We start from the raw sequence: 139,852 nt of genomic DNA on the forward strand, positions 1-139,852 counted from the left end.
AATCATTTATGGCTACTTTGTCTTAAATTCAAATATGGTGGCAGTTGTTTCAAGTCTCAAAACTGTACCTTATTCTGACTTGTGCTGAAAGAATCATCATACCTTTAATTGCACATTAGAGCGTATTGGTTCCCCGCAAGTTTGATAGTACAAAAACAAGAAATTCTATTCTGAATATCAGGCCAAATGTGCACTCCTAATTAACTTTCATATACTTCTTTATTATTCAAGTAAAACTTTCCACAAGGGATCTACAGTGATTCCAAGTCCCCATGCTTTCATTTGATACAAAAACCAAAATATTCCCACTGTTGACAAAGATACAGCTATGCGTAGGAACTATTTTGTTTAAAATATGAACTACTTTCTTGTATGTTCTTTCCGACCGGGCCTGACATTGTGGTTCTATACCTGTTGTGCATTTGTTTTGATCTCTCCTTGTTTATTGCGTTGTGTGTTTAATGTGATCTTTCCTACATTGCAGTTGATTGTGTTGTGTATAAGCAATCTTATTGACGTATATCCAGCATCCCATTCAATAAACTTATCAAAGATACCAAGATAACATTTTTGTATTTGAGTCAGACGCGCGTTTCGTCTACAAAAGACTTATCAGTGACGCACGAATCAAAACAGTTAAAAAGGTTAAATAAAGTACGAACTTGAAGAGCATTGAGGACAAACAAATCCGAAACGTTTTGCCAAATACAACTAAGCTAATGTAATCTATTCCTGAGGTAGAAAAGCCTTATTATTTAAAAAATTCTAAGTTTTGTAAACAGTTAATTTATGATAATGACCATGTCAATGATAATTCATGTCAACACGGAAGTGCTGACTATTGGGCTGGTGATACCCTCGGGGAAATAAAAACCCTATGCATATGATTAGTCCTGATATGTTTGTGCACGATAATTGTTTACTGAATATCGCCATTTAGCACCTATTGTTTTACTCTTGTCAATTGAAACTATGCTCAAAAGTCGAAGATTGAAAAAAATTTATTATCATCGAACTATAATATTATAGTTTATTTTCGTGAAGACATTCTGTTAGGGTTTTATTATCTCGCATTTACATAACAGTTTTAGTTGTCTTTCAGAGAACTTAACTCAACAGTGGATAATTTCTTATTTTGAATAGATGCCCTTATAGTGTTAACTCTAATACGTTATTCCCCAAATTATTTAGGCAAATTTGACACACAACATGCGTTTGAAATAAAGTGCTTATATTCAATATTTCTGATAACGGACAGTTTTCATCAGTTAAGCACAGCTAAAGTTTGCTGACAGTACAGAATTCTTTACCTCCAATGGAAATTTATTACATAATATTTCACACGCTTCATGAAACCAATGTATGACAGTTTTTCTAAAGTAAACTGAAACAGCAAACATAAAGTGTACTGTTCCTTTATAATGTAGAGAATGTTATTATTATATAAATATGTTGTTGTGTTTAAAATAAATGTACCCTCTCTAACTGAAAGTGTTACATGTGCATCTGCCAAAATGCATTTGTACACATGTGTTTTGTATTAATGGCGGAGATGTTGCGCATGTTAAGGACGTTCGCTGATCCGTTTTAAATTGACAAGCTTATCATAAGACTGTTCTGGCTTGAGAGTATATGAGTAACGGAACTTAAAAGCAGAACAAAAATGAAAGGTTATTGTCCTTGTATTGGAGATATAACCAATTGAAAATTTGGAGGGATTTGATTCACTCTAGATGTTTCATATATTTAACATTGGTACATTTTTTCTATCAAAAACCTATAAAATAAAAAAGTAACTAAGATTTCATTAGATGTTAAGAAATGGCTTTTTAAACTATATGTTATAAAATTATGAAAAGAAAATTAGAAGATAGGAGAAATTTATTATTGACACTACATGGATACAACTTCAAGATTTCGAGTATCTATCAAAAAAACATCCTTAATAAATTATATAGCTTGACGATACGATACTATATACTTGTTGCCTGAATAGTCGTTCATAGATCTTTGAAGAAAAGGTATAATACAGCACCTACTTTTTGTTAACTTATTTATAGCTAAACGATTTTGATGAATCTGTTTCTTTGTAATTTTATCATTTTTATGGTAGACTCAAAAATCTGGATTGGTGCAAATGACATTGAGAATGAAGGTCGGTGGATATGGTCATCCGATAACACAACCGTACAGTATTTTCCTTGGAGATCCGAACAGCCAGATAACTATTACAGTGAAGAACATTGTGCACACATTTTTTCTGACAAAGAAGGTGGTTGGAATGACATGCACTGCTCTAATAAAATTTTCTTCACATGCGAAAAAAATGAATCTTATAGTTTATCCACGTAAAAGTATCAATAAAATATATAAATCGGGTAAAGTTTTATTATTTTTGTCAATCGTGTAGTTTACAGTATTTTTATCATATTTTATCATATTTTTCTTTTAATGTTACTAAAACATCTATAGTTGTAAATCTATTTACTTATTAATGACTAAAAATAAAGATAATACAAGTCTACTTCATACTTTTATCAAAATATTGCAGCTTAATCTTACATGTGTATCTATGATATTTATAAGTTATTATAAAATCAACTATCTGTTCTAACCAACAACAGTTTCTGGAATTCTGAAAATAGACAATCAAAACAATTTTGTGGGATCGTAGAATTATCGAAATAAATTGTATTATTACTAAAAAAACTTCAATAATTGCAGCATGTCTTAAACAAGATAGCAATACATTAAACAAGGACTCACCAATACTTGCAGCATGTCTTAACATAATGGTAATATACATTAAACAATAACTAACCAATAATTGCAGAATGTCTTAACATGATCATGGTAATACATTTAACAAGAACTAACCAATAATTTCCATCCGCAAACTGAAGTACAGCTATGTTGACAACTGATAAGAATTACATTTCTCTTAATATTGACTGTACTCTTACAAAAAGAAACACGTTTTCAATTAAATCAGATATCACAAAAAAAGAAGATTAAAACAAATAAGACGGATTAAAGAATAGACGGATTGTAAACCAATAGTCAACGTTAGTTTCATCAATCCTTGTATAACACATAGGCTTAACTGATTATTGAAGATAAAAATTATAAGAAGTGCTTCCAAAATCAACGATATCTAGTATGCAATACTTACTTAGATTCACATACATATCTCATTTCTGCTAAGCAATCGGTATCATCCCATTGCCAATTATGTGCACTCCACATCTGAAGGCAGTTTCCGAATAAACCGTTAGCTGGTTCAAGTGGCGCCCAATCGGTGTATACAAAAAAGGTTTTCGTGAATGACCACTGCCATTTTCCTTCTACTATATCATCTCTACCACCAAGCCAAAAACCTTATAAAATGTATTTCAATTTTAGTTGATTTTTATAGTACGTTTTATTACTCAAGACCTTAACAGTATACTTTCAAAACAAAAACGTGTGGTATGGATTTTGCATCATTTTCTTATCTTAGATATTAATATTTTTATCATTGGTTTCGGATTAATTTTATTTTCAATAGTAATATACATCTATACATATACTGCTATACGTTTAAGTCTGGAATATGTTGTATGTTGTATTTAAAATAAGTCGTTGAACACGCTTCCATTCACTATATGTTCCCTTATATCTACACTTTGCGTCTTTTATAATTTGAATATTTTTGATGTCACCTACAGAAAATTTGATGAGTAAGGCTTGTTCTTGTATTGTTTTCTCACTGTCTCATGTTAGAATTGAGCTCTCTCTAACATTTTACACTCGTAAAGCATGTAAAGTGTTATTTTCAATTCCTTAAGTTGATTTTTTTCAATTCATAATATTGGTTTTTTTTTCAATTCATAAAATGGTATTTTTAATTAATAAAGTGTTTATTTTATATAAATTTAACCGAGTCACTTAGTTTATTCTACTGTCATCAGTAATTGTTCGTGGTACAGTGATTATAGATACCAATACCTTGTTGATAACTATTCCGTATCAACTTCACAAATAAGACACGATGGTTTAACATATAGATTCAGGCTACTGACATTGTTCAATCTTAATAACGTTTTATAGTATCCCTTTATTTGTCTTTATGAATAGTCATTTTACTGTTTTGTCTGTTTTTGGAGGTATTCATTTGATTTTGATCTGTTTTTATGTGGATACTAAAACTTTCCAAAGATCTTTTAGAGGACATACAATCTAAGACTCTCATCTTGTATTGAATACCTAAACTGCATAAGTGTCCTTACAAACAACGGTTTATTGCAAGGTCTTCCAAGTGCTCCATAAAACCTCTTTCTAAATTATTAACATCGTTTTATCAGCAATTAAAGCCGGGCTTCATAGTTATTGTGAAACTGCCTATTCTAGAGGTGGAGTGAATCAGATGTGTATACTAAAAAAAAAAAACCACAAATCTTTTCGAGTACATACAATCTAACTCTCTGTCATCTTGTAATAATATTAAAACATTTGAATTTTCTACACTTTACACAAGTATTCCACATTCCAAACTAAAAGATAAATTGAAAGAGTTAATATTGCTTTGTTTCATAAAAAAAGAATGGCGAACGTAGATACATGTTAAAAGTATCTTGTCTTGGGGAGGGATACATCCTACTTTGTAAAGAATCACTCTGATGCAAACGAAAAATTCTCCATAACTGACATACCACATCTTTCTATATCTATTATCAAGATGCTTGATTTATTGATCTATTGATTTATTGGCAACATATTTGTTACGTTTGGAGGACGTGTTTTTTCAACAGACTGTCGGCATTCCAATGGGAACCACTTCTTGTTGACTTGTTTCTTTTTTTTTTTTTTGAAACAATTAAATCATCTTTTGACTTGTTTCTTTATTATAATGAGGCTGACCTCATACAGGAACTTCTTATGAAGAAAGACAAGAAGTTAGCAATATCTGTTTACTTTACTTTCTGATATATAGATGATGTTTTTCACCAAATAACTCAAATTTGGTGACTATGTGGAACGCATCTATTCCATTGACTAGAGATAGAGTATACGACATATACAGTTAAGTCTGCCTCATATCTTGACTTACATCTTGAAACTGACAATGAGGGTCGGTTAAAAAAACTAAACTTTACGACAAAAGAGATGATTTCAGCGTCCCAATTTTACAGTTCTATGTAGCAACATTTCAGCAGCGCCTGAATACAGAGTACATATCTCCCAATTGATACTATATTTCCGGGCTTGAATTTCCTATCATGATTTCCTCGATAGAGTGTTGCTGCTCACAAGGAAGCTATTGTACAAGTAATAACATACCCGAAGAATTTCCATATAAGCTTGCTGTGTAACGCAGAAATTCTTGTTGTTTTGATGACATCACCTCTGCAAGTCTAGCGTCATGTGCTCTACATGAACCCTTAATCACAAACAATATCAAGCATGAACAATAGCATCGTTTCTTATATTAGTTTTGTATATTTCGTAAAATATTTTCATACATAATGGATTAGGGTTTTGTTTTCAAAACCTCAAAAACCAAACGTGTTACAGTTTATACTCACAGGTGTTGAATAAAAAGTCGAGACCAAAACTTGTTAGATTTGCAAGAGAAACTTTTATTGAGCATAGAACAATCTTTAGTCGGGACCTTTTATATTGGCCCGTCCGACAACCTATTATTGTTTACCCTCAAGTCATACTTCTGCGGATAGTCTTCGCTTTGACAATCATAACACATCTTCTGATTTTAATATTAAAAATTATAATATATATTAATTAAGTTCATAAAGTAATGTCTCTGTGCGACTTGCTTCCTTTCAATTATTATATATTTGCTTATTTAAACACACCTTTGAACAAATCAACGAAGGCATGTAGATTCCGGTAGAAGGTAGGCTGATACATACCTGGGCATTAAACCAGTTGAGTTTCTCGTGACTAAAAAGATAACACGAATCTTCATAATGATGCCATGTCATAGGACACTCTGCTATCACGGTTGCTGTAAAGACTACAAACAGACAATGTATGTAAACAAAGCTAGCTTTGTTTAAAGAAAGTGCAGTAAAAAAGGAATTTTATTATTTAAAATAATTTGTACTTATAAAAATTTTCTTTTTAACACATCTGAATGCCATTATGTTTATGTTGCTTTTCTAATAGCCATGTTTTTTTTTTAATTTAAGTTATATTCGTATGCTTTTGTGTGTTGATATTTTATATACCGTAAACTAAAATTTATTAAGAACTGTTCAACACAAAACGTCTCTAATTAACAGTAATATGCCGGTTTTTTTTACCAGATTATGTGTTCATATTTAAGATTCAACAAAAGAAAGTGCACAGAACAAACAGAATAGCGACGATTGAGCCCAGGGGTTGAAGTCATAAAACTTTGCTCAGTGCTCGGAGCACAAAAATTATGCTCGAGTCCGAGTACAAAAATCGTGCTCAACATGAAAGCAAGCATTTTGATTGGTTGATTCTCGAGTCTGAGTTATAAAACCTGCTAGAATGTTTTATGTTCTAAGGCCTGGTCCCAATCTTATTGAGTAAAAGCAAATAATAGAGAAACAGTCTAAGGTGCCGCTGATGTGATTTATGTAGATAAAATATTGATCTTGAGATCGATATTATAAGTTTGATATGTTTGAAGAGTTATTTTGAGAAGTTTCTCAAACAAGATGCTCTCAAGAGCCTGAATCGCTCACCTGGTAAACAATGCCTTATTGAACATATTGAACCATGCCAGGCAAACATGTACAGCTAACAATTCTTCAATATTACAAATATATATGACTTACTGATTATAAATAAAGAAAATGAGACCAAAACACAAACACTTAAAACTTAGCAATGGACTGTGAAAATGAGGTCAAGTTCAATTAAGTGGCAGCAATCCAACAATGGTTTGTGGATTCGTCTGAAAATTTCAGGACTGATAGATCTTAACCTAATGAACATTTTTACCCCATGTCAGATTTGCTCTAAATGCTTTCGTTTTTGAGATATAAGCCAAAAACTGCATTTGACCCCTATGTTCTATTTAAAGTAAGGGCGGCCATGTTTTTTGACGGATCACAAATCGAAGCACACACTTTGTGCAGGATAATCTAAGGAACTATCATGCTAAGTTTCATCCAAATCCATTCAGTAGTTTCAGAGGAGAAGATTTTTTTAAAGTTAGCAAATATGATGAACAAATTGTGAAAAATTGTCATTAAAGGACATTTACCCCTTAAGGGGTCAATTGACAATTTTGGTCATATTAACCTATTTGTAGATCTTACTTTGCTGATCATTTTTGCTGTTTACAGTTTATCTTCATCTATAATAATATTCAAGATAATGACCAAAAACTGCAAAATTTCGTTAAAATTACCAATTAAGTGGCAGCAACCCAACAATGGTTTGTTTGATTCATCTGAAAATTTCTGGGCTGATAGATCTTGACCTAATGAACATTTTTACCACATGTCAGATTTGCTCTAAATGCTTCCGTTTTTGAGATATAAGCCAAAAACTGCATTTGACCCCTATGTTCTATTTTAAGTAACGGCGGCCATGTTTTTTGACGGATCAAAAATCGAAGCACACAATTTGTGCAGGATAATCTAAGGAACAATCATTTTAAGTTTCATTCAAATCCATTCAGTAGTTTCAGAGTAGAAGATGTTTGAAAAATTGTTAACGACGACGACGACGACGACGGACGCCAAGTGATGAGAAAAGCTCACATGGCCTTTTAGGCCAGGTGAGCTAAAAATAAATACGATACTTGTGTAGCAAGCAAAGTGACTGAAACTTGTGTACCAACCAATTCATGACGTGAATTCCTTGCGTTAATGTAAAATGTAATTTTAGAATACTTTTAAAAAGTCAGTTGTTCATGTTGTTGTCCATTCGTTTTTTATGTGTTTTGAAAATTTGATTTTGCCATGTAATTAAGGACTTTACGTTTAGATTTTCCTCTGAGTTTGGTATCTTTGTTTATTTACATTTTTACTATCTTTTGCAAGTGAAGATAAGTGATTTGCAAAATCGCAAAAACGAATATCATTAAGTATCGTTGTTTTAAATAGGTTCACAAAAAAAAATAAAAAAATCTGCTAACGATAAATACAATAGTATTGACATGCCAAAAGACAAAACAACAACAAGACATGTAAATTATTTTCATTTGTTTTTTCTCCAACATTACACCAACTAGGACGAGCTATTGCTTTAAACTACCACAACATGTACCAACGGGGGTTGGAGATGATAAACAGGACCAGAAATATATTCAGAACACATAAGCTATGAAAAGATCTGATACAACGCACAAATTATATGTTTGTATTATACAGTGTTAACATTTATTTTGTAAAGTTAATATAATGACCTACCTGAGAGCAGAAAAATCAGTATTAAAGGAATATAAAATGATACTTTTGAACGGAAAATCAACAGCATTATATTTCAAGTCTCTTATTTCAATGTCTTATCAAAACCTTTTGTAATAAGAATGACCTATAAACAATTTACAACAACTTCGAATTTGTACACAGTTTCTTACATATATATCAAAACTACAATCTATGTAGTTTTATTTGGGTTTTTAGGGCAAATGAAATTGCCCTGTAGTGCTTATCCAAGTTGTTGAATTGAACTTTTGCATGTTCTGTAGAGCTATTTTCATTTTGTGTACCCACGTATTTATATTCAATTTAATGTGTGCTTTATCGGAAGAGTGTTTATGTGTTATTATGTGTTTACATAATATACTATTTTATATTTACTATCAGCTACATTTTGGTTGGCTGATTTATTTACATAGGTTGTATATTTATAGTGAAGTTGTACGCAATTTTTGCTGTTGGATTCAAATTACAGTGAAGTTGACTAAATGTTTTTATTATTAGAATAATCACATCAATTACATATATCAATGCGGTCAATTTACCTGAGATATAACATCAATGGTTGAAAATACATATGTCAATGGTTTATCAAAATAAATATTCAGCTTTGATTAAGGTGGTACCCAACAATTTCACTGAAATTAATTTGGCTCGTTTAGATTTCATAATATAATTTTTTTTTTTTTTTTTTTTAAACAACCGTTTTGTCAGAAAAGTTACACTGGTTATATAGCAATTTGACAACCACCAATTTTGATCATTGAGAAGCTTAATATTCCTTTTACAACTAAACGTAGTTAAAACGTTTAGCTGACTTTACAGAGTTATCTCCTTGTAGTGTTAGGTACCACCATAAGTTGTCTGTAACAACTATGTAATTATTCTATTTCAAAAGATATCAGTTGCTCAAAGCTCTTTACATTTATCTGCTCCTTAATTTTGCCTTTGACCTTGTCATTTTTGTTGTATTCAAACGTAGACAAAACGCACGTCTTGCGTACAAAAGTGTATTCGTGGAATATGATGAGTGTGTTGTATATCTGCATGACCTGAAAGCTAGGCAATATCTAAATGCTGGGCTTTTGTTTTGCCTATAAAGTATATATATTGGTAGGGATTTGCAATTAGATTTATTAGCTTGCAAAGGGGTGGATGTTAAAAACCAGGCGAACGCCTGTATGTATAAAATTATTTCGGCTTCAAAATTTCAACACCGAAACTAATGTGTTTGTGATTATGCAAAGCAATCTGACCCATTTAGAAATGTCATAAAACGTGTCCGTAATATTGAAAGCAAGGTTATCAAAGTGTTTTGTAACAATGTCTTGACAGTAAACTTTGAGAGAAAGAGAAAACACTCCAACATGTAAAACGTTGTTTTATTTTCTGTTGGCTGTATACGTTACTCGACCAAGCTTATTTTAATCACATATCACCACCTTGACAAGAGATCTTAATGAGAAACATATCAATAAAATAAATCAATACAACCTTAATGTAATAACACAATATGTGTGTTTTACGAACTTGTTTTTCTTTCCGTCGTCTTATGCATATTTCCAATAGTGGTATTTGGACAAATGACCTATGTTTTAAAATTTCATTTCAAAGATGCAGCAAAGATTAAGTTATTTGTTCAACATCAGCTTAATATCAAAATTTCAATACAAATACCTCGATCAATAAAGACATGGTAATGGGATTTTATATTTCAAATGATATAGTTTGCAGGAATTAATCCAAATGTACGATACTGTATGTCAACATTTGTTTGTGATGTTCGCAACTTTAGAGAATAGGATAGTAACAAAAATATAAGCGGTTGCAAACATTTAAAAATTGGAATCTCCTTATATAATTACATCAAGAAAATTAGAAAATCGATAAAATAAATAACCGTGAAGTTGGCTGAAAAATCGTAAAATAAAGGTATCCGCTAATAAACCTGGTTGACAATATTGCTTTCAAATCTATTCTTGTTGACGAAATAAGTCGGTTGTCAATATTAATCCCATATCATTTTTCCCCGGCGTATTCAGACGGGTCTTTGATGAATTTCGTGTTACACAGTCTTAGTTGTCTATATTGAGTTTTGTATACTGTTTCTGGTCTTTCCATCGATATTCGTTTTACATGTTATGGTATAGCCAGTTTGTTTCGTCTGATGAGTTTGAATATCCCTTTGTTTTCTATCGTTTCTTTTTCGTAAACAAATAAGCAATAGAAAATAGTTTTGTGTATAAAATATTCATAAACATGTTATCATCCATCTTATTTGACAGCTAGTAATATTGTATTGATTTAAAATATCATGTTTAATCTAATGATATGTGTAATATTTATTTCTTTTCGTGTATATTTAAATTTCATGCAAAGACCTTTATCATTGATTATCAAAGAGGTCACCAATATTGATCATGTTGGTATAATATAAATATTTAAACCCCGGAGAATTTTGAAGCCGGATAACTGTTCCCTTCGTTTTTCATTTGTTGTAACAATTTGTTCTACACCGTTCTCGGTCAATATGAGACATTTGCGTTTCGCATATTGTATGCATCATAAACTTTTCAAGTGAATTCAGTTTAGTAGATGTGTGTCACAACAATGATTATAATTGCCAGCAACCGAACTTTGACCATTCGGGACGTTTACATTTTGAAAAATGTAAATGGGGCAATGTTCTTCGGCGATTAATTCAGATAAGCATGCGTAATTGCGTGAAAGAATGCATTGTGACATCCCAATGCATAGGTTTTAATTATAGATATGATTGGTTAATGTGTGACCTTCTCAGAGATACAAAACATATAATATCTGAAACTGGTTGTATTTTCAGTGATATCGCGACATGGCCTAAGGTAAGTAAGTATTGCGACATGGCCCTAGGTAAGCACATATTGCAACATGACCTAAGGTAAGCGAACATTGCGACATTGCCTAAGGTAGGAAAATATTACGACATGGGCAAAAGTAATTAAATATTTCGACATGGCCTAAGGTAAGTAAATATTTTGACATGGCCTAAGATAAGCGAATATTGCTGCATTGCCTAAAGTAAGAAAATATTACGACATGGCCTAAGGTCAGTAAATATTGCGAAATGGCCTAAGGAAACAAATATAACGACATGTCCTAAGGTAACCGAATATTGCTACATTGCCTAAGGTAAGAAAATATTGCAAACTGTTATGTTTGTAGATATAAATTCCACCACTGCAACAAGTGGGTTACCATATATCTACACTCAGAGACAGTTAAACTATAATATATAAAGCGCGAACCATGCCGAACTTTTTATATAAGTAAAACTTATATTGTGAGAGTGGATAAATGTCGTAATACATGAGTTATATCATCATGTGATGTGTTTTTCGTACTTATAACAATTTTCCTTTCCTACGGTTTTCACTGTTCAGTTTTTTATTCACGTGTGTACTCAAATGTTAAAACGGATGTTCTGTAGAATGTTTTTAGGTATGTAGATTTTTTTGTCAAGGCTTACTGAAATTTTTTTACTGTTTCCGATTATTTTGCGATTTTCGTATGTCAAAAAATGGTGTCATATGTTCTCGTATGAATTAGTACACGGACAGGAAATGACTTTAAAATCCAGAAATGAGTATTGTTTTAAAGTGGTGGTTTTTGTTATTCCCTGAATCATAAAAAAGTTATTTAATTTTTTTCATTACTAATACTAACTAGTAAATAGTTTTTGGTTGATGTTTCATGCGCTGAAATTCTAACCTTCAGATTTATTTTTAGATTGGCTCTGGGTTTAAAATGCAGTTTTCAAAATTTGTGATTAAATGTAAAAAGCTAAGAATGATTTCCTCTTTATGTATCAAGGTTGTATACAAAGAATTGTCAATAGAATGTTGAATGAATGGAGCTTGAACAACTATTTTATGTAAAAACTCAGTTAATTTTAACTGGCTAGTTTGTAATAAAAACTAGAAAAAAAACCATATGACAGTTCCATGTCTTGAAGATACTGTGTTTGACAGACAAACGACATCGTTGTACTTCATGTTTCCCTTCTGAATTTTTCTCAACGACTATTCTAGTGATGCATATTTTTGACATTAATAAAAATGGTTGAAACAGTCAGATTTATTAAATTTGTTCCAACGTCTTTTAAAGAGATTTTAAATATGTTTTAAAATTGTCAAGTTGCAGTGTGGTTGTTGTTCCAGCTATAGAACCGAAAACAAGTCACAACATACGCATGTGCAATCGAAACTGATTAAATATAGATGATACGAATACATATGACACGACGATAGTCGTGGAATCTGTTTCTCAAATGATTTTAATACTTTATTTTCAAAGATTTCCAGAAATGTGTGTTCTTTGTATGTGACGACATAGGACATATTCGCATTTTTCATTAAGTTACTATAGAAAATTCAGGAGAAACCATGAAAATTTAACGTCATCATTTAAGAAAATAAAGGATATTTCCATATCGGGGAGAAATATTTTTTCACACCCATTTAGAAATTTGGAAAAGCATAAACAAAATAAGAGACACTTTTTTCTCACTTGTTTTATATTAAACATATTTTGAAAACAGAAATTAAATGAATATGGATCGAAATATTTTCGAATCATATCGAAGCTAAATCATATAATAAAAAGTACATCAATTTTTCGTATTAAGTATCTAGTAAAAATAAAGACTCATATTGGCCTTTTTTAACGTCAACGATGAGGCTTGAGAAGACTACACGCGCTTCTGATGTACAATTTTTATACTTATATCTTTGATGGGGTTATTAAACATTAAGTTCTATTTTTATATCAGTAGTTTAATTATTTTTTTCGTTATGTGATATTGAAGTCGGTTAACATTTACTTCACAGTAGTTTCTTTATTTTGTTTGAAATGAAATACGTCAATGATGTACACAACCAACTACAAGGTAAAGGTCACCCATGTTACAATTCGAAAACATTTTCTGATATTATAGGTTATGGCGGGGGAATGCCGACAACACAGTTGCAAGAACAGCGAAAGATGTATCTTCAATGGTCAATATCAGCTTTGTGAAAAATCGTGTAAATAACCATATGTATAGTAGAGTATAATTATAAGAAAATGGCTTTATATCTTTAACTAATAGGGAAAAAATCGAGTACTTCGACAAGATAGGTCTTTCTTCTTTTGTATATACATGTGGGGTCTTCTCCGTGTAATCGAATTAGTTGTTAATATCGAAATAACAATAATTAGATATATGAAGATGTGATGTGAGTGCCAATGAGACAACTTTCCATCCAAATAACAATTTAAAAAAAGTAAACCATTATAGGTCAATGTACGGCCTTCAACACAGAGCCTTGGCTCACACCGAACAACAAGCTATAAAGGGCCCCTAAATTACTAGTGTTAAACCATTGAAACGGGAAAACCAACGGTCTAATCTATATAAAATTTAAAAAAAAACGGGAAACGAGAAACACGTATAAATTACATAAACAAACGACAACTGCTGTACATCAGATTCCTGACTTAGGACAGGTGCAAACATTTGCAGCGAGATAAAACGTTTAAATGAATCCAAACCTTCTCCTTTTTTTTCTGAAACAATAGCATAACATCACAACATAGAAAAGCACACGATAAAATATCAATTGGCAGGCTTAACTCAATCAAAAACGTACATTAATACACTATAAACTAATAAATTTGATCTGCGATATCTGAATGCAAATGCACAGTTAATAAAATATTAGGGACAAACATTCAAGGCCAAAAGGCAAACAAACAAGTCCAAACAAAGCCATGTCAAGACACCACTGCTAAATATTCAACCCTTTGAAAATATTCACTTTAGAAAAAAAAAACGGTTTAAAAAAAAAATACGCGTAAATCTTGAAGTTTATACAAATGTAGTAAGAAGAAGTGATATTCCAAATAATCAAAGCTGGTATATAGACAAGATCCATATAAATATAAAATAACAAAAAGCATTATAAAGTCGAATTAACAAGAAAATACGATTTGAGAGTACTCGCAATTACTGACAGGTAGTTAAAAGCCAAAAACAATTAATAATAAATAAAATCATGTATCAGAGACTAATAATGTTTGTTTCAATTGGTATTGTGTCTTCAGTAATATATATATAACTCTTAAATTCGGCTATTCTGATCTTCCTTTGTTTTACGGAGAATATGACGACTTAAAATGACAATTCTAATGAAAATGTAATGTTTGTTCAATAATATTTTATACAATATCATTTTCTTTAAAAAGCTGATTATAAACCTCCTCATTGAAAACGTACAAAATATTTAAGATTTCTAATTCTTAGTGTTAGCAAGGATCATACGTTTTCCAACAAGTTTGTTTTTCATATGAATTCAAACATGTTAAATATTCACTAACATGTTAAATGATCAGCACCATGTTTAGTAAATACAATTATACAGTGTTACAAAAAGAATATGAGTATTTTACGTAGTTTTCAGTCATGTATCATGAAAAATAACTCTGCAATTGTGATTGTTCTGGAGTGATTGCTGTGTAGTATTATTACATTTGTCTATCAAGCTCAAATTTCAAAAAGTAAAATAAAAAATTCCAAACTCAGAGGAAACTTCTGAACGGAAAGCCCCTATGCAAATGGCAAAATTAAAAGCTCAAAGGGGAACTCAAACACACGATTTAAACAAATGGATAACAATTGTCATATTCCTGACTTGGTAAAGGTATTTTCATAAGAATAAAAGGGTGGAGAAAACCTGGTTTTAAAGCTAGATAAATGTCTCACTGTAGGACACTCGCAGAATACTGCATTATATTGACAACGGTGTGTGAACAAAACAAACAGACATAATAGGTAAAATTTTCAGAAATAGATGTACAGCATTGTGCTATAATCAAGATAATCTTAATCATTATAAAACAATCAAATATGTTAACCAAGAAAAACACAAAGACATATTGACATTGCACATTATCAAAAACGAGAGTCAAGTATACAAAATTGCCAAACAGTTTATACATGTAATTCGCTTTCAAATTTTAGGCTATGAGAGTTCTCGATGAACGTAAATTCCAGAAAAGCGTGTTGGACGTATCAAATATATAACGTGTTGTTTTTTTTTTATATTTTACACGATTTTTTTTTTTTTTTTTTAAATGTTTACCTTGTAGACTGTGCAGAGGTTCCAGTTGTAAAGAAGTCAGTTAGTACTGAAAGGTTTGGTGTACATAGGAATATTGGTGCCGGTGTTAAATTTAAATGTGAAGATGGATATACAATCAGTGGATGGCCCTTTTCAATTTGTCTACCTTCGGGTGAATGGGAAATTCACTTTTTCTGTGAAGCTGAAGGTGTGAATTATAGTAGTCAATATAACAGTGTCCATGATACAAACTTTATATAAGGTCAATTGTTTGAAGATATGTTAATGTATTGTGTTTACAAGGAAAGAAGATTCTATTTTATTTTTTTTTTCATCTAAAATATGTTTTTGCACTTTTCTTTGCTGTTGTTAAAAGTTACTCGATCTACTGCAGTAAACGGTGAAGAAAGATGTATATACATGTTTGTTAACGCGAGATATATTTTCTATTGGTATAAGAAAGAAAATGTGGTATTATTGCCAATGAGACAACTCTTCACAAGAGACAACATGACACATAAATTAACAACTATAGGCCTTCAACAATGATCAAAGTCAATACCACATAGTCAGCGTCAAATGACCCATAATTGACAAATATAAAACAAATCAAACGAGAAAATTAACGTCCTAATTTATGTGCAAAATAATGAATGAAAATCAAATATGTAAAACAGCAACAAACGACATTCACTGAATTAAAGGCTCCTGACTTGGGACAAACTTATACAAAATGTGGCGAACTTAAATATGTTAGTGGTCGCCGAACTCTCCAATTACTTTGGACATTGGTGTTACAGAATAACGTAAGAACAAAATATAATAATTAGGTATGTAAAGGCTTAACTCATTAGATTGCTACAAACAGAAATACATATAACAAAAACACAGCGTGGACGAGGATGGGTACTTCTACATCCTACCAACACAGCGAGACTAAGTACATATCTGAGAATAATGGCAGATACCTTTTATGTATGTTTGTTTTGTTAACACATCGTTGTCAACATGATGAAATGTATGCGACTGCCATTCAAGTAAGAGATTTAGCTAGCTTAAAAACCAGGTTGAAGAAAATGCCTGCACCATGTCAGGAATATGACAGTTGTTATTTATTCGTTTGATGTGTTTGAGCTTTGAATTTTGCCATTAGATTACAGACTTTTCGTTTTAAATTTTCCGCGGAGTTTGCTGTTTTTATTATTTTGAAATTCTGGCAGCTAATTCAAAACCAGTAACAACGAATAAAAAAAATCATGTACCAAATACGAAACTATGGCTTATTTTCTCAACTTACATTCATTTTATATTGTAAATTTCTCCTCTATCATCTACTGTGGATTCATTTATTTCTGTGGATGGAAACTTATATTTTCGTGAAAGTATAATTTCGTGGTTTTGCCAATTTGTAATTCGTTGAACATTTAAATTCGTGGTTGACCTCTACCAATGAAATCCATCGAATAATAAAGAATCCACAGTAAATCGTATCAAGACATATAATTTGTAGTTTAGTATGGTGTCCATTGTCACGGAACTAGTATACCTATGTGTTTAGGAGCCAGCTGAAGGCCTGTGGGTGCGGGAGTTTTTCGCTGCATTGAAGACCCATTGGTGGCCGTCGGCTGTTGTCTGCTCTATGGTCGGGTTTTGGCTGTTGTCTGCTCTATGGTCGGGTTGTTGTCTCTTTGACACATTCCCAATTTCCATTCTCAATTTTATTCCCTGCGTATCATGTATACAAATTTACTGTAATTACTAAACATGCTCATATATTTAAATAATTCTTATACACCAGAGACTGGTTCCTGTCAAGATGGCTGGATATTATACAACCAACACTGTTACTTCTTTACATTGGAAGAGTTAACATGGAGCCAGGCAAAGGTTAATTAACTTTATCAAAATACAATTCACATTCAAAATAGACAGCTGTTGATTTACATATTGTAAAGACACTTGAGAGACTTTTTATGTATATATATATATATGTGATATATACATATATATATATATGTGTGTATGTGTGTGTGTGCTAAATTGGTCGATTTCTGCTATTAAATTGCTGTTAAATATACATGTAATCGATGCTTGTATTTAAAAGTCTTTGCTTAGGAAACAGCAGCGATCATGCATACGTAACCTGGTACTGAATATGTTTACAATACTTTTATTTCACCGCTGCTTCTAAATAAGTTATTCTCGAGATATCATTCGTCATGTTGTTATTGTTTTGACTCTTAACTGTTCAGGTTCTGAAATAGTTTGTTGCTGCCTTCATAGATCAGAATAGTCTTTTACTTTTATAATAAAATTTAATAAAATTATTTTGAAATATCCTAAATTGGAAATTCATTCGTCTATACAAAAGAGCGATTCCCTCTGTGACATTGGCTTTACTTTTTCCTATTTTATTTAAAAACTCTTTTAATGTTTAATAAGATTTAGATTTTCAAATATCAAAGCATCACTGAAGAGATATTTATTGTCGCAATATGCATCTAGTGCAGTGAGGTTTTTGGATATGAATAAATTATGACTGAATGTGTTTTTATGCGTCCGTCTGTCCGTCTGTGACGAGTGCTATGATTGCCTAGAGTGTTGAAAGAGGCGCTACACTTAACAAATAATGACCCTGTATCTTAAAGTCATGACATCGTTGAACTTTCATCAAAGAACATTTCACGAATCACTGTCATTTAATTTTGAATTGCCTTACATTTCAGGATAATTGTAAAGCGAGAAATAGTGAATTAGTGAAAATTGAAGATGAGAATGAAGAATTATGGCTAATGGGAACTATGCCTGGTAAGTCAAAATACTTCAAAGTAAGCAATGGTCAGTACAAATGTACCTTTATTACTCTCTTTGTTTCTAAAAAAAAAGACCTCCAAACTGTTCCATTCCACAATAAAGTCAAATAAATTGCGGTATTTTCTCGATGAGTTGAAGAACCGGTAGACTTCGGCTGTTCTTTGCTCTTTCATCGGTTTGTTGTCTCTTTGACACATTTCCCATTCCCATTTTCAATTTTATTCTGGTGTAATGAAATGCTGTGCTAGTAAAAAGAAACGATTGCGATATAATCAAACACTGTAATAGGTAACAGTAAAAACTTGCAGTGTAATGTTACACTACCATGGTCAAAAGCATATACTGGCTGTATTCATGGTGTTATATATTGCTGTTTTATTCCTTAAAACAAATATGAATAATCATTTATAGAACTTAATCTTTTCCCTAATTATATGGCAATTTCACCCTTTCCGAACCCATTGTATACAAAACTAAAAATAAACGTGTGGTTGTCGGTGGTTTCAGAAGATGACTGGATGAGTTTTAGGGTCATAACCTTTAGCAGTTCATTGCATTAATTAAAATATTAAAATATGCACACAGTTGACAACTTTGTGGAATGTGGACTGCACTCCAAAGTGATTTTCGTTTTATACCCAATTTATATAATCTCGGTAGCCAAGGCTTGAATTTTCAAAGCTATGATTTACCTATCTCGAGATCAATGTAAGAATCGTTATTTATTTTAAAAGGTACGACATACTTTAAGCGGCGTGTAACACAAACCATATTATAGTCTATGTTAAGATATCTTGTATCGTTGATGTGCAGTATTATTGACGTTTAACAATCATCCTATTTTATTAATGTGTATCAATAATATGTGTGTGTATAACGCATGTTTACTTAATACTATCACCATCACCTATTTCTTGACTGTTAGTAACAGACTTGTCTATAACTAGAATCACCGAAATCATATTTTCTAGTCTGGTTTTATACAATCTGCTGGTAGTTAATAATCTCGTAACTGGCTTAATAGTTTTCTGTTTTTTGTCTTCAAAGAATTTAATTAAACAGATGTTGATTCCTTATTTTGAATAGATGACCAAATATTGTCAGTTCTAATATCTGATTCCCCAAATAATTTCGGCAACACTAACACACAACAAGCACCTCAGATAAAGTGCTAAAATTCCTTATTCCTAATTTTAGACAGTTTTTAGCAGTTTATGCTGACAGTAAATAATGGTACAATCCAATGGGAATTAATCACATTACATTTCAAATATTTCATTAAACCAATTTACAACAGCTTGTCTAAAGTGAACTGTAAAAGTGAAGATTACAAAAAGTGGAAACAAAACGTTATCAAATTCCATGCGTCCGGAGAGAAAGCTCTAGACCAAATATGAAGTGTTCTGCAAGTTTTTACGTATGTAATATTATGGTTGTATACTCATGTTGTTGATATGAACAAATGTTCCAACTATAACTGAGGGAACTACATACGCATATGCCAAGAATCATTTGCACACGTTTTATGCATTAATGGCTTATTTCCTCTGCATGTTGAGGACATGCGCTACTCTGTTTTAAATAAGATTAAAAGCAGATAAAAAACATGAAATGTCCTTTTCCTTGTTTTATTAGATATAATTAATTGAAAAATTTCCGTGAAATGACTCACATATTTAGCATAGGCCCCCTTTTTTCTTTAAACATGATTAAAAAAGAACGTCTATCAAAAAGTCAGGAACAAGAGTAACGAACATTCTTATTACATTCTATACTTTTTATTTAATTCTATGACACTCTTATTAAATTGTACAGCAATAGCTGTTGCCTAAATAGTCGTCCATTGATATCTCGAGAAAAGTTGTTTCATTGGAGCTAATGCCGCATCTACTTTAAATTTACTTATATTTTGCTAAAAGATGTCGATGAATATACTTCTTTGTAATTATATCTATTATCAAAAGTGTATACTGCTTTATGGCAGGCTTTAAAATGTGGACTGGTGCTAATGATATTGAGAACGAAGGTCAGTGGATATGGACATCAGATAATACGACCCTCCAGTATGCTCGCTGGAATCCTGAACAACCGGACAACTTTAATAGGGAGGAACATTGTGTAGTCATTTATTATGACGGTGGTTGGAATGAAATCGTATGCTCTGAAAGACTTATTTTCACGTGCGAAAAAAATGTTAATTTATAGCTTATTCATTTAAAAGTGTGATTAAAAAATTATTCGGATGCAATTTTATTAGTTTTATCAACCGTGTATTTAACAATATTATCTACCATATTCTTATATTTTTTTTAAAATGTAATTTGAAATACCCATAGTTGGAAATCTTAATTTCAATTAATGATTAAAACCAACGTAATACAAGTTTACAAGTTTTGGCTTTGATATTGATTCACTTATAAGGTCTTTGCATCCGAGATACACACATACCCCAAAACCAGTTGTTGGTTACATTTTCATATGTTGGATGATAGTATGATAACTCCTAAAGGGAGGGATCATATTCATATGATGAAGTTATAATTTTTTAATTCGTTTAATTGAAATTTGGAGCTGACATCTTTGTTAATTTATGTATAATTGTCATTTTCTTTATTTTCTTTTGTTACTTATTCTGTCATCGGACTCTGATCATTTGTTTACTGAGTTGACTGCTGAATCCATTTTTTTTACATTTTTACCCATGATATCTGTTTGTTTCGATCACATATCGTATTCAATTTAACAGAATCGAATTCATTATAGGAATGGATTTACACACAAGTGAGAGGTTTACCTAGCTATAAAAACAAGTGTAATCCACCATTTTCTATACAAGTAAATACCAGGCCAGGAATATGACAGTTGTTTACTATTTGTTTCTATTCGTTTGATGTGTTTGAGCTTTTTATTTTGTCATTTGATAAAAGATTATCCATTTTGAATCTTCCTTAAAGTGTGATAATTTTGTTATTTTACCTGTAAAACATGTTTATGTCACAGTTGGAATTGAGAGCGAACATTATCCAGTAATATATGTCTCCCTTTAAAGCAGTTGTAAAACACAAAACAAAATGGTTTGATATTTGTAAATACAGCATAGAATAAAAATGTAGTACCTTAACATATCCATCTGATGTTAACAATAATATTACGATACCCATTTTATTCCACCAGGTGTGCATTGAGACAACTCCTGTCTCTACAGTGTCGTTAATGTGGCTGTTTACAGAATTAAAATATTTTTGTATGAACACTCATTCAGATCATCGTCCTAGTGGCAACAGCAATATTACACATATACAGCCATGTTCAATTCTCCTTAAAGACATTTTGGTTTTTGATGACACAGTACAACACTGTCCCATTTCGAAATTTCTAAATGTGAGATCAAAAGCTGCAAAACTTGTGCAATTTTAATTACAGATGTTGAATTCACTAGCAATTTGACCAAGAAGTCATATTTTACCAGAAGTTACGGTGATCTGAATTGTAAATCGATAAATGTCGTCTACGGATTAGAGTGCAACCTTTGCGGATTGGAATACGTCGGTGAAACGAAAGGAAGGCTAAAAAACGTATGTGCGGTCATAGATCAGACATTAACCTCAATGCTAACGGCATTCTATACCAGCATTTCAATCAGCCCGATCATTCCATCGTTTCTATGACAGTTCGCAGTATCGAAACGATATACCATAGCTCTAACAATCCTAATCTTTCAACGACTCTCCGTAGACAAAAAGAGGACTACTAGATTAGATTATTGGGAACTGCGACACCTTATGCTTGCAATGACAAAATTGATGGTAAAGGTATTCTATCTAGTCCTTCGTGTAACTCGGTGAATGTGATGAATATTTTCAACTCCTCGACGTAGACGCAGTTATGGTCATCGTTATTATACATCACCTTCTCTGCATGATGTATCTATTAATGACTTGCTGCCATTTATACAAAAGCCTTTAGGTATTCATCACATTCGCACGATACTTTATTCATTACCCCTTTCAAAACTTCATTCTCTGTTCAATTTATGTTTGGAATCCACTGTTACAAACCCTCATTCAAACCAATACAACATTTCAGCTATAATTTCGGATATTGCGAGTCACAGACTTTTCAAGCCAGTCCGCATTGGCAAAGATGAACAAGAGAAAAGATCTTTCCTTAATCTTTCCTTTGCCAACAAAGGTCTCGATAACGTCAACATAGGCAATATCCTTCATCATAAATTAGTTAAATCGAAAATACCTCCTTGTTTACATGACCAGTCTGTACCAATCATTTCTTATACCTATACCAAACCTATTGCAACTAAAATTTTCAATTACAAACACGTTTTGCAGGATCTCGATATTGACGACTTCAAGTCTAAACCTCCTGATTGCACTTGTGCTAGTTCCCAATTCACATATAAGCCTGCTGGCCACGATATTACTGGTGACCTCAACATTGTTAATAACACTTCTCTACGAAATGTGTTATCGAAAAGTCCGAAATATCGTGAGCCTAAATCCATCAATTGGAAATACAACTCTAAAATTTTGATAGATTCAGTTGAGGATTATGCCAGGCAGTGGGCTAAGCGCGAGAGGGAAGACGTAGACACTCTTTCCGAATGGATTAAGGCAGTGAGGTCGTTGATACAAATCAGAATTAAGAAACTGAATGGGTTTATCAATGCCAATGCTACGTCAATTTTAAAGACCCAAATGTTGAGAAAACACCTATCCTACCTCCATGACAAATATGTTGTTGTCACCGCAGATAAAGCCCCAAACAACATCGTTTTTGTGTGTAAAACTCATTACATTACCTGCTTGATAAACGAATTAGGTATTGACAATTCACTTGAAAAATCAACATATACCCTCACGACATTTACCAAAGAAGAAATCTTGGATAATCATAGGTCTGTTCTGTGTTCCTTTGGAATTTTAACAAAAGATGAAGAACTGGATCTTCCATCACTGTATTGGATACCTAAATAACATGAGTGTCCTTACAAACAACGATATATTGCTGGGTCTTCCAAGTGCTCCACGAAACCTCTTTCTGAATGATTAACATCTATTTTATCAGCAATCAAAGACGGGCTTAAAAGTTATTGTGAAACTGTCTATTCTAGAGGGGGAGTGAATCAGATGTGGATACTTAAAAATTCCTAAGATCTTTTAGAGTACATACAATCTAACTCTCTTTAATCTTGTAACAGTATTAAAACATTTGACTTTTCTACTCTTTACACAAGTATTCCACATTCCAAACTAAGAGACAAATTGAAAGAGTTGGTATTGCTTTGCTTCATAAAAAAGAATGACCAACGTAGATACAAGTATCTTGTCTTAGGGAGGATCAAATCTTACTTTGTAAAGGATAACTCTGATTCAAACAAAAAAATCTCTGAAACTGATACTATCAAGATGCTTGATTTCTTGATTGACAACATATTTGTTACGTTCGGAGGACGTGTTTTTCAACAGACTGTCGGCATTCCAATGGGAAGAAACTGTGCCCCTCTACTTCCCGACTTGTTTCTTTATTATTAAGAGGCTGACTTCATGCAGGAACTTCTTAGGAAGAAAGATAAGAAGTTAGCAATATGCGTTAACTCTAATTTCCGCTATATACATGATGTTCTTTCACTAAATAATTCAAAATTGTGTGACTATGTGGAACGCATCTATCCCATCGAGCTAGAGATAAAAGATACTACAGATACAGTTTAGTCGGCCTCATATCTTGACTTACATCTAGAAATTGACAATGAGGGTCGGTTGAAAACAAACCTTTACGACAAAAGAGATGATTTCAGCTTTCAGATTGTGAACTTTCCATTTCTAAGTAGCAACATTCCGGCAGCACCTGCATACGGGGTATATATCTCCCAATTGATACGATATTCCCGTGCTTACATTTCCTATCATGATTTTCTTGATAGAGGGTTGCTGCTCACAAGGAAGCTATTAAACCAAGAGTTCCAAATGGTGAAGTTGAAATCATCGTAGATTTTACGGACGCCATCACGAGTTGGTTGACCGTTATGGAATAACCGTTTCACAAATGATATCGAATATGTTCCTTACGTTGTAACTACAATCCCCTTCCCTTTAATGAATGTGACCTACTGAATTAGACTATTTACCGGATTTGTTATCACACAAGCAACATGACGGGTGCCACATGTGGAGCAGGATCTGCTTACCCTTCCGGAGCACCTGAGATCAACCCTAATTTTTGGTGGGTTCGTGTTGTTTATTCTTTAGTTTTCTATGTTGTGTCATGTGTGCTGTTGTTTGTTTGTCTTTTCATTTTTAGCCATGGCGTTGTCAGTTTGTTTTAGATTTATGAGTTTGACTGTCCCTTTGATATCTTTTGTCCCTCTTTTGCAAACTTTACATGATTGTTACAGGATACGCAATCGTGTTGTTTTCCTGTTGAACTTTGATATACCGTTTATTTTAAAGGATCTTTGTAATGATTACACTAGATCTAGTTAGTTCGACGTCACATTAGTATTTGTGATGTTAGTTCGACGTCACATTCGAATTTGTGATGTTATATTTCATATACGTATGTTCATTGAAAATGAGCATTTGGAAAGCTCACTCTTTACTATAATCTCAAAAAAAAGTTTTTGGTACAAGTCGAATATTCCACATATATATCTGTACATGAAAGAATATGGTGTAGAAGGAAAATAGTATTCTTGAAGAAAAAACTACATAACATAAACTTGTTTGAATCTGTTGTATTTGCAAACGAAAAACTGAATAAATTTATTTGAGACAGCAGGGACGATTAGTTCGGTTTTGTATATTGTTAAGATTTTTTTAAAGAGGGGACTTTTTAGATATTAATTTATGTTATCTCTGTAGTGGTCAGATGGTCAGCATCACATATTGGATAAATTGTTCATATGGCAATGGGTTTCTATTAGGGATGTCAAGGAGTACTCGCGATCGAGTACTCAGGTACTCGCTCGGATGGCCGAGTACTCGAGTACAGTTTTAGTACTCGGATAGTCGTATGCCTGTTATACATCTTGAGATATTTCTCTTCACATTTCCACTAACTTTAGTTCCGTTGAAATATCTCCTTCGTAATACTAAATAAAATCAATTAACAACATAAATATGTTTATCCTGGTGCTACTATTTGTCAGAGTAGTACCAGCAACGTCATATACTACCGAGAGAATGTTTTCATGCGCACTACTTAAAACAAAAAATAGAAAGTCAAACAGTCTTTCGTCTGAAATTGTTAACCAGATCATAATTCTAAACAAGAACAACATCAAAGTGACCTGCGGTGAACCATACGCAACTGATTAGAGACATGTTTACGGTGTTTGTACACGGATCAACACTTTCATGGATTAAGACTTCTAAACTCTGACATGACAAGCCGTAAAAACGTACCTTCTTTGTTAATCAAGACTTCGTAAACGTGATTGGTTTGAGATGTAAATTAATTTAATTACTCTGTATTTGAAACTTGACTATAATTGTTTAACTTACAATCTAAACATAGGCGAAAGTACGAGAGCGACGTTCAAACCCAAAAGTCAAAATAAACTGACAACGTCATGTCCAAAAAAAAGGAAATTAGACAAACGATAGTGCAAAAAAACCCCATCAAAACCCAGAAAAAGTAAGACTGAGCTACACGAAAAAGCACAAGTAATTTGATGTCCATTATGTTGTTGACAAATTAATGGACAAGTCGTTTTATAAAAACAATACCAACTCCTCAGGAACAAATGATAAGTATAATGTCTACTTTTGTCGCACTATAGATGGATATTTTTCTTTCGTTTATATGTTAATAAAAGGTAATAACAACAACATTGCATCCCACCTATAATCCAAACTTTTCAATAGACGTTTTAGATTTATCCGAGTACTCGCGAGTACTCGAGTATCATGACCGAGTATCCGAGTATTCAATGTCAGATCTTTTGACATCCCTAGTTTATATGTTTGGGAAAAGTTCAAAGGTGGCCAGTGAATGATTGAGGGTACAACCTCCTGATTAAACAATGATTGTGTGGAGTCAGCATGAGTTTATTCAACTTAAGGAAAGTCTGATGCACAACATTATAAACCTGGTAGCTATGTTGATTTTGTTTCCTTATAGGTTGTCAGGTATACATTAATAAAGCTATAAGTGACTCCCAAACCCTTGCCAATTCGCCGTTTCAGAATCTAATGCATCCTGGGTAATATTTTCAAAAGTGTACAACAAAACGTCCTGATTGGTTAAAAATGTCATAAACAATGGAAATTTAACCAATGTCGTGACGTTATTTTCATTTTGGGGTACGAACAATGAAATTACCCATGATGCTTTAGATTCTGAAACGGCCAATTATGAATTTCCTTTCTGTTTATCTTACTATTTCCATTTACGTTACAAAATATAAAAGAAGGTTATACCTATTCCGGGTGAATTTTGTCTTATTGTTCAACCTATAAAACAATCATTGTGGTCACGTATCGGAAATCTGCCCATAACGGACATACACTATTTATATAAATTAAAACATATCACGTTGTCTTACTTACTTTATATTTGCCCGGGTCCTCCACCACTTTTTATATTTGGACTCCACCACTTTTTATATTTGGTTTTGGTGTTGTTTTGGGGTTGGACTAACTCAACTTGGTTTAGCAAGAGGTTGGATGAAACTTTGTATATTTAGATAACCAGTACTTTTTATGCTGTTCGTGTTTAGGACTTGATCATACCACAAGGGTTTCAGAAATAGTACCTTTAAATAAAAACACAAAGTTCTGTTCAGTTGGAATTTACAGATTTGTTTTAATTCTGATAATACAATACAAAACATCAAATTAAAATACAAATTAAAAATAGTGATAATTAATAAATACAATAAAGTTGTAAATAAATCAAATGACATTGAATAATTTAAGTTTTCCGTTAAATTGATAAAGTTAAACGAGTACATTGTTTCTATTTTCGGATTACAGTTTAAAAATTTACTTTTAACCACAGATTATATCTCAATTAAATTGATTAAGTCGTTACCAAACATGTGTAAAGTTTACTAACCTTAAAATAAAAACACAAAGTTCTGTTCAGTTGGTATTTACAGATAGTACACCAACTGAACAAACTTGTTTATATAGTACCCGGAGAAATTATCCCATTATTAAAATAAAGTCATAAATGTCGGTACTTAACTTATGCAACTTTGAAGTGACCGATGAATTACCCTTATTAAAAGTCTTAACTCCCCCAATACACTTAAAAGTAACATGTGTTATGGTGTTTATGTAACATGGTCATTCAGTTATCTGAATGTAGTGTTTATTCACATCATAAACCCCACTGGCTAAATTTGTACAAGGTCAATAAAATTTTATACATGGTCATTTATCTGGACAAGTGCAACTAAACTATGATTACATTATACTTCAAACTTTCATGTATGTCTTCGGCAAGACAATAAAACATATGTGCTCCTCTCTCAAGGTAGAAATTTAAGGAAAATTAAGCTTTCTATCGTCTTAGTCGTTAGTCTGATTGTATAAATTTCTGGAACTTGGAATAGACGTAAGTATATCATTTAGTATGTATGTTGTTCCTTGAATTTAGAAGTCTTATTTCTCTATTCCATTATACTAAGGATTGTCACTACAAACTGCGAAGAGTCTGAAAAGACCACATTTTACTCGACCAGTCTCGACTAGGTCTCTACAATACTTAACTGTACTTAATTGTACTCGACTCTACTTAATTAGTCTGATTCAGTACTAAATGATCTTGATATAGTCTGAATTGGTCTCGACCAAGCCTCAACCAGTCTCGACCTGTCTCGACTTGTCTCGACTCAGTCTCAATAAGTCTCGACCTGTCTCGACTCAGTCTCAACCAGTCTCGACTAGTCTGGACCTTCAAATTTAGTCTTGACTGGTGTAAATCATCCCATGTAACTAAATTAAATATAGATCGTGTCTTTACATTCCAGTTTATTTGGTAGTTGGATTCATTGCTTTAAAATGAAAGAAATAAATTAAGAGGTAAAAAAAAAATTAAATTCAGATAGGCATCTTTAATTTTTTTAAATCAACTTGGATTTTCATAAAACTATGCAGCTATCTAAGTAATATATTGACCTTACTGAATCCCAGGTCATTATGTAGTTTGGTGTATTGCTGTCAAATTTAAGAATTAAATTAATGTAGGTTAAAACAAAGCTAGGATTTGCAATTTCGGACAAATTCATATAGTACACTTTAAATTTTTTTATAACTGTTTCAAATCAACTTTTTGTTGTCTGTTCTATGGTCGGGTTGTTGTCTCTTTGACACATTCCCCATTTCCATTCTCAATTTTATTTGATTTTCAGCAAACTATGGAGCTATTTTAGTAAAATATTGATCTTACCGAATCATAGGTCATTATGTAGTTTAATGTATTGCTGTCAAATTTAAGAATTAATTTAATCTAGGTAAAATAAAGCTAAAATTTGCAGTTCAGACAGATAGTACACTTTAGATTATTTCAAAGCAACTTGGATTTTCATCCAAATCTAAAGCTATCTTTATTATATATTATTCTTACAAAAAACAGGTTATTTGGTAATTTGGTGTATTGTGTCAAATTTAAATATTCAAATTGTAGGCATCTAATACCCCAGTCCCACTAGGCCACGATCGCACTACGATCTGTGAAAAAAATGCAAATTTTGATGATCGTGGTACGATCGTGTAGGTCGCAGTAAGGTCGTACCACGGTCGTGGTGAGGTCTTCAAGATCGTGAAGAGCGTGGCCAACTTTTAACATGTTCAAAACAATCGTGGTGCGGTCGTGGCGAAATTAGGTCGTAGTAGAAGCGTAGTGAGAGCGCACTAAGATCGTAGTAAGATCGCAAAGGTCGCTGTACAATCGTAGCGAGAGCGTAGCGAAAGCGTGATTCTATTCGGAGATATTGCGCTACGATCTCACAGCGACGTTATCACGACCTTACTACGACCATCACGTTTTCACCGCGACCCAACTACGCTTCCACTACGACTTTACCACGCTGTTCACGACCACAGTACGATTCTAGCACGCCCTTGCCGTCCTCATCAAGCTCTTCTCACGAACTTACTACGTTCACACTACGACCATCATTTTTATTGTCATTTTCACATAAAATATATAAAAAAAACTCCCTAGATTTTGTTTGTCTGAATGTATTTATTCATTTGCTCTAACGGCTCAACCATGCTTCTCGTTTTTATATAGATAATACCGTTGGGTTTTCCTGTTTAAATGGTTAAACATTAGTATTTTTTGGGGTCCGTTATAGCGTGCTGTTCAGTGTGAGCTAAGGCTCCGTATTGAAGGCCGTACCTTGGCCTATAATGGTTTACTTTTATAGATTTTTACGTTGATGGAGAGTTGTCTCATTGGCACTCATACCACATCTTCCTATATATATTGACACATCTGTGTCATCTCTGCTATCGTTCACTAAAATATCGTCATTTGAGCTTTATGGACCAGCAATAGGTTGTAATTTAGGTTTGATTGGTCGCTCCGACATCTCTTGATGGCAAGTATTATACTACTTATGTGTATAGTATCAGTTTAATTGAAGTCTGGAGCTGGCATGTCAGTTAACTGCTAGTAGTTTGTTGTTATTTATGTATTATTGTCATTTTCTTTTTTTTCTTTAGTCACATCTTTTGACATTAGACTCGGACTTGTCTTGAACTGAATTTTAATGTGCGTATTGTTATGCGTTTACTTTTCTTCATTGGCTAGAGGTATAGGGGGAGGGTTGAGATCTCACAAACATGTTTAACCCCACTATTTTTGCGCCTGTCCCAAGTCAGGAGCCTCTGGCCTTTGTTAGTCTTGTACTATTTTTAATTTTAGTTTCTTGTGTACTATTTTGAGTTTAGTATGGCGTTCATACTTTTCTCCCTCTGCCTCTACATCAACCCCTACCACCACGCCCACGTGTTCTAGTAGATTTTGGTGGCATGACTGTATAGTTTCCGAGAAATCTCCGTTTTAATCAGAAATAGAAGGAATGGAACTATATTGATATGAAACACGATATTGACGGTATTGCTGAGAACGTAGTAAGATCGCGGTATGAACGTAGTATAATCGTGGTAAGAACGTGCTATAATCGTAGTAAGATCGTGTTGCAATCGGATAACTCGTGGCATGGTCGTAGTGAGAACGTGAAGAGCATAGAAAGATCTTTATAAGCGTAGTGAGGTCGCAGAATAAGCGCGTGAGAACGTGGTTTAATCGTAGCGGGATCGTTGTAGAAGCGTAATTAGGACGTAGTAGCATCGTGAAAGCAACGAAAATTAACATTTCATGCCGCTCATACCGCGACCTCACCACAATCTAAATTTATTTTAGATCGCGGTGAGCGTGGTGCGATCGTGGTCTAGTGGGACTGGGGCTTATCTTAATTTTGTCAAAACAAAAATTTAAGTCTTTTTTTATCCTATTTAATAGGTCATTAAATTTGACAGCAATACACCAATATACAAAACAACCTGGTTTCTATTGTATGATCAATATATCATAAAGATAGCTGAAAAGTTTGATAAAAAACAAGCTGATTTGAAAAAAGTTATGAAATTAAAAAAAAAAACCTTTTTTTTGTTAAAACAAGAATTAAATATCATGAACTTTCATAACAATCCTTGATAACCTTTCGAAAAGGGAAACATGTTCCAAAGTGACGGTATTTTTTTTTTTAATCAAATCTAAAAATATTTTCTGTTACTAAGATAGCAGCATAGTTTGATGAAAATCCAAGTTGATTTGAAAAGGTTAGAAAAAAATTAAAGTGTGCTTTCTATCTAATTTTGTCCGAAATTGCAAATCCTAGCTTGTTTCACCTACATTAATAATCTGAACTGACATGGGATTCAGTAAGATCAATGTATTACTTAGATAGCTGTATAGTTTGATGAAAATCCAACTTGATTTGAAAAAGTTTTTTTTTAAATTCTTAAATTTGACAGCAATACATTAAACTACATAATGACCTATGATTCGGTAAGATCAATATTTTACTAAAATAGCTCCATAGTTTGCTGAAAATCAAATAAAATTGAGAATGGAAATGGGGAATGTGTCATAGAGACAACAACCCGACCATAGAACAGACAACAAAAAGTTGATTTGAAACAGTTATAAAAAAATTTAAACTGTACTATCTGAATATAGTCCTAACTGCAAAGTTAATTTTTACCTAGATTAATTTAATTCTTAAATTTGACAGCAATACACCAATCTTTATAACAACCTGGGATTCAGTAAGATCAATATATTACAAATATACTTGCATACTTTGATGAATATCCAAGTTAATTTGAAAAACTTATAAAAAAGAATTAAAGTGTACTATGCTGAGCCGGACTCAACTAGTTTAACCACAATCTCGATGAATATATAACGAACACAACTTGTTTTGAAAATTGTAATTATAATATTTCACCAGAAAGGTATACATAGTAGTCAGTAGATTGGTAAACTGAAAGAAATAAAAATACAATATTTTACAACGTGTACGAAGATATATGAACGTTAAATACAAGATATTAATCGAGTCAAAAACGAAAGTAGAATTTACAGTTCATTTCTCGGATATAAATAACATAACACTGTTTATGAATGAATCAAACGTACTTGACAGTGGTATGTCTCGCTTTCCTCAGAAGGTTAAGTGTCGTTCATTTAACATGTGTTGAAATACTGAAGCGGACAGTGTCACGGGAATTAAAGCCGTCAATAACTACGGTGATGTAAGAAATTGGTCCAGTGCGATTTATTCCGGGTAATAATGAAAACATATAGTATACATTGAAAGTGAAACAGAATACTCCCCGTCTGATGTCTAACTGATATCACCATTTAAAATAAACTACTCGGGGAAAAAAGAGTTAATCTTATATTCAAATACAATACTGGTATTCCTTAAAAATCGTAAGACTATATGACTTATTGTGTGGAATTTGTATAACCTTGCTATTATTATTTGCTGTCCTAAGTTACACGTACATATACATGGTATATTATTGATACATTGAATGAATGTTGAGATAGTATTGATTATAAGAATGGTAAAATATACAGAATGCCCAGTCTTTTCTTTGGTGTTAATCTAATGATTAGTTCGCTCACACCAGCTTTCAGCTTTACACTATATAAATTCGATATGCAATTTTAATAGCATCTAAAACGTAAATCCAGTATAGAAATGAACGTATGTCCCCATACCGGCATACGAAAATTTATATAATGTTTATATTTAGGGTGTTTTTTTTCTCAAAGTGACGTTATATCTCTATTAGCCTGGAAATGTCATAGCGGATCACTTAATAAATACCTTATATCTGAGAGCGGGATAGAGCATCTTGTTACCTCTAAAATAAAGCAATCTGTTGTCGCTCTGTTCAAGTTGATCAATGGTGTCGGGCAGTTGTAACTAATTTTTAGAAATTCTATGAGCCGTTGTGAATTGTTAGTAGGTCTAAAATATTAAGACAATTCCTTACTTATATAATGATTTACATTCATTGTTCACAAGTAAGAAACACCAAATACTTCTATTTCATTGATCGAAAGTACTTTGTGTTACATGTTTGTTTTTTGTTCTTTTTTTTGTACATGAATAAGACCGTTAGTTTTCTCGTTTAAATTATTTTACATTTGTCATTTCGGGGCATTTTGTAGCTGACTATGCGGTATGGGCTTTGCGCATTGTTGAAGGCCGTACGGTGACCTATAGTTGTTAATTTCTGTGTCATTTGGTCTCTTGTTGAGAGTTTTCTCATTGGCAATCATACCACATTTTCTTTTTTATATTTGTTTTAAAAATTCTTAACTGTATTGTGTACTATTCTCTATTCCATTAATATATCATCCAGACCCTCTTAATAAGATGCAGATGCAGTAAATGACAGGAGTTTTGTTTTTTTATTTACTACCTAAATAAAGGGTGTTCTAGAATTTGAAAAGTTGGAACATGAGAAAGTTTTGTACTAGTTTCTAAATCATATTTATTCATGATGTAACCACATAAGATTTTAATTACGTAATTTTGTCTACTTTTAAAACAATATGTCAAAATTATATATGATGCCTAATACGTGCGTTTGTTCACTTGTAAACTTCAGTGCATGTTTACTCGAGATCGGAAAGGGCTCTAGTATAAGAACACTGTTAACAATTTAATTAATTTCTAATTTTCTATTATAGTAAGACTGTTAAAAACTTTTGAAATGGAACAAAACGAATTTCCAGTAAGGTCTGGGATGGATGACCCAAATACAAAATGGCGACATGGAAAACCGGACTACACTGTGGTCAACAACAAATTCATGCGCGAGAAAAGTAAGAATCACCAAACTGGATCTTTGGAGAAAACAGTGGAAGACTTAGTGAAATCCTGGGAGATGGAAAGTTCACACAAATCTGATCTTAAGGTAGGATGTCCTACTAGTGAGGGAGCAACCATGTAACTTCAAAAAAAGGGGGGGGGGGGGTTTGGGGTCTAAGTCACAAAGTTTGTTTTTCGCACAAAGCGCTAACATTTTGTTTAGTAATTCTATGCTTTCAATCAAATTATTTTTACAAAATTTAACACAAGAAAGTATGGGTAAAATCTGGAGTCAGAATCTTTTTTTTTTTGTCATCTGCTTGACCACAATTTCTTTTCCTTCATCAAATTGGGGACCAGAATATATTTTAAGGAAAACAACCATACCCACCCACCCAAATCCCCACATTTTTAAAGTTAAATAATCGTTCCTTTATCTTTGTAAATCCATAGATTCGTTGTTTTGCGGTTCTTAATTTCTCTGTATCTTTGAAAAAATTATCATTCTGTAAAATTCGCATGATGATTGTTTTACTACTGAAATTTTTCAATAATCAGATTATTTTTATTTCTGTACAGAATTCAGAAAAAAAAATGTCGAATTTATAATTTCAGTTGTACAAAGGGCCAAGTGAGCTTTTCCCAACACTTGGCGTCCGTCGTCCGTCGTCGTTAACTTTTACAAAAATCTTCTCCTCTGAAACTACTAGGTCAAATTTAACCAAACTTGACCACAACCATCACTAGGGTATCTAGTTTAAAAAATGTGTCCGGTGACCCGGCCAACCAACCAAGATGGCCGCCATGGCTAAAAATAGAACATAGGGGTAAAATGTACATTTTGGCTTATAACTCTGAAACCAAAGCATTTAGAGCAAATCTGACACGTGTAAAATTGTTTATCAGGTCAAGATCTATCTGCCCTGAAATTTTCAGATGAATCGGACAACCGGTTGTTGGTTTGCTGCCCCTGAATTGGTAATTTTAAGAACATTTTTGCCGTTTTTGGTTATTATCTTGAACATTATTATAGATAGAGATAAACTAAACTGTAAACAGCAATAATGTTCTGTCAGCAAAGTAAGATCTAAAAATAAGTCAACATGATTAAAATGGTCAGTTGACCTCTTATGGAGTTATTGCCCTTTATAGTCAATTTTTAACAATTTTCATTAATTTAGTAAATTTTTGTAAATTTTTACAAAATATTTTCCTCTGTATCTAAAGGGCCAAGTTTATTATAGATAGAGAAAATTGTAAGTAGCAAGAATGTTCAGTAAAGTATGATCTACAAACATCACCATAACCAAAACACAATTGTGTCATGAATCCATCTGTGACCTCTTTAATATGCACATAGACCAAGGTGAGCGACACAGGCTCTTTAGAGCCTATAGTTTTATAAGGCGTTTTTTAAATTGATCGTGTACTAAAACATTTTTGGACAAAAAAGTACAGTGATTGGAAAGATATTTTGACTTATAGTTCTCTAAGACTGTGACTGTGTGTCCTCAGTTGTTGGTTGTGGAAAACTAACGGCCTAATTTATACCAAAACAGTTGACGAAAGCAAATATGACAGATTTGAACAAAGCGACAACCGCTATACAACAGGCTCATACAGATTGTGACAGGGTTAAACATGTTAAGGTGCGGTCAAACCTCCTCCTACCTTTGCCATGGTGTAACTGTACATCTCGAGAACAAATAAAATAATCGGGATGCATACAAATAGAAATACATCTAACAAAACAACAGATTGAACATTGACGGTTTTTTCATCTCTACAACAAGAAGAAACAAAACTGAGAATGGTATTTTGTCACAATTCATGGGTCTGTAACTCGGTGGTGGTTATTGATTGCTGTCTATTATTAATTGTTTTTTTAATTCTTTTATTTATTCATGGGTACCGTTTACTTATTTGCATTCTTTTACATATTGTTATGTCGGATCCTTGTATATCTTACTATACGATATGAGTTTTTACCATTGTTGAGGGTTGTAATGTGACCTTCACTTTAGGTGGCTAACATCTACGTGCAAGGGTCTGTTGAGGATATTGGCAACTATTTCACATTTTTCTGGGGAGTTTAATTTGACTTTTTTTTTAGGTTTTTGAAAGAACTGTTCCCTGTTTTTTTTTATTAAAATAACTCATTCAAAGTTAGAAATGTTTTCGCCTTGAAACGCGTAAGCTTGGTAATAAACACCAGTCAACAATACTTATTTATACTTGTCTAAGTATGTGAAATGCATTGAAGTATTCATATATTAAAAAAATGAAATCAATTAAAAAACAATATCTGTCGCATACATCAATCTTTTAAGTGTTAATTTAGAAAGATATGATGCATCGATAAATGTTCTTAATATAATATATTAGTTTTAAAAGTGCAAATGTAGGTATGGAATATTGACGTAACGGTTTTTTGTATTCATTAGACTAAACTACTTTATCATTTGATAGTCTTTATCTAAGGCCGTGTTCACACCAAACGCCGTGTACAGTAAACATGTTTACATTTGGTTTAATGTAATGTACACTAGTTTCACAATACATTTCTTCACATCTATACACCTTGTTTAGCTACCTGTACATAAGATTTGTTCACACTTGTAAACTATATGTCATTTAAATGTTCATTACGTAGAACCGAATTCAAATTTTCGAACAACTTTTCTAGCAGTTAGGGAACAACCATTTGAATTAAAAAAAAAAAGGGGGGGGGACAGATTTTTTCACAATTTGATTAAAACAAAAATCGAGTCATACAGATGATTAGAATGAACAAATATTCTGAATCCAAAGTTTCCCCATACATTATAGTGTTAAATATTGAATTGGTACCATCGAAAAAAAACATTAACTAAATATAAACTTTCGCGCGAGAAAAATTTCTGACTCAGAACACAACCCCCTTTTTTGAAGTAAAGTGGTTGCTCCTTTAAGAAAGTCATTTTTGATGATTTGCAGTAGTTAAAAGATGCCTCGATTACGCATTAAAAACGTAGGTTGCATCAGCGTGCTTACAGACGAAGAAAAAGAATTGCGATGTTAAGGATCACTACATTTCTATCTTTTCTGTTTTTTTTCAAATGGTATTTTTTTCTTCAAGGAGTTTTTGGCAAAGGGAGGGGGTAATGTTTTTTTTTCTTCTAATTATCTCTTAACGGATCTGAGATACTACACAAACAATTAACCTCACTATTTTTCAGTAAGGCATTTATGAGTGAATCGTTGTTTGAGTAAAGACCAGTGGCAAATATTTCTATCAGTGTGTACGTCCAGTCGATTTGGGAAGACCTTTTCAAATGAATTATGTGTTCGGAAATGATGATGGATGAGTCTTGATAAGGGGTTATTATGGCTACGTTAAGTGTTTTATAACAAATAAATATATCAAGTTTAGACAAATATTTCCGTAAAGAACTTTATTAATCAGTGTTATATGTATCAATTTTATATAAAAATCGTTTCTTTTTTTAAATATACATGGGAAAATTAAAGTTCTGAATGTCTAGTTTTGTGTACACTTAACCTACACAAGGCCTACATCGACTGCATGTAGACAAAACATGATTTAAACTACATGTAAACATTGAGTTTTACCAATGGGATCGTAAGTATAATACCGGTATGTTTAGTTTATGTGTGAGTTAGGTGACGACCATTTGATATTCGGGGGGGGGGGGCGAGGGGCCAGGAGGATTTTGAAAATAAATGGCTCAGCCTTGATAATCACAAAAATAAATGGTTTGTTCTGTGGTAGTTTGAAAATAAATTACCTGACTTGCAATGTATTGAAAATAAATTACCTGACTGGCAATGTATTGAAAATAAAAAACTCAGCAGGTCTAATCGAAAGTATGAGATGGCACCAGATTCTTCATAAATTCATCTATTATCCCCCCAAAAAAATTTAATCGGAAAACACTTCCCAATTTTTTTAATAATAAAATTACAAATATTATTTAAATAAATACTTGAAATGTATGAAAATTGGTTTCATTTAACTCGAGAGATATATTGTCTCAGGAAACCTTACCTCACTTTTATTTTAACAGGGCCGTAACTACATTGAGGCAAATTTTCAAAACCAAACGTTTGTCTCCATATCAAATTGTGTTCATGGCGAGTGCCTTGCAAGAAGCAAGTTTTGTTTTCCCTCAGACGTAGTCCTGATTTTTTCGGGGTCAATGTTTATTATTTATTTGTCTTTTGTTCATTGATTGCCCATCTGTATTCTGCTCAATAAGAGTTGCATTCCTTTTGTAATCTAATAATTTTGTTATGAACTTGATCATGAGTTTAAAAAAAAACAGCAGCCAAAGACTTAACTATGTGAATTCCATTTTTTGCTTTATCATGCTCATTGGTCTTTTAATGTTGTCCCTAGAAACTTAGTCTTACACTGAATTTATACATTTTGCTTTGAGACCAAAATATTGTCAAAAAATTATTAAAACAAAACTTGCATTTTCAGATTATAAAAGGGTCTTGGGAACACACAGAAAGTATGAAAGTATAATTTTGCATCATTTGTTCTATAGCTTCTTTGGCCTTCAATGGCTCCAAAACCCTTCAAAAAAAAAAAGTATGTATGCAATACATGTATATGCAGTTGGGAATATAAAAGATTCATTTCTGCAGAGGAGGAGGATTAACTCTAATTAAATGGTACATATTGCAATGGGTCTTCTCGCTACATTGAAGACCCATTGGTTGCCTTCGGCTGTTGTTTGCTCTGTGGTCGGGTGGTTGTCGCTTTGACATATTCACCATTTCCTTTCTCAATTTTATTTTGACTATACATGTATTATTTATAATAAACAAATCATTTAAAAATTGTATGTTTTCGAATATCATAAATAAAGTTGTGAAAATAAATAATCAGTCCCCTTACACTAACACAACACCGAGTTTAGGTCATGCAACGTGAACACGGCCTAAATTTAGGATGTTCGTTACATGTAATAAAATTGAGAATGGAAATTGGGAATGTGTCAAAGAGACAACAACCCGACCAAATAAAAAAACAACAGCAGAGGGTCACCAACAGGTCTCCAATGTAGCGAGAAATTCTCGCACCCGGAGGCGTCCTTCAGCTGGCTCCTAAATAAATATTTACAAGTCCAGTGATAATGAACGCCATACTAATTTCCAAATTGTACACAAGAAACTAAAATTAAAATAATACAAGACTAACAAAGGCCAGAGGCTCCTGACTTGGGACAGGCGCAAAAAATGCGGCGGGGTTAAACATGTTTGTGAGATCTCAACCCCCCCCCCCCCCCACCTATACCTCTAACCAATGTAGAAAAGTAAACGCATAACAATACGCACATTAAAATTCTGTTCAAGAGAAGTCCGAGTCTGATGTCAGAAGATGTAACCAAAGAAAATAAACAAAATGACAATAATACATAAATAACAACAGACTACTAGCAGTTAACTGACATGCCAGCTCCAGACTTCAATTAAACTGACTGAAAGATTATGAGTTCATCATATGAACATCAGGCACAATCCTTCCCGTTAGGGGTTTAGTATCATACCATCATAACATATATGAGAAGAACATAACCCATGTCATGTTTACTTTTTGTCGGATATTCGGATTCCTTTAGTTTTATCCATGCAAAGCCAATAAATATTGTGCCCACTAAACCTTAATTTTCTTAATGACCTAATTACATTTTGTTTAAAGCATTTCTAAAAAGATGTTATTATTTCGAAAATTATGAGTAAAACGTTGCCAATGTTAAATGTATGTAAATTGTATAATCAAAAGAGAGTAATCTCCCGCCTAAATTTCAATTGATTATGTCTAAAAAAAAACATCGACCTGTAATTTTTCTAATCTTTATGTTCCATTTTTTATAAAGTATTACTATCTAATTAGTCTTCTGAAAGGCTTCTTTTTGTAAACAGAGGAGTGATCATTCTCAATTGAATTATTTTTTAGACAGACTCGCGGCGTTAAAACAAAAGAGAGGCGAAAGATATCAGTGTAAACAAACTGACAATGTCACGAAAACACTTTTTATAAAAAAACTAACGAAAACATAGATAATATGTTAAATTAAACTGTACGTGTTCTATTAAAAGAAGCTATACAGTTGAATATAATTATAGATATTATCAATATAGTTATCAATATTTGTTAATTGATTCATTGATTGTTGGTTGCTTAAAGTCCAGTGGCAAATATTTCTTCAATATTCTGGACGCGAAAATATAAATTACAGTAGAATGGCGCAAATGTACTTTTCATTTATTTTTTGGCTCCAATGAAAGATTGTTTTTTTTTGTAAACATTTTCGCAAATGCACGTGTACTGATAATCAGGGTTATGCTTCTGAGTCAAGAAACTCAAAGTGATTTTACTTTTTGAAAGTGATCATGTGTTTACAAGTATCTTAATTTTACAGGACTGGACAACGATATCAAAAGATGGTGATTTTTATTTCCAAGTAAATGGCGGTAAAAAGTTCACAGGAGATGACAATGTAGAGTTAGGCAACTACAACATGATGTTGTTGGACTCGCCGTTTATAGATGTATCTAAGGAAACACACGATTCATCACACGACCTCTTCAAAAAGGCATTTCCGGAAGGGTTTCCGTGGGAAGTTCTAGACGTTTTATCGGGTATTTATTTAAGCAAACTGATAGTTTACTCTGGACGTTCCATGTCCTGTTTCCGTGTACCAATGTCTCAGAAATGATAATTCACTATTCGGAAATTAGTACACGCGTTTGTTCTTATATTACGTGTTTAACTTTTAATTCAAATTTTGTTGTTGTCGTCTGCTTAGCCCCCTTTCCCCCCTATCTGATAGTTAAATGATCGTTCCCTTAGAGATGACAATAATCATGACACGTCGACATTGTTAATTTGGATTTTTTTTCAATTTTTATTTCTGAATTTCTGATTGCCTTAACTTAGAAGTGTTTTTTTTTTATGTTTCTTTCTTTTTATCCGTATTATATGCCATAAAACGGAGGGGCGAAAGATACCAGAGGGACAGTCAAACTGATAGATCGAAAAAAAAACTGACAACGCCATGGCTAAAAAATAACAAATAAAAGACAAATGATAGTACACAAAACACAACAACAACAAAAAAAGAACTAAGCAACACAAAACCCACCCAAATTTGTCGTGTGATCTCATGTGCTCCGGAAGGGTAAGCAGAACCTGCTTCATATATGACACCCGTCGTGTTGTCTTATGTTCATGTTCATGTTATTACAAATAGGCTAATTCGGTAGGTCACATTCGTGAAAAGATAACGGGGTTGTAGCTATCACATAAGGAACATTTATCAGACCACATTTAAAAGAATGTCTGCTTCCCTTCCCCCGGGTCTACCCTTTGTAAACAGACCAGGAAGGCAGGTTCTGGTTTTTTTTTTTAACTGGATGTGATTGTCATAGCATGGTCACATGAATGGTTTGACTTGTCCAGTCCAGGGCACTTATCAGTTGTGTGTGCTCAATTTGAGTGTATTTATTTAGATTATCAATCCTTCTGCTTTCAAGCACTTTCCAAAAATGGAAACAAATTATTTTCAGGAAAAAAATAATTTTGATTTTTTTGTGGAAAATAATTTTTTGACCCGGGCTTATTTTTACCCGGATGGGGGGAGGGGAAACAAACATATTTTTAATTTTGGCCTCATGCCATCTGTGCAACGGATATTCCATAACGGTCAACCAACTCAAAGCTGCCATATTTTATTATTCTTTGTTGCTAGACAAGTCTGTCATTTTTTAATAAGTAATCAATGTGTTGTAGGTCCACCGATAGTAAGCTTGACATGGCGACATTGGACAAAATGGACTGGTCCATATAAAGACCAGAAACCAACAGGAGAAAACATTGAAATGGTTGGGTCATGTGTAGCGGAAGTGACGTCAGATATGAAAATAAAATACATTCAGGTTTTCTTTGATCCAAATCCAGTTATGGCAAAACTAACAGGATACAAATGTCCATTGTCTTTAATCAAATGAACAGTGGTATATCCAAACTGATCAATTCCATTATTATATTTATATAATATTATGAGGTTTCTTTATTTTAAAACATTTTTGCTCATTGTTCTTTATCTTTTAAAATAATGGCTAGACTGTAATTACTTCATAATTGTGTTTGGGACATTGTTCTGTTTTTGTAATCGGTATTTTGTATCCATTTTTGTTGTTGTTGCAGTTATAATCATTATATTCTAGAGCCCCGTGATTCTCAATTTTTTATATTACTTTTCCCCTCATTATTCTTTATTCTGTACGCCCCATCCACATCTCATATATCCGAACTTATTATTCCCACCATTATTATAATTAATATATAGATATATCCGATTGCTAGGATTTTATAAATAGGAGAAATTGTAATTGGTATCTGTTGATATTATTCATGTAAAGGTTTATGTTTTATAATGGAGAAAAATGATCAGACGTAGTTTTACCTGGTTCATACTTTCAAGAGCTGTTATTACGTGTAGTTTGACTATCACATCGTTTTGGTGATGCATTTTTAATGGGTTATATTCCAAACTAGGGCCATTAGAAATATATCTAATCAAAAAGTTGACTTTTAAAATGATAAATTATAATAAAAGATATAATCAGAATATTTTCTGGTTATTAAGGTAGTACCTAAAGTCTTTACTAAGTTTAATTTTCATAAAATTTTGAAAAAATATTTATCTTGACCCTAGAACAAAAATATAAAAACTTGAACCACACACTTTCTCGGAAAAATTTAATAGGATATATAACAGTTTGACAATCACGAGCATCACTGAAGAGACATAAATTTACTAAATTTTATCACCGGTATAAGGAAATAATTCGTAAATATAACTCAACATGCAGACATCTTATACGTTCAGGTATTTCACATCCAAAATTTTATGGAAATATTCTTTATAAAGCACAAAAATGTCAGTATTCTCCTCAGAAACTAACAAAACCTTTAAATAGACTTATTAAAAGGGGATATAGTTACGATACTGTTGTCAGGTCATTAAAGATTGCATATTTTGGCTTTAACATTGATTCACTGATAGGGTCTTTGCATCGGAACTAAACACATTTATTTCTAAAAAAACAGTTGTTGGCATGACACGGGTTATGTTCTTCTCATATATTTTATGATAGTATGATACTAAACCCCTAACGGGAGGGATTGTACCTGATATTCATATGATGAAGACATAATCTTTCAATCAGTTTAATTGAGGTCTGGAGCTGGCATGTCAGTTAACTGCTAGTAGTCTGTTGTTATTTATGTATTATTGTCATTTTATTTATTTTCTTTTGTTACATCTTTTGACATCAGACTCGGACTTCTCTTGAACTGAATTTTAATGTGCGTATTGTTATTCTTTTACTTTTCTACATTGGCTAGAGGTATAGGGGGAGGGTTGAGATCTCATAAACATGTTTAACCCCGCCGCAATTTTGCGCCTGTCCCAAGTCAGGAGCCTCTGGCCTTTGTTAGTCTTGTATGATTTTAAATTTTAGTTTCTTGTGTATAATTCGGAGTTTAGTATGACGTCCATTATCACTGTACTATTATGCATATTTTAGGGGCCAGCTGAAGGACACCTACGGGTGCGGGAATTCTCGCTACATTGAAGACCCATTGGTTGCCTTCGGCTGTTGTTTGCTCTATGGTCGGGTGGTTGTCGCTTTGACATATTCACCATTTCCTTTCTCAATTTTATTGTCGAAATGCGCATCTGGTGCAACAAAATTGGTACCGTTGATTTTATTACTACCACTGGGTCGATGCCTCTGCTGGTGGACTATTAGTCCCCGAGGGTATCACCAGCCCAGTAGCCAGTACTTCGGTACTGGCATGAAAATACGGATTTTTTGTGTTATTAAAATTTGCTGTTACACAATATTAAAAATTATTATAAATTAAGGAATGTATCTCCCTCATGCAAAGCTCTGATTCCTTTCACGAATTTGGCTATACTTTTTGGACCTTTTGGATTATAGCTCTTCATCTTTTATATAAGCTTTGGATTTCAAATATTTTGGCCACGAGCATCACTGAAGAGACATGTATTGTCGAAATGCGCATCTGGTGCAACAAAATTGGTACCGTTGATTTTAATACTACCACTGGGTCGATGCCTCTGCTGGTGGACTATTAGTCCCCGAGGGTATCACCAGCCCAGTAGCCAGTACTTCGGTACTGGCATGAAAATACGGATTTTTTGTGTTATTAAAATTTGCTGTTACACAATATTAAAAATTATTATAAATTAAGGAATGTATCTCCCTCATGCAAAGCTCTGATTCCTTTCACGAATTTGGCTATACTTTTTGGACCTTTTGGATTATAGCTCTTCATCTTTTATATAAGCTTTGGATTTCAAATATTTTGGCCACGAGCATCACTGAAGAGACATGTATTGTCGAAATGCGCATCTGGTGCAACAAAATTGGTACCGTTGATTTTATTGATCATCGAGAAGCTTTATATTTCTTAAACTATACAACGTAATTAAAACGTTTAGCTGATTTACAGAGTTATGTCCCCATAGTGTTAGGTACCACCTTAATTGAAGATTCAAGTCATAATAAAATTTAACAAGTGATACCAACAAGACGATTTGAAATGTGACAAAAATGAATCTGATTCTGATGATTAGCGTACTTTTCCAAAACTGGTGGATTAAAATTGACCATAGCCATAAATAGTAATTTACATAGAATTTGTCTTGCTGAACATTATCGATGCAACCGTTCGAAAACGGAAAATTTTGATTAACAGTGCATGAATACTTTTTTTCAAGTTTTTAAATGTATGGTTTAAATATGTTACTTATCCCTTGACTAAAAACATTGTTTAGGTTAATTTTTTTATGTTTTGAAAATAACACGGTGTCCTGCACAATGATATTGTAAATTTTTATTTCTTTACCATTAATTTTTATTAGCTTCTGTAACGCTGGTGCAGGTTGTTCGCTTCTTTTATCCAAAATCAGTGGTGGTGGAAGTAGGGCTGAAATAATATTTCTACTTCTACCGGTTAGTGACCACCGTCATCATGTTAACTATTCTGTCACAATAATTCGGAATTCGCCTTTTCAGAAACTAGAAGACTATTGGTAATCTCATTGTTTGTACACTAAAATGAAAATAATGTTACGTCATTGGTTGAATTTCAATTGTTTAGAACGTTTTTAACCAATCACAACGTTTTGGTGTACGCTTTTCCATATATGTGACCCGCCATGACATTTGCAGGCTTATGGAGGTAGAACGTCATTGTTAGAAAAATTATAAACATGATAAATATCGAGATTCAATGAAATACGTATTTGTGAAGAAGAGATAAACACTTTCGTTGGCTTCTTTTTTGCGGACGCCGAACTATACATTTTTACAAGTTTTGAAGAAGTTTTACTTTATCGTTTGAAGTGAAAAATATTTGAATCTACATTTTAAATTGATACAAAAAAAAATCAAATTTCTGCTTTATAGATTTCCTTTCATAAATGAAGTCTGAAATATATCCATAATAAATGCACCGTATCAAATGCATATAAGAGAACACCCACATGTACTTATAAACTGTTACGCGTCGCTTACTATGTATAGAGACATGCATAATAAATCTAAATTAAAAAAAAAAGGAATTCTAAAGCTTACTTTGATAAATTTTAAACTAACTTCATTTCAACAAGTTTAAATTAAATGTTCTAAAATAGAGCTACAAAAAAACAAATAATTCTCTGCCCTCAAGTTTTTCTTTCATAAATGAAGTCTGGAATATATCCATATAAATAAATGCACCGTATCAAATTAATATATGAGAACACCTACTTATAAACTGTTACGCGTCGCATACTATGTTTAGAGACATGCATAATAAATCTAAATTAAAAAAAAAAAGAATTCTTAAAGCTTACTTTGACAAATTTCAAACTAACTTCATTTCAACTAGTTTAAATTACATGTTCTAAAATAGAGCTAAGAATTGTTTGCATTGTAGTAAATTTAAGTCTTTGAAATTTTATTCAAATACGCTATTGAACATCACTAAAAGCCAATAAATACAATAATTTTGTGTTTTATAAATTAGTGGCTTCAATAAATAAAAGTCGTCATAGAACAGTCTCATTTTCATACCGGTATTTGAAATGTACGGAAGCATATTAGCGCCACACATTTTTTTTTTTCTTCCTATGTTTGCGTTGTAACGCAAACCTTTGCTAAATAACGCAAACCTTTTGCGTTAAACGCAAACCTTTGCGTTATAACGCAAACCTTTGCGATATAACGCAAACCATTGCGATATTACGCAAACCTTTGCGTTATAACGCATTTTGCGTTATATATAATAAATTATTTTATTAAAGTGTCACGTATTGATTAACAGCTGAACAATGTACAGTAAAACATATACAATATTTAAAATAATCAACACCCAGCCAAACAAATTGACTTATGAGACACTGTAAAAATATATTACAAAGTTATAAACATGTATACTAATAACCATTTAAAAATTGCATTGAAATGTTTCATCAATATTCTTTTTAAAATACTGGCTAAAAAAATCAAATTTGCAGATTTAAAATAAAAATTTAAAAAGAGAAAAGAAATATTAAAAATCATGTGATTGACAGAGCATTTCCATAATTAAATTTATAGACTTGTCATTTAAAATACTAAACAAGATAAATTAGTTAATAAAAATATGCTGTTTACTTTTAAATATTAATTCTTTGATAAAAGGTTGTTTACAAAAGTTTTAGATCAAATATCTAGATACAGTTTCCTTCGAGTGAAAAATTTATGCAGTTGTTTACATAATAGTTGTTGGATCGTATCACAATTCATAATTTCAATAAATTTTTCGTCCATACAAATATTTTGAAAGTAAGCAATATGTTTTGAAGCTTTATAAAAAGTTTCAAATCTTAAATCACTGTACAAGTCACATGTCATTAGAAAATGTTTTTCGGTTTCAACTTCGCTTAAATTACAGAATTGACAAAGTCTGTTTTGAACCGGTACTGGCGGCCTGGAGTAACGTCCTGTTTCAAGCGCTAACGGTAACGAACCCGCGCGGAACATAGCCATAAGTCTTCTTTGCGAACTAGTTAAATTTTGCCGAACATATGGTTCCACAGACACATTTTTTTTGAAAAGTCTGTATGTGCGCAGTTTATTGCCGTTTATCTCGTTGGCTTTGTCATTGAATAAATCTTTTTGCCACTCTTGATTGTCCAATTCTGAGAGTTTTTCATTTGCAATTTTCATCACTAATTTTGTAGATAGCGTAGTGTCTTGTACCAATAAATCCATATCAATCTTCTCTATCAGTTTGTTTACCATGAACGCGTTATAACGCAAACATTTGTCCAATATAAGAAGATGTGGTATGAGTGCCAATAAGAAATCTCTCCATCTAAGTCACTATTCGTAAAAGTAAACCATCATAGGCCGAATTACGGTCTTCAACACGGAGCATTGGCTCACACTGAACAACAAACTACAATGTATAAAGGTCCCCAAAAACGATATCCATGTTACTACTAGTATATATATTACAAAGAAAATTGAGTAAATTGAGGTTAATATACCTAAGAAAAAAATCAACCCTGCTAATATAGCTATCACCGAATATAAATATACTTCCAAAGTAAGCTCTCGTTTGAGAACTGTGTAAAGTAGGTTAGATTCAAACAAGCTACCCTTTGGCAATAAATGTATAGAATGAAGATGTTTTATTAATAAAATTATGTTATCTCTATTCAAATTGCTACCCAAGCATCTTAAAAATACTGCATTATATTGAAAAGAAAATTCAATGACTTTCTATCAAAGAATCTTGATCATATTCTGAGATTTAAAAAAAATGTTTCCTTATTAATAATTCATTTTAAAGCAGAAAGATCATTTTGTCTATTTGACTTGGAGGTTTCAGAATTGTATGACATTATTTTTGATCTTTTAATTTAAATATGACTATATTCTAAACTATATCTATTTTCTTGTTAAATTATATACTTTTCTGATGCACAAATCAGTCTTAATTTATGTATAATTGCACTTCAAGTATTCCATTATTCCTATGCATATTTATCATAATGATTTGGCCTTGTATTTATGTTTCTTTTTTTATCTACTAGTAAATCACATCCGAAATGAATGACAGACGGACATATATACAAAACTGAATGAATAATTGAAATCAAGATATTTGCGTTATAACGCAAAGGTTTGCGTTATAACGCAAAGATTTGCGTTATATAACGCAAACATAGGAAGAAAAATAAAAAAAAAATGTGTGACGCTAATACGCTTCCGTAGTACTGACTCGTTTCAAATATGTCATAATATTAACATGACAGAGAGTTTTGTTTCGGAATATTCTAGATAAATATACAAAAATCAAATTTTAGACAATGTACCCTCCTAAGCCTGGAAATGGCATATAGTTAACAGCGATTTTCTCACAATGACGTTCTACCTCCATAAGCCTGGATATGTCGTGGCTGGTCACATATTACCAATAATGCATTAGATTCTGAAACGGCGAATTGTGATTCCCTTTTATCTTCATTTAGATTTGTACGTCTGTAGAATGACACTTTTGTATTATATGTTACATCCAACATAAAGCTTTTCCAGCTGATATATATATATATATAAAAAAAAATTGTTTAAAAGATTTTAGTATGAATTTTTTTAATGTCTTATTTTTGTCTGCTTTATAATAATATGGAAGGCTTAGAAGCCCCATCTAGAGATTTTTTTTTTTACCAGTAACCTTAAGCAGATTAGATACCAATTGATAAGGCAGCAACCATTTGATTTTCTGGGGGGGGGGGGGGGGGGGGGGGGGCTATGGTTTTTTTTGGAAAAAAAAGTTTGTTTCCAGTTTTTGGAGAAAAAAATAATTTGTTTTTGATTCTGAGAAAAAAAAATTGTTTGTTTCACTCTCAGCTGCCACTATATGTAATGCTAAAATTGAAAGAAAAAAATTGTTTTCGACTTGTCGCGAAAAAAAAAGATTGTTTTTCGCCGCAGGCGAAAAAAAAAGTTTGCACAGAAAAAAAAAAACATAGCCCCCCCCAGAAAATCAAATGGGGAGTACCTAACGACTTCACATTCAAACTCGTAGAACTTCCGAAGTCTGTTGGAGGTTTTGGTTTTGTATTTTTTTATTGAACACATTGAGTATTTCATTTAACCTAATATTAGATGTAAATTAATTTAATCGAAACTGATTATATTATACCCTGTTTATCCTATTTTACTTAACTTTTAATATATTATGTTGGGAAAATTATAGTTTATTCATTCTGACCATTTTGTGCGCCGTGACTGGCAAATAAAGATTTGTTTATTTGTGTATTTGTTTGTCATTAATATATAATTATGCATCTATTGCATTTCCGCATATACATGTATATCACATCTCAGAATAATCTGAATTAAAACTTTATTTTGTAGATACTTCAACATCAAATTAAAGCGGGACAACTGCATTTCCAATAACAGTTTTCTTACACAAAGTTTGTTTCTTGAGTATGTTGGATTTATTTTTCTTTGGTAAAAACTGAAAAATTAAGACAATACACATTTAGAATACAAAAACAAACTTTACAAATGTGTCAAATGATCCGAGCTGAATTGTGAGATGATATTCAGAAGTTACAATGCCGTTACTCTCCAGACAGGGTAACAGTTCAATCCCTCATATAAGACGGAACAGTCGAAGACACGGAGGGTAACAGTTCAATCCCTTTACACACAATGCAACAGTCGTAGACACAGAGGGATACAGTTCCGTATTTTTACATCATATGGAAAAGTCTTTGTTACGGAGGGTTGAAGTTTAGTCCCTGTAAATTCAATAGAATAGTTGCAGTAACGGAGGGTTGCAGTTCCGTCCCTTTGCTCCCAATGAAAAGTTGCTATCGCGGAGGTTTACAGTTCCGTCCCTTTACACCCAATAGATTAGTCGAAATCAAGGAGGGTTGCAGTTCCGTCCCTTTACACCCAATAGATTAGTCGAAGTCAAGGAGGGTTGCAGTTCCGTCCCCTTACACCTAATAGATAAGTCGAAGTAAAGGAGGGTTGCAGTTCCGTCCCTTTACACATAATAGATTAGTCGAAGTCAAGGAGGGTTGCAGTTCCATCCCTTTACACCAAATAGATTAGTCGAAGTCAAGGAGGGTTGCAGTTCCGTCCCTTTACGCCCAAATATGCAAATAAATAGTTGCAGTCACGGATATTTAGTTCCGTCCCTTTACACCCAATTGAACAGTATCAGTTACGGATATTTACAATTCCATCCCTTTGAACTAAAAAAAAGCTACTCTCATGGAGGTTTAAAGTTCCGTCCTTTTACACTTAAAAAAAGTTGCTATCATGGAGATTTACAGTTCCGTCCCTTAACACTTAAAAAAGTTGCTATCATGGAGGTTTATAGTTCCGAGAGTTTAGAGAAAATGAACAAAAGTGCAGAAAAAAAAGGACAAAATTAAAAGAAAAAAGAAATGAAGGATTTCCCATCCAGACCCAAGTATATCTTGACAAACTTCACATTATTTATCACGATCGTTTATGATCATAGGCGGATCCAGGGGGGGGGGGCCCCCTTTCGTGGGAAAAATTTGGTTGATTATATAGGGAATCATTGAAGCATGACTGGAGCGGCCCCCCCCCCCTTTTAGGTCAGTCAGCGCCCCCCCTTAGGAAAAGTTCTGGATCCGCCACTGATGATATCCTAGTTTGTTCTCTTGAACGCACATACAAGCGCCATTTTAGTTTTAAGAGAGAGATAAGGATGCCCCTGACTACTCTTAGCAATTTCTGTTAAGTTTTGTAATGTCAGTGAAAAAGACTGCTGATATTCCTATACTTTGTTTATCCTATTTCATTTTACTTTCATTGAAGTATAATTATTCTAACCATTTTGTGTCCCGTGATTGACAAATAAAGGTTTGTTTATTTGTGTGTCTGTTTGTCATTAATATATGATTATGCATCTATTGCATTACCGTATACATATTACATCTCAGAATAATCTGAATTAAAACTTTATTTTGTAGGTTTTTTTACGACATTATATCAAAGCGGGACAACTGCATTTCTTTTAACAATTTTCTTACAAAATTTGTTTTTTTAGTATGTTGAGTTATATTTCTTTGGTAAAAACTGTAATATTAAGACATTACTTATCTAAAAAGCAATAACAACTTTACTTCTTCTTCCGTTAATACCCATACATCAGAACTTCATATTATTCTCATAATAATAATAATAACAAGAAATAGTATAGTACATTACCACACGACAGAGCCGATGGCCGAAACACAAATAACGGGAAAATTGTTAAAAAGAGAGTTTTATATCATGCAATAAAAGAATCTAAATTTATAGCAATAAATCTATAACCCTAAATTTTAGGAGACTTTAAGCAAATCATCTAAGGAGTCCTTAACGTAACCATTTTTGGTCGTTTCGGAACGCCATCTACCGTTTCTCTTAAAAAGGCGGTCTGGTAAACCCAAATTAGCACAAACACTAGCACCCCCAAATTTCAAACTATGCAAACCATATCGCTTAATGCTTGAAATTCAATAAAGAGCTTACGCATCCTTGAATACGACAAAGGTACATTCTCTTTACGTAAAACATAAACATTTTTACATTTGGTCAAACTCAAAAATAAACTCATCAGAATCGCAAGAAATATCAGCCCACTGCAAATATAATTCTATGTTTTTAACTGGACACTTATTTGAATTGCCATCTCTATATACATCTGTGTTACTATGTTGAATGAGAATTGACATTTAACACTCTAAAATAACTATATCACTTCTTCTAATATTAAGCATCTCAGAAACTCTTAAAAAAATAATAAATGCAGTGAAACACGCACAAATTATACGTTGATTATACATGTTCCGAAAAGAAAACATGGCATCATACATTTCATGCAGCAATTCCACCGAAATAGGTTCCTTTTTATTCGTAGGAGTAGCCAAGCTACGTTTCGCACCTTCTAACACATTAATAACTAAAGACGAATCAGTCCGTGAACATGACGATCAAAAAAGAGAATGTATCCACTTTAAGGGGGTAGACCTTGGTTCAGGGAGATAACTCTTTAAATCAGTTAAGCGTTTGTAAAAGTCAAGTTCATCAATGTATTTTAAGCATTTACCTGAAACAGATTGAAAATAATCTATGTAACCTAGAAGCTTAGAATATATTTTTGAAAATGGTTGACACAAACGTACTGATGATTTTTTGAGTTATTTCCCTTAACCTAGGTCTACCTCCTTAAAGAGTAAAACGCCTGAACAACTGGACTAACAGTATTGCTCGACTATGTCAAAGAAGCTAAATATATATCAACGTGAAAGGCTTTAGCTGGTAGAATGTCACAGTTTTCAATTCCGTTCAATGTAGCCTATTTTTTCATCGTAAAAAACTTTGATAATATCCTTTTGTTGTAGAAATTGCTCGAGATTCCGAAAGTAAGTCTGGAAGTGAATTAACTTTACTAACTAATGAGACAGGTAGATTCTGCCTTTCTCCAGCGAATACCTGCAAAAATATATATGTGTAATTGAAAGGAAACATTAATAATGAAACTTATCTAAAAATCATTACAATCATCTAAATACTACGAATCCAATAGTCACTGTAATATTCGCCACTGTCAACACAAAATCACAAGAAAAACTTGTAAAACTAACATTTTATACGAAGAGATCAAGAGAGATTTATAATACAAGCTCACATCAAAATGAGCTAACTGGATGAAAAATCCAACCTTAATGCTTACATACGAAAAGTTAAATCAACATTGCCAAATATGGACTTCTTACTCTTGCCAGCTATATACATGTAAGCATTTTGTTTAGTAGGAAGATCTATAAAATTTACCGCCTCAGAAATGAAACCATCAATAAAAGGAAAAAGCATTGACCAATAACTGGCAGAGGCCGGGCCAGTAAGGTAAAATTAAAGTACCAGCAGCTTTACACTGCCGCATATAAATCAATACACGTGGGATCAAAGAAACAGGTGGAACAAACAACCCATTGATCCCTCGTCAGTCAACCGTAAAAGCATCAACTCCTGATGATTTCTTATTCCAAAATTTGGAATAAATACTAAATACGAAATAATTATCAGCGACAAAAATACATTTTTCACTGCAGTCAACTTCTTCCATGTGGAACTAGTAGAAACTTCAGATTCTAACCACGTACCATGAGCAATAATATATTGGTTTTCCACAATATAGCCCCCGTAACCCGTATTACTTGCATCACTATATACAATAGTCTACAAAGATACATCATTCTTAAAAAACGTGCAATTTAAAATTGTAGTCAGAGGCAAATCTATCAACCTCATGGGGTCCCCAAAGGGTTTCAATTATCTGAAATAAAAATTCAAAAATAGCCCAATCATCTAAATCGATAATCCTACTTAGATAATCTGCTCTTTCATTCTCAGTACGCGGGATCCATACCATATCTATATTAACATTGTGTGTGATACATATGCTAAAAATATCTAAAGCCAACTTTTGCAGTGCTGATTTAGTGCTCCCTTTACTTACAATGCTAACAACAGTTTGGTTGTCAGTAAACCATTTTACATTCTTGCCACTTAAAAAGTTTATCAGCGACAAAAATACATTTTTCACAGCAGTCAACTCCTTCCATGTGGAACTAGTAGAAACTTCAGATTCTAACCACGTACCATGAGCAATATTATATGGGTTTTCCACAATATAGCCCCCGTAACCCGTATTACTTGCATCACTATATACAATAGTCTGCCAAGATACATCAGTCTTAAAAGGTTTAACATTTGCTTCATGTAAATTAAACCTCCAAAAATTAATTTGATCAATACTGTCTACAGATAAATGTATATAACTGTTCCATGAATGAACACTATTAATGTCAATAGACAAATGTTTGATCATTAAAAATAATATATTGCCTATAACGGGAGACGTAGATATAATCTGTCGTACCAAGGAAGCTACAGTGGAGATCAGTTCTAACCTTTCATAAATTCTGTCAGAATCTGTCAGAACTGTTCTAGAACAGTATGTAGAACTGTCAGCCTGACACCTTTTAGTCAGTTCTAGGTTAGAACTGTTCTAGCTAGAACTGATTTGGTCAGTTCTACCTAGAACTGATTTGGACAGTTCTAGCTAGAACTGATCCTGACAGTTCTACCCTAGAACAGTTTTAGACAGTTCTAGCTAGAACTGATTCTGACAGTTCTACTTAGAACAGTTCTACTAGGGTAGAACTGTTCTAGGTAGAACTGTTCTAGGACAGGTTAGAACAGTTCTAGGACAGAATATTCTGACAGTTCTAATGAGAGGTTAGAAGTGATCTCCACTGTACCTTCCTTACAAATACGTTACCATTTTTGGTTAAACACAAATCAATGTCTGAAATGGTACTCATAATCTTATCAATACGATTGTCAGGAATTGTAAAACCTCCTTTATCTGTATAAATGGTAGTGCCTAAAAAAGTGGGATTTTTAATAAGTGTCCACAAAGACTTGTCAGCTACTTATTATGTCTTTTAAAACCTGTATGGCCATTTGAGTACACAATTCCTTATCATCATGTACACCAAGTCCATCATCTAAGTACATAATAATCTGCTTACCTTCTCCTTTCCCCTTTTTAATAAGTCGTCTAGTTAGTTTGTTAAATATGTAACAAGCCGTACTGAGACCAAACGGTAATACTAGAAATTTAAAACATTGTTTAACACCGTTAAACTCCCAAGCAAATCCTAGATATTTAGTGTGAGCCGGGAAAATATCGACGTGGTGATATGCATAATGTACAATGTACGTCGTACTTAAACATATATGAATGTGCATTTATATAATGTTTTGCAATACGCATACATTCAAATTTTATACTTTATTGTTGTTTGACTGAACAGCAACCGTTAAAGGATTCACAACAAATGGAATATCTAACGTCTCCACAATCAAACCTCTAGCTAGTAAATTCAGTAATAACCGATCTAACAAAATCTGCATTATTCAAAGTTGACAAATTATTAGACAAAAAAAATGATATAGGATTTGAATAGAAAGGTAAAACATAACCATTTCTTATAGTATCTATAATTAATTTAGGCGAACCAATATCTATCCAAAATTGAATGTTTTTGCTACCTTTAACAATAATATCAGACTGATCTAGCAATAATATTCAAAACAATTATTGGTCAAATTGCCATCAATATGATTATCTACTAAAATGTCTTGTGAAAGTTCAAGATAATTAAAATACTCATCTTTGAAAAATTCACTGGGGCCTGGTTTGGATTGCTGGTTTACTACTGTTGACATACGGACAGTCTGGATAACTATATATGGATAGTGTCTGCTGAAAGTCAGACTTACTTGTATGGGCAGTTTCTGGTCGGAGTTTGAATAACAATATAGAAAGCGTCTGATAAAAGTCAGACTTACTTGTATGGGCAGTGTCTGGTCAGAGTCTGACTAACAATATGGGTAGTGTCCGTTTAGAGTCAGACCAACTTGTATGGGTAGTGTATGATCGGAGTCTGAAAAACAATATGGGTAGTGTCTGCTTAAAGTCAGACTAACTTGTATGGGTAGTGTCTGCTCGGCTCGGAGTCTGAATAACAATATGTGTAGTATCTGCTTAAAGTCAGACTAAATTGTATGGGTAGTGTCTGGTCGGAGGCTGAATAACAATATGGGTAGTGTATGCTGGTTGGAGTCTGAATAACAATATACCTGAAGGTATTATCTGTTTAAAGTCAGACTACTTTGTATTGATAGTGTCTTCTCTGCATAGAGTCATACTAACTTGTATGGGTAGTGTCTGGTGGGAGACTGAATAACAATATATGGGTTTTTGGACGGCCATATAATTTACCTAAAAGTAGGATAGACTCTTGAATACATTGAAAGAATCGAAATAGGATGAACAGATCATATAAACCAAAATGCAAATATAATACAAGCCCAAACGAAAAAAATATGAACAAGTCTATATTGAAAACGTTAAAACATATGATTGAGTTGGATTAAAACCGCAATTGTCATATATATATATAGTTGTGTTTAGAAGTATATATTTTTTTTTAAATAGGATATCAAAAATGTTGGTTGCTTATCGTCTAGACTGGCTTCCGATCGCAATATTAAGTATGTTACACATATACCAACAATACGTGAGAGAGTATGGCTAAAAGCTAATACCTGGAACGTAGGTCAGTCATTCCCAAAAAATGGGTACAATTACAAAATTTCAGTGTCGCCGGCAAATAACCACAAAATGCAAGCTTAACATATGTCACAGATAATCTTTTTCGTGTTCTAAGTGATTAATATGTATACTAAAATAAAATTATATTCTTTTGTGATGTATATCGTAAATATATTTGTGTGATTTTCTATTCAATATACGGAAATCACACGAATTCCGAATGTCGCCAAGAAAAACTCCAAATATCTGTGTGAATTAAAATACTTTATTTCATCTAAATCATGATTAGATTTGCTTTTTTTATTTGACACTATATTGATTTTGATCCACAAAAATATTTTAGAATCAAAAGTTATAATATACACTTTGATTTACCCATTAAACCAATGTCGCCGATAAACGTATAACCTACCGTAACGTATCTTTAGGTACAGTCAAAACATATTTATATGATTGGAAATCATGCCCAAAGTGACTTTAAGCAAAGTTGATACATCAAATTTTAAAATCCTGCCTTTAACTTTTATTGCAATGAAACGAAAAATTAAAAAAAATCTTCTCTTTCTCTTTTTTTCGATTGTCGCATATAAGAATCCAACCTACGTAACGCGTATTTTGGAACGCACTAACCAAGAACAAATCAAAATGATGATTATTTCATTGAAAGCACCCATAAAGCTTCTCAATAATCAGTTTTGAGAAAGCAACTCAACAATATTGTTACATATTTCCATGTATAATGTAAATAAAACTAACCTCCGTTTAAATAACCTCCGTGACGCAGTTATTTACAGTTAAGTTGTGAGACTTTTTTATCAGTATCAGCGGCTGCCGACACTGCCGAAAGTCATTTTTGTAGCAGACATCATTTATTATAAAGGAAACAGACAAACAAAATACAGATTTTGAGAAAAAAAATGTTGTTTTGAGAAAGGTATGTTAACTTGTTTTTTCCCTATTATGTGAGCAACATTATAACGTTTAATAAACGTTATATAGCCATTTTCTTAGATTTGAAATAGTCTACAACACAACTTGTGTAATTACGACGACAATCATAACTTTAACAGCGGTTTATGGCAAACATTTTCAAGATTATTTAGGACTCATCAATGTAACAGATGTTATGCAAATAAAAAAAATCTAAAGATGCATGTAAACACGATCATACCAATTGAAATTCTTGTACATTGTTATAGATACCAAATCAGTTCATCAATTATCACTAATAAAAATCAAAAGGTGATGTCAATCATAGACGACATCATTGATTTACGTTACGGAGGATAGAAATTTAAGGAAAAAAGTTTTTTTTTCTCTAACAGGCCTTGACTCTTTTTAGATAACGATTTACTAAGAAAAATGTTCAATTCTGTTGTCTTGTTTGTCATTTAATTCCAATATTTACATTCATTTATATGTTTGCTGTTGGTAAGAACTGGAATTGTCCGTTATGGAGGTTTTAAATGTCGTTACGGAGGATAGAAATTTTCGAAATGAAACTATTTTGACTCCAAAACTTCATAGTTGAGTATAATACATACATTATGGTGTGAAGGAAGATGACATTATCTGTATAGAGCTAATAAAATTAAGTTGAACAGTATTCGGTTTAGGTAAAACATATTTTTGAGTGAAAGTTCATGAATCGTTACGGAGATTTTGACAAGAACAAGTCCATTTGACTAAAAGAAACATATAACTTGATAGAAAACAGTTTTTTAGTTTGTAATGTCAATAAATTGTTTAGAAAAGCTAGCATTAAAGAGTTAAGTGTTACTATGTATCAGCATTCAGATACTGGTTTCATATCAACCTCCGTAACAAAGATGGGGGTGTGGACTAATACAGGCATAAAAAATACATACAAGTGATTCAAAACATAAATAATAGGGTTTTTCCTGGAAAGCTGTATTATGAAACTAAAATATTATACAGCATAACATTTCATTAGTTTAAATTTATTACTAAATAAGTTGTGAAAACTACTTATTTGAATTATTTTTTAAACACTATATTAATTCAGACCTTTAAATTGGTATTTGCTTTCAATATATACAGAATAATACGTATAAATCAGTTTGCTATGGTGGTAAATGTAATCCATTTCACATGAGCCTGGATTTAAATCTTGTGTTTTTCTCTAATGCAATTTTTAAGATGACTTTATACAACACTAACCTCCGATACGTTCATACTTACCTTGTCTTACAAAAAATGCTAAAACTAGAAAACAACTAAAATGGTGTAAGTAAAAATTAAAAAAATGACAGACTAGATATAGACACAGAAGAAAACAACACTCTCTCTCTGCTCAGTTGAAATTTATTTTTTAACAGTGTCTACATTTGAATTGTACCCATTTTTTGGGAATGACTGAGTACCGGGAACCAGGATACTTAACGTCCAACTAAGTATGCATAGAACAATTACATTACTGGGCTCTCTTATGTCTTATATTAACGGATTTCAAATGTCGAGTTTGCTTATGTGGCCTTGTGAATTGAACTGACACGTGTTTCATTGTCCTTTAATATCTTTTAACATCAGTGTTTATTTTAATTAACACTTGTATCTTTAGACTAGAATAATACCATATTAAATATATATATTATTAAAGTCACACATTGTTTTGTTTTATTTTAAGGATTTAAGTCAGCAGAACCTGTCTATCTGAATTTCTGGTATTGTATATTTGATTTTGTAAAATATTATGATAAACATAGTCAATATTTACATATTGCAATTAAATTTACATTTTAGACAACTTTTTCGATTTTTTATATTTGCCAGGAGTACTTTTAAACGGAAACCAGCTGAGAATGGGATAACTTAAATATTTACTCTTTTAAACGAATTCAACATCGATACATGTGTTTAAAAAAGATCAAGAATTGTGTCTCTTCAATGACTTTTAATTTGCCAAACAATACGAAAAAATAAAGCATTAACAGAAACTGTTTGATTGGCAAACAACGTCCATAACAATAGAAATTCCACCAATCATGATGTGACGTCATTTGAAGGTACGATGAATGAAATTGCACATAGTCCTTTAAGTTTTAAACGCCGAATTTGAAAAATTTTACAAGGATCAGATATTTCTGAAAGCAACAGCATAGTGTAGATAATAAACTCGGCATAATACTAGATAAAATGTCGTACCTAGTTAAAATTTTGTACGCAAGCGTTTCGTCTACAAAAGATTCATCATATCAGTGACGCTTGAAGCACAAAATTCATGTAAAAAAGGGAAGAAAAAAGTACGAAGTTGGAGAGCAACTTGAGGAACTAAAATTCCGAAGGTTTTTTTTTTTCAAAAAAAACAGATCAGGCAATATATTCCTGGGATAGAAAACCTTTAATAATTCGAAAAAATCGGCCATGCGAGTTAGGCCGTGTTCACATCAAACTCCATGTACAGTAAACATGTTTACAATTGGTTTAATGTAATGTACACATCAGAGGCGGATTTAGGGGGGGGGGGGGCTCAGGGAGCCCGCCCCCCCCCTTTTGGGAAAAAATTTGGTTGCTTATATAGGGAATCACTGAAGCGTGACTGGAGCGGGCCCCCTCTTAGGTCAGTCAGTGTGCCCCCACTTATGAAAATTTCTGGATCCGCCACTGCACAGATTTCACATTACATTAAATTTTAATACATTTCAAATAAAATTCAAAAATATTCATAATTAGTAATTAGTACAACATGTTCAAGTATCCTCGAACTTTGTTCATCGGTTAGATTTTGATATTTGTCTTTTTTCTTATTATTGGTTCAATCTCATAAACATTAACTCCGCCGCATTTTTGCGCCTGTCTCAAGTCAGGAGTCTCTGGCCTTTTTTGATTTTTTTTTGTTGATTAAAATATTCAATTTTAAAGAAACCTAGTATGGATAGTAAAATTTGGTGTTTTCTCTGAGTCCTTTAAATCACTCGAAACTATGTGACACACACAGAGGTGATAGATACATGTATGTAGTATAAATATACAAAAATTGAATATTTTAATCAACAACAAAAAAATCAAAAACAAAATCTGTATCATATACCCAAGCCCCTATGGTTGTGCTTAGTATTTCTTTCTTCATATCCTTGTTGTTATTTACATCGGTAACAGTCTTGTTTATCGAAAGTCATCATACACGTTAACGTGTTTGAAATTCTATTAAACATTTCTCATTCGCATATACATAGCATGTGGGTCTGTGTGTGTTTTACAGAAACATAGGTCATTACATCAGAAAGTAGGAACAACAATTGGAGAAAAGAGAATAATGGGAGCACAACAGTTAAAGAAAATAATGAGCAAAATGTACGAAGAATAGAGAATAATGAGCAAAAGGTACGAGGGATAGAGAATAATGAGCAAAAATATAAAAAATGAAGAATAATGAAAATATAGAATAATGAGCAAAAATATGAAAATCAGAGAATACTGAACAAAAAATATCAACTATAAGAATAAAGAAAAATGACCTAAAAATTAAATGAATGCAGAATTGAATGAATCCCTCTCTTGACCCTCAAACATCGAGGAAGTAGAATCGGAAACAAACAACTAAAAGTACTTAAGAGCAGTAAAAGTTTTATTTAACAGTGACTGTATATACTAAATAAATAGACTTAGTTTTCACAGAAAGAAGGAAATCTGAATATTTTGGATTTGAGGTAAGAAATTTCGATTTTTAGTAAAAATTTGAAAAAAATGAGTTCCAGAACATTATTTATTTAGTATAGAAGTGCATTCCACTGTAATATAGGCCTCTTTTTCATAGTATATGATGAAGATGCATTCAAAATTTTCAGGAGATAAAATGTATTATAATATGGTTAATCATTTATTATTAACAAATAACTTAGGGCAGGGATAATAGAAGAGAATGGTATAAAAGGAGAGATGTATCGGGTATTGACATATGAAGAATAGCGAATAATACAGTAAAATGCGTAGTTTTAAGCCGCTAAATAATTATATTCACTTAGGATTGATGAGACACATTTCTATTTTTGCCAAAAAAAAATGTTTTTTTGTCAAATTAGTAGTATTATACTTAAATATAGAGTATCTAACCTTAAGGGGCCATTCGTACTAAATATAAATGTGGCAAAGATCACATACGAACGTTGTGTGATGTTCATGTCGTGTTATCTTAAGTTTATAGCTTTTGTCGAGCCTGCAACTTTTGTTGCAGAAAGCTCGACATAGGGATAGTGATCCGGCGGCGGCGTTAGCTAACTTTTTGAAAGCTCTATATTTTCGAAGGTGGAAGACCTGGATGCTTCATACTTTGTATATAGATGCCTCATGTTACGAAGTTTCCGTCAGTGACATGTCCAATGTCCTTGACCTCATTTTCATGGTTCAGTGACCACTTGAAAAAAAGTTCAGATTTTTTGTAATATTGAATTCTCTCTTATAAGTAATAGGATAACAATATTTGGTATGTGCGTTCCTTGCAAGGTTCTCATGCCCGTCAGACAATTTTCACTTGACCTCTACCTCATTTCATGGATCAGTGAACAAGGTTAAGCTTTGGTGGTCAAGTCCATATCTCAGATACTATAAGCAATAGGGCTCGTATATTCGGTGTATAGAAGGACTTCAAGGTGTACATGTCAAACTGGCAGGTGTCATCTGACCTTGACCTCATTTTCATGGTTCAGTGGTTAAAGTTAAGTTTTTGTGTTTTGGTCTGTTTTTCTCATACTTTATGCAATAGGTCTACTATATTTGTTGTATGGAATGATTGTAAGGTGTACATATGAAGCGGGCAGATGTCATCTGACCGTGACCTCATTTTCACGGTTCAGTGGTCAAAGTTAAAATTTTGATTTTTGGTCTTTTTATCTAATACTATATGCTATAGGTCAACTATATTTGGTGTATGGAAATATTTTATGATCTATATGTCAGTCGCGCAGGTTTTATTTGACGTGACCTCATTTTCACGGTTCATGGCACAGTGTTAAGTTTTTGTGTTTTGGTCTATTTTTCTTAAACTATAAGTAATATGTCAACTACATTTGTTGTATGGAAGCATTGTTAGCTCTACACGTCTGCCTGCCTGTATATCAGTTCAGCGAATGGGTGTTGATAGAATACAAAAAAAGGTATTACATTATACCGTTCATCTTAATATTTGGACTAATAGTAAGAATACAGTTAAAGATGAATCATAAAACAGATAAAATGAGTATATGCTTAAGGTATAGAACCACTAATTCAGACCCGGTCGGAAAGTACATATTTTAAACAAAGTAGTTCGAACGCATAGCTGTATCTGTGTCAATAGCGGGTATATTTGGTTAGTTGTGGTATCAAATGAAAGCTTGGGGACATGAGATCTGTAGAACCCTTGTTGAAAGGTTTATTTGAATAATAAAGAAGTATATGAAATTTTGATAGAAGGGCACATTTGACCTGTTGTTCAGATCAGACGTGCCTTTTTTTGTACTATCAAACTTCAGGGAACCAGTACGCTCTAATATGCAATTAAAGATATGTTGATGATGATTTTTGCAGCACAAGTCAGGATAAGGTACGGTTTTGACATGAAATATTTGCCACTTTATTTGAACTTAAGACAAAGTAGCCATAAATGCTTGGAATTGCAACATTTAACATAGAAAGCAATTAGTGGTCTTATACCTTTAATAAAACAAGTCCCTTTCGTGTTAGTTTTCTGGTTATTTTTTTAAAGGAAGAACGGTTAAAAGGTCAGTGGTGGATCTAGAAATTTTCATAAGTGGGGGCTCACTGGATGCCTAAAAGGGACCCGCTCCCGTCACGATTCAGTGATTACAAAATGTACCTACATAATCAACCATTTTTTTTCTCAAAAGGGGGACGGGCTGTAACGGGCCGCAAAAAGTTCTAATGTGAAACCATTCAAACGGGAAAATCCACCGTCTAGTCTATAAAAACGAGAAACACTTATGAATCACATCAACAAACGACAATTACAGACAATAGGACAGGTGCAAACAATTTCAGCGGGTTTATACGTAAAATGGTACCAAACCGTCCCCCTTATCTTAAACAATGGTGTTCCATCATAAGATAGAAAGACACACTATAAAGTATTAATTGAAATAGCGGAAGTTACGCAAAAGACATATTAACACAAGTGAACATACATTGAACGAATAAATTTGATCTATGATAGTGTGAATACCAATTTAATATAATAAGGGATGCGTAATTAAAGTAACAGTAATATACCGCTGAAAAATTTCAGAAAAAAAACATTAGCTTGAACAAAAATCCGCCATTCTCCAAAGTATTATAAAGAGGTAAATGAAAATAATTTTGTTGTTAGGTATACAATATAAATGGAGAAAGGAAATATTTTTACATAGTACGAAGATGTGAAAAATCATAGTTACATGTATACCGAATACTTACGGAATCAGGGAACACGGAACCGGTCTGACTACAGCCAGCCCCAACTATCAACTTGCGTTTGTAGACGCAAGTGGATAATCGGGGCTGGCTTTATTCAGACTGTAACGGAACCTGAATTTTTTAATTTAATTGCTGCCGAATCAAGTGCCCATGTATTTCTCAGCCTTCGTTAACTTTCTAATGCTTCATTCCGATGTTGCTGTCCGTCCTGAGTAGACGTGGTTTATACGATTACAAAGCTGGCACTGTATTTTAAAATATTTCCAAAACTATATCGAATTTACTCTGTACAGACCAATGAATTTCAGAGACTGCTTACACATGGAACACAGAAAAGTTATTCGGCTAAATAACCACTTTTTTAATATTCCATACAAACAAACTATTTTCTGTATGATTTTTAACGTCTGCTTGTATTGTGCTTTCCCCCCTAATTATATCCGTATTCTCATCCAAATAAATTTCAATTTTGTCCGAGCGGTGTTTTTGATGACCATTTTAAAACGAATTAATAGTTGTAAAATTCCCCGTTTTTTTCACACATCATCCTAAGCTTCTATGAATTTGATTTCTACTTTCAAAACAAAATTTCATGGGGATACGGCGTGAATCATGAATTAGTACTTATTGCAAAAATAAACCAAGGTTTACTTTTATAAATTGTTATTTGGATGGAGAGTTGTCTCATTGGCACTCACACAACATCTTCCTATATATCTATACCAAGAATAAAAATAAAGTGATAAAACTGTGCCTGTTATGCATCATGTGCATAAGAACATATATAGATATAGCGTGCAGATGCTCAAATATCAAAGAAACAGAATATTTAAAAAGTAAGCAGCATGATTGCCGGAAAACGATAAAACAATCTATGTCAAATAACCGCTATGTATTGCATCAAAACTCTCGGCACTCTGCATCTAGGGAAAGTTACCGTTAAAAATGCTGTACACAAAACCCGCTGCATTGGCTTATCTGTGTAAACGTTATTCGATAACGTCAGGAACGATAACTCATGGCGTAACGTCATTCGGTATCGTTTAACGGCACAAAGTGACCTATAATTTTACCGGTTGGTAAATCAAACGTCGCATTATAATTCTTATATGATTTGCATATCTATGAATACTTGAATTGGATTGGTCAATTAGAATTTTTCTCTAACAGTAGGACAACCGGATGTGCCTTTTTGGCCAAAATGTGATTCGGTGGCGCTCAGTAGTCCTACGCCGAAAATTGGACTTTTTTGCGTCGGCCGACGTCAGCTGAAAAATGGCGCGCTTTTGTACAAAATATTCATTCGTTTACAGCAAAGTACCGGCGGTAAATGCTGTTGATTGTAAGCACATTTATAAAAGAAAAATATATGAGTTTACTTATTATTTTCATGTTTGAACAAAAAAATTAAAGAAAATCTTATTTTTTCACATCTGAACATAGAATTTCGGATTTCGATTTTCTGCACTCTAGAATTAAATAGCGATATTAAAAAGGGGTACAAAAAAAAGCCTATCCTTCAATTACCTCGAATTTTTTACATCGTAATTTTGCTAGTTTTTCACATCGAAATTCGTAAAGAAAAGGGGTGTCCAAAGTAGGGCAAAAAATTGTACCCATTTTAAAGTAGGGGTCTCAATTTTTTATAAGTTTTTCCTAGCATGGCCGGTAGAATTAGAAATCGGGAAAGATTCTCGGTTTTTAAAGTAAATATTCATTCAACTATCAAGAATAGCTGAATCCTTATATATGTAACCCCTATAAAAATATCAATATGTGTCAATAAATTGTAAAATTATAGCCTTTTTTTCGAAATTGAAGAAGGCGCCATTTTCGCCTATTTGTCTATTACGTTTATTGGTCTGCTATAATTATTAGCTGATTCTAAAAAATCTCCGCCTCGATTTTTTTTATACTTGCATTTTATAATCTTTGGTACATAATACAGATGTTATAAAAAAATTAGGCACTTCTATCGAGTAGAAATGGAGAACGGTCATCTTTATTTTGTATGTCCCCACTATGGGGGCGTGGTCCTCCTTTCCCATTGTTTCTGAAGTACACGATAGCTATTCATCTCTCTAAATTAATTATCAACTAAATATCATTGAAACAAAATGAATATATTTTAAAACATCATTAAATTTTAAGTGCTACTGATTTTTTTTAACAGAATATGCCGGAATCGACCCCATCCGATGTTGTGTCAATACATAGATAAACGTTGTCAATATCCGGCGCCGAAAATGTCAACGTAAAATGTCAGTAAAAGTTGGAATCTTTTCTTCTTTGTAGACTTTGTATAAATTTTGTTTATCTTAATGTCAGGAAAGTCAGGCAGTATGTTGAAACCATATCAACGTTATACCAAACCAGGCTTTACTTGGTAAACTAACAGTTTAAGGCCTGCATCAACATCATGAGATTGACTTGTTGTTGTTGACATCGTAGATCATCGTACTTTAATAAAGTTGAGAAAAGATTCATTTCGTGCATATTGTTACCGGCCGCTGAGTTTTTGAAATGAACAACTTATCTGTTTGGTCATATCGATTTCTTTCATAATTTTCCTTTCATTCATTAATACAGTTATCGTTATGTGTTTTGTTTCTTTTTTTGTCAAAAGGGGGGGAGGGGGCTTGCTCTTTTAATTTTATCAAAGGCATGCGTAATTTTTAGGACTTATGGTTCTCAATTTCTGATTTGCAGTGAAGGTTCAACCTCTTCATGACTTTACATATTTCAAATCTGCAGTTCCTTAGGAAAATGATTATTTATGATTACTATATTAGTATTACATATATATATAGTAATATACATGTATCTATGCATAGGGGGAAAAAGGGGGCGACCATTTGCTATTCTAGGTGGTGGGAATTCGAAGAGAATCCTGGTGTGTTTGTACTAGTATTTGTCTGTCCTAGGTGCTTTACCTTTATATCCATTCAACAGTAGGCCTATATGTTCATCTTTTTTTTTGTTATTTTGTTTAATGTAAATTATTTGAATGAAGTATGTAAAAGTTTGTTGCCAACTTTTTTTGATAAACCACATAAACTATAACATTGGAGATCTATAGTAGGATTTTTTTCTGGATTGACTATTTATTAATCTGCATCCATTGCATCATATGCTTTTATTTTTAATTAAACATATTTCACTTTTGCACACAGTCACAGAATATTCCTTTTCAGGTAGTTTTGTGTCATGTTATTTAGGGGTCTTTTATATACATGTAGCTTACTATACGTTATTGGTTCTGCTATAATAAATGTTGAAGGCTGTCAGAGATCTATAATATATATTAAGTCATTTAGTATCTGGTGAGGAGTTGTCTCATTGGCAATCATACTCAAACTTCTGATTTTCATATTAAAACTGTAATCAAGCCTTAAGCAGGCAAACTGAAAGGGAACTGTAGTACCTATAGTAAAATAACTTATTACAAAAAACTGTTCCACTTTAAAAAAATCAATGAAGTATTTTAAATGATATAATGTAGCTAGCCATATGGAATATGTTTTATATGTTGTGCATCTCTTTTCCCCTTTCAGTCACAGGGGCTATGTTCAAAGCATGGTTGTTTATATCATACATTTGTAACTGGTGGTAGGATATATACATGTAGTAATGCAGTGTTGAATACTGATTCCCCTCTCCCTAAATTGATAGGGATAAAACAATTAAAATTCTTTCACTAAATCTCAATAATAGGGCAAAAGTGAAAAAATCAATCTAAGCACACTATTGTTTCTGCTCTGTCAGACATGTTTTCTGCTCTTTGATAGGGTTGTCTCTTTAATACCTTGCCCATTTCCATTTTCAATTTAATAGACAATTTAAGTATGTGATATGTGATAGTATCCAAAAGTGAGCTTATTTGATCAAATTCATCCTTGTGATTCAATTCTTGAAAATAGAGTTTTACAACATATGGGTAAAAGGTAAAAGTCTTATTTACCATGAAAATAGTCAAATAATTCTGGAATGGTAAAACTTGAATTAGCCAAAAGGTAAAAGTGAGATTTCTTTAAATTACACGCATGCAAAATAAAAGGGAAACACTTCAGTCCAGAGGGATGATATATTCGTTTTTCAGAAGTATACAATACAAGAGTGCACACGCTGAAATGTCTCGCTTTTTCTTTACTAACTTATCATTGGTATTATGTTGATGGTCCTAAATATAAAGCTTTATTACAACTGTCACACAAACTTAACATTAAACAAGTAAACTAAACATTGACCAATGAACCATGAAAATGAGATAAAGGTCAGATGAACTATTACAGGCAGTCGTGTACAGAAAACAAATCTTCCATACAACAAATATAGTTGACCTATTGCTCATAGTTTAAGAAAACAGACCAAAAAAAAAAAAAACTTAACATTGGACAATGAACTGTCAAAATGAGGTCAAGTTCAAATAAAACCTGTGTGAATGACATATAGATCATAAAATATTTCCATACACCAAATATAGTTGACCAATTGCATATAGTATTAGAAAAAAAGGCCAAAAATCAAAAACTTAACTTTTACCACTGAACCATCAAAATGAGGTCAAGGTTAGATGACACCTGCCAGCTAGACATGAACACCTTACAATCGTTCCATACACCAAATACAGTAGACCTATTGTATACAGTATAAGAAAAACAGACCAAAACACAAAAACTTAACTACAGTACAGCCTGTGACTTCCTCTTAGTTATGTCCACCCTCTTGTATGGTCAACATCCAATGGTGAACATTTATTGGGGTATTCAATCTTGAGATGTTGGCCATTTATTGGGGGTCATAAATCATGGGCAGATTTTTTATATAATGTTACCTGTTAAAATCAATCAGGGTTGAAGTTTTCAGCTGGTATGTTTCATTAAAATTTACCTGTACAGGTAACTTGGGTTTCATTTAAAATTGACATTTCACCTTTTTTTGAAAATGTAGAATAAAGTATTGTTTTACTCTGTTAATTTATTATTATTTTTTGTCTTTAATGTTATTTAAAATTTTTATTTTTTAATTGTTTTTTTTTCATTTTTGTTTGTTTTGTTTCTTACTGTTTTGTTTCTTATTCTTTTAATTTCTTCTTAGTAAGAAAAAAGTCAAAGCCAAAGTTATTGACTATCATTTGAAATAAACAGACTTTTAATAATTGTTTTTTTAAGTAAAAGGTTTATATAAATGTACATGATGTATATTGTATTCAATTGTTTGATAACATTATTAAATGAGTTATTACTATTAATAAGAACTAATAATCATGCAAGTGATATTTTAAATAAAAAAAATGAAAGTAATTAAACAGTTTGGTTTCTTAACAAAATAAGATGATCAATATCAATCCTTTTACAATAGATTTTGATAACATTTAATATTATTCAGGAAAACTACAAGTACCATTATATGGTTTAGGAAAAAACTAATTTTGTTTATCTAAATTTTCTTCAAATCTCAAAACAAGAGTTGTGCACAAACAATCACCGAAAAGACTTATTTTCCAAATGTCCACCTAGTTATCATAAAATTTTGATAAATGTTCATTAAAAATGCTAATCATAATGAAAAATGTTCTTATATATCTGAATCAAGTGAATCTTATGAAAAGAAATTATTTAAAGAAATTGTCTTGAAACTTATTAAATATGTTATCTTCAGTTTGGTTAATTTCTTTCAAAATTTGTCTCTAGAAAAAATAAAGTGCACTTCTAAAGATGGTGACACTTTAATGGTCTATTAATTAAATCATTTTTTCCCAGTGTATTATATTGTCCATAGTGCTGGACTGGCATGATACATATTCTTGGTATACATTTACAAAGAATATTTCAATCAACCTAGGCCTTTTAGCTTAAGTTAATAATTGCAGGGACTTGAATGAATTAAGACTTTTAAAGTCCTTAATAAAACATGAATTTAAAGAAAAATCTAAAAATAATAACTTATGATAAAAACTGTAAAGTTAACTTGATTGTGTCAATTAAGGTAGAGAATTTTTGGTCATAATTTAGAAATAGAAAATAGTGGACAATATAAAATTCCTAGAAAGGATAGAATGTGTAAACTGTGCGTCTTGTAGGTCAATGAAGAACACATATTCCTTGATTGTAAAATAAATAAAACAACTTTGAGATATAAATCCATTTGAAAATTATTTACCTTCTCATTATAATGTCTCTAACCCAAGAACAAAAAGTAAAAGAAATGCTTAACCCCTTAAACATGGATCATGTTTAAAATATCATGACAATAAAAATATTATCAAATTTTGCTGTACTGAATATTTCTAATATTTTATTCAATAAAGAAATAATGAATTGCCTAAATTTTATTTAGCGTAAGTCCTAAAGACAATCTTAATCATATGTTAAGATCAGTCTATCTACAATAATAAACCATTTTGATTTTAGAAAATTAATTTGAGAAACACCTTGTCAATAGAAAAAGGCAGGCATTGTAAATGTTTGCAGTATATATGAAAATGAGATTTATTTATTCTTCACTACCAAAAAATAGACTTAATATAAAAAATAACTTAAATTGATCAAAATTATTTAAAAGGTATAATATCAAAACTAATAGTCAGGAGACAATTATTTTTTAATTAAGCTGTTTGTTCAACTAGTTTTATTGTTTCATTTTATTTTTGAATTTCTTGTCATAATCACAGTTATTAAATTTGACAAACACATACATGTATATTTTACCTGAGACACCTGACCTGTAAGTTATATAATTTTAACACTTTAATGCATTCAAATTTCCCTTTATCCTTGACTAGTTTTTGAGTAATACCTTGTGTATTAAAAAAGCAACAGGGGGTATGATGATGGACATATAGGGCCACCATGGTGAACATATTTTTTATGGCCACCATTAATAAGATAAAGTCACAGGTAGTACTGTACATGTACATGTATAACCACTGAACCATGAAAATAAGGTCAAGGTCAGATGACACCTGCGAGTTGGACATTTACACCTTACAGTCCTTCAATACACCAACTATCCTAGACCTATTGCTTATACATGTTGTATCTGAGATATGGACTTGACCACCAAAACTTAACCTTGTTCACTGATCCATGAAAAGAGGACAAGTGAAAACTGTCTGATGGGCATGAGGACCTTGCCAGGTACAAATGTATGACATTCCAAATATAGTTATCCTATTACTTATAATGAGAGAGAATTTAACATTACAAAAAATCTTAACTTTCTTTACAAGAAGTCACTGAACCATGAATATGAGGTCAAGGACATTGGACATGTGCCTGAGAGAAACTTCTTAACATGAGGCATCTATATACCAAGGATGAAGCATCCAGGTCTTCAACCCTTTAAAATATAAGTCTTTTGAGTAGTTACCTAACCCCACTTCCATAGTGGCCAGATCACTATCTCTTTGTAGAGCTTTCTGCAACAAAAGTTGCAGGTTCAACAAAAATGAGGAATCTTATTAATTATACAACAGTGATATATTGCTTTGAAATTTTTTTTCATGAAAACAACTGAGTCAATAATCTGCTCTTTTTTTTTTACTAAATAAGATGATATTTCACTTGTGCACATTTTAATGTTGATGAATCTTGCATATATTTCAAAATCCTCTTTTTACTACACATTGAGCCCATAGTCAGCTTAAGTTTCATTTATTCAATCCTGCATAAGTTCAAAAAAAATGTCTGCTAATAAACAATTGAGCCACTTCGGTTACCATTCTGTACATGAATATATCTCATTTTCATTTTCATATTCATTGCTGATTCCAGGTATCAAAATTTTAATCCTCCAGTAAAATTTTTCTTCTGACCATGCTGACAGTGTACTGAAAATGAAAAAAATAAATTTGTTATTAAATTAAGTGTGTTGATTCAATTGAAAAGTAATGATAAATGATAATTTTAATATATTATATTTCATTGTTATGGGCATCATTGACCCAAATACACATGTATGGTCTGCTTAAGTCATTCTCTTACATGTATCTGAAAAATGTTCAAGTTTATTTAAACACTTCTGATATTCTCATGGATATGTTGCACATCATGTAAGAGTTAATTCCCTTATATTGTTTTAAATCTTTATTAATGAATTTTAAAGTACTGAACCCTTCATTCTTGAAATTAGGTTTTAAATCCAAATGAAACTATCTTGAAATTATACAGTATAGATAATACATGTAGCATAAAATCTTTAAACTATTAAAAGTATACCATTTGGTCTTAAAGTCTGTGTATGATTCTTGGACCTATAAACTATAAATTTTAACTTCCATTCCAAATTTATTCCATTGGCAATTTTCTTGTCTGACTGTTAAATGTAAAATATTTTCAGTCTATTTCATTATCAAAATAGTGTTAATTTATATTCGTCTATCATGTTTTGTTCCATATTTGTGAGATTGAAATCATAGCGCATTGTAAAATAACCCACTGGTGTTACCCTGAAACGACACATTTGGATTTCTTACCCTAATCATGTTAATATATTCTAGTCATCTTGTTTTCTATTTTAAACAAAATAATTTGACATTCCATTTGATTACTGTTTTCTTGCTGTATGTATATCATACCTTAAATACATGTATATGTGCATGTACTGCAATTGATTTTGTTGATATATAAAAGTCCTCTGTTTTGAATTTTTGATTCATAGTGAACATCTTTCTCCATCCTGTAAATATAAAGCAAAGGTACATACAATTACTAAATCTATTATACTAAATTATTCAAAGCAAAATTTAATTAATTTTGCATTGTTGTTATCAACACATGAATACAAATTAGCCAAATAAATTACCACGAAAAAACATATTTTCTTGATCCAATGAAGACCCATTGGTGGCTGTAGACTGCTGTCTGCTCTTTGTTTGGTTGCTGTTTCTTTGACACATAACCCATTTCCATTCGCAATTTTATATATATCTATTATTATAAATTTCTGCTCAATACATAAAAGTTACAGGCAAAGAAAACATGTATTATAATAGTGTACAGTGTACATAAATATATGCAAGCTGATTTTTTTTTACATTTTCAGGGCACTCACAACCTTGTTTTAATTTGAATCCATGAACCACCACTGTCATAACACCATTATTTTGATAATATTATGATATCAATCAAGTTGAAGTACATTTTTTGAAAGAAATTAATATTGTCAATGGATTATCATTTCTAAGTAGCATGATAATTAGCATGATTAGTTGTATAAATATATATGACTATAGCCTATAGGAATAATATAACATAATGGATATAAAGAATCTGTACAGGCATATCAAATTTGTAATATTTCCTGGTCATGAGATACATGTACATGTATAAGCTCTGAAATGGGTGGGTGATTCAGTGGTTAATTTCAATGTGTAAATTTCTTTTAAAATATGAGATATGAATTTAGAGGATGCATGGCTATCTATTTTTTTTTTGTGTATGGGAAAGAGGAGCCTGTGCCTGTAATCGTTTTCCTTTTGTATTTTATGTTTATGAAAGATTTAATTTTTATGAATTTTACATTTTGGTGTACATATGTACATGACATATATATATGTTAGCGGCAATAAGTAAAATTAGGCATTAAGCTTAAATCCTAGGCAATAAGCTAACGCCTAGGCAGTAAGTCTATTGCCTAAATGTTGTTAGGCATTAGTCTTAAATCCTAGGATTTAAGCTTAAATCCTGAAAATGTGTGCAGGCATTAAGCTTAATGCCTAAAATGTAAATGCGAGTAAATAAAAGACATTTATTCATTTAAATTAAAATACATTTGTTACATACTAACATTATGATAACTGTGGCCTGTTTATCGACACTGTCCTAAGGTTAGTCCTATAAGATATTCTTAAGACAGAAAATATGATATAGTTAGGATCGACTTACGACATTTCTTAGCATGCTGCACATCGAAGCTATCTGAGGATTATATTAGCTGGGGTGTCCTTAGTATTGGCGTAAAAGAAAATAGCAAATAAAAAAAAAAGAAATATTGTATCAAATTCAACCAAAAACTTTAATTCATCAACCGATTAATTATTAGAAAATATTTACCACATTTATCGCACAGTATTCTGTTAATTCAACCAACAACTTTAATTCATAAACCGATTAATCATTAGAAAATAATTATAAGTTTTATATGAAAGGTTATAAATAATTTTTATATTATAATTGTAGATCTAAACTTTGAAACAAAAATATTAAGTAAAAAAAAATAGAATTGAACAAAATATTTGTAAATAGTTCAAATTAAATAAATAATCGGTAAAATCGTTTTATGCTTTGAGGGACCTGATTTCGAAGCGTCACGGTTTCATACTTAAAAGTTTAAAGGAAAATCTCATGCATCTCTCATATAAATAATGAGTACTTCAACTATTTTATTTATTACTGCAAATAGCATACGTTTGAAAATGAGCAGAAGAAGAAAATCGAATATCACCGATTTTAACGATGTAAAAGTACAGGGCCCAGTGTCATCCTAAATATAAAAAAAGAAGATGTGGCATTAGAGACCAGAAATAAATTACCTAATAAAATATGTTATTTATATTAAAATGCATCAAATAATAATTTAGAAATATAAAAACTTGATAGAAATTTGTGTTAAAAAATCATTTTTTTATCACAAATTGCGGACAGTTGAATAAGACAATTTACTTATCCAATAAAAAAATGGAAAATGATGTGATAAAAAAAATCATATCTTAATTTGGTCTACTTTTGACCAGTTCAAACTCCCCTTTATCAATTGGATACAATTACTTTTTGATACTTAGTAATACCACACAAACATGAAAAAAGTATGAGTTAATTCTGTTTTTCAACTGCTAAAATTACTAAATAAACTTACTAAATTTGAAGATCTGACAAATGAATGTATATCTATAAATGTAGAATTAGAAATATAATAAAAAAAACGACTCTATATCAACAAATCCTTGATATCAAGAATAAATCACCCAATATGCATAAATTCCAGAGTTTACTTATTGCCTAAAATTATGCTCGGCAATAGGATGAATAATCATCATCATATTTCAGGCAATAAGCTTTATAATGCCTGAAAATTTCAGGCAATAACTTAATGCCTAGGCGTTAGCTTATTGCCTAGGATTTAAGCTCAATGCCTAATTTTACTTATTGCCGCTAACATACAATGTATATATATGAAATCAGGGACACAAATATTATTTTTCCAAATTAAATATTATACCTGGTATAAAACATCCAACAGTATAAGTGGGTCTAGTGGCGGATCCAGAAATTTTCATAGGTGGGGGCCCACTGACCGACCTAAGAGGGCTCCAGTCAGGCTTCAGTGATTCCCTATATAACCAAATTTTTTCCCAAAAAGGGGGAGCCTGCCCCCCCCCCCCCCCCCTTAATCCGCCTATGGGGTCCACTTTTGAGTTGAACCCGAGACGTTCATCAAAATTCGTGGTGCCTCAGTAGCCTATATTTTGCAATTTATGGGGCATTGAAATTACATGTGTACCCCCCTTTTTCGAGAACTTGCAATCGGCATGAAACGTGATCATACGTGCTTTCGAATTTGATTCATTTTGGTCCGTATTTTCAGTTAGAGATTTACAATGTTCTATTATCTGAGCAAAAAGTGAAAGCGTGAATATTTTCCATGGAGATCGTGAAGAACACCTTGACAAGTTTAAAAACGGATGTTGACAACTTGTGTGGGTATAATATTTCCGGAGACAAGTGCGGATACCTTAGACCGAAATCCGAATGTAATTCACCAGTATATAGTTGATTCAATACTAGTATATTATAAGGAAATGATGATATATTGGATTTCAATTTTCATGTTTGATTTTATTTTTGCCGTTTAAATCATTTCTTTGGATCCGACTTATTTGATAGTAATTAACTAAAATATATGGTATGAACCATTACCTTTTGTGTTATTCAGCATAGAGATTAAGCATCCAAGAATGTCATTAATGCAACTTTTCAACATGGAATGCCAAATCCAACGTCAAATAATGGCGGCCATTACGTGTTGACAACGTCGTCTAGTGAACCGTATCACTGAGCGGCGAAATCCTTACTCAGGCGCTTCCGGTTGTCCTACTGTAAGTTTACACTTCGATAAACCATGTTTCCGAAACTACTTTTGTAATCTATTCATGCGCGATACACAAGCTTGCAGTGATCCCGGGATTTTCAGCATATTGTGATTTAAAAACAATTGCATAACAGTTGTGACTATTCTAGTGCATATATAACAAACAAAGAAATAAATGTAATGCACTAAAGCTTCGAAAATTTATAAAAATAAAATTTAATAAAATTCCGCGAAATTTCATGAAGGATTTGGCGAATTTACGTCATGGCCGAACACGACGTCATACGAATAGAAATTTTCAAGGGAAAGATTATTTCGTTACGTGTACGCTTCAAATTCGGATAACATTTAATTAAAATGAAGTTTTTGAGGTAGGTGCTATTTTATTTAAGATTCCGTTGTATTTATCGGACATTAATGGTTTTTAGAAAGTCAAGATGGCGGCGTACTCCTTATAGTTACGACTTGCCATTGTGCTTTTGATGGTAAATATATTTAGTAGCCATCAACAAAAAAATGTTTATTAAATATGGCAAATGTTTGGCTGAAGAATTATAAGGATTAAACACATTTTTTTTAGAGGTTATTGATGTGTAAACCGGGGCTCTTACTCACAAACTCAACATAAAAGTCCTTCGGACTTTTATTCAGTTTGTGAGTTAATCGCCCCGGTTTACACATCAATAACCTCTAGAAAAAATGTGTTTAATCCTATAGTGCATTCTAACTGTTTAGATATATTTGTTTGACTCTTTTTTCCTTTCACAACACAATGTCGTATGGTTGCCAATGAGACAACTCTCTACAAGAGACCAAATCACACAGAATTTAACAACTAAAAGTCACCGTACGGCCTTCAACAATGAGCAAAGCCCATACCGCATAGTCAGCTATGAAAGGCCCCGAAATGGGAATGTAAAACAGTTCAAACGAGAAAATTAACGGCCTAATTTGTGTACAAAAAACTTGTTTACATACTTGCACTTGTCCGTGGTGGTTGCATATGTCGCTTACATATTTCAATTGATTTTATTTAGAAATTGCACTTCCATGTACTCAGTCTTGTTTAGCCATTGGAATCAAAGCAATATAACATCATTTTCCGTCATGCTGAAATCAATCTCTGCATTTATTACGTTATACAAACAAATCTTTAAAGTATCATAATAGCGAACGTGTAGGAAATTGATAGCTTTTGCTTAATTTTGTATTAGAAACTTTTTGGACAGTTTTACTATTGTAAGTACAGATGTTTTTATCATAATAAATGCTATATTCTGGATTTGTTTTAATGAACTACTTAACAGGTTTGGTTTAGTACATCGTTAGTCGTTGTTGCAATTTAATTGTTAAAATCTAAAGATGTTCGAAGTTTTTTAAACGATAATGTATTTCTCGGCTACAATCTCTTCGAAAAGATACCATACCTGTTAACCCTTCTAATGTCAGCTTTCTAAGGTTCTATATTGCTTTAATCTTTCTCTTCTAAATTAAACTGCCTCATTTTGTGTCTAGAGAATATGATGGTTATAGTTTATTTTCAGTATAACGCATTATGTATGTTGTCTCCTGTAATTCCACTTTTAATCGTATATCATTTATTCAGAAAATAATCTTGTTAAAAAAAGGTCAATGGTAACGTTTTTCTTCGTTTTGCGTCCGTTTGGTTGTAGGACAAAAATGCGTAATCACCAAAAAGGTCTTCTCAGTTAGTTTCTTTTATTTGAAAAATATACTGAGATTTGCATGAGGACAAATAAACTTAAGTCATGTACATGTATATTGAATATCCTTAATCCACTTGGTTCCATTTAAAAAAAATAGGATATTTCACAGATAAACAAACATGTATATGAATGGCCTAAACAAATATTATTCAATAATGTTTAGGGTAGTTAGTTAGGTAAAATAAAATGTTGACGTTAAACTTTATGCATTTCAATGACGGATCCAAGGGTGTGTGTGTAAGAATCCCCCCTTTTTCACGACCAATGCATTTGAGTGGGGACATTTGGTTGGAACCTTTTCTTTCTCCTGGGTTGGACAACCCTTTAAAAAATGGATTCGCCCCTGCATTGTAAGTTCTTATAGATATTTGTTGGGTCTATATGTACATGTATGTGTGTTTTACTATCGTAGTGACTGGTACATTTTGAAAATTTGATGTGACACACACCAAATTAAATTCACAAAAACACACGACCTAATGGGAACTAATTCATCTTTTTCAACAGATTATCTTTTAGTTGAAGGTTAAAGGTTAAATGTATTGACATTTATCATAGATTTTCTGTTATTCATATTGAATATCACAAAACACTGATTGTAATATCCAAGGTCAAGAAAACACGACTTAGGTAAAATATAAGTTGCAGATATACAGCAAGACAGTATTTAAGTAAAGCCATATTTATATAGCAATTAAGATCCTTGAATGTACATACAACAAGCAGTGACTTTAATGGAATAAAGATTGTACAACTTGTTTGGGAAATGTTCTGAGGGTAGGACTGCACGCCATTAACATGTAGAATTGTACCCAGATGCATATCCAGGATTCTGAATAAGGGAAGCGCGCGGGCCCCAAAACGAGACCAAATTTTGGATGGTATAGGTTACTAGTCTGGATTTACCATTAATATAGCATCATATTGGGACATCGCCCCTTTTACTCCGCATATGTAACCCCACAATCTGAATGTGCTTTTCACAAGTCAGGAGCCAATAATTCAATAGTTTGTTACTGTATACCAAATTTGTTATTTATTTTTTCTATATAAATCAGTAGTTGGTTTTCTGGATTGATTTTTGTTGATGTTTTTTTATAACTTTTAAAGCTTGCTATGCTGTTGTTGAAGGCAGTAGTACATTGTCCTGCAGTTAATTTCTGTGTCATTTTGTCTTTTGTGGATAGTTGTCCAATTTGAAATCATGCCACATCTTTTATTTTATATTGGAAATAGAAATTGTGTTGTACATTCGAATTCATTCTTTGCTTGCACTAAATCGTGCACTTAAAAATGTTCAAGGTAAGTGATTATGAGATAGCTGCCGACACCACTAGAATTTTTTTGGACGATTAATGTTTAACAGATAAAAACATTGACGCAAATATAAACACTGCCCTATGGAACTGATACTATAACATATGCTTCTTGAAAACTGCAGAAGCATACCGAATTAGTGTAGAAAAATCACGCATGGAAAATAACGTGAATTTCAAAACTTCTGTAAGTACGGTACCCCCCCGCCCCCCTTTTTTTCAAAGATCGGATTAATACTAATTACAACCTGAGACGAGCAATAGAAATCAATACAAAAAATATTAAAGGAATTAATGACGATGGTTAAATACCACAATTCAAACCTTCTTTTATTTATTTATTTTTGACCTGAAACGTACTTCAAAGGTCAGTATCGATTTTACTATCTTTTTTTGTTTGTATTTAAATACCGTTAGTGTTTTGATTACCTCGACTATTATCATAATTATATAAGTGTCGAGTACGTTGGCATACTATTATATATCCCGTGTTAAAGGTACTTTACTTGTTTGTTTGGGAGAGAAAGAGTGTACACGAACGGTAAGATCTTTATTCTTTTAGAAAATTGCTTTGACATACATGTATAAATACATTTATAGGGTTTATAAGTCCTTAAAATTGGATACAAAGTATTTTTGGATCCTTACATGGGTGCATTGTATTAAGGTTCATATGATAGATTTGACAAATATGGCCGTGTTTACAATAACAAATAAAGATAAATCTGTCCTTAAGCTTTAGAACTCAGATGTAAAATTACATTTAAACCTTACTGATTTCGCCGGATGTAACGAAAGAAACCTCAAAATCTGTATACTGTTATCTTTCTGAAATACAAAAGGCACGAATGCATTGCCAACCGATTAGAATGACATACGAAAATGAACAAGCGTGAACGCATAATCATTTGTACCGACTTTCTATGTTTTCTTCTATCATACATACGTGTATACGAACATAATACATTACGAGTGACCTTTTCAATGTCAAGAGAATTATATACTCAAGCATCGACCATTCATATTTTGATAAAAAAAAAAAGGGGGGGGGGTGTAAAAAAATACTTGTGTCATTCTAATTTTCTTGTTTCTTGCTTCAGAAGGGAAAGAATTCGCTTCGTTTATTGTTAGGGGGCAATACTTCAACATCCGTGGATTTAAAAAAACGTATAGCTCAGGTGAGTTTTGCGACAAACAAAATGCTACGAGTTTCATTAAAGTCGGAGAAAAAGTTGTCCGTGATAAAATCCACACGTCCCCCAACTAACAAAAATAAATGGTCAGTGTCCTATTTGAATACATGTTAAGTAATACAGTAATAGAACGCTAGTTTTTATCTTTTGTTTACATTAACGACTAGACGCACAGTAATTGTGTAATTACTTGTGTATAAGCAGTAAAGTAAACATGTAATGAGGGCCAACGAAAATATTTACACAACAAGAAATGATCAAATTTGTATAGTAATACTTGATCATGCTTAAGTTATTCAATTCTTTATTTACACTCAGACACAAAATATGTGTTACATGAGGACAAATTACATATCAAATACAATAAATGACAGAATAGACAGGTTACTACATGTAATAACAAAAGTGTAATTTCTAAAGATCATTAAACTTGTAAGATGGAATTCAGATATATGTGTTTTCTCCTACAGTACAAAACGATTTTGGGGTAATTTGACCAGACACAAAACCACTGTAATATAAAAATTCAATAATTTCCTAGGCACATGTTTTATTTAATTTTCTTTTAGTTACAATTATATTGAAAACACTCTGTCGGTTCATATGAATCAAGATTAAATAATCTATTGAATTCAAACATAATAATTACTATATATTTCAGTGGCGGATCCAGATATGTTCATAAGTGGGAGCCCGGGCCCCCTGAAAAACACTCTAAATTCGCCCCTGTATTTTCAAGTGTAAACAAGTTCTATATGACTCTTCAAATTCTTTAGCGACTCTTACTTATACCAATTATAAATGTAAGAACAAAAAACAACTTCAAAATTTATAAATCAATTCTTTGTCCATTATTTATTTTGTAGATTTAAATCACACATCCATGTATATACGAGTAATTATATACATAATGACCTTTAAGATTTTCTCTAAAAATATAAATAAACATATAGACATATTTTTAACTCAAATATCAAGATAGTTTGAAATCATTTTATAGCGTGTTTACACTGCATAATCTTAATATTTTCATAAAAATTGAGTTAGCTGAAAAAGTTACTACGAACATTTGATAAAAGTTCATTGCAAATATTGACCGATGGTTGTTGGTGTTTATCGCCAATTTCAACTGACTTAGCTATATTATAGCGGTCATTTATAATTGACGGAGGAAAATGAAATACCCAGGTGAAACTAACAATATTTCACTGCCGACAGGCAAGTGATCATTGTAGCTAAACCCAGTGGTGGATCCAGAAATTTTTATAAGTGGGGGCCCACTGACTGACTTAAGAGGGGCCCGCTCCAGTCACGCTTCGGTGATTCCCTATATAAGCAACCAAATTTTTTCCCAAAAAGGGGGGGGGGGCCGGGCCCCCTTGGCCCCTCTAAATCCGCCTCTGAAACCACGTAGTTCAGTCGGCCTCCGAGGCATGCAGAACCTGTGCAAAATGGAACAGGTTGCTTAATATTCTATTTTGTCTCCTTTTGGTGCATTTAGACACTTCATGTATACATTTTAGTAAATGTATGTATAATATAAAATAAATCCTTAATTTCCAATTTTACGCCCTTAAAGAAAACAAAGCCGCCATCTTCATGAATTTATATCGTGAAATAAAACACAACGCAATAAAAAGTTCAAATTGAATTAAATATGATTACCACTGTTTTAGAACTTTGATGACACAATATTTAGGAACCACTCCAGTTAATATTTGTAGCATGCAGGGAGATTGAAACGAAATTGAGATGGGCCGTGCAATTTTCTGAGATAGGAAGGGGGTATCCAACTATTTAATAATTCGGTGTTGGGGCATCGACATTTTTTTTTATCATTTGAAAAAAGCCACATTATGTATGTATGTGCCTGTCCTAAGTCAGGAGCCTGTAATTCAGTAGTTGTCGTTTGTTTATGTGTTACATATTCCATTTCGTGCATTTAGTTTTCTCGTTTGAATTGTTTTACATTGTCATTTTGGGGCCTTTTATAGCTGACTATGTGGTATGGGCTTCATTCATTGTTGAAGGTCGTACGGTGACCTATAGCTGTTAATTTCGGTGTCGTTTTAGTCTCTTGTGGAGAGTTTTCATTGGCAATCATACCACATCTCCTTTTTTTTTTTATTATATAAAGCTGTATTTTAAGCAATATCTGATTAATCAGCATAAGTGTGTATAACACTTGCTTCACATGCCATTAATTAATTGCGTTTTACGCCATTTTTAGCCATTTTAATATATCTGTGCGAACAGATTTACATGTGTGGATATAGGATTTAAAAAGGATTGAAGGGGCGGCTGGCAAGCCAATATTTGTAGTAATACTTAAAATATCATATGTGAAGCTCCCTGACCCCTCTAAAACGTTTTATTAATGGAGAAAATCGAAGTTCTTGAGAAAAAATCCACCGTCAGCAAGGAAACTTGCAAGCGAAACTCTTTTAGCACGACTCTATACAGATGTAGTAATCCCATGACGGGAGTAAATTGCAGTTACTCATATTTCTATACCGCAGCCAGAATGTACTGATGGGAATCCTTTATTTCTTAACGCTTAAATTTTTCTATTCTTTATTCATTTTTCTCATTCTTTAGTTTTGGGCAATTTATTCTGTACTTATATCCCTTAATCACTATTCCGTTAAACCCGTATAGATCATCCGATATTGCTTTAATATTCGCCGACTTATATATAGAACTATCTTTACATGTAAAAATCATGTCAGTTTACACTTTGACAAAACGCAGACAAATACTACAAAAAATTGTATTACAAAAGATTGTCAATTGAGAAACATAAGTATTTTGTAACGAAAAAGTACATTTGACCTAATTACATTTAAATACGAGCATACAATACACTTTTAAAAATAAAACGTGAAAATCACTCACCAGTTTTGAAATAAATTAATAATGGTATTTAAATTTTTAAAAAGCCGGTCGAATAAGGAAAGTAGTAAATTATATTTCATAAGTAATTTTGTAAAAATTAAAAACCAATTGTTCAAAGAACAATTGAAGGTCTTTCAACCAATAAGGATCTATTTTTATATGAAAATATTAAGATTCAGTTGAAAATGTCAGTTGCTATGGCTTTATGATATGAAAGTATGAATTTCGAGCAAAGGTCAAAATCTAGAACGTCCAATTAACCTATGACCTTGACCCCAATTTCAAGGTCATAAACCAAGGATCCCAAATCAAAAGACCCTAGGTCAGTAGTATGTATGGTTCATGAGTAATATCACTTTATGCATAATTCTACATATAAGAGGGGCAAAAACTCCCGTTTATTGTCTAGACACCCTTCCAATCAAAAATTTTAAGTTACAACATGTCGAAACTAACAATTTAGTAAAAAGAATTTGTCGAATTTCTAATAAAGTTAATGAGAATAAGTGAAAATAAGCCAAAATCAAAATTTAGAATTTGACCTTGACCTTTGACCTTGACCTAATTTTCATATTTTTGGACCAAGGATCTTAAATCAAAAGACCCTAGGTCTCTATCACTTATAGTTTACCAGTTAGAAATGCATATCACTGATATCATATATAAAAGGGGGGATAACTCTCATATGGAGTCTCCGGATAGCTTCCGTTGAAATGAAACAGAACATCCTAAGGATATAACGAGCAATTTGGAAAAATAAATTTGTCGGTTTCTTATACGGTTGCGAAGGAGTAGTGGCCACAAGAAAAACAGTGTTCGGGGAGATAACTCTTACAAGGTAAAGTTTTTTGTTACGCGGTGTCAGTTTCAGAAAAATAAAGGCAACAGTAGTATACCGCTGTTCAAAACTCATAAATCCATGGACAAAAAACAAAATCGGGGTAACAAACTAAAACCGAGGGAAACGCATTAAATATAAGAGGAGAACAACGACACAACACCGAAAAGCAACACACAAAACACCACGAGAATAACAAATATAACATCAAAACCAAATACAAGAATTTGGGATAGATAAGTACCGTGCCACGTCTTATCTAAAAAATAAGAGAAAACACAAACGACTCAACGTTAAAATGCAACACACACAGAAACGAACAATATTATAACAATGGCCATCTTCCTGACTTGGTACAGGACACTTTTAAAGGGGAATAAAAGTGGTGGGTTGAACCTGGTTTTATGGCATGCCAAACCTCGCACTTTAATGGCAAAGTTAAATATAACATTGAAATGACAACATAATATTACAGGACTACAATACAAATAAAAGCGTATTAACTGTTCGATATCATTTACCTTATATCTAAGTGATATCTTGTGAAACAAAAAAACAGCGAAGGAAAAAAAAAGTTGGCGGAAGAAAAAAAAAAAAAATAATAATAATTAAAAACCAATTGTTCAGAGAACAATTGAAGGTCTTTCCACTAGTAAAGATCTATTTTTATATGGAAATATAAAAAATCAGTTTAAAATGTTAGTTCCTATGGCTTTATGATGTATTAATATCAATTTAAAGCAAAGGTCAAAATCTAGAACGTCTTATTAACCTATGACCTTGACCTCAATTTTAAGGTCACAAACCAAGGATCTTAAATCAAAAGACCCTAGGTCTTTAATATGTTTGGTTAAAGAGTAATATCACTTTACGGGTAAACCTAAATATACGATGGGCAAAAACTCCCATTTATTATCTGCGCACCCTTTCAACCAAGATATACAAGTAAGGACATGTCGTAACTAACAATTTATGAAAAATTATTTGTAGATATGTCATACGGTATTTGAAAATCAGTGAAAATAAGCAAAAATCAAAATTTAGAACATGACCTTGACCTTTGACCTTGACCTCATTTTCATTTTTTTGGACCAAGGACCTCAAATCTGAAGACCCTAGGTCTCTATCACTTATGGTTTACCAGTTAGAAATGCATATTACTTATATCATTTACATAAGGGGAAATAACTCTCATATGGAGTCTCTGGAAAGCTTCGGTCCAAATGAATTGCCTAATCCTGAAGATGTAACGAGCAATTTGGTAAAATAAATTTGTCGTAACCTTTTACGGTTGCGAAGGAGTAGTGGCCACAAGAAAAACAGTGTTTGGGGAGATAACTCTTACAACGCAAAGTATTTGGTTACGCAGTTGTCAGTTTTAAAAGCGCATACACTTTACGATATCATATTCCAAATATCTAAGCGACATCTTTTGAAACATCAATACTACGCAAGAAAAAAATTAGGCGGAAGAAAAAAAAAAAAAAAAAATAATAATAATTAAAAACCAATTGTTCAGAGAACAATTGAAGGTCTTTCCAAAAGTAAAGGTCTATTTTGATATTGAAATATGAAAAATCAGTTTAAAATGTTAGTTCCTATGGCTTTATGATGTATTTATATGAATTTAAAGCAAAGGTCAAAATCTAGAACGTCCTTTTAACCTATGACCTTGACCTAAATTTCAAGGTCACAAATCAAGGACCTTAAATCATAAGACCCTAGGTCTTTAATATGTTTGGTTAATGAGTAATACCACTTTACGCGTAATTCTAAATGTAAGATGGACAAAAACTCCAATTTATTGTATGCGCATCCTTTCAACCAAAATATACAAGTAAGGACATGTCGCAACTAACAATTTAGGAAAAAATATTTGTCAATATGTCATACAGTATTTGAAAATAAGTGAAAATAAGCCAAAATCAAATTTTAGAATATGACCTTGACCTTTGACCTTGACCTTATTTTCATTTTTTTGGACCAAGGATCTCAAATCAAGAGACCCAAGGTCTCTATCACTTATGGTTTACCAGTTAGAAACGCATATCACTTATATCAAATGCATAAGGGGAAATAACTCTCATATGGAGTCTCCAGATAGCTTCGGTCCAAATGAATTGCCTAATCCTGAAGAAGTAACGAGCAATTTGGTAAAATAAATTTGTCGTATCTTTTACGGTTGCAAAGGAGTAGTGGCCACAAGAAAAACAGTGTTTGGGGAGATAACTCTTACAACGTAAAGTATTTTGTTACACAGTTGTAAATTTTAAAAGCGTATAAACTATACGACATCATATTCCAAATATCTAAGCGACATCTTTTGAAACATCAATACTACGCAAGAAAAAAATTTAGGCGGAAGAAAAAAAAAAAAAAAAATTAAAAACCAATTGTTCAGAGAACAATTGTAGGTCTTTCCACTAGAAAAGATCTTTTTTGATATTGAAATATTAAAAATCAGTTTAAAATGTTAGTTCCTATGGCTGTATGATGTATTTATATGAATTTAAAGCAAAGGTCAAAATCTAGAACGTCATATTAACCTATGACCTTGACCTCAATTTCAAGTTCACAAACCAAGGACCTTAAATCAAAAGACCCAAGGTCTTTAATATGTTTGGTTTATTAGTAATATCACTTTACGCGTAATTCTAAATGTAAGATGGGCAAAAACTCCTATTTATTGTCTGCGCACCCTTTCAATCAAAATATACAAGTAAGGACATGTCGCAACTAACAATTTATGAAAAATTATTTGTCGATATGTCATAAGGTATTTGAAAATAAATGAAAATAAGCCAAAATCAAAATTTAGAATATGACCTTGACCTTTGACCTTGACCTCATTTTTATTATTTTCGACCAAGGACCCCAAATCTAAAGACCCTATGTCTTTATCACTTATGGTTTACCATTTAGAAATGCATATCACTTAATTTAAGGGAAAAGGGGGAATAACTCTCATATGGAGTCTCCGTAAAGCTTCGGTCCAAATGAATATCCTAATCCTGAAGATGTAACGAGCAATTTGGTAAAATAAATTTGTCGTAATCTTTAACGGTTGCGAAGGAGTAGTGGCCACAAGAAAAACAGTGTTTGGGGAGATAACTCTTACAACGTAAAGTATTTTGTTACACAGTTGTAAATTTTTAAAGCGTATAAACTATACGATACCATATTCCAAATATCTAAGCGACATCTTTTGAAACATCAATAATACGCAAGAAAAAAAATTAGGCGGAAGAAAAAAAAAAAAAAAAATAATAATAATAATAATAATTAAAAACCAATTGTTCAGAGAACAATTGTAGGTCTTGCCACTAGAAAAGATCTTTTTTGATATTGAAATATTAAAAATCAGTTTAAAATGTTAGTTCCTATGGCTGTATGATGTATTTATATGAATTTAAAGCAAAGGTCAAAATCTAGAACGTCATATTAACCTATGACCTTGACCTCAATTTCAAGTTCACAAACCAAGGACCTTAAATCAAAAGACCCAAGGTCTTTAATATGTTTGGTTTATTAGTAATATCACTTTACGCGTAATTCTAAATGTAAGATGGGCAAAAACTCCTATTTATTGTCTGCGCACCCTTTCAATCAAAATATACAAGTAAGGACATGTCGCAACTAACAATTTATGAAAAATTATTTGTCGATATGTCATAAGGTATTTGAAAATAAATGAAAATAAGCCAAAATCAAAATTTAGAATATGACCTTGACCTTTGACCTTGACCTCATTTTTATTATTTTCGACCAAGGACCCCAAATCTAAAGACCCTATGTCTTTATCACTTATGGTTTACCATTTAGAAATGCATATCACTTAATTTAAGGGAAAAGGGGGAATAACTCTCATATGGAGTCTCCGTAAAGCTTCGGTCCAAATGAATATCCTAATCCTGAAGATGTAACGAGCAATTTGGTAAAATAAATTTGTCGTAATCTTTAACGGTTGCGAAGGAGTAGTGGCCACAAGAAAAACAGTGTTTGGGGAGATAACTCTTACAACGTAAAGTATTTTGTTACACAGTTGTAAATTTTTAAAGCGTATAAACTATACGATACCATATTCCAAATATCTAAGCGACATCTTTTGAAACATCAATAATACGCAAGAAAAAAAATTAGGCGGAAGAAAAAAAAAAAAAAAAATAATAATAATAATAATAATAATCAGAACAAATTCAATAGGTCTTTCCACGGAAAGGTGGAAAGACCTAATAATAATCAGAACAAATTCAATAGGTCTTTCCACGGAAAGGTGGAAAGACCTAATAATAATAATAATAATAATCAGAACAAAACCTATAGGTCTTTCCACGGAAAAGTGGAAAGACCTAATAATAATCAGAACAAAACCTATAGGTCTTTCCACGGAAAAGTGGAAAGACCTAAATAATAATAATAATAATAATAATCAGAACAAATTCAATAGGTCTTTCCACGGAAAGGTGGAAAGACCTAATAATAATCAGAACAAATACAATAGGTCTTTCCACGGAAAAGTGGAAAGACCTAATAATCAGAACAAACCCTATAGGTCTTTCACCTGAAAGGTTGAAAGACCTAATTATAAAATATATTACGCAAAGACAACAGATCTTTCATCTTATCTTTTCGCGGGATTCTCGCGGGATTACAACATATTGATTTGTGTCTTAGTCTATTAACAGTGTCATTATGACAAGTTAATAATTGATGATTGCTAGAGGGTCGGAATGGAGGTCCTTATTTTCTTTATTCTTTAATCTGTTAAACAGTTCTTCTCTCTTCTTTTTAGCTTTTTGTCAATTATTCTCTATACTTGATATTTAGGCCTATTTTCTCTTTAACTATAATTTTGTGTGCCTTTTATTCTATACCCTTTGGTCATTTTCTCTATTCTGTAAAGGAGCTTCGGTGGCGGGGTGGTATAAGTAGTTACTACTGTAATCCCTAGCCAGTCAACACTGAGGTTGTGAGTTCGAACCCCGCGCGTGCTGGTGCACTCGACTTCCAATCTTAATTAACTAGGATTGTCAGTTTTCCTATCGAAGGTCTGTGGTTTTCTCCGGGCAATCCGGCTTCATCCACCGATAAAAATAGCCTAAATGCAGTGCTTAAAAATGTAAATGGGGCGTTAAAACACCAAAAATCAAAAATCAAATATATTCTGTAGAGCCAATCCAGACCCTCGTGCAATTATCATTTATTTACTTACCTTACATGATCTTTCTACTTTTAGAATGTTGGTACCATCGAGCAATCTTTATGGGGATTTATATCTTTGTGGATCTAAGCCTCATTAAACATGACACATCTCTGTTCTTTTTTTTTCTTAATTAGGTCTTTCAACCTTTCTGTTGAAAGACCTATTGTATTTGTTCTGATTATTAGGTCTTTCAACCTTTCTGTTGAAAGACCTATTGTATTCGTTCTGATTATTAGGTCTTTCAACCTTTCAGGTGAAAGACCTATAGGGTTTGTTCTGATTATTATTATTATTAGGTCTTTCAACCTTTCTGTTGAAAGACCTATTGTATTTGTTCTGATTATTAGGTCTTTCAACCTTTCTGTTGAAAGACCTATTGTATTTGTTCTGATTATTATTAGGTCTTTCAACCTTTCAGGTGAAAGACCTATAGGGTTTGTTCTGATTATTATTATTATTATTATTTTTTTTTTTTTTCTTCCGCCAACTTTTTTTTCCTTCGCTGTTTTTTTGTTTCACAAGATATCGCTTAGATATTTGGTAAATGATATCAAACAGTTAATACGCTTCTGAAACTGACACCGCGTAACAAAAAACTTTACCTTGTAAGAGTTATCTCCCCGAACACTGTTTTTCTTGTGGCCACTACTCCTTCGCAGCCGTATAAGAAACCGACAAATTTATTTTTCCAAATTGCTCGTTATATCCTTAGGATGTTCTGTTTCATTTCAACCGAAGCTATCCGGAGACTCCATATGAGAGTTATCCCCCCTTTTATATATGATATCAGTAATATGCATTTCTAACTGGTAAACTATAAGTGATAGAGACCTAGGGTCTTTTGATTTAAGATCCTTGGTCCAAAAAAATGAAAATTAGGTCAAGGTCAAAGGTCAAGGTCAAATTCTAAATTTTGATTTTGGCTTCTTTTCACTTATTCTCATTAACTTTATAAGATTTCGACAAATTCTTTTTACTAAATTGTTAGTTGTGACATGTCGTAAGTTAAAATTTTTGATTGGAAGGGTGCGTAGACAATAAACGGGAGTTTTTGCCCCTCTTATATGTAGAATTATGCATAAAGTGATATTACTCATGAACCATACATACTGCTGACCTAGGGTCTTTTGATTTGGGATCCATGGTTTATGACCTTGAAATTAGGGTCAAGGTCATAGGTTAATTGGACGTTCTAGATTTTGACCTTTGCTCGAAATTCATATTTTCATATCATAAAGCCATAGCAACTGACATTTTCAACTGAATCTTAATATTTTCATATCAAAATAGATCCTTATTGGTTGAAAGACCTTCAATTGTTCTTTGAACAATTGGTTTTTAATTATTATTATTATTATTATTTTTATTTTTTTTCTTCCGCCAACTTTTTTTTCCTTCGCTGTTTTTTTGTTTCACAAGATGTCGCTTAGATATTTGGTATATTATATCGAACAGTTAATGCGCTTCTGAAACTGACACCGCGTAACAAAAACCTTTACCTTGTAAGAGTTATCTCCCCGAACACTGTTTTTCTTGTGGCCACTAAGGCTTCGCAACCGTATAAGAAACCGACAAATTTATTTTTCCAAATTGCTCGTTATATCCTCAGGATGTTCTGTTTCATTTTGACCGAAGCTATCCGGAGACTCCATATGAGAGTTATCCCCCCTTTTATATATGATATAAGTGATATGCATTTCTAACTGGTAAACCATAAGTGATAGAGACCTAGGGTCTTTTGATTTTAGATTCTTGGTCCAAAAAAATGCAAATTAGGTCAAGGTCAAAGGTCAAGGTCAAATTTTAAATTTTGATTTTTGCTTATTTTCACTTATTTTCAATTACTTAATAAGATTTCGACAAATTATTTTTACGAAATTGTTAGTTGCGACATGGCGTTACTTATAAATTTTGGTTACAAGGGTGCGTAGACAATAAATGGGAGTTTTCGCCCCTCTTATATTTAGAAATATGCGTAAAGTGATATTACTCATGAACCATACATAATACAGACCTAGGGTCTTTTGATTTTGGATCCTATGTTTATGACCTTGAAATTGAGGTCAAGGTCATAGGTAAATTGGACGTTCTAGATTTTGACCTTTGGTCGAAATTCATTTTTATACATCATAAAGCCATAGGAACTGACATTTTCAACTGATTCTTTATATTTTCATATCAAAATACATCCTTATTGGTTGAAAGACCTTCAATTGTTCTTTGAACAATTGGTTTTTAATTATTATTATTATTATTATTATTTTTTTTTTTTTTCTTCCGCCAACTTTTTTTTCCTTCGCTGTTTTTTTGTTTCACAAGATGTCCCTTAGATATTTGGTATATGATATCGAACAGTTAATGCGCTTCTGAAACTGACACCGCGTAACAAAAACCTTTACCTTGTAAGAGTTATCTCCCCAAACACTGTTTTTCTTGTGGCCACTACTACTTCGCAACCGTATAAGAAACCGACAAATTTATTTTTCCAAATTGCTCGTTATATCCTTAGGATGTTCTGTTTCATTTCAACGGAAGCTATCCGGAGACTCCATATGAGAGTTATCCCCCCTTTTATATATGATATCAGTGATATGCATTTCTAACTGGTAAACTATAAGTGATAGAGACCTAGGGTCTTTTGATTTAAGATCCTTGGTCCCAAAAAATGAAAATTAGGTCAAGGTCAAAGGTCAAGGTCAAATTCTTAATTTTTGATTTTGGCTTATTTTCACCTTTTATTCATTAACCTTATAAGATATCGACAATTTTTTTTTACTAAATTGTTGGTTGCGACATGTCGTAACTTATAAATTTTGGTTGCGAGGGTGCGTAAACAATAAAAGGGAGTTTTCGCCCCTCTTATATTAAGAATTATGCGTAAAGTGATTTTACTCATGAACCATACATATTAAGGAACTAGTGTCTTTTTATTTGAGATGTTTAGTCTATGACCTTGAAATTGAGGTCAAGGTCATAGGTTAATTGGACGTTCTAGATTTTGACCTTTGCTTAAAATTCATAGTTATACATCATTAAGCCATAGGAACTGACATTTTCAACTGAATTTTAATATTTTCATATCTAAATAGATCCTTATTGGTTGAAAGACCTTCAATTGTTCTCTGAACAATTGGTTTTTAATTATTTTTTTTCTTTTTTCTTCCGCCAACTTTTATTTCCTTCGCTGTTTTTTTGTTTCACAAGATATCGCTTAGATATAAGGTAAATGATATCGAACAGTTAATACGCTTCTGAAACTGACACCGCGTAACAAAAAACATTACCTTGTAAGAGTTATCTCCCCGAACACTGTTTTTCTTGTGGCCACTACTCCTTCGCAACCGTATAAGAAACCGACAAATTTATTTTTCCAAATTGCTCGTTATATCCTTAGGATGTTCTGTTTCATTTCAACCGAAGCTATCCGGAGACTCCATATGAGAGTTATCCCCCCTTTTATATATGATATCAGTGATATGCATTTCTAACTGGTAAACTATAAGTGATAGAGACCTAGGGTCTTTTGATTTAAGATCCTTGGTCCAAAAAAATGAAAATTAGGTCAAGGTCAAAGGTCAAGGTCAAATTCTAAATTTTGATTTTGGCTTATTTTCACTTATTCTCGTTAACTTTATAAGATTTCGACAAATTGTTTTTACTAAATTGTTAGTTGCGACATGTCGTAACTTAAAATTTTTGATTGGAAGCGTGCGTAGACAATAAACGTGAGTTTTTGCCCCTCTTATATTTAGAATTATGCATAAAGTGATATTACTCATGAACCATACATACTACTGACCTAGGGTCTTTTGATTTGGGATCCTTGGTTTATGACCTTGAAATTGGGGTCAAGGTCATAGGTAAATTGGACGTTCTAGATTTTGACCTTTGCTCGAAATTCATATTTTCATATCATAAAGCCATAGCAACTGACATTTTCAACTGAATCTTAATATTTTCATATCAAAATAGATCCTTATTGGTTGAAAGACCTTCAATTGTTCTTTGAACAATTGGTTTTTAATTATTATTATTATTATTATTATTTTTATTTTTTTTCTTCCGCCAACTTTTTTTTCCTTCTCTGTTTTTTTGTTTCACAAGATGTCGCTTAGATATTTGGTATATTATATCGAACACTTAATGCGCTTCTGAAACTGACACCGCGTAACAAAAACCTTTACCTTGTAAGAGTTATCTCCCCGAACACTGTTTTTCTTGTGGCCACTAAGGCTTCGCAACCGTATAAGAAACCGACAAATTTATTTTTCCAAATTGCTCGTTATATCCTCAGGATGTTCTGTTTCATTTTGAACGAAGCTATCCGGAGACTCCATATGAGAGTTATCCCCCCTTTTATATATGATATAAGTGATATGCATTTCTAACTGGTAAACCATAAGTGATAGAGACCTAGGGTCTTTTGATTTTAGATCCTTGGTCCAAAAAAATGAAAATTAGGTCAAGGTCAAAGGTCAAGGTCAAATTTTAAATTTTGATTTTTGCTTATTTTCACTTATTTTCAATTACTTAATAAGATTTCGACAAATTATTTTTACGAAATTGTTAGTTGCGACATGTCGTTACTTATAAATTTTGGTTACAAGGGTGCGTAGACAATAAATGGGAGTTTTCGGCCCTCTTATATTTAGAATTATGCGTAAAGTGATATTACTCATGAACCATACATAATACAGACCTAGGGTCTTTTGATTTGGGATCCTATGTTTAAGACCTTGAAATTGAGGTCAAGGTCATAGGTAAATTGGACGTTCTAGATTTTGACCTTTGGTCGAAATTCATTTTTATACATCATAAAGCCATAGGAACTGACATTTTCAACTGATTCTTTATATTTTCATATCAAAATACATCCTTATTGGTTGAAAGACCTTCAATTGTTCTTTGAACAATTGGTTTTTAATTAGGTCTTTCAACTTTTCTGTTGAAAGACCTATTGTATTTGTTCTGATTATTATTATTATTATTAGGTCTTTCCACCTTTCCGTGGAAAGACCTATAGGTTTTGTTCTGATTATTATTATTATTTTTTTTCTTCCGCCTAATTCTTTTCTTGCGTAATATTGATGTTTCAAAAGATGTCGCTTAGATATTTGGAATATGATATCATATAGTTTATACGCTTTAAATACTGACAATGGCGTATCAAAATACTTAACGTTGTAAGAGTTATCTCCCCAAACACTGTTTTTCTTGTGGCCACTACTCCTTCGCAACCGTAAAAGATTATGACAAAATTATTTTACCAAATTGCTCGTTACATCTTCAGGATTAGGATTTTAATTTTGACCGAAGCTATCCGGAGACTCCATATGAGAGTTATTCCCCCTTATGTATTTGATATAGGTGATATGCGTTTCTAACTTGTAAACTATAAGTGATAGAGACCTAGGGTCTTCAGATTTGAGATCCTTAGTCCAAAAAAATGAAAATCAGGTCAAGGTCAAAGGTCAAGGTCATATTCTAAAATTTGATTTTGGCTTATTTTCACTTATTTTTAAATACCGTATGACATATCGACAAATATTTATTCCAAAATTGTTAGTTGCGACATGTCCTTACTTGTATATTTTGGTTGAAAGGGTGCGCACACAAGAAATGGGAGTTTTTGTCCATCTTACATTTAGAATTACGCGTAAAGTGGTATTACTCATTAACCAAACATATTAAAGACCTAGGGTCTTTTGATTTAAGGTCCTTGGTTTGTGACCTTGAAATTGAGGTCAAGGTGATAGGTTTATACAACGTTCTAGATTTTGACCTTTGCTTTAAATTCATATAAATACATCATAAAGCCATAGGAACTAACATTTGAAACTGATTTTTCATATTTCAATATCAAAATAGATCTTTACAAGTGGAAAGACCTACAATTGTTCTCTGAACAATTGGTTTTTAATTATTATTATTATTATTTTTTTTTTTTTTTTTCTTCCGCCTAAATTTTTTTCTTGCGTAGTATTGATGTTTCAAAAGATGTCGCTTAGATATTTAGAATATGATGTTGTATAGTTTATACGCTTTAAAAATTTACAACTGCGTAACAAAATACTTTACGTTGTAAGAGTTATCTCCCCAAACACTGTTTTTCTTGTGGCCACTACTCCTTCGCAACCGTAAAAGATTACGACAAATTTATTTTACCAAATTGCTCGTTACATCTTAAGGATTAGGATATTCATTTGGACCGAAGCTTTACGGAGACTCCATATGAGAGTTATTCCCCTTTTTCATTTGAATTAAGTGATATGCATGTCTAACTGGTAAACCATAAGTGATAGAGACCAAGGGTCTTTAGATTTGAGGTCCTTTGTAAAAAAAAATGAAAATTAGGTCAACGTCAAAGGTCAAGGTCATATTCGAAATTTTGATTTTGGCTTATTTTCACTCATTTTCATTCATCTTATTAAATATTGACAAATTATTTTTACAAAATTGATAGTTGGGAAATGTAGTAACTTATAAATTTTGATTGGAAAGGTGCGTAGACAATAAATGGGAGTTTTTGCCCCTCTTATATTTAGAATTATGCGTAAAGTGATATTACTCATGAACCATACATACTACTGACCTAGGGTCTTTTGATTTGGGATCCTTGGTTGATGACCTTGAAATTGGGGTCAAGGTCATAGGTTAATTGGACGTTCTAGATTTTGACCTTTGCTCCAAATTCATATTTTCATATCATAAAGCCATAGCAACTGACATTTTCAACTGAATCTTAATATTTTCATATCAAAATAGATCCTTATTGGTTGAAAGACCTTCAATTGTTCTTTGAACAATTGGTTTTTAATTATTAGGTCTTTCAACCTTTCTGTTGAAAGACCTATTGTATTCGTTCTGATTATTATTAGGTCTTTCAACCTTTCAGTTGAAAGACCTATTGTTTTTGTTCTGATTATTAGGTCTTTCAACCTTTCAGGTGAAAGACCTATAGGGTTTGTTCTGATTATTATTATTATTATTATTATTATTATTATTTTTTTTTTTTTTTTTCTTCCGCCAACTTTTTTTTCCTTCGCTGTTTTTTTGTTTCACAAGATGTCGCTTAGGTATTTGGTATATGATATCGAACAGTTAATGCGCTTCTGAAACTGACACCGCGTAACAAAAACCTTTACCTTGTAAGAGTTATCTCCCCAAACACTGTTTTTCTTGTGGTCACTACTACTTCGCAACCGTATAAGAAACCGACAAATTTATTTTTCCAAATTGCTCGTTATATCCTTAGGATGTTCTGTTTCATTTCAACGGAAGCTATCCGGAGACTCCATATGAGAGTTATCCCCCCTTTTATATATGATATCAGTGATATGCATTTCTAACTGGTAAACTATAAGTGATAGAGACCTAGGGTCTTTTGATTTAAGATCCTTGGTCCAAAAAAATGAAAATTAGGTCAAGGTCAAAGGTCAAGGTCAAATTCTTAATTTTGATTTTGGCTTATTTTCACCTTTTTTCATTAACCTTATAAGATATCGACAATTTTTTTTTACTAAATTGTTAGTTGCGACATGTCGTAACTTATAAATTTTGGTTGCGAGGGTGCGTAAACAATAAAAGGGAGTTTTCGCCCCTCTTATATTAAGAATTATGCGTAAAGTGATTTTACTCATGAACCATACATATTAAGGAACTAGTGTCTTTTTATTTGAGATGTTTAGTCTATGACCTTGAAATTGAGGTCAAGGTCATAGGTTAATTGGACGTTCTAGATTTTGACCTTTGCTTAAAATTCATATTTATACATCATTAAGCCATAGGAACTGACATTTTCAACTGAATTTTAATGTTTTCATATCTAAATAGATCCTTATTGGTTGAAAGACCTTCAATTGTTCTTTGAACAATTGGTTTTTAATTATTTTTTTTTTTCTTCCGCCAAATTTTTTTTCCTTCACTGTTTTTTTGTTTCGCAAGATGTCGCTAAGATATATGGTATATGATATCGAACAGTTAATACGCTTCTGAAACTGACACCGCGTAACAAAAAACTTTACCTTGTAAGAGTTATCTCCCCGAACACTGTTTTTCTTGTGGCCACTACTTCTTCGCAACCGTATAAGAAACTGACAAATTTATTTTTCCAAATTGCTCGTTATATCCTCAGGATGTTCTGTTTCATTTGGACCGAAGCTATCTGGAGACTCCATATGAGAGTTATCCCCCCTTTTATATATGATATAAGTGATTTGCATTTCTAACTGGTAAACCATAAGTGATAGAGACCTAGGGTCTTTTGATTAAAGATCCTTGGTCCAAAAAAATGAAAATTAGGTCAAGGTCAAAGGTCAAGGTCAAATTTTAAATTTTGATTTTGGCTTATTTTCACTTATTTTCATTAACCTTATAAGATATCGACAAATTATTTTTACTAAATTGTTAGTTGCGACATGTCGTAACTTATAAATTTTGGTTGCAAGGGTGCGTAGACAATAAACGGGAGTTTTTGCCCCTCTTATATTTAGAATTATGCGTAAAGTGATATTACTCATGAACCATACATATTAAGGAACTAGTGTCTTTTGATTCGAGATGTTTAGTCTATGACCTTGAAATTGAGGTCAAGGTCAAAGGTTAATTGGACGTTCTAGATTTTGACCTTTGCTTTAAATTCATATTTATACATCATAAAGCCATAGGAACTGACATTTTGAACTGAATTTTAATATTTTCATATCAAAATAGATCTTTATTAGTTGAAAGACCTGCAATTGTTCTTTGAACAATTGGTTTTTAATTATTATTATTATTATTATTTTTATTTTTTTTCTTCCGCCAACTTTTTTTTCCTTCGCTGTTTTTTTGTTTCACAAGATGTCGCTTAGATATTTGGTATATTATATCGAACAGTTAATGCGCTTCTGAAACTGACACCGCGTAACAAAAACCTTTACCTTGTAAGAGTTATCTCCCCGAACACTGTTTTTCTTGTGGCCACTAAGGCTTCGCAACCGTATAAGAAACCGACAAATTTATTTTTCCAAATTGCTCGTTATATCCTCAGGATGTTCTGTTTCATTTTGACCGAAGCTATCCGGAGACTCCATATGAGAGTTATCCCCCCTTTTATATATGATATAAGTGATATGCATTTCTAACTGGTAAACCATAAGTGATAGAGACCTAGGGTCTTTTGATTTTAGATCCTTGGTCCAAAAAAATGAAAATTAGGTCAAGGTCAAAGGTCAAGGTCAAATTCTAAATTTTGATTTTGGCTTATTTTTCACTTATTTTCATTAACCTTATAAGATATCGACAAATTATTTTTACTAAATTATTAGTTGCGACATGTCGTAACTTATAAATTTTGGTTTCAAGGGTGCGTAGACAATAAACGGGAGTTTTCGCCCCTCTTATATTTAGAATTATGCGTAAAGTGATATTACTCATGAACCATACATATGAAGGAACTAGTGTCTTTTGATTCGAGATGTTTAGTCTATGACCTTGAATTTGAGGTCAAGGTCAAAGGTTAATTGGACGTTCTAGATTTTGACCTTTGCATTAAATTCATATTTATACATCATAAAGCCATAGGAACTGACATTTTTAACTGAATTTTAATATTTTCATATCAAAATAGATCTTTATTAGTTGAAAGACCTTCAATTGTTCTTTGAACAATTGGTTTTTAATTATTATTATTATTTTTTTTTTTTTTCTTCCGCCAACTTTTTTTTCCTTCGCTGTTTTTTTGTTTCACAAGATATCGCTTAGATATAAGGTAAATGATATCGAACAGTTAATACGCTTCTGAAACTGACACCGCGTAACAAAAAACTTTACCTTGTAAGAGTTATCTCCCCGAACACTGTTTTTCTTGTGGCCACTACTCCTTCGCGACCGTATAAGAAACCGACAAATTTATTTATCCAAATTGCTCGTTATATCCTTAGGATGTTCTGTTTCATTTCAACCGAAGCTATCCGGAGACTCCATATGAGAGTTATCCCCCCTTTTATATATGATATCAGTGATATGCATTTCTAACTGGTAAACTATAAGTGATAGAGACCTAGGGTCTTTTGATTTAAGATCCTTGGTCCAAAAAAATGAAAATTAGGTCAAGGTCAAAGGTCAAGGTCAAATTCTAAATTTTGATTTTGGCTTATTTTCACTTATTCTCATTAACTTTATAAGATTTCGACAAATTCTTTTTACTAAATTGTTAGTTGCGACATGTCGTAACTTAAAATTTTTGATTGGAAGGGTGCGTAGACAATAAACGGGAGTTTTTGCCCCTCTTATATTTAGAATAATGCGTAAAGTGATATTACTCAGGAACCATACATACTACTGACCTAGGGTCTTTTGCTTTGGGATCCTTGGTTTATGACCTTGAAATTGGGGTCAAGGTCATAGGTTAATTGGACGTTCTAGATTTTGACCTTTGCTCCAAATTCATATTTTCATATCATAAAGCCAAAGCAACTGACATTTTCAACTGAATCTTAATATTTTCATATCAAAATAGATCCTTATTGGTTGAAAGACCTTCAATTGTTCTTTGAACAATTGGTTTTTAATTATTATTATTATTATTTTTATTTTTTTTCTTCCGCCAACTTTTTTTTCCTTCGCTGTTTTTTTGTTTCACAAGATGTCGCTTAGATATAAGGTATATGATATCGAACAGTTAATACGCTTCTGAAACAGACACCGCGTAACAAAAAACTTTACCTTGTAAGAGTTATCTCCCCGAACACTGTTTTTCTTGTGTCCTCTAAGGCTTCGCAACCGTATAAGAAACCGACAAATTTATTTATCAAAATTGCTCGTTATATCCTCAGGATGTTCTGTTTCATTTTGACCGAAGCTATCCGGAGACTCCATATGAGAGTTATCCCCCCTTTTATATATGATATAAGTGATATGCATTTCTAGCTGGTAAACCATAAGTGATAGAGACCTAGGGTCTTTTGATTTAAGATCCTTGGTCCAAAAAAATGAAAATTAGGACAAGGTCAAAGGTCAAGGTCAAATTCTTAATTTTGATTTTGGCTTATTTTCACCTTTTTTCATTAACCTTATAAGATATCGACAATTTCTTTTTACTAAATTGTTAGTTGCGACATGTCGTAACTTATAAATTTTGGTTGCGAGGGTGCGTAAACAATAAAAGGGAGTTTTCGCCCCTCTTATATTAAGAATTATGCGTAAAGTGATTTTACTCATGAACCATACATATTAAGGAACTAGTGTCTTTTTATTTGAGATGTTTAGTCTATGACCTTGAAATTGAGGTCAAGGTCATAGGTAAATTGGACGTTCTAGATTTTGACCTTTGCTTAAAATTCATATTTATACATCATTAAGCCATAGGAACTGACATTTTCAACTGAATTTTAATATTTTCACATCTAAATAGATCCTTATTGGTTGAAAGACCTTCAATTGTTCTTTGAACAATTGGTTTTTAATTATTATTATTATTATTATTTTTTTTTTTTTTTTTCTTCCGCCAACTTTTTTTTCCTTCGCTGTTTTTTTGTTTCACAAGATGTCGCTTAGATATTTGGTATATTATATCGAACAGTTAATGCGCTTCTGAAACTGACACCGCGTAACAAAAACCTTTACCTTGTAAGAGTTATCTCCCCGAACACTGTTTTTCTTGTGGCCACTAAGGCTTCGCAACCGTATAAGAAACCAACAAATTTATTTTTCCAAATTGCTCGTTATATCCTCAGGATGTTCTGTTTCATTTTGACCGAAGCTATTCGGAGACTCCATATGAGAGTTATCCCCCCTTTTATATAAGATATAAGTGATATGCATTTCTAACTGGTAAACCATAAGTGATAGAGACCTAGGGTCTTTTGATTTTAGATCCTTGGTCCAAAAAAATGAAAATTAGGTCAAGGTCAAAGGTCAAGGTCAAATTTTAAATTTTGATTTTTGCTTATTTTCACTTATTTTCAATTACTTAATAAGATTTCGACAAATTATTTTTACTAAATTGTTAGTTGCGACATGTCGTAACTTAAAATTTTTGATTGGAAGGGTGCGTAGACAATAAACGGGAGTTTTTGCCCCTCTTATATGTAGAATTATGCATAAAGTGATATTACTCATGAACCATACATACTACTGACCTAGGGTCTTTTGATTTGGGATCCTTGGTTTATGACCTTGAAATTAGGGTCAAGGTCATAGGTTAATTGGACGTTCTAGATTTTGACCTTTGCTCGAAATTCATATTTTCATATCATAAAGCCATAGCAACTTACATTTTCAACTGAATCTTAATATTTTCATATCAAAATAGATCCTTATTGGTTGAAAGACCTTCAATTGTTCTTTGAACAATTGGTTTTTAATTCTAATAAGTGTTTGTCTAAGCAAAAATCAAAGTTAAACAGTAAATGATATCAATACTTCTTCAGTTTTCAGCATTGCTATACCACTTTTGAATAAAGTTCAATAAACTTGTCGTGCTAAATTGGCTTCACAAAAGTGTTGATATCGATAATGCGTAAAGGGGCAATAGCTACAAAAATGATGAACTCAAACTATGATTTAGTATTTGGTTCTATCATTGGTAAAAGCGGATCGAATTGTGAAATAGCATTTTGCTAGTAGAAATCAGTTTGGTTCAATTTAGTTAAAATTAATAAAGAATCTCTAAAGTATTAGTGGCTTGCAAGTCAATTAACAAACCTTGTGTCTCCATGTGCAATTAAATTTTACATCTAATTGGAGAAATATTGGTATGTCTTGTTATAAAAAAAGAGTCTACATTGAAAGCGAATCAAGGCAGCAACGAGCTAACACCTTTGGTTGACTAATTCTTCCCTCATAGAAATTATTCTGATACAGGGAAAACGACGATATTTCTTCGAAATGAAATCAAAACCAATTTTGTTTTCCACATAATTAATATTGCCAATAATTAACAAGTTCCGGGTCGAATCCGATACCGATACCAATAATATATTCACCTGTTCCCTATTACCTTATCTGTACGTTCCGCATTTGACAGGCGCACCACCAAACAGTGACTTTAGGATTTTGCTGTACGGGTCATAATTAAAGGGTGTGTTCCGCATTTGACAGGCGCACCACCAAACGGTGTATTTAGGATTTTGCTATATACACGGGTCATAATCAAAGGGTACGTTCCGCATTTGACAGGCGCACCACCAAACGGTGTATTTAGGATTTTGCTATATACACGGGTCATAATCAAAGGGTCGACACTACTAAATTCAATCTTTGTCAAATTTTTCCCTATTGTAGTTTTACTCAGCAATCAGCAAGACTTTCTAAGATAACTAATATGGGACAATGATGTTGATTAAAAAATACTCCATTCCTGGATAGCCAGGACCTTTTGTTTTCCAAATAATTAATATTACCAATAATTGACAAGTTCCAGGTCGACGGGTTCAAACAGAAAGATTTGAAAGCAGAGAAAACTGTGTATCTTATAATCGACATGACTTTATCAGATGACAATACCAATTACTAAAATAAGGCTTAGGCATAGTTGTATACTTTAATTCAGTTACGGACCAGCGATATCACGGGTGTGTACTTGTATATATATAATAAAACATGTACTAGATATTTTTGGTTAATGCAACGCATTTACTTCGGCAGAGTTTGTTATAAACAGTCAAACTAATCCGTTGATGACTTCTATAAGTAAGTAGTAAATACACTATTGACTTGGTCATTTTAAAAAATTCTTCTGCTTTTTCGCGGTTGTTTTCTGTGATACCTGCCTAGACTTTCTTTAAGAATCCCTATTTTGAACTATTTCCAAACCGGTGTTCTAGTTGTCCTTGCATGATATCCCATACTCTTGTGTTGTACTATTATTATTTTAGTCTTTATAAATTTTCTTTTATTGCTCTTTGCTCAGATTCCGTTCTTTTTGTTTTCGTTCGGTATTCCGATTATGCTGTGTAATAACAGCCAAGTTTTTAACACCTATCCAGACGTATAATCCTACACACTTGCAGGTGCGAGTCGGACACTGCTTGTATATAAGGAACGAAAATAACTTTTACTGTGATATAAATAAATGACTTTATAACCACTAAAAGGTAAGCGATATTTTGTTACACTACACTATTGCTCTTACCATGAAAGTATTATATAATACTTGAATTCTCTTTACTAAATAATAGTGATTTGTTTATTATCTTTTTTATATAGTACGAGCAATGAAACATTTTTGTTGCCCATTATTGAAGGTTGTACATTGACCTATATTTGCTAGGGGTCTCTTGTGGAGAGTAGTCCCATTGGCAATCATACATCAATTTATAATATCTAACATTTTGTTTTAGGGAAAGAAATGAAATTGGTGAAGAATATAATTGAATATTATACAATTTGTTTAATCTCTTGTGAGTGCTATTCTATCTTGTTAAACAGTGTCAGTGGTGAATTTATTGGAGGGGGTCCACGAGTGTTTGAACCCCCTTTTTGTTTGAAAACTATAAATGTAATGCTTTTGTATGGGGATCTATGGTTGGAACCACTTGTTTTTATGACTAGCATGTGTAAAAAATCTCCTTTTGAAAATGGCTGGATCCGCGCCTGATTATAACACATTGTTTAATAGAAAACAAAGAATATGAGGTTTGAATCCATCCAAGACAAAAAAATCAGTACATGCACAGCACCAAAAAAATACACACTAAACATAGGAATAGCGCTTTCATTGTTTAGCAACTTGATATTGTTGTTATACGACCGCAAACATTTTTTTTTTGCTTGTATACTGGTATCACGACACGTTGCGTTGTCGTCGTTGAAGTCGTCAGCGTCGTCTGACGACAGTTGGTTTCCGGACAATAACTTTAGTTTAAGAACATAAAAAGCCATGACATTTGAACACGAGATTTATAACCACAAAAGGAAGGTCGGGATTGATTTTGAGGAATATGGGCATAACGGTTTAGGAAAATAATGCTTATTTTATATTATATAACTAATATTCTACCACGAGGTCTTCATTTTAACAACAACTAAATGGTAAAATGCTTTTATTTATTTGTTTTTTTATTCTTTGTATAATAATTTATTATCGTTTAATTATCATTTAAACTATAATTATTCTTAACGAAAATAAACATAGTGTGATAATTATTATGAAATTCAATTTAACTTATTGTTTGAACGTTATTTGAAATGTCAAAATTAAAAGCGTGAATTTGTTTTATATACTGAAATGGTTAAGTTTTACTATGGAAGAAGTGAACGTTGGAACTACATGTATCTCGTAAAAAAGTCCTTTATATTATCGAAATCTTCTTAAATGTACAGTTGCTGCCATTTGATAATTGTCCTCCCGTACTTTAATTCGACATTGTTATGCCCCATTTAAGGACATTATGTTTTCTTGTCCGTCCGTCCTTTAGTCCGTCCGCCCGTCCGTCCGTCCGTCCGTTTGTACGTTCGTTCGTTCGTTCTTTCGTTTGTCCCGCTTCAGGTTAATGTTTTTGGTCGAGGTGGTTTTTGATGAAGTTGAAGTTTAATCAACTTGAAACTTAGTAACATGTTCCCTATAACAGGATATCTTTCTAATTTGAATGCCAAAATAGAGTTTTTTCCCCTTTTTAAACCTCCACTGAACATAAAAAATTATACTGCGGATGGAGCATACGTGTACTAGGGACAATACAATCAAACTGTATAACACCTTGTTCACATTACACACAATGTACATGTATATCACGCATTCTCCATTTTAGTATAAATAATTAACTGCATATTATGTCATAATCTGTAGGATTATATTTCCCCCTTATACATGATGCATTGCTAATTAAGTTGATTCATATACAATTCCTATTGGAATATATTATGTACAGTTATGTTTAACAATATTATTGATTTCCTTTAAATAATAGATAGTAGTCAATATGTCAACGTGTTCTTTTATTTCTCACTTAATTGATCCTGAATAGGTAGAGTGATTTTAATTGAGGGATAAAATGGTTTTGTTCATGTCTGTCATACATTTTTTGTATTTGTGTTTCGTTTTTATTGATTGGTTGGGGATTCCTTTACGCCGCATCAGCAAAAAAAAAGCAATATCTCGACGATTAATGTTTTTCGTAATTTGATTTGTTACACAGTAATATGTTATGCCGTAAGTTTCTCAAATTGAATTATTACATATTTTTCATGTCTGGCCTTTTATATACATGTATTTATAGCCAACTATGGGATATGGGCTTTGTTCATTATTGAAGGCCGCATGGTGACCTTTGGTTGTTAATTTAGGTGTCATTTGCTCTCTTGTGGAGAGTTATCTCATTGCCAACCATACCACATCTTCTTTTTTTATATATATAAATACGGTATGTTTATTCCTCATTGTTGAAAGCCATACGGTTGGCTATAATTGCTTTGTACCTAAACTTCATTTAACTTTGATGTATACATGTATCATTAGCAATCATACCTTTATGTTTATCTTTATATTGACTTCTAGAAATTTGAAGGAATTCAATACAGGAATTTTTCAGCGATTTCACTTTCAATTTGACTCAATCCATTTTATAAAAATAGCCTATTGGTATGATTATAAAGGAACCATTTATACCGTTGTCCGTCACTATCAATGCTCATTTTCTTTTCCGTAAATCGATTCAAAATCAATTCCAGAGTTTATTAACTTATCAAGGTAAATGTATAACAGGTGCTTTGAAATGTACAGTTCTATATAAACAATCACATCACATGACCGTTTATCTTAACACGGACAACAGTACATTGACAGACCAGATAAAAATTACAGGTATTTTTGTTATAGAATGTAAAATTTAATAATAATATCAGTTATATTATTTTAATTGATTATCGTCTCTCTTAAATCTGTACAGATTGGCTTACGTATACAAAAGGTATATTTTATGAATGTATTGTGTAATTTTATATATCAGATGAGACGTAAATAAAAATATTGAATTGAATTGTTATATCTAGAGAAAGAAAACATCCACCATGATGTGTTTGTTTCTCATTACAATTAATTATATTCTTGAAATTTTAGATGATTGATTTCTCATAAGAAATTTGTTATTATTTTAATTATTTTATTATAATTGTTACTTTTTTTTAAATTTTTTATTATCTTTATTATTTTTCTATGATTTATCTTATTCTACAAGTGTTTCTCATAATAATTATGTTGAACTTTTTTATCGGTCAGAAATAATAAAATCTAAACAAGGACGTAATAGTTTCATATTACGTAATTTATTTTCTCTCTCTTATGCTGCGTTTATCGGTAACTATCAATGATTATTTATTTCGCATATAATAATGAGATGACCTGACAAATTTGACTTTTATTTTAAATATACAACATTGGGTTTAAGCGTGAGAAAAGTGCTTTAGACTCGCATTTTGTAAACATATGTAGCAATTTTTGTAAATGACAACATGTATATATGCACAAATGCAATATGACAATGTGTATGCCCTATCAACGATAGTAGAGGGGCATTATGTTTTCTGGTATGTGGGTCCGTTCATTCGTCCGTTCGTCTGTCCGTCCCACTTCAGGTTAAAGTTTTTGGTCAAGGTAGTTTTTGATGAAGTTGAAGTCCAATCAACTTGAAACTTAGTACACATGTTCCCTATGATCTGATGTTTTTAATTGTAATGCCAAATTAGAGTTTTGACCGATATTTGATGGTCCAATGAACATAGAAATGATAAAGTGAGAGGGTCATCCGTGTACTATGGACACATTCTTGTGGGTTATGTTTTCAGTATTCTGTATAATATCGTATTGCAGTTCATTGAGATCAACACCAAAGCACGTGCTTTTATAAATCATAGTCGTATTTATTCTTTTTATATGAATTCAGCTTCCTCAAAACAGGCACTAAAAAGACTAAAAAATGACATTTAAGCACCCATATACTATTATAAAGCCAAGTTTATGAGTTATATATGCTAAAAAAAACCAATTTATATCTTTTATTAAATGCGTTTATTTTTAAGAAGTTGCCAAGTAGACATCAGCGGGCCAGGCTGACATGTAAACGTTTTATATTTGTGTTTGATTTCCCTCGAGAGGTATTTATTCTTGGTAGCGTCATAAAATCCGCTTAAGGAAACAGTCCCCATAAAGATCGATTTAAACAAATGCATGTATGCTGTTTAATATTTAATAAATCATATACATATTAAATAATAAAGGATTTTTTTCTTCTAAGAACTGGTTCTTCCTTATTTAATCGGAAACACCATTGATTCGGAAAACTGATAACTCTATGGTAATTAAATTAACGGAAACTGTTAAGATAAACAATGAAAGGGAGTAAAAAAACATGTGACTGAATTTACAGGACTAAATATGAAGACTTAAAACTTCATCATATGTTTCATATATAACTGCATGATTAATTGACATCGGTGGCTAAGTGGTCTAAGTAGTTCTACTATACTGTAATCAATAGCGTGTCAACACGAGGTTGTGAGTTCGCACCCCGCTTGTGTGGGTGAACTCGACTCTAATCTTAATTGACTAGGATTGTCAGTTTCCCTATCGAAGGTCGGTGGTTTTCTCCGGCATTCTTGCATCCTCCACCTATAAAAACTGACCTCCACGATTTAGCCCAAATGTCTTGCTTAAAAGTGCCGTTAAAACACAAACAATCAATCAGAATATCAAAAAACAAATAACAAAAATAGAGCTGCACTTAGAGCGAAAAAAATATATTCTGACTCAAACATAACCATACCCCCCCCCCCTTTCCCCGAAAAAATTGTAGCTCCCTTTAAATATTATTTACCTTTTTACCATTTTCTTTAACAATTTTTGTTTTGCCGATCTTTTTCCTTTATTTGTTGAATATTTCCTCTAAACTATGTTATTAAGGTACCAGTTGGTGTGCATGCTTACAACTTAGCTGAACCTGGACCCAACATGTAATATGACATCTGAATACGTGTAACGTTTATACAAGTAAAACAAACACACACAGTGTGTGCATTATTGAGTATAGATTTTAGCATTTTAATTATCGTGATGCTTTGTTTTAGGCAGTACGTTGATGTTTGGCTTTTTTAAAAATAGTTTTACTTTCCTTTTTCAGTTGTGTTAAATCCAGATGAATAACAAAGAATGCTTTGGTGTGTGTTGCCTTTTAACGATAACTTTGATGATTGGGTGGCAAGCAGGAAGATATTTTGATCAAATGCCGGTAGCCATTTTGAATGTCAATCAAACTAGGACAAAAAATGCACTTTTCCCTTTTACACAGACAATAAATAAAATTATACCAAATACTTTTTCACAAACATCCCATTCTAAATATAATTTTAAAACAGGAGTTCACGTATTCCGTCATGACCTTATAAAGTGGAATGCAGACGACAATATTTGTGATAATCTCCCGCCAAATTTAAAGAAAGCAACTCTTCATACAGCTCATGGTGATACGCCTATTTACGTCCATAATCCAAGTGAGGATATTCACGTGAGCGGCAGCTTAGTTCGTTCAAGAACATGGGAGCCACATTTACTTAATTTGATGGCAGGTCATTTGCGTAAAGATCCAGAATTACAATTTATTGATCTTGGAGCAAATCTAGGTGTATTTTCTCTCGCCATGGCTAAGTTTGGGAGACAGGTGATTGCCGTGGAACCTCTTTCAATAAATTTACATCGATTCTGCGCATCAATAAAGGCGGGAAAACTCACGGAGAAAATTACTATTGTTTATAATGCACTTTCGGACAAACGAGAAAATGTGTCTCTCGGTATTGATAGACGAAATGTCGGCGGAACATATATTGTGAATAATAAAAATATGAATAAAGTAAAAGGTTCATCCGTTGGCGGACAATATAAAGATATTGTCATGACAGCGAAGTTAGACGACATTTTAAAATTACCCGGATTTGATTTCAAAAAGGTCATAATAAAAATGGATGTGGAAGGATACGAAAATTTCGTTTTGAATGGTGGTCAAAACTTTTTCGACCAAGTGGACGTCCAGGCTGTATTAATGGAATGGATGTGGCAGCGAAGTGGTAATGCTGCTAAGGAAATCCTGGCATTTTATGCTAAACGTGGATATAAACCGTACACTCCTGGCTCCAATTCTCCACTAAAAACGTCGCTTTCTCATGCTTGGCCAGTTGATGTCATTTGGAGGAAATCTTGAAGGTAATGCTTTCATAATTTTAAACTTTTTTTCACTACTATGAATTTTATATAAAATATTATTTACATACAAGGCGGATCACATAGGGCGGGGGGTGGGGGCTGGCCCTTCGTGGGAAAAATTTGGTTGATTATAAAGGGAATCACTGAAGCGTGACTGGAGCGCCCTCCTTTTAGATCAGTCAGCGACCCCCCTTACAAAAAGTTCTTGATCCGCCACTGCAGTTTATATTTGAAATGTGAAGAATGGGTACATTTACTTTCTTTTATTTAACATGCACTTTTTGAAAAATTGAGACGTCAACTGAAAATTGTCGTTTTGAATGAATTGATAATACAATGACAGTAACGTTATAATCGTGTAAGGTAAAATAAGAAAGGAAGATAATACTGAACCAATATACACTCAAATACATAAAGATAACAAACTAGGTTATTGTCATAAAATATCTTTAAAACAAAACAAATAGATAGAAATAACAAATATGATCCCATAAGCGTATGCATGTCCCAATCCCCATGTGTAACAGTTTGTTTAGTGAACTGTAAACGCCAATGAAGGTAAGCTCAAATCTAAATGTTGATATTTCATCTTCAGGACAATGCAAGACCAACCCCTATACACACATGTACAAAATATAAGCACACATTTAACATGTTTAATTTAACGCACATGTATACACAACGCTATAAAAAACTTAGTTGTTTCGTCTCTCAAAATTTGAGCACTATATGGTTCAAAAGTTTGATTTATCCGCACATGGCATCGATATATGTTAGGTCGCTTTGCTGTTAGTGTTAACATTATAAAGTGTGATGTTGGCGTTATTAAACTTTGTTTTGTAAATTGAAGTCTGATTCGGGACGTTTATATTGGCATTACGAATTTTACAGTGCATGCTAAGTTTAATCCTTGACCTCTGTTTTTCGCTGTCATTTTATAACTTCTAACAATCTATTTAAAATTTTCACTATTTTTTGCTTCTTGGAGTTAAACAAACAACAATCGGTTACCGGATATATATGCCAAGATGGAAGATGATCATTTTACTATTTTATTTAGGGGTTTTCCGGGAAAATATTGAAACGTGAGCTAGTTTAAAGCTTCACTAGTTTGTGCTTCGAACAATATAACGTGTGATGTAAGCGCTATTAAACTTTACAAATTTGTAAATTGAAGTTTGAGTGAGGTCGTTTACATTAGGATTATATGCGTTTATCATGTTTATATACGACAAACTTATGCCTACTTTACCAAAACATACCACAAGATATAAGTACAACTAAAATTGTCGGTAAGGTGTTCATTTCACTGTTTCAATTCGGGGTTTTCGGAAAAGTAAGGGACGACACCAAAAGATCGATGTAGGAAAAAAAAAACAACTTAAATCAAATAGTTTGGGGGTGGGGGTCAACGTTGCTGCAAGTTTTATTAATCTAAAATCGATTTTACATATATCCCTATTGGTCAATCAATTTTTTCCAAATTAAGTTAAGAGGGGGGTGTGGGGGTCAGTGAAAAAACTATGTCAATTAAGTTTTTTATCCTTCATTGAACTTTTGATATCATCCCTAAGAAACTTGCGCTAGTTAAAAGCTTATTCACTAGTCTGTACTATCACAAGGCAACAGCCTACCTATTTTGTACACTAACCACAAGATAAAATACAACTAAAGGTTGCAGGTTTTTTTCCAGATACAAAATGTATACAACTGGCAATCAGTGGTCGACGCCAACGCAGGTTCTGATGACACCAAACTGAAGATGGATGTCATAGTGTCGACGACATACCGAGCCAGGCCGAGCCTTACCGAGCCTAGATGTTACACAATGTGTTTTTGGTTGTGAAATCCACGGAAGTGTATCGTTTCTAGTGGGGATTTATTTAATATGATTGAAATTCAGATACATGAGCTAGTGTGTCGACACTTTGCTTACAGTAATGTGACAAAATTCCTTTATACTTTCTGTTCCAGTAATAATTTAATCAGCTAACTAATGTTCAATCCTTTCATTTTTATGGTGTGTATCATTAAGATTAACTAGATTATCCCGAACGGAAAGTAGAACGGAGCATTTTCTGATAATTGTAACTAAAGTGTGATCATATGATTTGTATTTTGCTAATACAGTGTATTTTGTGTTATCCGACACACTTGGGGACCATAAAACAATATCGGATCAAGCAGGAAGTCTGAGTCAGTTTTTTTCAGCAAGGATAGGCATGTTTTGGGACCTTGTGTTGGTTAATGCAGTTTGTTGGAATACTCGGATGTCTGATTAGGCAAGTTACACTGTAATGGGATTAATTAACATGGACGTTTTACAGTGATATAATCCGTCAGTCATTATTTAGATATAAAAACATATATTGTACGATGACTTTCTTGTGACTAAAAGAGACGATATACAGAGTGCACCTATTATATCAGCTTTATGTATTAACATATAACGGGAATATGAGAAAAGAACATATTCCTAGCAAATTAAGGATGTAGTCAGGCTAGATTAAAAGAAATCTGGAATTTAAAATTGATACTTTTAATCAGAAGAGCTTAATTAGTTCAGGAACAAAATAAGTTAAAAATACTGTTAGGTTATGGAACTCTTTTTCGAGATATTTGCCTAAGAGCGAAAAAGACTGACATGAACTTTTATCTAATATTTAGCGTTGTCATTATTTGAATCTAGTAGTGTAAACAAAAATCTAAATTCTGCCTACATTTTGGTAATGACATTTCATGAGTTTTTGTGTGACATGGACCAAACTACTTTACCTTGTATCGTAGGAAAAAACCCACGGAGTCAAAGCATCTGACAAAATTCCTAAGTCTGACATGACTACATCCTTAACGGTTAACTGACTGAAAGTAACCCAAGCAGATGGAGAATGTTGTTTTGTCTTGCATATGAATAAAGGGAAACATAAGTTATATGTCAATTTATACGCATTTCAACAACACAAAACACTAATCAAAAGTATTCACAAAATTACCGAACTTGAAGGTAAATTCAAAAAGGAGAAGCTAGTCTACAAAACCTGCCACAACTAAACTCTCGACTATATCAACCAACAGAAAGACTGGAAAACAACTCCGATATTCATGACTGACTTAGTACAGATATTCCCGACGAAAGTGTAGGATTTAAGTTGGTTAAATAGCTAGCTACATTTTGCATGTGCGTTAGGCCCATTAAAAATACATGACAGTATCGTTGGACAATTAAATAGTACAAAATGAAATTTTGAGTAACTATTACACGTATTTTAATTGCTCTTTTTACACACATCTATAGTCATAACCAGGAAACATTGGTAGGGGTGTTCTCCGACCGCGTTGCATCGTCGGGGTAGAGTAAACCGGTACTATCGGAGTATATTGATTTGGTACCATCGGAGTAGTTGAAATTGGTACTATCGGAGAAGTTGAAATTGGTACCATTTGGCATGATTTATTTCCAAGGCACCCGCAATGCGAATATCCACAGAAAACTCCTTCCCCGACTCTATTATAGCATTTGGCTAAAATAAAATCAAATATTGACTAGATTAATATAACATTTTGTTGTTTATATACTACTGTAGATTCATTATTTTTCGCTGTATACCAATTTTCGTTGATTTCGTGGGTACAGGTACAATGTAAACAACGAAATTAACTATTCAACTAATAACAAAATGTCTATATGCTTGTAAGCAGACCTCGGCATTACTACGAAATTTAATATCAACAAACATTCAGGTGTTCCTTTATCCACGTAAATTGGTACCAATGAAAAAAAAATTAATCCACAGTATTATTTGTATTTCTTTCTAAACCAGATACACACGAAAATAGGCAGCATTTCTAAAAAGACTATCAAACAATTCGGTTGAAATTCATAATCGTAGCATAAACCGACAATGCCATGGTAAAAACAATGTCATCGATAAAAGCAAGGCTCTGTGTTAAAACCGATTGCAGAATTTGTTATTTAAAAAGCATGACACTTTTAGAAATTACTAACATAAAGTTCCTAACCCAAAAACAGTTATTAACCTCCATAAGCGTGCAATCTGGAAGAGTCATATCTGGGATCAAAACTCTAGAAAGAGACGACTTCACCAAATTTGTTCCCACAGGTCGAAATTAAAATGAATCCACCTATATTATACCAATGTTTTTTTTTTTCACATGTTGATAATCTTTACTAGATTCTAAACTAAAAGAATAACTGATGTGTAGTTTCCTCGAAATTATTTACAACACCTTTTAACAAAAAATAATTTGTTTTAGAAATACTCGTATGGATTGAATACACATCCTAAAAAATAGGAATGGGTGAATTTTCCTTATTTGCGTTTCTCACAGAGCTGGTTTATTTTATTATTTGCACATTATATATTCTTTATCGGTTACTGAAACCGTTAATCAACACTTTTACATAATTATTCTGATACGATATTAATTTAGCGATCGATTAAGAATAAGCCGTGATATTGTAATATTCGAAAGATTGAGACTTTTGTTTGGCAGTTTCTTTTATAGCAGTGAGGGTTTTTCTTTCAACCATGGTATTGAAGGATTTTCCTTTATCCTTAGCATTGAAGGGTGTTCTTTGACTTATAAATTTTGGTTAGTCTCTTTTGATTTTTTAACATTAAGGTGGTACCCAACTAAAATTAATTTGACTCGTTTAAATTTCATAAAATTGTGACGTATATACTTTGTCCCTTTCACAAAAATATAAAAATTTCCAATAAGTTGAACCACCGTTTTTTTCAGAAAAATTACACTGGTTATATAGCAGTTTTATAAATACTAATTTTGATCATTTAGAAGCTTAATATTCTCTTAACAAATTAACATAATTAAAACGTTTAGCTGATTTTACAGAGTTATCTCCCTGTAATAGTAAAATTTGCTCTTGTACATGCGCATGTATGTCATTAAAATAATTATAAGGTAAATTAGTTCTATATTTATTTTGGTCCATGAAAATGAATACTGTTTTCTGAGATAAGAACTTTTATAAGTTAAAGAGTAAGAAGGATTATAATGCGGTTAATGTAAATCTAAAAATTTCTAGTTTCATGATTCGGGGTTTGTTTGCTTAAAAAATAATTTAATCAAAGACGTGATTTAATCAAAGTTGATTTAGATTTTGAAACTATGCAAAACTTGAAACTGTGACAAAGAAGCTCTACTGGGGATTCATTTATTTCCGCGGATATCAATTTTCGTTGATTCATTGCAATTTCGTGGATTTGCCGAAGTCTGCATACAAGCCTATAGAACATTTGTATTTCGTTGAACATTTGAATTTGTGGTTCACCCTTACCCACAAAATCTACGAAAATTGATATCCCTCGAATATAAATTAATCCACGGTACATTAAACTTACATCCAATGTAATAATCCCCAAATGGACCATCAGAATGAGGCGTTGGTGTAAATTGCTCGAGGAAACGTTTACTCATGATTGGATACTTCGGTACTTTATAACAACATTGGTTTGTATTGCAGTCAGCATTTGATAAGCAGTGATAGTTGGATGGTAATCGTGGTAAGATTGGTACGTCTTGGCGTGTACCACCACTTGCGTCCGTTGTTACTATATCATATGTAGATAAACTAATAACCTGAAAACAAAATTTATGTTTTACTTTTTCCACTGTTTAACTTTTAAGTCTTTAGTCTCCAAGTAGCTAGCCGTGATCACGGTAACAAACTTGAAAGCTATCACACAAACTAAAAATAAATACAACCCGACACTAGTCAAACCGACCACGAAGTTACATTCTTCGTACTGTTTCACAACATCTTAGACATGTTAGAGTACTAGGGTTACAGATTATTGTAAACAAAAGAAGATATGATTTACAATGCTGTTATAACATAACCAACATTCTGTGTCATTTTGGTCTCTAGTGGACAGTTGTCTCATTGGCAATCATACCACATCTTCTTTTTTATATAAAGGTTACACTTATGTATTTATGTGCTATGCTTTTCATTAATGCACGATCACATCTCTAATATTACATATATATTCATCAATGCACATTTATCTACATTGGTATTAAAAGTCCTTATACTGTATATCTGCTTTAGTTAGTTATAGGTTATGCAAAGGTCGAATGAACGTTTCCTTCTTTTATATCCAATAAACATAAAAGACGGACTGGATTTTTTATTTTGTTTATTTTTTACTTTGACTATTTGTCTCCATCTTATTTATTTTGTTCAATTTTGTCCATTCCTAATATTTGACTATTTGTCTCTAACTCATTTAATGTGTCCATTATGTTTGATTCCTTATATTTGTGTATTTGTCTCCGTCTTATTCAATTTGCCCAATACTTAGATTTTCTATTTTATATTTAACATGTTGTCTCTATCTAATCTATTATGTCCAAAAAGTTTCATTCCTTTCATTAGACTCTTTGTACCTATTTTATTTTGTGGGCTCAATATTTTTCCATGCCGTAAATTTGACTTTTTGTCCCTATCTTATTTATTTTTCCCTTTTTTTTCCATTCCTTATATTTGACTATTTGTCTCTATCTTATCTATTTTGTTTAATATTTTCCCTTCCTAACATTTGACTATTTTTCCCTAACTTATTATTTTTTGGTCAATATTTTCCATTCCGTAAATTTGACTTTTGTCTCTATCTTATTTATTTTGACCAATGTTTTCCCATTCCTTATTATTAGAATTGGTAACAGCATTGACAATTGTTTTTGACTAATCGATTTTCAGCAGCTACACAGCTACTTTGCATAGGTTCTATTTTTGTATCAAGAATCTGTAGTACTGGAAATGTACTTTTTAAATACTATTTTGTTACATTGAAATTGTTGTATTATTAAGGTACCTGTATTTTACAGTACTTGATTTGTACTTGAATTTTAATTACTACAGATTTTAGGTTGAACCGGTACATTTTCAGCATTTTGAATCTCTTTAAGTTATGATTTTCAAACATGGAATAATGCGATCACTGTTAGAATTGTTTATGTACAAAGATTTTTAGTACAAATCAAGTACTGTAAAACAGAGGTACTTAAATAGTACAATAATTTTAAAGTAAAAAAATAGTACTAAATATTAAAAATAAATTTCCAGTACTATATATTTTGAGTACAGAAATAGTACCTATGCAAAAGTAGCTGTGTATAGTTTAATTATTACTTACCGTGACCGCCAATATTGTTTTCAGACATAACATTTTGTACTTGTAGAAGCTACTATGTTTGTCGGATTTATTCCATTGAGATTTATCTTTTATAATGTGTAATACACAAGGATTGTCTTATCGTATAATTACCGGATATACAGATATGAATATAAGTGATAAGTCAATTTATGGTACACATGCGTGGGTAAGAATGATATACCACATATGCAGATGGAAAAACAATTGAAGGGTAGGGCCAATTTATCTCACCTGTAGGATCCCAATCGGACATTTGTTTAACCCACATTTGACAATGAAAGAGAATACATTTTCAAAAATTATTAACAGTTTTCGAACAGCGGCATACTACCGTTGCCTTTATTTACCTCTTTAATGATCGAAATACAATTTTTACATGGTGCTTCATATTTCTGTTAACGACAATGCTGTATTTTACCATTTTTATAAAGTTTTGCATTGATGGTCATCTCTTATCAAAGTCTTCCAATATGTACTCGAAGCACATTACATAATTTTCATGCGTATACTAGTACTTTGTTTTGGTTAAAGGTGTCTTTTATTCTCTTTTTAACTTCGTACTTTATTTGGCCTTTTTAACTTTTTTGAATTCGAGCGTCATTGATGAGTCTTTTGTAGACGAAACGCGCGTCTGGCGTATATACTAAATTTAGTCCTGGTATCTATGATGAGTTTATTTATCAATTGATCAGATAAATGATAAAAGACACAATCGGTGGCGATTGCAAATTAAGGGTTACTATAATTTAGTCACATGTTAACCCCTGCACAAAACGGTTGTTAAACTCAAAAATACACATCACAAAATATATGTGATACTAGTTAGTTATCAAAGGTACCATGATTATAATTTAGTACGCCAGACGCGCGTTTCGTCTACATAAGACTCATCAGTGACGCTCATATCAAAATAGTTATAAAGCTAAACAAGTGAAACTACATTTGTTTTTAGGAAAGATTAAAGGAGATTTAGCATCACTGAAGAGACATGTATTGTCGAAATGCGCATCTGGTGCAGGAAAATTGGTACCGTTAATGTTATTAGCAATCGGTTCTAAAGTGCATATCATTCAGAGGAAATGTCCTTCATTGGATCTGTTTTGGAAGAAACTTTGAATAGAGAATGGACAATAGTTTTCCTGGTTTTCTCATTTCAAATCACTCAATCCATTAAAAAAAAATTGGTATTCTTATCCGTTGTCGGATGTTTTTTTAAAGCTCCTTTTGTCTGATACCAAAGTCACCATGCAATTGCGACTAAAAGAAGTCTCATCACCTTCAAGGTTTACTAGTATTATAACAGCTGCTTATTTTCTGATGCGTAGTTGTATGCACATGATGCAGTAATTTCTTTAAGGAAATCATGACGGGCAACATAAGTTACTCAAGCTCTACAATTTCGTCTTACCAAATATATACTCCATATGCATGCGCTATTAAAAAGCTGACATGTCAAATTGGAAAGACGAAATCTTTTCCTCGAATCATTTCCTTAGCCAATCCTACTTGTCAGTTTCGAGATGAATCAATATATGAGAAAATCTACTCTGTATAATTCTGGGGTATCGTAATTTCTGGTTCTGTTGAGTAGATATGTTCAGCATAGTCATGACAATTTCAATTATTTAGTGAGAGGGCATCATTTAATACATAAGCGAAACACGAGGCTTACAAACAAATGCTAGCTTCCTTCCAGTATTCCAAGAAGTTCTTGTGTGAAGTGTTCCTCCCATAGATAAGGGGAAAATGCTTAGTAGATGTCAAAGGATGTGCTTCTTCACTACATTTTTTTGTGTAAAAAAGAAAGTCGTCATAAGTTTATTGAATTAATTATTTGCAAATTGCCTTACTTTTAATGTATATATAAGGTATACAATTTGTTTTTTTAAGTTTAGTCATTCTGTTGTTCCGTAGATTTCCTCTCATAACTGATGTGTTTCCCTCAGTTTTTGGTTGTGATCCGGAAATGTTTTCGATTGATCGATTTATGACTTTTAAACAGCGGTATACTACTGTTGCTTTTATCTATATATCATATTAGAGTGAATTATCCTTGTAATTCCTGCAATGTGTTTGATTATCTAAACAGGGAATATGACCCCTTAGCCTTGTGAAGGTCAAACAAATCAAAATGGTATTAGGTATTGATGTCAGGACACTCGAGCAAAAATCTGAAAATCTTTTATGATACTCATCTTTATTGGTTTAAAATTATAAAACTTATTTTTATAACCATGTTTACCTTTCCTCTGAATTGCTCATGCGTTAATTTTCTTGATATTGATTTGTACACTTCTTAAAATATATTTTGATATAAAATCAGAATTAAATGTTATCATGACGTATGCTTTTCTGAGGACGCGCGTCGTGTAATACGAACGACGTATATATTACGTCTTATACACGTGATGTATGATGTCATTGATCACCCTTATGTAATGAGTTTAGTACAAGTATGAGTTAAAGTCTCGTGACGAGAATAAATTAGCTAAACAATTGAACTTAAACGGAATAGTAACTTGTCTATATCTTGTATATTTTTCTTTTGAAAACTTTGATAAGGTAGGATAAATTATGCGCTGTTATGGTTTCACTTACGCCGTGAAGAGATAATCACACCTTTCGTTTTCTGAAATACTTAATCTGTAAAGTGTGATTTTAATGTACATAACAGTCTATGAATATCTTTTTTTCTATAAATACTTTTAAATATTGCACATTTTATATAAATTTAGAAAAATGTAGAAATAGATAATATTATAAATGTCGTCAGGGTTCATGAGGGTAGTATTGTAAAATTATCAGTAATCATGATTAAGGAATTATGCATATTATGAGAACAACTATTGTATTTTGTTTACAGTCGGAAACCTGGTTGAAATAGAACAAAAGAATCGAAGCTCTTTGTTAGAGAAGGCGATAAATGCTTACTGTAATGTTTACTATAGTGACAAAAATTTCAAAAGTTAGTAGAAACAAACAAAATTACCATTTTCTTCCAAATTAAGAAGTGTTTTATTTTAAAAACACCATTTGCATAAGTTTTCAATTTATTTAGTACGTAGTTAAGCAGAACAATTAGATATCAAGTCGACGACATGGGTATCTTTCAAGTTGGATGTAGAAAATGCATAACCTCCGAATTAAAAAAAAAAATACCACGGACGGAAAACATATCAATCTATTAGTCCAGTAATTTTCGTGTCTGCCCTTCCATTATGTGACTCAAGAAAAAATTCAAAAAATGGGTAACAATTGTATCGAAAAAGAGGAAATCGAGTGCACCTTTTTATGTTAGGGTGTGTTTGAGTTGAATATTTTGTCTTGATATCGTATAAACAAGAATATTTCATACATCATCTCGCTTCAGATTCTATCATTTTTATATATCAAAGCTACAGGTTGATTTATAACATAAAAAATCACAGTACTAAAAGATGAAATGTATGGGTCAAGTGAAATACCTATCTAATGAATAACAAAAACAGAGAAGGTGTGTTCGAATAGCTATTTTTTACTGAAAATACTTGACGTTGGATGATGAAAATGCATATCTTCGAAAAATTATAATTTTTTGTGTGTGCAAACTAGGGTTTATAGTCTTCAACCACTAAAAAAATCTAGTCTGCCCTTCCACGAATTATTTAAGTAGAATTTTTTATAATGTTTATGAATTTTCGGAAATTCCACCTGACAACCGATCAGACAATAGTTTTAAGTTGAATAAATGCAGACAAGATCATTAACTGATGCTCATTAGCTAGTTGATACATTTGTTTTTTAAAATACAACTGACATATAATGATCGTAATGGTTCAATGTGGATAAATTTATCGATTTCCGAGAGCAAAATTGGCAGCGCGTCATCCCTACAATGGCTTCCATTTCTACGATTGTGAAAATGAACTGGCGTAATGGGGAGATAATTTTGACGAAGTAGACTCCTGACTGTTTTTATATGAATTCAGCTTCCTCAAAACGGGCACTAAAAAGACCAAAAAATGACATTTAAGCATCCATATACTATTATAAAGCCAAGTTATATACGCTAAAAAAACAAACTTATATCTTTTATTAAATGCGTTTATTGGCAAAACTTTTAGGAATTTTGGTCCTCAATGCAATATATATATCCTTGGCATTTCCTTGGAAATGGATTAAACATTCAAAAACCCCATTTCAAATGTATGTATTGACTTAAAGCGTGTTCAGCCTTCTATTTATAGATTTCAAATGTATGTATTGACTTAAAGCGTGTTCAGCCTGCTATTTATAGTTTACATGTACTCCACATCATCTTCAAAGTATAATCTCATAGTACACAATTATAATGTTTCAAGTAAACAAAGACACATAATATATTAATCAAGGTAACCAAAAGTAAAATCACAAAAATACAGAAATCCGAGGATAATTCAAAAAAGAAAATCCCTAGTCAAATGGCAAAATCAAAAACTCAAACGATCATATTTTTGACTTGGTACAGGTATTTTCTTATGTCGAAAATAATGGATAACACCGGACTTTAAACCTAGCTAAACATCCCGCTTGTATGACATTCGCATCAAATTCCAATATATTGACAACGATGTGTGAACAAGTATTTTCTAATCTGTGCATGGTACCTGTTTAATCCATGTATTAAAGCAACTAGACAATTGGGAGTCCATTAACAACAAGAAAGCAGTTTTTTTTATAAAATAAAGATTAAACAATTTGACTCTTCTCTTAAATATTAATTTTATTGGTGACGATTTAAGTCAAGGTGGTGTACTGTAATTTCATTTTTTCACTTTAAATACTTTGCCAGTCGTAGAATCTAAAATATTTACTACTATTCCATTCCAAAATATTCACTTCTAAAAGCAGCTGTGCCTTTCTCATGTTTCTTCATCGCTGGATTCGGTAAGGTACATCACATGATTATTGTCCCTCCTATGGATAAACGATCACATTTTCCTTAAAACCATCAGCGACGACTTCTATGGCGTTATTTTATTGTGACGATATTTTACTCTTTTTTTACAGAGTTCCTAAATTTTTTCATAGATTTGGAGAAAACAAAAATCTGCCATAGATTTGATTTGTTTGGCGTCTGTAACGTCATATCTGCCATAGATTATGAATCTTCCATTGATATGGAACCCGCCATAGATTTGAGTCCTACATATATATATCAGTTTTCTAGGATTTGATTTTGATTAGTGAACCACGAAATTAAATGTTCAACAAATTTTGAATTCTATATAGGCTGGAATGAAGACAAGGCAAAATCCATTTCTTTATGTAAGACGTCATTTGTATTGCTTTTAAGCAGTTATATATAAAAAGAAGATATGGTATGATTGTCAATGAGACAACTGTCCACACGAGACCAAAATGACACAGAAATTAACGACTATAGGTCATAGTACGGCCTTCAAAGTCCATACCGCATAGTCAGCTATAAAAGGTCCCGAAATGACAATGTAAAACAATTCAAACGAGAAAACTCACGGCCTTATTTATATAAAAAAAATAACCAAAAACAAATATGTAACACATAAACAAACGGCAACCACTGAATTACAGGTTCATGACTTGGGACAGGCACATACATATAATGTGTCGGGGTTAAACAATTAATATAATATACAGTAAAAATGTATTTAAACAATGCTGGGATATAAATAGTATAAATACTATGTATAAAATATCTTGTTAATAAATAGTTTGCCTATTATAAAATCAATATGTCACTGTCTCCGTCAGACAGTAGATGTCGTGGTATTTCAAATGTTTCGTGCATCTATAGTTCCTGTATAACAAAATAAAAAAGCATAGTCACAAATATATGGAACAGAAACAGAAAAGAAGTAACACATTTTAAGGATGTAATGATGTGAGATTATGGAATTTGTGTCCTTGTTTTTTAAAACAGGTTAAAATATTTTTCCCCACATTAACAATTGTTCAATAGCTGAAATAATTTGATTTACCACAATCTATTGATTGATTGATGGTTGGTGTTTTAACGGGGTGCAGGGAAAAAAAACACCGATCTCCAATACCACAATTTAAGCAAATTCTAGATTTATTTTCGTCCGATTTGAGACCAAAGTAATATATACCGAATGCAAAAAAAAAAATAAGAGTATGAATCGGCATTTTCCCACCTTTTTTAAATATCAATTATCTTGAAAAGGAGCTCCTTAACTTCAATATTTTTGAATTATTTTATTTCTTAACTAATACTCTGTTGACTTAAAGTATCAATTTAAATTAACACAAGTTCATTCTTAAAATTGATAATATCAGACAACTGTGATTTGTTAAAATTCAGTGGATAGAGCCAACTTAGGAAACACGATTATTGGTATAGGTGAGGTGTCCTGGATTATTTTTCACAGTACATTAGTGCTGCATCTTCGACACAAGGGTCCCTGTTATGACTTGTAATTATCTGATATCTATTTTTTAGTTTGCTAAGTTTAATAAAAATGGGAAGATAGGTGTTAGCTATGTTAGCAGAGTACTTGCACTTTTTTTGAAAGACTTTCAATTAATGGTCCATTTGCCAATTACCGATTCGTTTATATCATTACACGCTTGTAACGAAAACTGTTAACTATAAACTGGTTCTTTACCGGATAAAATGGGCTTCTTAAAGGCGTCTTAACCAATTTGATATTGTAGCATAACTGCTGGTATAAAAGTTCCTAATGTAATCCAAATATTTGTAAATGTCCCGATATTGGCAATGAAAGAGAGAAATTGAGAGATGAGTCAAGTGTTTCGAAATTGGTGGTGTTGGATAATTCATTGATATGTTTTATGACTGGTATTTATTTACAGCATGGAATGTTGTATGATCACCTGCATATTGATTCTTTCTCTAGATCTTTGATGGTAATTTTCTTTACAAAGCACAAAAATGTCAGTATTCACCTCAAAAGGTAACAAAGCCTTTAAACAGACGTTTTAAAAAGGGATATAGTTGCGATACTGTTGTCAGGTCATTAAAGATTGCATAGTTTGGTTTTAATATTGATTCACTTATAGGGTCTTTGCATCGGAAATAAACACGTTTATTCTAAAATCAATTGTTGGAATTACACGGGTTATGTTTTTCTCATATATTTTATGATGGTCTATTACTCAACCCCTAACAGGAGGGATTGTGCCTGATATTCATATGACGAAGACATAAACTTTAAATCAGTTTAATTGAGGTCTGGAGTTGGCATGTCAGTAACCGCTTGTAGTCTGTTGGTATCTATGTATTATTGTCATTTTGTTTATTTTCTACATTGGCTAGAGATATAGGAGGAGGGTTGAGATTTCAAAAAAACATGTTTAACCCCGCCAAATTTATGCGGCTGTCTCAAGTCGGAGTTTTATATGACGTCAATTATCACTGAACTAGTATACATATTTGTATAGGGGCCAACTGAAGGACACCTCAAGGTGTTGGAGTTTCTCGCTGTATTGAAGACCCATTGGTGGCCTTCGGCTGTTATCTGCTCTATGGTCGAGTTGTTGTCTCTTTGACACATTCCCCATTTCCATTCTCAATATTGCATAAATTTAAAAATAAATAGAGAGCGAACTCGTGATATTTGATTATTTCTAGGTTTGTTTAATTTCATAGTATATGCACAAATTATATAATAATCATTGTGTGAGTTTTATAGATCGAGTTAGTTAATAAAACAGTTTACCGTTATTTCACTTTCAATGTTGACATTCTTTTCCTTTTGATAACTGAACACGACTATTTCGTGCGTGGTACAACTGTCTTTAATGGATTAATTGATGGTCAAATGAATATGAAATTAGTCAAAACTGTTACATCAGCAATGTATCTTATCATTTTTTGGGACAAAATTGAAACAAACTGTCTGCTAAAAGAGATTTTTTAAAAAACTATTTCACTTCCATTTACAAATGATTAATAATTCAATAAACAAAATCAGATTTTGTTGTATGTCTCGTAGATAGTGCCCCTTTGACATTTTTTTGGCCGGCAATGACCGCGATCTTTGAAAAATAAATACCCCTTTATATTAAACAGAAGTACTAAATTTAGACATGCATTGTTTTACATAGTAATATTGCAAACTGTCGTACATACTACTAATATAAATAGCTTCTTTATAAAGTGTTACCTTGAAAATTGGAGTTTTGATGGAACTGACTTTTCAGTTTACTAGTATATATCAGACAGTCAATGTTGTAATATTTGAACTATTTTTGATAAAATTTTGTTCTCGTATACCCCAGGTATCAAAACAAAATTACTAGAAATCGTTTGCCTTTTGCATTCTTTTCAAAAACAATAATTATATGTTATTTTAAATCTTAAGCAATGTGTAACATAAAATATGCCTTAAGATTCAAATTATCATACAATTGTTGTTTTTGAATACAATGACATGACAATATATAGTATCATAATCATATCGTTGTTTGTGTTTGTGGGTCTGGTTATTTTTAACAATATATCAGTCTTATGTATTCGCAGCATGCAGAGTTCAAGGTGATGATTTGTTGTTATATGCATGTTTTTTATATAATTTCCAGGCTCAGTTTAGAGCTACGAATGCTAAACATGCTAAATGTTTAGATTGACATTCCATTTTTGTTTTAAATACATCGATTATTTTCGCATATTATTCTTTATAGAATTGTATTGGTAATAAAACGTATGAGATGTTTCCAATCCCATAGAAAACCCATAAAAATCTAAACAACAATCAGGACAAAAAAAATCCTTTAATAAATGGTGATTTCCGTATGAACCGGCAAAAGAGTATTTGCAAAAAAACAAAAAATGATATTTCTGTTTAAAGAAAAATCCGATATTACATATATCATGTCCATGTTTCGGAAATAACTATTTGCTGTTGAAAGCATTGTTTTTTTATTTTGTAAATAAATGACAGAAGATATATCTATTATACAGCTACTGAAATAAATAGATATCTAAACAACTACAATCTTGTAGGTAACTAGTAACAGAAGATTCACGTGCACATAAACTCATCATAGATACAAGGATTAAATTTTATATTTAGGCCAGACGCACATTTCGTCTACAAAAGACGCATCAGTGATCCTGGAATCAAAAAAAGTTAAAAAGTCCAAATAAAGTACGAAGTTGAAGAGCATTGAAGACCAAAATTCCTAAAAGTTTTGGCAAATACAGCTAAGGTAATCTTTTCCTGAGGTAGAAAAGCCTAAGTATTTCAAAGATTGAAAGGTTTTGTTAAAATGGCGATATGCATATTAATGTGAATATCGCAATTATAACATTCAAAATATGCTATTGCATAAATCCGTTTTTAATATCTCTTTTCATACACATCTGTAGTAATAACCAGGTCTCATCGGCGGAAACGTCCTTCTTACTCGCTGGACATCTGGAATAGTTGGTATCATTGGCATTGGCGTAGTCCACATTTTCATCATTGCAGGAGTCTTGATTTTTATTGTTGGAGGAGTCGACATCTGAAGCATTGAAGGGGGCATTTTTATATGTCGGCATGCTAAATTTTTTACGCATCCGCAAACGTTTAATGGACAAAACACTCCTTCTTTTGCCTTGTCACTGCATCTTGCTTTAATGAAATTAAACATTGACAAGTTATAATATTTTGTTGTGCCTATGATAAATATGTAGTTTTCTTTGAAAATGCTTAAATGTGAAAAAAAAGAACACATAATATAGAAACAGGAAAAGTTATTATAACGTGATCGCGATTATAATATCCATTTAAAAAATCAGTGTTAGCTGATAAAAATAGAAATGATCAATGTCATATAATCATGGAAACGTTTTTCCTGTCTTCATTTCAAAACCGAGAGTTACACTGGCAATGTTATATTAAAAAGTGAAGGGAGTTGGAAAATTGTTTTGGATCCGTGCTGTTTTCTTACTATTGATATTGTAATATCACTGACACACATAGAGTATGTTAAAAATGATACATGAGAGCCACATGTAGAGCAGGATCTATCTGGACTTCCAAAGTACCTGAGATCACCCTCCGTTTTTATGTTGGGTTCACAGTCTTTAATTTTCTATATTGTGGTTTGCACATTGTACTTGGTATTTTGATCTTTTTCTCTTATTGCCAGTGCGCATTTTCGAAATATGAGTAATATTTCACCTCTGTTAAATTAAAAATTCTACATTTATTATCCAAAAAGGCAACTTTAACGATCAATAATGTTTACTTGCTTATATTTGTCGTGGTATACAAGTAGCACCAACGTATACTACTGTTCCCGAATAATTAGAAAGGCTGTTAACATGTGTATGAAATATGTATTCCCTTATCGCAAACACTGGCGACAAACTTTGTTCCAATATATATAGATTATCGTTTTTCATCTTAACAAGAGTGATTCAGAAAAAAATCGAATTGAGATGAACAATGGTAATCTGTTGATCGCTATTCTACCTATAACGTCGATGTTTGTTTCATTAATAATGGCACGTGTGCCCTTTATTTTCTAGCGATTTTTTTTTATATCACTCTACTGTGCTGAGAACAGAAATTATCAATCAATAAGATCAAATGAAAATTTCGTAAAATAGCGAAATAAATTTCTTAAATAAAGATGCATGAAGAACATCTGTCTAAGTCAGTGAATATTGGAATGCTGACCTATCGTATCTACCAGTATCATGTGAGTGTGTTGAAAAATATATTAAAAATGTAGTATATAATAATTTGACATTGATGCTATTATAACTTATCGACGTATGTCTATCTGTAGACTATAATTAACTTACATCCAATATAATAATCACCAAAAGGACCTGATGACTGAATTTCGAGGAAACGTTTACTATAAATTGGATTTTTGAGGAGTTTATGACAACATTGGTCCACGCCACAGTCAGCATCAGATAAACATTGATAATTGGATGATATAGGTGGTAAGGTGTTACGTAGAGACCGATATGTGATCGTGGTTGATGATTCTTGTGTTGTCCTGTTGGTCAGGTCAGTTGAAACCATTTCATATGATGATAAACTGATCAACTGAAAATAAATTTAAGATATTACTATTTCGACTGAATGACCACTTACAAGTCAGGAATGTGACAGTTGTTATCCATTCGTTTGATGTGTTTGAGCTTTTGATTTTTTAATTTGATTGGGGACGTTCCGTTTTGAATTGTCATCGGAGTTCAGTATTTTTGTGATTTTACTTTTTCCAATGTAGTTCTTATTTTCCTAGTTACTAGTATTGACCCTGTTCTTGCGTATCCACACAGTACATTTTAAAGCAACACACTTTGAAACAAGTTTGAAAGAAAGGAAATGCACGATGTGTAATAGGTGTCAGTAATAGAGTTAAGAATGCTTTGAAAATTTAATAAGTTAGCCAACATGAAGAGCAACTTAAACTTGTGTTGTGTTATATTCAAGTTATAATTTACGAAGGCTTTACGATGATGCGTGTACGTATTTTGCATGAATATTTCTTAATCTGTTTTTCATTATTGAAATGTTATACTATATAATCATTTATAAAACAAAATCCTCATCAAAGATACGAAAAATGTCCCTAGCAAGTAAAAAATAATGCGTTTCACTCGTTCCGTCGGATGATGGATTTTTATTTTGTCAATGTTTATTTACTTCCCCTATTTTTGTATTTTTTTTTTTATATCAGTCTGATTATTTTGTACGCCAGACGAGCGTTTAGTCTCAGAAAACGTAAAATAACTCCAAAGAAACTTCAAACCAGAAAGTCTGATAAGAAATGCTCGAACCTAAACAATTAGTAAAGACAGTTGATTTCGTGGGTACAGGTGATACACGAGTTCAAATGTTCAAAGGATTACTTCTTTTTATAGGCATTGTATGCAGAGATTGGTAAAACCACAAAATGAAATATCCACAAAAATGTAAGTTTTTCTTCAATCCAAGAAAAGTGGTACACACGAAAACAATTGAGTCCACAATAAATATGAAATCAAATAAAACGATTCAAATTATTACTTACCATAACCAGTGTTATTTTTGGTATACAAAACATTGTTGTAAAATTGGTTCTTTGATGTATGCCAGATCAATCCCGTTGAATTTGGTCTTTTATGTTGTATAACAAACAAGGATCGACTTATCAATTATATGGTTCAGGATGTTACGACATGTGAATAAATCAAAGAGATAAGTCATTACACGGTTAAAATGCGTGGGTATTATCCAGTCCTACACAGACAAATATTAAAAAGTCTGAGGAAAATTATGAAATCTGCCTGGAGGTATTCCTTTTGCTGTTGTTTTTAATATCTATATAAGCTCTCAGTCGCTCTTCCATGTTAACTTTCACTACGCTAGTTATTTCGCTGCTGGTTTTAAAGCTTTTTTAATAGGTGGTTGATATTTTGACGATGGCGGTGTCGATATATTTTTTATTTTCTTTTAAAGATATCTTTTTAACTTCATAAGATTTCATGAAAATGAGAAAAAAAAACAAAAAAAAAGGGCTCGCGATAATCATATCATGTTAGCGAATCGATGCTTATTTGGTTGGCTAAAAACCATATGTGTAAACATTTGAACATAATGCATTGTTTTAATTCAGGTTGCACTTGAATATCAAAATATTCAATCATGCCTAAGAATAATGTATGCTTAAAAAACAGCATTAAGAGAGAACATGGCTCTTTATAACAGCAAAACATAGTCCAACACACAAAGCACATCCTCAGCTTATTTTTTTCAGGAACCCTTGCAGTTGATGGTTACAGGAACAAATATCTGATTAAACAGACTGTTGGAAAATATGCCATCACAGAAACAAATAAGGAATTCCACTGGTGGGCAGTTGATTTGGAAATAAGTTTGGTATTGCTGATATCAAAATATACAACAGAAAATACTGTTGCTGTAAGTTGTCTGCTTAGTTTTTTAAAACAAAAAAATAAAATCAATGATTTATTTGTACATTTTACAATGTATGACAAACTACGTCATGATTTATTTCATATTTGTATCAATGTAAATCTTAAAAAAACTAAAATATTATCTTTTTTTTTAAGTACCTTAGTAACATGAGTCGATTCTTACACAATGATGTTGCATTCTTTATGAATCATTCAAACACGATATGATTGAATTGAATATATCTCATTTTTATAAGTTTTGGAAAAGTTGAAAATTGATAATCTCTCATATTGAGACACGTTTAATCAAAACCACCGAGACCTCTTAACTTAAATTTGACCATGCGGGTTACACGTGTAAATGAAAAAACAAGCTATCGATTGTACTTTGAAAGAAAGAAAAAAATATGATTATAATTTCGGTGCAATGTCATGTGAGATATGATTTAATTTTACCATATCTTATCTTTCGATAAATAATACGACCTCTCAATTACCTTCGAAAGGGTTATCACCAGCCCAGTAGTCAGCACTTCTGTGTCGAGTTGAGTTAGCATTGATATGTTCATATTATAAATTAACTGTTAACAAAACTTTGAATTTTTGAAAAACAAAGGTTTTTCTACATCAGGAATAAATTACCTTAGCTGTATTTGGCAACACTTTTAGGAATTTTTGGTCCTCAATGCTCTTCAACTTCGTATTCTATTTGGCCTTTTAAACATTTTTTGACTCGAGCGTCACTGCTGACTCCTCTTTAGACGAAACGCACGTCTGGTGTGAATATAAAATTTAATCCTGGTATCTATGATGAGTTTAGTAGAAATTAGTGGTTCAAGAAGGTATCAGATTTCAAATTTATGATTTATAAAATGACATGTATTGGCACAAAAAACGACATTGTGTTGGTAAAATGTGTACATTCACATCAAAAGACCTTTTCATAGGTAAACTCTTGACGATTTTCTTCATAAATATTTACAATCCGATCGCATAAACATGGTATGTGATCATTATGTAGATACGGTTCAAAGTATACTCAATGTTGCCTATACATAAACCATACGGTGACGATACGTAAGATATTTAAGGAAAACCGACAACTACCGGACGAGATTCATAAATTATTTTTATTGACAAGTTTCATAACGAAGGTAAAGCAAAATGATATTTACAATATATATTTTTTGAGCCTTAAATTCTGAAAAATATATGACTCTACTGTATAAATGAGAGGCAACAGTGGATGTATTCCGCTTTTAGTAAAAAGAAAATATTATTAGGATTTGTAAATTATCGCATGTCCCATGTGTACATTGTACATCGTAGCTTAAAAGAAAACATTATGTTTTGTGAAGAATTGCAAGTACATCTAATTTAAAAGAACATGTTATGTTTTGTAAATCATCGCATGTACATCGTTATTTAAAAGAACATGTTATGTTTTGTAGATCATTGCATTACATTGTAGCTTAAAAGAAAATGTTATATTTTGTAAATCATTGCATGTACATCTAAGTTTAAAAAGAAAATGTTATGTTTTATAAATCATTGCCATTACATTGTAGCTTAAAAGAACATGACATGTTTTAAAAATCATTGCACGTACATCTTAGTTTAAAAGACATGTTATAAAATTTGTTGATCCCTGTCTAAATTCTTGTTCAAAAATACCTAGTTATGTTCTGTCATATTATAATGGAAATAATTATGAAAACATTCAAAGCGTTATTGTATCGAATTATTATTACTCTAAGATGCTTTACAAGCAGCATGGTAATAAAACCAAAACAAAACAAAGCTAACAATACTTGTATGTCACATGCAAATACTAAAATATAAAAAAAGATTGTGAATCACTCTTTGTTGTCGTCTTTTTTGGACTGCCATATAAGTTTGTTGCATTTGATTGATTGATTGATTAATTGGTGTTTAATGACACTTTCAACACTATTGTGTTATTTCTTGATGGTCAGTGTTTTCTTGGTGGTAGGGGCTGGAGTGTGCGGAGAGAACCTCGGTGTTGACTGGCTAGTGATACAGTAGTTCGACTTGTTTTATTGGTGGTGGGGGCTGGAGTGTCCGGAGAGAAGCTCAGTGTTGACTGGCTAGTGATACAGTAGTTCGATTTGTTTTATTGGTGGGTGGAGCTGGAGTGTCCGGAGAGAACCTCAGTGTTGACTGGCTAGTGATACAGTAGTTCGACTTGTTTTATTAGTGGGTGGAGCTGGAGTGTCCGGAGAGAACCTCAGTTTTGACTGGCTAGTGATACAGTAGTTCGACTTGTTTTATTGGTGGGTGGAGCTGGAGTACCCGGAGAGAACCTCAGTGTTGACTGGCTAGTGAAACAGTAGTTCGACTTGTTTTATTGGTGGTTGGAGCTAGAGTACCCGGAGAGAACCTCAGTGTTGACTGGCTAGTGAAACAGTAGTTCGACTTGTTTTATTGGTGGGTGGAGCTGGAGTACCCGGAGAGAACCTCAGTGTTGACTGGCTAGTGAAACAGTAGTTCGACTTGTTTTTTCTCTCTTGAAAGTTCGACTACTTAGACCAGTAGACCATCAAGGCCCCTTTGTTCCATTCGATGATTTCTAATATTTGACTTTGGTTTTAAACCCTTCCCTAAGGAATGCTATTGATATAAACTCTTGTTAAGAATTAGTAACAAATCTTTTTGTTTTGATTTCACACAATTATTTATGCATAAATATATACTGTATTTATAAATGTTATTTTAGAGATACCAAAATTAACCAAACTGTCATAAATACAACTTATATGTATGATCTTTAAATAAATTGTAACCTTGGGAATAACAGGTGTTATATTGATATATTAAAAGAACTTTTCAAGGTCATATAATGTTTCAAAGGTTCCGAAGAAAATCTGTTTATAATTTTATATGTATATTTTAGTAGCTGATACCAAACATGATCGGGAGACAAGAAAAGGAAAACAAACATGATCGGGAGACAAGAAAAGGAAAACAAACATAATACAGATGTTTTCTTAAAAATAATCAGCTACGTACATGTATTAGTATTTATGATTGATAACATGTAAATTATTCTTTTAGATTTAAGAGATCGATATATAATGGTTATTTTAGCTATTCAATTATGTACTAGGTTTTTTTTGTATTATCGCCATAGGCAAATGTCACGGTAATCTCTTTGTCATTGTCTGTTTTTTTGTTTTTGTTTCATTTGATCGCGCGGTGGTAGATATAGAGTGCATTTATTTCTAACACATACGATGCAAACAGCTAAGCGCGCACATGTACCTTGTGTACATACTACTGATCATTTGTTTCTTACATAAACTTTGACAAACTATATGCACTCGCTAAAATGCGTCTTCAGTTTGTCTTTCATCGTTTTTTAGTGCAAACGCTAAATTTGTTTCTAACTTTAACCTGAATAAACGATGTATTTGATTCTACGTGTGTAAAAGTCTGTTTAGAAATAACATGTGCAAAAGTTCGAACAGGGACAGTAAACGGGTACAAGTTAAATCGGCACCTGGTCAAATCGGCACCTAAAGAAAAAGTCAAATCGGCACACGGTTAAATCGGCACCTGGTCAAATCGGCACCTAATTATAGTCAAATCGGCACCCATTCAAAGTAAAATCGGCATCTGATAATAATTGATATAATATGAATAATTATAATATAAACTATTACTAGTAATTTGTTTGAAGTTTTCTCAACATTCTTTGACTGATGTTTTGATTAGACTATTCCGTTCATTAATTAAGTAATCACTTTTATCAATCAAATAATTAACATGTTTGTTGTTTTAATCCTAAACAGGTAGTTATTGATGTTTTTTCTTAAAAAAACTTAAATAAAAAAAACAATGAAGCCCTTACCCAAGCTGTTATTAAATCATGAGAAAATTAGAACCAATAAAAGGGAAAACTATGAGCCCTCCTCATCACTATCACAATGTCAGACGACAGCTGTATTAAGTGTACCAAAGTAGTTAGGCCAAGAAAGTAGCAATTCAGTGTGAAAAATGTTCAGGCTGGCAGCACAGAACCTGTAATACGGGTAAGTACTCTAACTTATATTTTTATTTTTTATTTATTTTTTTAAATGAAGGAACTTTAATTTCTTTAATATAATATTGAATATTATTGTTTATATTTTTTCAGACTGCCTACAACCAGAAAGATAGTGTATACACCTTCTTGAGACAACTGATGGCACTTCCCTTCTTGCCGCCAGAGCACATCACCGACACGTTCCTCCAGTTAGATGCCAGAGCACCACAGGCCATAGTTCCCGTTATGAACTATGTTTACTCCACCTGGATAGACAGCACCATCTTCGAGATACACCACTGGAGTGTATTTATGTCAGCCATCAGAACCAACAATGATGTCGAGGGTTGGCACAACCGCTTTAACACCAACGTTGCAACCAGAGGGCCTGATCCGTTCTACCAGATGGTCACTGAACTTTTTGCAGAGGCAGGTGACATCCCCCTTCAGCTGAAACTTGTTACCGAGGGTAAGCTCCAGCGCTACCAACGCAAGAAGAGCCGTCAAGTGCAAGGCAAGATTTTCAGCCTATGGAATAGCTATTGTGACCGCACAACATCAGCAAGCAACCTTCTTCGTGAATGTGCTGCCATTTATGGCCCACCAGCAAAGTAACAGTATTAGTTTTATGATGTAAATATAGTGTGTGTAGTGCATTGTTTCAAATGATTTAGTGCTTTTATAATGGATTACATGTAATCATAGTTTTATGATATAAAAAAAGTGTGTGTAGTGCATTGCTTCAAATGATTTAGTGCAGTAAACACTGATAAAACGATGTATTTGTTTCTACTTTAGCGTTTAAAAAAACAACATCAAACGCCTAAAACGTTTACAAAATTTTGGTCAGAAAGAAAGGCAACCATAGTGTGGCTATATACATGCAGACACTATACGTTTGTTAACAATAAATTATGATCCAAAACGTTCCTACAGGTTATTGTAAAATTAAAATTGTCGTATCTTGATCTATATTTTATTATTTTGAAGGAATTTGGTTTTGATCTTATAATATAGTAACTGTTAAATTTCTTCATTGCTTATCAATCCAAGGGAGGGAGTCCTTTCTTTTTGTATTCGTTAATGCGATATTTCACCTTTCCCTATTCGCTTTACTACGACCCATTATTCTCTGTTCTTTATGTTTCAGCACCCGTTTATTCTCTGTTCTTTATGTTTCAGCACCCGTTTATTCTCTGTTCTTTATGTTTCAGCACCCGTTTATTCTCTGTTCTTTATGTTTCAGCACCCGTTTATTCTCTGTTCTTTATGTTTCAGCACCCGTTTATTCTCTGTTCTTTATGTTTCAGCACCCGTTTATTCTCTGTTCTTTATGTTTCAGCACCCGTTTATTCTCTGTTCTTTATGTTTCAGCACCCTTTTATTCTCTGTTCTTTATGTTTCAGCACCCGTTTATTCTCCATTTTTTTTGTTTGTTTGTCTATTTTTCATTTTTTCTTTATATTTTTTACTTTGTAAAAACCAAGCAGACCCTGTCGGGTTAGCTAGGGAGATCGGAAATCCTCATTTTTTTTTAGTGGTGGTCGAGAAAAAAAGGTTTGCGTACATCAAAGCCCTTAATGATACATTTGTTGACATATAACAACTTTATATAATTTCATCAAAACTTGTTTTCGTATAAAATCTATCATGGTTTTTTTTATTGCTAGACATGTTTTCGATAATATAAATAGTATTTAAATTAATAATTAGTGTGAACTGTGAAAAAATAAATGTTATGTTTTCAACTGTTTCTTAGAATATTGCATTTACGTTTCAAGGTCTTCAAACATAAAAATGTCTCTGCAACATATATCAAACCCATCGAGTGGAAACAAAGATGCGAATATGAAAATGAAAAGAAAAAAAAATGACCGCAATAACAAATATGGCACTCTTCGTTCTTTTTGTTAAATCAGCAACTAGTTCTTACAGCTTTTTCCGTATTCAATTTGATGTGAAGATTTGTAACTATACCATATGTCAAAAAGATTATTGCACTAAACATTCTATTTCACATGTACTTTTTTGTTTAAACTATCTTATTTTTGTATCACATGTGCGAGTTTTACTTAAAGAGAAATCTAACTTGATTCTAATCTATGACTTGTATTTCCTATCTTTGAATGTGAGAATTATAACACTTAGATAGCACTTTGTTTAATTTTGTATTTGTATTTTGTATTTTTGTTTGGCATCTAATTTAGCTTCTATGAATAAGTATGACGTCAAAGGCGTCGAGAACATTTCAACCTTTAGTGATCGAGACTTTGATTTTGAAAAGTGAAACAAAAGACTCACTAAAACAAAGAAGTTTGTTTTTATCCCTTAGAGAAAATATTTGCCATTATAATGCGAAAACACACAATACAATATCTCTTTTAGTTTATGCCATACATTTTTGTAACCATTTTGTATATATATATATCATTTTATTCTGGTATCACCTAAGTTGGACAAAGGTATACAGAAACACACATTAGTTTACATTACATTGCATATATGCATATTTGTTGAGGAAGCATTAAATATGAGTTTTTTTACAACGGTATGATCAGTATAGCCGATAGGTTAACATCAGAGAGAATCCAGTTTGTCATTTATAATTCTAATAAATTGGCACAATTTTCGAAGTTTAGATTTCTGTTTTTGGCTCATAATAGCATCAAATTTTAAAACATTACAGTTCGTTAGGTATTTCTTGTCAATACGTAGTGTTCTATCTGTCAAGAGACTGCTGCATTCCATTACATAGTGGTATTCGTCACCTATAGCAACTCTGCACAACGGACACTTTCTCTGTTCTCTGTTTTGCAAGCTCATTTCCTACAAAACTGTTTGTATCTCATGTTTTTTACTTTAAAAAGATCTAACCCTTTGAACATTTAATTGGATTCTTATTTACTCTTAAATGTGAGTGTATTTATAGCTTATAAATAATAGTATATGTTATATGGTAAGCTGCTGATCAACTACGGATCCATAGAGGGTGAGGCCAAAGGCCGAGTCCCCTATGGATTTTACTAACCCTCTATGGATTCGTAGGGGGTCAGTAGTGAACCGTTTAATGAATTTATCGCACGCAGAACTTTTTCTGCTGCGTTCCATGGGAAAATAAACAATGAAATACAACACCAATAGATGTTAAAAGTTGCTGTTCCTTTGCTTTTGTATGTATTGTGTGGTACACTTTTGTATGTATTGTGTGGTACACTTTTGTATGTATTGTGTGGTACACTTTTGTATGTATTGTGTGGTACACTTTTGTATGTATTGTGTGGTGCACTTTTGTATGTATTGTGTGGTACACTTTTGTATGTATTGTGTGGTACACTTTGTATGTATTGTGTGGTACACGTTTGTATGTATTGTGTGGTACACTTTTGTATGTATTGTGTGGTACACTTTTGTATGTATTGTGTGGTGCACTTTTGTATGTATTGTGTGGTACACTTTTGTATGTATTGTGTGGTACACTTTGTATGTATTGTGTGGTACACTTTTGTATGTATTGTGTGGTACACTTTTGTATGTATTGTGTGGTACACTTTGTATGTATTGTGTGGTACACTTTTGTATGTATTGTGTGGTACACTTTGTATGTATTGTGTGGTACACTTTTGTATGTATTGTGTGGTGCATGTACTGATGTTGTGTCATGGATATATATTCCATGTCCTTGGTTTTTCGATTAAATTATGTTTCTGTTATTTGCGTTGTACAACGCAATAATAAGAATATATATTTTAAGAAGAATTTCTAAATATAACGTGATGAAGGTCATTGTCTAACTTAAGCAAAAACATAACATTGCATAACCATGATGATATTGTTCACAGTTTATTGGCATTCAGAAAATATGTGTTCATGACCTTCATTATAAATATTTGTATTTGTTCTTTTAAAAGACATTATTAAAACGTTTCAACCCGCTTCAATTGTTTGCACCTGTCCTAAGTCAGGAATCAGTGGTCGGTTTCACCAAAAAAACTTACGATTAAGATTGATGGTAAGTGTATACTTACGATCAATCTTAGTCGATTTTTTTTGTGATAATTAGTAGTTGTCGTTTGTTGATGTCGTTCATAAGTGTTTCTCGTTTCTAGTTGTTTATAAAGTTTAGACCGTTGGTTTTCCCATTTGAATGATTTTTCACTAGTATTTATTGGAACCCTTTATAGCTTGCTGTTCGGTATGAGCCAATTCAGGCTCCGTGTTGAAGACCGTACTTTGACCTTTAATGGTTTTCTTTTACAAATTGTGACTTGGATGGAGTGTTGTCTTCTTGGCACTCATACCACATCTTCCTTTATCTATATAATGTCTGTCTGTTGATGGAACCAAACCAAAACATCTCCAGTACCGATACACTATATTATATATATACAACGCGATATATACTTTAACTTTTGTTCCTCAAATATAACTTGACATTGTTTTGATATAAAGCAGTTGAGATTTATAAGATGATTTTTTTCTGCTTATTTAAGACGGGCGGTCCAGTCATTTTCAAAATGGACTAAAACCTAGGATAAAGAGGATGTTCCAACCCAGAACAAAAGGGAAGTCGAATCATATGTCCCTATCGTCAAAAAGTGGGTACCAACCCCATGAACACGCGGAAATGACCTTTCGGCTTCTTTCACCAATATTGCGAGTGTACAAAACAATGTAATGTCATGCTACAGAATACATTACGATATTTCAAATAGGTATGCCTTTATTAAATGACTAGCATATTTTGAACATGGATTCAAATTTATTTTTATAGAAATCTCGTTTCAAAGTTCCGTTAATGTTAATTTCCTAATGACACATTAGCACGTGTAGCAAAACTGTTCACTGCCCACTTCCACTGCAAATAACCAAACAACTTTCCGTAGACGATTTATCTGTTAACATTGACAAAAGTGATTCTGTTGGCTTTTAGGATCGACTATTCGAGTCTTGATTTTGGAATTTCTTATTTTTCTATGTCATTTTTTTCTGTTGGTCATTTACTGATTTGTTTCAATTCCTTACATTAGATTTAATAAATTCTCAAGTGGAACAGCCATTAATACGAATCGACCTGTTGCCTAGTCTTTCTCTTCCTCCTCTAGCATGACTTTTTCAACTTGAAAAAAGATCTAATTACATCTAAATGTCACGGCCTAAAACGGTCGAATTACTTTCACCTGTTCTGTGAATCCAACATTAAGCAATACATTATAGAATCTATTTGTAGCATTTCAAGTATCACGTTAATTTGTTTGAGACCTTGGTGCTAAAAACAAAAACAATGATCATCGAATGGAAATGTCACTTTTAATAGGTACATATTGTTCTAGGTTAGGATTGTCTTTCTGGTATAGTTTAAAATCTCATCCATAGCTTATTCTATTGATTTGTTTCTTAAATTTTTCAAATTTATTCGTTCAGTGTATAAGACAATAACAATCAAAGCCAAGGAGTAAACACAGACTCACGTAACCAAAAGACATTTACATCAACAGTTATAAATAATAAATAAGAAACAACACGAACTCCACTAAAAACCGGGAGTGAGATCAGGTTTAGAAAATGTATAAAATTGACAATGGAAATTGTGATATGTCAAGAGACAACAACCCGACCAGAGCAGACAACTGCCGAAGGCCCACAAATGGGTCTTCGACACAGCGAGACAATCCCGCACTAAAATGTGTACTAGTTCGGTAATAATGGACGTCATACTAGCTTATCTATATATAACAGAAAGATGTTCACTTGTTTGTGTTAATATTTCTTTTGATTGAGTTGAGTCATTTCAATTGATATCTTATAGTGTGTCTTAATTTCCTATGCTGTGATGTTACATCGTATTGTTTTGGGTTAGGGTGAAGGTTGGTACATACTAAAACCTTTAAATCTGCTGGATTTATAAGTACCTTTCCTAAATCAGGAACTTGATGTCAGTGATTTGAGTTTGTTGATGTGGTTCATAACTCTTGTTTTTGTAGGTTTTTTTTATATAGATTAGAGCGTTAGTTTTTCTGTTTTAATGGTTTTATATGTAATTATAAAAAAGAAGATGTGGTATGATTGCCAATGAGACAACTGTCCACAAAAGACCAAAATGACAGACATTTACAACTATAGGTCACCGTACGGCCTTCAACAATGAGCAAAGCCCATTGTCAGCTATAAAAGGCCCCGAAATGACAATGGTAAACAATGGTAGACAATTCAAACGAAAAAACTAACGGCCTTATTTGTATAAAAAAAATGAACGAAAAACAAATATGTAACACATAAACAAACGACAACCACTGAATTACAGGCTCCTCATTTGGGGGCCCTTTATAGCTTGCTGGTCGGTTTGAACCAAGACTCCGTGTTGAAGATCGTGCCGTACTTTGAACTATAATGAAAATGAAATTGAGAATGGAAATGGGGCCGAATGTGTCAAAGAGACAACCTTTTTACAAATTGTGATTGTCCGGCTCATTTGGCTTTCATCATGTGACCACATATTCTTATAAATGTATTAAATTATATAACTGCACTATGATTTTGGGTATAGCCAAACGATTCTTTGTAAACATTTGCTATACATATAATTTGCATGATAGTTTATTCAAATGTTTGCCGCCTTTTAGTGAGGGCCCTCATGGGGTTTTTGATTATGTGATTACTTGGCCGTTTTTTTAATGATTATTTGATTATTAAGCCAAATATTTCATGATTATTTGATTACCTGGGACTGTATTTTTAGTTTAATATGATTATTTGATTACTAAAGATAAGCAAATATTTAATGATTATGTGATTATATTGGCAAAAAAATGGTGATTATGTGATTACTAGGACCCCCCATGAGGG

The 139,852-nt window shown here is 32.4% G+C and overlaps 4 protein-coding genes and 2 long non-coding RNA genes across 10 annotated transcripts in view; 4 read left to right on the forward strand and 2 right to left on the reverse strand.

Annotated features, from left to right (window-relative positions):
• The window catches only part of LOC139494879 (C-type mannose receptor 2-like), a 10,667-nt gene extending 8,269 nt beyond the window's left edge, over window positions 1-2,398 (forward strand). Inside the window, exon 6 of the mRNA XM_071283029.1 lies at window positions 2,114-2,398. Within this exon, the coding sequence (XP_071139130.1) occupies window positions 2,114-2,352 (239 nt within the window). The 3' untranslated portion in view covers window positions 2,353-2,398. The remainder of the gene's footprint in view (window positions 1-2,113) is intronic.
• Window positions 2,399-11,284: 8,886 nt separating this feature from the next.
• LOC139494374 (perlucin-like protein) lies at window positions 11,285-20,593 on the forward strand. The gene is made up of 5 exons (XM_071282537.1): window positions 11,285-11,294; window positions 15,570-15,749; window positions 17,340-17,428; window positions 18,268-18,349; window positions 20,340-20,593. The coding sequence occupies exons 1-5, from the start codon at window positions 11,285-11,287 to the stop codon at window positions 20,558-20,560; spliced, it is 582 nt and encodes a 193-aa protein (XP_071138638.1). The 3' UTR covers window positions 20,561-20,593.
• A 12,874-nt stretch (window positions 20,594-33,467) lies between these two features.
• On the forward strand, window positions 33,468-41,832 carry LOC139495818 (uncharacterized). Its single transcript, XM_071284202.1, has 3 exons — window positions 33,468-33,831; window positions 40,160-40,379; window positions 41,530-41,832. Exons 1-3 carry the CDS (start codon window positions 33,628-33,630, stop codon window positions 41,745-41,747), a joined length of 642 nt encoding a protein of 213 aa, XP_071140303.1. The 5' UTR covers window positions 33,468-33,627; the 3' UTR covers window positions 41,748-41,832.
• Window positions 41,833-60,294: 18,462 nt separating this feature from the next.
• LOC139495810 (uncharacterized) lies at window positions 60,295-112,425 on the forward strand. 4 transcript variants are annotated; one of them, XM_071284183.1, is made up of 3 exons: window positions 60,295-60,701; window positions 107,798-108,873; window positions 110,567-112,425. In XM_071284183.1, exon 2 carries the CDS (start codon window positions 107,813-107,815, stop codon window positions 108,869-108,871), a length of 1,059 nt encoding a protein of 352 aa, XP_071140284.1. In that variant the 5' UTR covers window positions 60,295-60,701; window positions 107,798-107,812; the 3' UTR covers window positions 108,872-108,873; window positions 110,567-112,425. The 4 variants fall into 4 exon arrangements, with proteins under 4 accessions (XP_071140284.1, XP_071140288.1, XP_071140285.1 ...); XM_071284187.1 differs by lacking the exon at window positions 60,295-60,701 and adding an exon at window positions 78,961-79,112; XM_071284184.1 differs by lacking the exon at window positions 60,295-60,701 and adding an exon at window positions 103,025-103,084.
• On the reverse strand, window positions 70,353-75,313 carry LOC139495809 (uncharacterized). Of its 2 annotated transcripts, none has more exons than XR_011657477.1 (3): window positions 74,659-75,313; window positions 72,017-72,117; window positions 70,353-71,269 (listed from the first exon to the last, which is right to left on the reverse strand). It is a non-coding gene; the product is annotated as an uncharacterized lncRNA (long non-coding RNA). The 2 variants fall into 2 exon arrangements; XR_011657478.1 differs by having other exon boundaries at window positions 74,986-75,310.
• Window positions 112,426-125,547: 13,122 nt separating the features above from the next.
• On the reverse strand, window positions 125,548-128,199 carry LOC139495811 (uncharacterized). The gene is made up of 3 exons (XR_011657479.1): window positions 128,079-128,199; window positions 126,856-127,108; window positions 125,548-125,674 (listed from the first exon to the last, which is right to left on the reverse strand). It is a non-coding gene; the product is annotated as an uncharacterized lncRNA (long non-coding RNA).
• Window positions 128,200-139,852: the final 11,653 nt, after the last annotated feature.

Source organism: Mytilus edulis, chromosome 11 (assembly GCF_963676685.1).
Source record: "Mytilus edulis chromosome 11, xbMytEdul2.2, whole genome shotgun sequence".
NCBI lineage: Eukaryota > Metazoa > Mollusca > Bivalvia > Mytilida > Mytilidae > Mytilus > Mytilus edulis.

Excerpts from the sequence above, each read along its gene's own strand:
- LOC139495810 (XM_071284183.1), top strand. The coding sequence starts at position 107,813 with ATGAATAACAAAGAATGCTTTGGTGTGTGTTGCCTTTTAACGATAACT.
- LOC139495818 (XM_071284202.1), top strand. The coding sequence starts at position 33,628 with ATGGAACAAAACGAATTTCCAGTAAGGTCTGGGATGGATGACCCAAAT. Across the intron at positions 33,832-40,159 it reads CACACAAATCTGATCTTAAG|GACTGGACAACGATATCAAA; the intron begins GTAGGATGTCCT and ends TTAATTTTACAG. Across the intron at positions 40,380-41,529 it reads AGTTCTAGACGTTTTATCGG|GTCCACCGATAGTAAGCTTG; the intron begins GTATTTATTTAA and ends AATGTGTTGTAG.
- LOC139494374 (XM_071282537.1), top strand. Across the intron at positions 17,429-18,267 it reads TAACATGGAGCCAGGCAAAG|GATAATTGTAAAGCGAGAAA; the intron begins GTTAATTAACTT and ends CTTACATTTCAG. Across the intron at positions 18,350-20,339 it reads GCTAATGGGAACTATGCCTG|GCTTTAAAATGTGGACTGGT; the intron begins GTAAGTCAAAAT and ends GCTTTATGGCAG.